We start from the raw sequence: 144,179 nt of genomic DNA, 5'->3' as shown, positions 1-144,179 counted from the left end.
AATGACTGATAATTTCCCAAAATTAAAGATGAACAACAAACTGCAGATCCAGGAATCTCAGAAAAAACTCAGCAGGATAAATACTAAAAAAAAAAAAAAAAAAAAAATCTACATCTAGGCATATCATATCCAAACAGCTAAAAACAAAGATTAGGAGAACATCTGGGAAGAAGCCAGAGAAAAAGAGCACCTTACCTATAAAAGAATAAGGATGAAAATTACAGTGGACTTCTTATCACAAACCATGCAAGCAATACGAGGGTGTAGTGAAATATTTAAAATGCTGAAAGGAAAATGCACCTAGAGTTGTTGGTTGCATAGTTATACACATTTGACAAACCCTTGGAACTATAACTTAAAATGGGTACATTTTATTTTATGTAAATTATAATACCTCCATAAAGTTTGTTTGTTTTAACCTGCCGAAGTCAGTTACCAAATGAGGGCCTGGGAATTTAAAAAATGGGTAAAGCATAATGTTTATCCCTTATGACTTATTAGCTGTAAGAGACAGTCATAGGGTGGGAAGGAATAATTATCACAGTAAGGTTAGTGGCCTAAGAAAAAGAGAATCAAGGCATTAGGGGAGCAGAAGGATTAGCTTCAGCAGTTCCTGGCGAGGTCAGGGAAGGTCTTTAGAGGAAGTGGCATTTGGTCTAAAGCTTGGAGAATAAGTGGAAGATAGCGAATGTCTTTCTATTGCCACTAATACTATTGTCTGCAGTTGCCGCTATGTAAGCCCGTGGAACATGGCGGCCGCTTGAGGCGTCACAGCTTCCTCAACCCACTCTCCCCCGGGGGGCCTTTGGCTGTGGGGAGAGTCCTTAAATCCCCCTGCTGGTTCAGACTGAGAGAAGAGCCAGGCTGAGTGCTGCTTTGTAACTTAACTACTTTGCATCCTCTGGGAGTTTGTCACTCTTTCACTTTAAATCTGAAACTATAATAAATGTCCTAAATGTAGCCAAATTTCAGTTTTACTATGATTTAGATTCCTTTTCCAAAAAAGAACAAATTATATGCAAAAAAAAAAAAAAAATTCAGGTATCAAAAAATCTCAGATTTTTCACTTTGTTCAAGTTTTGTGTCCAGGCATGACGTGTGTCATACAGTCGTTGCCACTGCTGTTGTCTAAATGTCTAACACATGCTATCCTAAAAATTGGAAAATTAAAAACAAAGCCAACTGTTTTTAAAAAGTGATCTTCCTATAATCGTTTCCTGTCTCTTCCTCTCATTCACCTCCCTCTGCTCCGTGGGGCCCAGTTCTCGCAGCCCAAGCAAGATTCACTTTCTGTGAAATGAGTGAAGCTTTAGCTTCAGGGCACTTTATTACAACAACTTCAGGTCCCACAAAATCTGGATCTGCCCTGGGCCTGTTTCATACAGCAACATTCCTTCATCTGTACAGCCACACTCCCCAGCAGCTCCCAGGCCTGTCCTGCAAGAGGCAGACAAAACCCTTTCTCTACCCTTGCCTTGTAAGCAAACATACTGATGAACACGGATCTCATCGGCGCTGACCAAACCTTAATAATTTTGAACCCATAATTTTAAATGTTAAGCCTAATTAAAGCAGTAGCGTCACTCCTTTTCATTTTGTGTGCTAATGGGGACACATACAGGAACTACTGCAAGTACTGACTCTCATTAGAAGAAGAACAAAATTAGCATTTATGGGTTCTAATTACATTTTTGCTTCCAGACATGATGTTTCTGCTTTTCACTAAAAATTGTGAACTTTTAAACTAGAGAAGGAAATGATAAAAGGCCCAAATCATTAAAAGTGGCATCATTTTAAGTTTCAGGATTTCTGATTCTTCATGGTCTATCCAGAGTGCCATGAACCATCAGAAAGCTAGATCCACCAGCAAGACAAAATAAAAAATACGTAAATAATAAATGGGACTGTGCTATGAAGAAAGTGAACATTTCTTTAAGATAAGACTTGTCTATTATTACCATTGTTGCTGTTGTCATAGTAATACTAGCTTTTGGGACTACAAAACATTAAATGCATAAAATTGAACATTCTGATAACCTTCGGTTCTACCAGGGTCAGGAATAACAGAAGTTGATTAAATCCTTTAAAAAAAATGCTTTCATGTAGAATGGATGATTAAAACAAAACAAGGCACTGGGAGCAGTAGCATTTTTTACCTGGACCTTGCATAGCACACTTGTACAAAAATAAGACTTTATTTTCCTCCAAAACACTCTGGAAAATGCCTACAACTGCTTAGTTACTACCGGGGGAAGATGTCTCCTTCTATTTTGGTGGACCTGCAGCTTTCTCTCCTTAATTAGAGCCTCCATATTGTCTGGCCATCTGCTTCTGGGTTCTGCCCAAGTTGTGGTGATGGAAGGGGTATTTTATGATCTCATCTATTTAGTGGGAGGATAAATTCCATAAAAGTCTGATCAGGACAAAACGCCTTTGGGGAAGACACATGGACACCACAGAGCTCCCCAGTAAAGAGCTAAAACTTGGTTTCAGAGGTTTTCTGGTTTCCTCCTTGACTGTCTCACAACCAGCCAGCATGAAGACGCCATGTGCAGAACGTGCTCTCCCTACCTTTCTCAGCTGCTGTCCTTTCGTTGGCTCCTCCTACCTGATTTGTTAGTTGATAGAAATCTTTCTATTTCCCCCATGTCTATCTGCCTTCTCTTACATTGGGTCACTTTGGCTATTAGCTACAACTCTGATTGTGTAGCCACCAGCTAGGCTAACCCTTTGACCCCAGCTTCTCATTTTTTTCACATGCAGTCAAATGCTCTTCTAGTACATTATCTGTAAAAATGGCCTTCAACAGTTGTGCATGCATATTCCTCCTCCTAGCAAGAGGTGAAGTCTACTTGTCCACCATTGAATATGGAATGACCTTATGGCTTGCTTTGACCAAACAGGCAGGGAGGAAGCAACACTGTGCTGTTCTGGGTCTGGGCCCTCAGAGGCCTGAGAATGTCTGCTTTTGCTGTTTTGGAGCCTGGCTGCCAGGGAAAGAAGTCCAGTCTATCCTACTCAAGAGAGAGGCCATGAAGGCAGACCCTAGAGGAGACACCATGAAAAAGAAGAGGCCACATGAAAAAAAATCAAAAACTCCAACATGCATGAGCCCAAGTGACACCACAAGAAAAGAGAGGCCCAGCCAACCCAGGTAGCCCCATAGTCTTTTGAACCACCCCTGCTACGGTGCCAGGCATGTGAATGAAGTCATCTTGGGTCTTCCAGCCACAGCTGGCTGCCCCAGCCAGCACATGTTGGATACAGAAAAGCTCTTCCCATCAAGACATGCCTGAGTTCCTCACCTACAGATTTTTGAGCAATAAAATTATTGTAAGCCCCTAAATTTGAGGGTGGTTCATTATACAACAGTAGAAAACTGTCAGAAATATTGTAATAGCCCATTGTATCAATGGCCCCCAAAGAATAATGCTACCTTGTGTCTATTCTCCCTTGCAATGTGATATTGCTGCACCTCCCATCAAGAGGTGGAGACCTCTGATTTCCTTTGACCAAAAGAATGTGGCAGAAGAAACTGTACAACTCTTAGGGCCCGGCCATAAGATGCCTTATAGCTTCAGATGTCACACTTTTGGAACCTGAAGACCACCATGCTGGAAGAAAAGAAGCAAGCCAGTCTAAATTAGTAGTGGATGAAAGGCCCCATAGAAGTGTCAAGGTACCCCAACTGACAGCCAACTCCATCTGCCACAATGTGAGTGAGGTCATCTTGAACCCTTTGTCAGAAGATTACTATGGACACATGAGTAAACCCAGGCAAGACCACCCAGATTGTCAACCCATGGAATCATGAGAAATAACCATTGTTGTTTTAAGGCACTAATTATTGGAGTGGCATTCTGCCTAGCAAATGATAATAGAAAAAGAAATAGCCCCCTGCCTGGTTCCTGGCTGGTTCCTATGGTCTGGCTGCTTCAGGCTTCCCATCCCCAAACACAAGTCCAAGCACATGATGTGGCCTGACAATGTAGACAACCTCTGGCTCCATATGACTATTAGAAGCACAGAGCAATGGTTAGACCCACAGGCCTGGAGTTAATTAGGGCTCCACCACTGGCAATGAACCAGCTAAGGCGAGTTGGTAAAATAAGGATAATAATAGTAAGTGCCTCACTGCGTTGTTGTTGTGAGCATTCAATGAGAGCTAATCTACATAGAACATACTTGGTAAATGTTAGACAGCCTCATTTTTCAAAGGCATGAGATAGGTTTTTATGGAAAGTCTTTGCAAGTATTTAAATGAAATCATATCCTTTAAAAATCTTTTTATAAAATGAAACTGAGAATGAAAGCCCACATTCCATAGCCCTCCAAACCTTCTTCAGGGAGTTGTCATGGTAGTACTGGAAAGACTATAGAGGAAATGGTATAGGGCATTTTTTACAGGATAGATCTGTAGGAGGGAATACTTCTAAATGATAATTTAAAATATTTTGGGGCAAAACTTTAAGTTCTGCTTTAAAAAAGAAAATTGTTACTTCTAATCACTTCTTAAATGAAAATGCTTAAAACTTCCTGTCAATATGAAGATAAGCACTAAAGTACTTGTTCTATATTGATGTTGCACACTAGAGACTTTAATAAAGTAGCGAAAGGACATGAAGATGGCACTGGCTAACACCAGTTTCAGAGAAGACAGTGAGAGGATCCCTTGAGCTCTATGGCCATAGAAACAGATAAAGGGGATCAAGTAGCTCTAAAAATTAGGAAATATTCCATATTTCGACTTTGAATTAGAAAAAAAAAATAGGAAATAATCATGGAAGATTGAAAATTTGATGAAAATATATGATGTCTATGCATCATGAATTTATACACTGGGAATAATGGGCAGAATAAAGGTAAAGGGTCCAATTTCTTGGATTGTAATGTAAACAATTTATTTTAATTGGCTCTCACCTCAAGTATTGCTTCATACACTTGAGCTGTCAAAAACATTGTCAAGATGGTGGATTCAGAGTGAAGCATTCTTTTTAACAATAATAAGTAAGATGAGAATTCTCTAGAGCCAGAGACCATGCCACAATTCTGGAATATTTTTAATAATCTTCACAAAAAATATTAAGAAAAGAAATGTATACTCTTTAGTAGTCTTATTCATTTCAGGCTGCTATAACAAGATACCATAGACTGGGTGATTTATAAACAATAGAAATTTGATCTGGCACAATGGCTCACAACCATTATACTAGCATAGTGAGACTGTGTCTCAACGAAAAATTTAAAAATCAGCTTGGTGTGGTAGTGCACACTTGTAGTCCCAGCTACCTGGGAGGCTCAGACAGGAGGATCACTTAAGCCCAGGAGTTTGAGATTGCCATGAGCTATGATGATGCCACTGCACTCTAGCCTGGGCAATGGAGTTAGACTCTTTAAAAAAAAAATAGAAACTTATTTCTCACAGTTGTGGAGGCTGGGGAGTCCAAGATCAATGTGCCAGTAGATCCAGTTCCTGGTGAAGGCCCTTTTCCTGGTTTGTATATCTTCTTGCTCTATCCTCACATGACAGAGACAGAGAGAGATAGGAGAGAGAGAGATCTCTTATCTCTTCTCATAAGGTCACGAAGCCCATCATGAGGGCTCTACCTGCAAGACCTAATTGCCTCCCAAAGACCTTAAATCTAAAGGCCATCACACTGGGGATTAGAGTTTCAACATACGAATTTGAGGGAGGAGGGACATAAACATTCAGTTCATAGCATTAGTTAAGTGGTTACTGTGGCAGATAGTATTTTCAAAAAATGACCACAACAATATATCTCGACCCACATGCTCTTCCAGAACCTTGCCATCCTTCTATAAATAGATGGAAGCTTTGTCTCTTCCCCTTGAATATGGGCAGGCCTTTCTGATTGCATCAAATAATAGGGCAGTGGTTTTCATCCAGGGATATTTTGCCCCCTGGAGAACATTTGGGAAGTTCTGGAGACATTTTTGATAAGCCTACTTTGATCAACCCTGTCATAGAGTTTGGCAGAAGTGACTTTCTCTGCTAGGTCATGAAGGGCAATACAACTTTCAACTAGTGTGTTCTCTCAGGAGTTGCTCCCCTTGGAACCCAGCCACCATGCAATGAAAAACCTGGGCCACGTGGAGAAGGACAAAAGCCCTGGCTCTTAGCCCTTGCTGATGTCCCAGACAACCAGCCACAACTTAGCCAGCCATGTGAGCGTGCCATCTTGTGATCAGATCCTCCTGCCCTCAGTCAAGCCACACAAGCCAATGAGGTGTGGAGCAGGGGTGAACCATCCCCCATGAGCCCTGTTCAAATTGCAGATGTATGAGAAAAACAAATGACTATTGCTTTTGAATTCACTAAATTTGGAAATGGTTTGTTACACAGCAATAGAAAACTGTCGTCCATCCATCTACACATCATCCATCCATCCATCCATCCCTCCATCCATCCATTCATCCATCCAGTCTCATGAGTTGCAGTGATTAGCACCTTTATAAATGGTATTATGCTGTTGATAAAACATTTCTGTAGCTTATTCCAAAATGCCTTATTACCTAGTAAAGAGGGCTGAGTAGCGATCTTTGGGCAGCAATGAGCCCTTCCAGAAGACCTGTTAGTCATAGTATATTAGTGGTTGCCTGGATAGATACCTGTGAATATGACATGAAGAACATCTACAGTTCTTAAGCCAGTAAAAATTACACAGTAAAAACAAATTGGAATTCTAAAAGTGTATAGCAAGAACATAAAAGAGCATAATTATTGATCCTTTCATAACACTACTGAAATAAATACAAGGTTCAGATGCATTCAGCAGGGTAAGAATATTATTTTTAAAGAATCAATACATATATTATACAGCTATAATGCTTATAGGAAAAATTTTTCATTAGAAAATTTCCCCAGGGACAAATTAATGGAGGAAATTTAGATAATGGCTTTATTTCTATTAAGAATTTCTACATTAAAATATTTCAAAAATTATATCAAGAAACTTTCGCCAGGCCATTGACACACTAAATAAAATAATGATGGCAATGAGAATATTTTTAACATTAGTTAATATCTTAGAATTTATCAGGCTATTTCTTGTCAACATCCTCACTCTTTATAGTGCCATGTTTTCAATTTTACATATCTTTGGAGATTAATATTTTTTTCATTAATAGAGTTTCACATGGTTAATATTTAAAAACCATGGTATCTAGCTAAAGAGTACCATCTCTCTTTTTTGCCTCATTCTTATAAAAGCATGAGCATCTTGTTTTTGCTGCAAATGCTTTGTGGCATGAGATTAGATGGATGGATGGATGCATGGATGATGGGTGAGTGGATGAATAGGTCAGTAGATGACAGATCAGTAGGTAGGTAGGTAAATAGATGATAGATAGATAGATAGATAGATAGATAGATAGATAGATAGACACATAAATAAATAGATAATCCTCTCTGGCAGCAGAATTAATACAGCTAAGATTTTAAATCATTCCAATTTTCTAAGTAAAATGTATCACTGATAATCTAATAATGCGACCCCAATTTCTGCCTGAGAAGAACTGACTACCTTTTCTTTCTTTCCTCACACTGCCTGCTCCAGTCCAATGTCTCCACTTATCTCCCCCTACTAGCCTCAGACACAGCGAGGCAGAGGACTGGCCCCTGACTTTATAGGGCCTTTTATAACCCACGGCCTTGTTATGGTTGTCTCTCTGAATCTTGTCCTGTACCCTACCCATAATTTTCCTAGGACCTCTTCCCCTTTGTGTGTGACCCTCTACTTTGTTCCTGCAAATCACATAGTCGGTACCTGCCATTTGGTGCTGTCCCTCCCACTGTTTATAATCTTATGGCTGTGTGTGTTCCCCTGCTTCTCTGACTGGTCCTGGGAAAGTCTTCCACAGCTGCCCGAACACACACTCTGACTCATTGCCCAGCCTGTCAACATCCTTGCCCTTCCCATACACGAATGACCCCATAACTACATTTCCCACCCACAAAGTCTTAAACTCTGTAGTGACCTTGTGCAACACCTGCAACATAGCTTTTTGCAACACCATAAGAATATATACTAATCTTTCAGAAATATTTCAGAAATAGTAACACTGATTAATTTTTTAATTGGCTTAATTGGTATGTTTAAATCATTTTGGAACAGTGCTCAAACAATCTGTGGGGAATGGTCAGTTTCTCTTTTATCTCCAGTCTCTGCTGAGCATGACTACTTTGTAGGTCTCGCCATATGCCCATATGAGATTCACCATGTTGAATTTGACACCTGAACATGTCTAGATCTTTGATCAACAAGACAAGTCCACTGATTAAATGTATGGATATTTCAGCAATAATTAATTGCTATAAAGATTTCTAAATACTTAATCTCAGCTTTGTACTTTTTAGACCAGTAATCAATAGTTCACAGACTGGCACCAGTTGCAGACCACACTCTAAGTAGCATTCAGCTAGAAAATTTACTTAGGCTGAATGCCTCCTTCCTGAGAGTATCATCTAATGAAGATATTAAGTATAGAAAATTTAGTATCTTTGCTGGAACATTTTATTTGTTTATGTTTTACATTCCAAGCAGTCATTTTAATAGTGAAAAGAATTTGAGTTTGACATCATTGCACACAGACTCCAATCCTAGTTCTACCACTTACTAGATACATGGCTTTGGACAGGTTATTTAACTTTCTGAGCCTCAGTTTTCCTCATTTGGAATATGTGGAGAACATATTACAGGGATTGTGTGAGAATTAGTCCAACGATGTTGTAAAGCATTTAGCACAGTGCTTGCAATGTAGCTATGAATAATAAATTGCTGTTCCTAATATTTTTTAATTTTCAAAGCTGCCTGGCTACTTACATTGTCTTCCAATTCATATCATTTCATTTTATTCAAGTAACACTTTCTTTTTTTTTTTTTTTTTGAAACTCGCTTTGTTGCCCAGGTTAGAGTGAGTGCCGTGGCGTCAGCCTAGCTCACAGCAACCTCAAACTCCTGGGCTCAAATAATCCTACTGCCTCAGCCTCCCGAGTAGCTGGGACTACAGGCATGCACCACCATGCCCGGCTAATTTTTTCTATATATATTAGTTGGCCAATTAATTCCTTTCTATTTATAGTAGAGATGGGGTCTCGCTCTTGCTCAAGCTGGTTTTGAACTCCTGACCTCGAGCAATCCGCCTGCCTCGGCCTCCCAGAGTGCTAGGATTACAGGCATGAGCCACCGGGCCGGGCCTCAAGTAACACTTTCTTAAAACTGTCTCCCTCTACTGTTAAAAACAAAACAGTGTTGTTTAACAACTCTGATCAATATCTTCAAACTGCAACAAAGTGATTATTTTAGTGATGATCATTAACCTATCTACTATAAACTGAAATTTCTTCCAATACATACTGGAATGCCTTTCTGGTATTAAGTGGCCTGAAAGAATCCATGAAATCCAAATATGTCTGATTTAAATCTAGAACATATAATTGTATCGAGAATATCAGGGCTGATCTGGGCCAGCCACAGCTTAATGAAAATGGTTGGGAAACCTCAGAGGCCTCTGCTACTCATTTAAGCCTCTTGCAAAGACTTGGTGACATGTAGCTGGAACTGACACCACTGATCAAATACACATTTTGCTGCTAAGTATCTTTCTGCTTTAGAACAAGAGCCTCTATCCCAAGTTCTTTCTGAATGTGTCTCCTTTTATTTGGCTGTAGGAACTCAGTTAGACTGAAAAACACTGATAGCCCAGGTTGAGATGGATGGTTAAGCCAAGCTACTGAAAACTGAAATCACATACTTTAAGTCAAAATTCCTAGAGTGTTTACCTGTATGTTTTGGCTAACTTTTGGCTGGCCCACAGTACATCGATGTAGCCTGTATACACACACATGTGGTTGTCGAGAGATGCAGTCACCATAGGCTCTGAGCATCCTTGCATGTTCTTGCTGGTTATGTCAAGAATGAAAGGCCCAATGGCTCTTTATCTGGACCATTCCTTAGGGTTGTTTGTCATGACAAAGGGAAGGCTTGCTTATCATCCACTGTAAGAGCAATGGATTCCTCAAGCTCAATGCTCTTCAGAGGGTATGAGCGGGGGGCCAAGACCCTTGGTCCCTGGAGGTTCACTGAAAATCACTGACATGAAGAAGATTAATTAATAGGAGAAAAGGCACACACATTTATTTAACATGTATACACAGGAGCCTTCAGAATGTAGACCCAAAGATACAGGGGAAAATCTGTTTTTATGCTTAGGTTCAACAAAGTATGGACAGCTGTGTAGAAATATGATTCGACAAAAAAGGTATGATCTAATGCTAACAGACTGAGTGGGGAAACCCAGCAAATCCTGTCTGTCTAGATTCTTCTTTGCCTCTCTGAGCATGCATTCCTTCCTTCAGAGTGCAGGGAAGGGCCCTCTCTGAAACGGGGGTCTTAGGACCTATCGTCAAACAAGGTGAGTCAGAAAATTTTTTTGTGACCAGTTTTTACACAGAATAATTTTACGTTTTATGGCTAACTTTGGGAAAAGGAGTTCTGGTTTCTATGATCTGCCTTGAGGAAGAGGGAGTCTAGTTTCTATGGCTAGTTTTAGGGGAGAATAGCACAGAGACAGGAGGACAGGAGAAGGTAAGAGAAAAACCTTTGCTTCTGAGGCCTTCATTTTGGGATCTGTTTTCTAAGCTCCAAAAATGACAACCCACTGCTTACATGGTATCCACCTGCACCCCTCTCTGTCTCCCCAGTGGGACTAGGGGAAAGGGAGGAGCAATGCAATATTGTGCTCATGTGCTGTAAGTAACAAAGTCTTTTGTCTCTGATCCAGGAATGTCGTGTCTTCTGCCAGCATCTATGAAACAAGGCTGACTTGTAAGATGTATAAAATGTCACACCCTTCACAGTTTTTTGGTCTTTTTATAGTAGTAAACTAACTTATTGGTTGGAAATAAAGCAAGGAATGGGGTAGGGGATGTAGAGAATGTTGAAACATAAAAACCAGTTCTACCTATTACTAACTCTCTTTAAAAAAACACATGCTTCTGATATGTCAAAGGGAATTTTCTGGATCCAAACCTCTGGATTATCAGGTAGTAGCAGATTTCACTCCACTACATTAGCTGCTCTAACTTCCTGCTGCTGTCAAGACATGTGGAAGGAAAGAACTGTGTGGCCAGTCTGTCCAAGCCTCCAAGACATAGCAAATGTCTTATAAAACAGTTTCACACACACGCAAAAGCCACATCTAAGTTTTCTTCCTTGTATCAGACACTGCGAGAGAGTTTTCCTTGGGCAAGATTTTGACATGTGTTCCATAACAATAATAAATTGGTAGAATATAGTCATCATTTGATATTTCACAAAGTAAATAAGGCAGCATTGACTTCATTTAAATTTCCATTTAATAAGATTAGAGACATTGTAAAAATAATATAACTCCTAAGCGACAAAGAATATTCAAGAATCTCTTAGTGTTTTTGACCAATGTCAGACAAATGTTCTACAAGAGGCCTATGAACTTCTTTCAAGATAAGAACCAGCACAAAAGTAGGATGGCAGCTATGGCCTCCTTTAAAAATCATATATAAAACCATACAGATTTACAAAACAAATTAAAGGATGATTATTTAAATCATAAAAGTTCTTTGATTTGGAAAAGCTTGTCACTTTAAGTCAGTTGTTCTCAACTAGAGGTAATTTCCTCCCTAGGGACCTCTGGCAATATCTGGAGAGTTTTGGTTATCATGGCCAAGGGGGAATACTACTGGCGTGTTGTAGATGGGGGCCAGGATGCTGCTCAACACCCTGCAACGCTCAGGACTACCCGCCCACCTCCCCCCAACAAAAAATTATCTGGCCCAAAACGTCACTAGGGCTGAGGTTGAGAAATTCTGCTTTACATAGAAACTTTTTAAAAAATGTATTTCAGTATTTGAAATTGGTATGTTGAACAAATATCAATCGTGGCTTAATCAAAACCCACCTCCTTTTAAAATTTCATCTTTTTTTAAAAATGTTACCTGGTTGTAAGTAATTTCATTTCAACCCTTGATGAAAGCTATTGACAGGATCCTGACTTTTCTGTTCCTTACTTTTAGGTCCTGTAGCCACTTTAATGGACAAACACAGGCCCAAAATAGAATATTCAGTCCAGAGGGTTAATCAGAACTCTGAATTTGATTTATGTCAAATCTTCTCTCTTGCCCTAGCTTGAGCCTGGTTTAGAATGGAAGCCTGGTGTGGCAGGGAGGGGGGAGGGCTTGGTTGGCATTTCTCCTTTTTTGTTCTGTTTCTCTGTTCTCTCTTTCTTTAGGACCTAAGTATTATCCCTTAAGGGATGGCACATTGGAAGAGAAGAAGGGAAAAAGTAGGAAAGGTCTTACATTATCATCTGGTTTCTCACTTTCTGGGACTGGTAAAAGTTTAAAAATGATTCCCTGTCTCCTGGTGCTCTCATTGGCTCTGTAGACGTTCCTACTGGACCCTTTATTTTATAATAATTTGTGTGGTTTTTTTTTCTTGGGCTCCCCAACAGAGCTTCTAAAAACTCTTGGAATTTACTGAGTAATGCGGTATCTCTGTTATGATAATGAGGTGACCCCAAATAGTTCTAGAATGAGGGCTGGTCACCAGAAAGACCAACCATGTGATTAGAGGATTGGGACTTTGGGCCAGCTCAACCTCTAGGGAGGGTAAAACCCCATTGGAAACTCTGGACACAGAAGCTCTGTTGAGCTCCCTGGTTGTTGAACACATTGATGTACCAGGAGCATAAACTGCCTTGACTCATTGGGAAAGGGCATACAAGCTCTGCATTCTCCCCTAGACCTTGCTTGCCCTATGTGTATCCTTTATAATGAAACTGTAACCATGCATCTAACACTTTACTTAGTTATGAGAGTCATTATAGCAAATTGTTGACTGAGGTGGTCATTGAAACCTCCAATTTTATAGCCAGTTGGTCAGAAGTGCCTAGACCTTCAAGATCCCCAAAACATGGCTGGTGTCTAAAGTAAGGTCACAATCTCAGCTCCTTTGTCTTGCAGAAAATCCACCATTTTTTGGGAAACAACTCAGATCTGGTAGTTAGTTAAGGGAAAGGATTTTATGGTGATCATTGAAATTTGTTCAATGAGGGGCCGGTTACAAAAGCAAAGCAAACAAGCCAATAACTAGAGAAGTCAGAGTGGAACACTGAAATAAATAATCAGGCTACAGATGCACTAAAATACACACCTTAAGAAAGATAAAAGAATACAGTAAAAATAGGGTAGACAAAAGGAAAGATAAAAGAATATATGACTTTCATGAAACAAGAACAGTAAACAACTTCTAAAAAGGAATATTCAGAGGAAAAGAAAGAGCTCTTGGATATTAAAGAAAAAATTGGTTAATAGAAATAAGAACTTGAAAAGAAATATTTAAATTGAGACTATTTCCCAGAAAGTAAAAACAAAAAGGTAAAGAGCATATTTTTATGGAGAGAAAGGATTTTTAAAACTTAAAAGATTAGTCACAGGGCCATTTTATGAATATTAGGAGTTCTAGAAAGAGAGAACAGAAAAAAAAATACAGGGAAAGAAATTACCAGAAATAATACAATTTATCAGACATATAAGATAGGACCAGAGAACATGACTTTCCAGATTAGAAATAATCACCAGGGGTCTGGTACAATAAATAAAAATAAAACTGTATCAGAGAACTATATCATGAAATTTCAGATGACTAGAGATAAAGAGAAAATTATAAAAGCTTCCAGACAGGAAAAAAAATAGCTTTCAAACAAAGGATTTTAAAAACTGTAATTGCATCAGACCTCTCTGTAGTATTTCCCAGAAGCTGAAAGACAATAGAGCAATATCTCCCAGCAATTTTCACTTGTGCATTCTGTACTCAGTCAGACTATCATTTCAATGGGAAGGGAGATTCACTGCATTTTCAAGCAAGAATAGTACATAGAGGAAGGGCAAGCTCTTTCGGACGTGAACCAGACCCTGGAGAAAAGGGCACAGTTGGTTGCCTTCTTCCTCTTCAATTCTATTGCAGGCACAACCTGATATCCCCCCACCCCAACATGTCCATAGCCAGATGCTTCGGGGGACTCTGAACTCCTCCTCAGCTCCAGAGGTAAATCTCTAAGTCAGTCTCGGTTGTCCCATTCCCTCAAGGCAGAGGTAGCTAAGGCATAAGCCTGCGATAAATTGTTATTATTTCTGGTTATTTCTTTCCCTGTATTTTTTTTTCTGTTCTCTCTTTCTAGAACTCCTAATAGTCATAAAATGGCCCTGTGACTAATCTTTTAAGTTTTAAAAATCCTTTCTCTCCATAAAAAATATGCTCTTTACCTTTTTGTTTTTACTTTCAGGGAAATAGTCTCAATTTAAATATTTCTTTTCAAGTTCTTATTTCTATTAACCAATGAGAGGTAGGGGAAGTTTGCTGGGGGGGGGGGTCTGCTGTGAGAGTTTTTCAAATAAAAGATATGTGTCTTAGGAAGAGTTTAGCACTGAGGTGAGAATTCGTGTGCCAGGTGATTCTTCTTGGATGTAGTCCCAGAAGGGACCAGAGAAGGCGTGGAGGAAGCAGGACTGGGAAGGAAAAGAGACCAAGCAAGGGTGACTTGGCCTGATCCCACAGAACTCCGGAGTGTAAGTTTCACCAGCGCTGCCCCAGGGAGGCGAAGGAGCCCAAGCACTTCTCCGCTCTTGCTGGCTAAGCACTCCCGTATCCCAAGGGCAGTTCTCCTAAGAAGAAGCTGAGTGCTAGAAGCAAAAGGAACAGCCACTCTTCTTCTTTTTCAGGAGACAGGGTCTCGCTCTGTTACGTAGGCTGGGGTGCAGTGGTGCCATCATAGCTCACTATAACCGCCAACTCCTGGGCTCAGTGATCCTCCTGCCTCAGCCTCTTGAGTAGCCAGAAATACAGGTGCATGCCACCATATCTGGCTAATTCTTTTATTTTTTGTAGAGATAAAGTCTTGCTTTGTTGCTCAGGCCGGTCTCAAACTACTGGCTTCAAGTGATCCTCCTGTATCCACTTCCCAAAGTGCTGGGATTACAGGCTGAGCCACAGTGCCCAGCTCGCAATCTTCTTGTGAGATGACATAATACATTCTCCTTGTGATTTAAGCTGTTTTAAATGGGATTTTCTGTTATTTGCAACCAAAGGCTGGCTAAATGATCCAAGGAGAGAGGTAAGTTATTTATGATAGAAAAGAGAATTGTTGTAGGCCAAGAAAACAAAACAAAACAAAAAATGTGTTCTGATGCAGAGAGTGAGCATTGGAAGGCGGGGTCACCATCTTGGTGGCCTCTTCCACCTTCCCGAGTCACCCTCTGATGAGGTGGCATTATGTTCCTAAGCTCCCTTGGACTTAGTTCCAATGAGTTCCAGCCTAGTGCTCTGTGGAGAGCAGATAAAGGAAACTTAAATTTTGAAATCAGAAGAAAATCCTAAAGCCAGAAGAGCAAACATAAGAAGCCACATTCAGAAATGATACTTGTATTTATGCAGTAGCTTTCACACCAGATTCTGGGATCCCTGGGCCCCACCCCATGTTGTGTTTAGCTTTGTTACATATTGGGCTTACAAGTGAGCTTGTAAGAAAGAATTTCATAGATTAAAGAAAACAAAATTGAAAAATCTTTGCATTATACCACCAGTCTGTTGTTTAACCAAATATATCATTGCATAGTGACCTCTACTGGTAGAATAAATGTATTGCTGGGGCTGATAAAATAAGCCAATTTAGCCTGTTTAGTCAAGGAATTGGTTACTATGGAAGGACAATGCTAGTCAAATATGTTATTTAGAATTGTTAAGGCCCAATTGTACTCTGAATATTTCTATTTTTACAAAGATTTTGTGAAATATTTCAAACTCATGAAGTATAGAAAATAATACAGTAAACACATACTTGCCACCTAACCTTATCAAATCTTAACTTTTTGTCATATTTACCTCTGATCTTTTTTAAAAAAAATAAGACAGTTATAGGCCAGGCACGGTGGCTAATGCCTGTAATCCTAGAACTCTGGGAGGCCGAGGCAGGAGGATTGCTTGAGCTCGGGAGTTCGAGACCAGCCTGAGCAAGAGCAAGACCCCATCTCTACTAAAAATAGAAAAATTAGCCGGGCATGGTGGCATGTACCTGTAGTTCCAGCTACTTGGGAGGCTGAGGCAGGAGAATCACTTGAGCGATTGGAGTTTGAGGCTGTTGTGAGCTAGGCTGACACCACGGTACTCTATTCAGGGCAATGGAGCAAGACTTTGTCTCAAAAAACAAATAAATAAGACAGTTACATACACATGAAGCCCCTTAGCTCCCTGCCTCCTGAGAACAGCCCCCTCAACCCCTCTCAAGAGGGCATTCCTTGGTGTTCATCTTTTCCATGAATGTTTTCATACTTCTTCCTACTTATGCATTCATACAAAATGTAGGGCACTGTGTTACAAGCTTTAACTTTTTATATAAATGGAATAATATACATATGTAACTATACAATTTACACTTTTCTGCAGTTGAATTGGGTGGTTATTAAAATAATATCCACCTCTCCTAGGGAAAGAAACAAAATCCTGAGGTTTAAACTGAGGGGAAAACGTGACCCTTCATAGTTATCAATGGAAAAGAAGCCAGACTAAAGTAAAGTCATAATCAATACATGGAAGGCATGCATTGGTTTCGAGGAAAATGTGGGCTGTCGGGGGGTGGGGAGGTGGCTTATAGGTTATAGACGAGTTTAAAGATTCTTTGACTTGTAATTGGTTAAAAACACAAAGCTTTGTCTAAAGGCTTAGAATGTTTTAAGATAAGGAGGAGTGTTAATAAGAGATAAGACATATACTTGTGTAAATTGAGAACCTGCAGGTTTTGAATGCCCTTACACCTGCTAATAAGTTATAAAGGGTGTCTCCAAGAAGGGAGGGGGACATAATGAGACATGTCTGACCTCCCTCCTCATGGCAGGCAGTTTAGTCTTAGGATATCCCCTTGGGCAGGAGGGGGTGCATTCATTCAGCCGGTTGTGGGGAGCCTTAAGATTTTATTTGAGTTCGCACAATAGAGGTAGGTAAGATAAAGTTGCCAAAGAGATTCTGTACAAAATGTTTGAAAACCAGCACAAAGGAGAAAACCAGTAGTAGCTGATATTACTGAGCACTTATAATATACCACATACTAGTCTAAGTGCTTTCTTTGTTTTAAGTCATTTAATCTTCACATCAACTCTAAACAATAGCTTCTATTGTTACCTCCATTTTACAAAGAAGGAAACCAAGGCAAAGGAGTCCTAGTTTGTTTTGGGTCACACCGCTAATGAGCAGCAGGGTATGCGGCAAACCCAGTCTAACCGCTGCTCTTGATGTGCTACATGAAGTCTGGATGAAGCCCTGTCAAGAGCTCTCAGCACCACAGGTAGCACCCCTTCAAGCCAATCACCTGCTGCTGCTGCTGCTGCACTTGAACTCTACCAAGCTCCCTCCTTGAAGCTTTCTGAGAACCCCAGCCAGGCTCAAGAAGGTGTTGACAGTGACCTTCTTCTTATCTCTTTTCAGAGATTTAACTGGTCAAAACTTGAGCATCCTCTTTCTATGCAAAACTTCACGGTCCTTTGGCATGAGGAAATAAGATTTGTTCGTAATTCCAACCTGATGTAAAAATAATAATTTCTCTGGATCAGTTAACCTACTCTTAAACAAGACAAACTACCATCCTTTTTGTTTTGTTTTGTTTTTTTTGAGACAGAGTCTCGCTTTGTTGCCCAGGCTAGAATGAGTGCCGTGGCATCAGCCTGGCTCACAACAACCTCAAACCCCTGGGCTCAAGCAATCCTCCTGCCTCAGCCTCCCAAGTAGCTGGGACTACAGGCATGCGCCACCATGCCCGGCTAATTTTTTCTATATATATTAGTTGGCCAATTAATTTCTTCCTATTGATAGTAGAGAGGGGGTCTTGCTCTTGTTCAGGCTGGTTTCGAACTCCTGACCTTGAGCAATCCGCCCGCCTCGGCCTCCCAGAGTGCTAGGATTACAGGCGTGAGCCACCGTGCCCTGCCAAGACAAAATATTATCCTTTCCATCTGAAATAATCTTCTTGTGAGGAAGAATAATTTATTGTGCTGTGATATCCTAAGTCATTAAATGGGAGGGTGTGGCAGCCCTGCTTCATGTACCCATGCACTCATGTACCCATGCAAAAGTTGATACACCTGGGAGCTTTTGATGTTAATTCTTTTTATTATTATTATTGTTTCTTTTTTCTGAGACAGAGTCTTGCTTTGTCGCTCCGGGCAGAGTGCAGTGGTATCATCATAGCTCACTGCAACCTCAAACTTCTGGGCTCAAGGGGAACCTTCTGCCTCAGCCTCCTGAGTAGCTGGGACAATAGGCATGCACCACCACACCCAGCTTATATTTCTATTCTTTGTAGAGATGGGGTCTTGTTCTTGCTCAGGTTGGCCTCAGGCAACCCTCCCACCTTGGTCTCTCAGAGTGTTAGGATTACAAGCATGAGCCACTGTGCTTGGCTGGGGTTACTTCTTTAGCAGAGAGGAAGGAGAGGTGGATCTCCAGGTCCAAGGAACAGAGATGAGGAAAATGAAGATATAGATATAGAAGCTGGTGTCTGCTCCCCTGGGGGAGGCTGTACAGGGAGAAGAGGGAATAGTGTGGAATCAGAGGATCTGGTTTTAGGTCCTGGGTCCCTACCTTTCTAACTCTTACTTACCAACCTCAGGTAAGTTAATAACCCTTTCTGTGCTGTAGGTTCATTCTCTATAAAACCATAGCATAATACTAGTATCTATCTAATAAACTTGCTGTGAAGATTAAATTAGTTAATATAATGCTGAAGGAAATAAAAATATTGTCAACGAAAAAAAGCCAAACTCTGCAAAATAATTTTAAAGAGATTTATTCTGAGCCAAATTTGAGGACCATGACCCAGAGCCACTGCCAAGAGGCCCTGGGCAAGTGGACTCGCTGTGGCTGGGTTACAGTTCGGTTTTATACATTTTCAGAGAGACAGGGGTTACAGGCAAAGTCACAAATCAATACATGAGAGGCATACATTGGTTTGGCCCAAAAAGGTGGGACATCTCCAAGCAGGGGGCTTACAGGTTATAGGTGGGTTTAAAGATTTCTTGGCTGGCAATTGGCTGAGAGAGTTAGACTTTATCTAGAAGACTAGAAAGGATATGCTTATTTTAAGATAAGGGTGTGAGCACTCTGGCAGCTCCAGACAGGAGGACATTTTAAATTTACAATAGGCACCTGCTAGGATGCTTTAAGGATGCCTTAAGATGCTTTAAATTTACGAATAGGCATCTGCTAGGATGCTTGAGTTACAATAGGGGCCTCTTATCTTTTAGGTGATGTTAATGCCATACCAGAATCAGGTTGGGAAGTAAACCACCGCTTTATTTGGTTAACAAAAGCCGCTTAGTGGAAATTTAGCGTTTGTCTGCCTGACCCAGCTTGCCTCCTTAGGAAGGAGTTTTTAGCAAAAGAAAAAGATCAGAGTTTAGTCCTCAATATTTTGCCCCAAAATACAATTCTTTGACATAGTTTGAGATGGCTGCCACAGGTCAAGCTGACAGAACTTAATGCTGCAAAGCTGTCTTTTGGGGGGAGTAATTTGCCTCTATAGATAATGTTCATTAATACAGCCAGGTCTTTCCATATCTGAACTAGGAAAGATTAACTGAGAGTCTGACACCTTTAAAGGTCTGAAAAGAAACATTGACCATCTATTCTCTCTGAGAGCTGCTAAGGTTTCATTTACACAACAAGACCACCTTTGCTAGCTAGGCAAGCCTCTTCCTTTCTCCCTCCCATAACCTAAAACCTGTTTTGCCAGAACCCAAGCCCCCATTCTTTATAAACTTCTGTACTTCAGAATGGAGGTCCAACCTTCCTTCCTAAGGCTCCTTTGTATACACATTAAAAAAATGTGTGTGCCTTTTCTCCTATCAATCAACCTGCCTCATGGCAGTGATTTTTCAGTGAACCTTTAGGAGGCCAAAAGTCTTAGTTCCTATAAGGCACTTAGGAAAGTTGCTTGGACCTATCATACACATAAAAAATGTTAGGTGTGTGCTGTGATCTGAATGTTGGTGTTCCCCTCAAATTCTTATGTTGGAACCTAGTACCCAATGTGACAGTATCACATACTTTGGGGTCCAATATGGCAGCACCCAGTGGCTATGTGAGCTGTAAGGAGTTTGCTGAGTTCCAGTTGAAATGGATGCAGTCAGAACTGAATGTTGAAGAAATGGTAAATGAATGCTGCTGAATTCACTTCAACTCTCCAACAAATGAATAAAGAAAGAGAGATACCTTATTGTAAAAGGACCAGGTCATCTCATAAGAGCTAAGTATGACAGATATTGACAGGGTGGGCTTCCTAGGATGATTTCTGAGCCAACAGTCTAAGACATTTTGTTGATTTCAGTCCCACTTAGCTAAGACCTCAAATATAAATAATTCTGATAATTATGGACAAAACAGCTGCTATTTTATACTGTTTCATTTTTTTTTAGAGACAGGATCTTGCTCTGTCACCTAGGCTGGAGTTGGCAGTGGTGTAATCACACCTCACTGCAGCCTTGAACTCCTGTGCTCGAGTGACCATACTGCCTCAGCCTCCCAAGTAGCTGGGACTACAGGCATATGTCACTTGGCTAATTTTTAAAAATTTCTTATAGAGATAGGGTCTTGCTATGTTGTCCAGGCTTATCTTGAACTCCTGGCTTCAAGCAATCCTCCTCCTGCCTTGGCCTCCCAAAGTGCTGGGATTACAGGCATGAGCCATTGCACCCAACCTATTTTATACCAATTATGTAAAAAAACAAACAAACAAGAAAACCAGTTTTATAACTATAAGAATAATTTTCTGACTCAGTATATTTTTTTAAAAAAGAGGTATGTAGGGCCTTTTGCGAAGTGATTAAGTCATGAGGGCTCCACCCTCAAGAATGCAATTAGTGTCCTTGCAAAAGAGGCTGAAGGGATCTGCCTTGCCCGTTCCACCATGTGAGGACGCGGCAAGAAAGCACCATCTTTGAAACACAGAGCAAGCCCTTACCACACACCACCTTGACCCTAGACTTACCAGTCTCCAGAACTGTAATAAATTTTTGTTATTTTATAAATGACCCAGTTAGTGGTATTTTGTTATAGCAGCTCTAACAGACTAAGACAGTGTTGTTGATATGATCACTATCATTATCAGCATTAGTATACAGCTCAAGGGACATTTCTTGTGGATAAACAGCAAATCTTAGAGTACTGTTGAGTTCTTAATAGCTGAAGTTTTCAAATTCTATAAGGAATTTCATGATAAGAATGTTTTCCATTCTTTCAGGTATCAACTTTCTTATAGCCATGTCTAAGGAAAACATAACATACAATATTGATTCAATATTGATTGAATGCCCACTACATGACAAACACTTTTCTAGGAATTGGGAATACAGTAGTGGATAACACAGACACAGTACCTTCCTTCATGGATCTTACTTTTTAATGAAAGAGACTAACAAAGAGAAAACTAAAATCTAAATACTATCGGCTGGTGAAACATGCTTTGTATAGTATTACAGATGGGAGATATTTAAACATAGTAGTCAAAGAAAACTTCTCTGAAGAAAAGTATCATTTGAATGAAACAGGTTGGGGAAGGATCTATCCCAGGCAAATATTTGAGAGAACAATCAAGTCAGAGGAAACGGCAAGTGCAAAGACCCTGGGGCAGGAATAAGCTTAGCCTATTTGAGAACTAGCAAGAAGGCCAGAATGGCTATAGGAGAAGGAACAATAGGCAGAATTTTTAACAGATATAGTTAGAAACTAATGAGGGAGAAGATTGTGTAAGTAAGGGCTTTTAGGACTTATTATGGAGTTTGGATTTTATTCTAAGAGTGATCACAAATCATGGTAGGTTTTGAGGAGGTGGATCACGAGTTTTCATTTACATTTTAGGAAGGTCATTCAGACAACTGTGTAAAAAATAAATCATGGTGGGCCAAGTATAAAAGCAAGGAGATCTATTGTGAGGCTATTGTGGAGTCCAGAGGAGACACAGAAGGTCACTTGGCTGAGGGTAGAGATGAAAATGATTGGAAGTATCAGATTCTGGATCTATTTTGAAGGTAGAGATGATCAAAAGTATTGAACGACTAGATGCGTTCAAGGAATCAAGGATGAAACTTGAGTATTTGGCCCAATTAATTGGGTAAGTGGAATGGTGGTGCCACTTACTGAGGTGGGGATGCTGAGACAAGGGTCTAGTTTGATGGGGCATGCACTACATTTGGACTTGTCCAATTTAGATGCACAATAAATCAAGCAATGATGTGGGGTTGATCAGTAGAAATTTTAGGGAGGGAGATTTATGTTTGGGTCTCAACAGGCTCTAGATGATTTTAAACAATGGAACTAGACAAGATCAACTAGGGAATGAGCATAGTGAGACTAGAAAAGAGGTTCAAAGGCAGAGGTCAAGAATACTCCAACATTTAGAGTTTTGAAGGAGGAGGAATAGCCAGCAAGGAATGCTGAGAAGTGACCAGTGAGGTGTGAAGAACACCAGGAAAGGCTCGTATCCTGAAAGTCAAATGAAGGAAATGTATCCAGGAGGATACATTTCATGATCAAATATGTTAAGTGATCTGAGTTTTCTACAATCTTTAGAGATCATGGAATACACTTAATAGCTGGTATCTGAATAGATTTGTATAGTAGTTCATAGCAGCATTTCTCAAAATGTGTTTGTTGGTACAATAATTACATAGGATGTCCTGTGAACAAAGAGTGCAATGATTAATCATGGGCCATGCTGTATGCTAATGCTTCACTCAGAAATTCGTGAGATTAACATTAGTATATTTAAGGCTCTGAGAAGTCCATAGAAAAGAAAGCTGCTACCTTTTTAAAACCAATATGAAATCCCTGCAATAACAAAAAAAAGTTTTGGCCTGGAAACTTGGGGTTTGCTAGGTGTCTTAGTCATTTAAGTTGCTATAACAAACATACCATAGACTGGGTAACTTAAACAACAGAAATGTATTCCCCAGAGTTCTGGAGGCTAAGAAGTCCAAGATCAAGGTGTTTGCAGGTCCAGTGTCTGATGAAAGCCCATTTCTGGGTTTGCAGATGGCCATGAGAGAGGAGGTAGTGGGGAGAAAGTACGAGTGCCAGTGTTCTTCCTCTTCATGTAAGAACATCAATTCTATAATGTAGGCCTTATTATACTTACCTCCCAAAGGCCTCACCTCCTAATACCATCCCACTGGAAGGGCATTAGGGGTTTCAGCATATGAATCTGGAAGGAACACAAACACGCAGTCCATAACACCAGGTTCATAATGTGCCTTAGCCGTTATTCCCTCAGCCTCTATTCCCATTCCTCTATATTATTTGCAAAACAGAACTTAATTGCCATGTGACCATGAGAGCCTGAATAAGAGATTTGTACTGATACATCATCCTCTTTCCTGGCAGAACAAATATCCTGCTCTTCCTGCTAATACTAATTGAGCACTTATTATGTACCTGGCTTTGTTTTAAATTTTTTACATTTACTGAGCCCTTTAATTTCCCCAACAAGCTTATAATGCAGGTGTTGTTGTTATGTTATCCCCAATATACAGAAAAGAAAACTGAGATGTAATTTACCCAAGGATGCACAGCTAGTGGGTAACTGGTAGGGGACATTCCAACCTAGGCACTCTTAATGCTGTAATATAGTTCCTTAATGACCCAACATTTAAACTGTACTATCTTAAAGACAATAATAAGAAATGTATAAAATTAAAATACATAAAGGCTTTGGTAATGGATGCATAATCAAAAAGGTTTTTAAAATTTTTGTTCAATTATGACATAATACTTAAAAGTGCATAAATTGGCCAGGCATGGTGGGTGGCTAACCCCTGTAATCCTAACATCTGGGAAGCTAAGGTGGGAGGATCGCTTGAGGTCAGGCATTGGAGACCAGCCTGAACAAGAGCGTGTGAATTAAAATAAAATTTTAAGGCTCACCCCACCCCCCTTGCTGGCTGACTTAATGGACCCCTTCGTGGCCAAAGGAATATCCCAAAACTAAATTGTCTGTCTGGAGGAGGGAGGTCAGACAAGCCTTATATGCCCCCCTCCCTCCTTGGAGACATCCTTTGTTACCCATTAACAGGCCTAAGGGTATGCAAGACAAACCAGCAGGTCCTCAATTTACACAACAAATCTATGTCTGGTGGCTTATCTCTGAGAACAGCTCCTTCTGTCAAAACATTCCAAGCCTTTAGACAAAGCTTCAAGTCTTTAACCAATTACAATCCAAAGAATCTTCAAACCCACCTATAACCTGTAGGCCTCCCCCCTTCGAGATGGCCCACCTTTTTGGGCCAAACCAATGTATGCCTCCCACATATTGATTTATGACTTCACCTGTAACCCCTGTCTCCCTGAAATGTATAAAAACAAACTGTAACCCAGCCACAGCGAGTCCACTAGCTCGAGGCCTCCTAGCAGTGGCTCTGGGTCATGGTCCTCAAGTTTGGCTCAGAATAAATCTCTTTAAAATTATTTAACAGAGTTTGCCTTTTTTCCATTGACAATTGAGACCCATGTCTACTAAAAGTAGAAAAATTATACGGGCATCGTGGTGTGCGCCTGTAGTCCCAGCTATTTGGAGGCTGAGGCAGGAGGATCGCTGGAGCCCAGGAATTTGAGGTTGCTGTGAGCTAGGCTGACACCAGGGCATTTTACTCAGGGCAATGGAGTGAGACTCTGCCTCAAAAAAAATAATAATAGTAATAAATAAAATGAAAAGTGCATAAATGATATTCAATTAATTTTCATAAAGTGAACACACTGGTGTAATCATTACCCACATCGAGAAACAGAAAAAAAACCAGACCACTCTTCCCCATCCAGAATCTCCTCTCGTGCTGTTAGTTTCAAAATTCAAAATAAGCATTCACTTATTATTGCGGTGTAAACAGCATTCTATAGTCTATCTCAAACTCTGAGTAAAATGCATTTCCATAGTAATATACTCTTTCTAGAACAGTGATTCTTTAAATGTGGTGTCCAGACAAGCAGCCCTGCATACCTGGGAACTTGTTAGGCTTGCAAATTCAAGGACCCCAAGCCAGATCTACAGAACCGAAACTCTGTGGGTAGAGCCCACCAGTTTGTGATTTAACAAGCTCTCAGGCTGTTTCTGATGCATCTTACGATTGGAGAAGTACCGAGGTGAGTGGGTTGGCACAGTTTTGGTTCTTGATCACGTAGGAACTGTGTTAGATGAATACTACGGTCTGAAAGTGTTAACCTGACTGACAGTGACAAGTTCTAATTACCTCTTTCTGAAGGATGCTACAGGAAAGATGCGTTTCCATTTTAACTAACCATGTTGTCGTTTCAGTCAAGGTTGCATTTTACGAGGAGGATAAAGCAGCCCCCTCCAGTCTCGACTTCTCTCCTTGCCTCGCAGGGGAACCCTCAGTTTACAAACAAAGCCCTCGCTACAGACTGGAGAATTCTAAGTCTTGGCCAATCAGAGGCCAGCTCGAGGCGCTCGCCTATGCTGGCAGTGTGATTGGTTACTTCCCGCCAGCGGAAGCGACTCTTCGCAGCCACGCCCCGCGCCCTCCAGCGGGAGCCAATCGTCGCTCGGCGCCCGAAGAAGCGGAATCCGCGCGAGCGATTGAACATGGCGGAGGGCGCTGCCTCAGGGGCTCTGAGTCTGCGGGGCTGTGCAGACGGGAAGGATGCGGACCCCCCGGAGGAGCGGATGGCTGAAACGGAGGGAGACGACCTGGAGAAGATTGAGTGCCAGGAACTGCTCGAGTTCCAGGTGCTGCTGGGGGCCCCCGAGGAGGGGGAGGAAGCGGGCCTGATGGCCGAGGCCGAGGCTGTGGCTGCGGGCTGGATGCTCGATTTCCTCTGCCTCTCTCTTTGCCGAGCCTTCCGTGACGGCCGCTCGGAGGACTTCCACCGGACCCGCGACAGCGCCGAGGGTGAGGGCGGGGTGCGCCGGGCCACGGGCTGCGCTGGGGGCGGAGGTGGGAACCGCGGCGGCCGGCCGGGGCCTAGTTGCCAGCGCTGTTACCTCAGTGGCCTCGGGGGAGAGGGGCTGCGGCGGCGAATTCGCCGGGGGCCCGAGGCTCTGGGCCGAAATCTGATCGAATCCGGGTTCTGCCTGTTAGCACTTCAGTTTTTCTCACATTCTGGTTTTTTTCTTCTTCTTTGGTTAAGTGAAAATAAGATCCCCGTTTAGGGTTGATAAAAGTAATAAGTGAGTTAAAACGGATAAAATTGCACCCAACCCAATACCCAATTCGTTCTGTCTCCTTTGGCATTTGTGTTTGGTTCTTTCTGCTCAGGTATTCCTGTGGTAATATTCACCAGTAAGTGTAGCCTCCACTGACCTCCAGGCATCAGTGTTTTATGTTAATTTGTGAATTGTTTAAACCTTTGGCCCCACTTGCCCAGTACAGCCTTCAGGATAAAAGTAACTGTCCATGAAATCTGGTTAGACAGTCTATAAGTGATGGACGAAGACATAGACCCATAGAAAAGACTTAGCCTAACCTTTTGAAAGATAACAAAGTGTGCTGTGGTATTTAAATTCAGAGGTTGGCAGCAAACTTACTGTACAAGTAAATATTAGAGTATTATATTACTTAATAGAAAGTTCCCAGCCATATTGACACATTTCATCTTCATGATAATTCTGTGAATTAAGCAAATAATCTTAGTTTATAGAAGAGTGAACTAGTTAACCTAAGGTACCTATAGGTTAAAAGGGGTATTCCAGACCCATGCTTTATCTTCCAATTCAGGGACCTTTCCTTTATATCACAGATCCTTGGATAGTACTGGATCCTTGGATAGTTAACATTAAAATAGAAAATTTAATCCTGGAATGAAGCCAGTTCACCATAATTTGGATTAAAAAGTCTGCTTTTGGAAGGAGGCTAGAATTATCTTTGTGATAATGAGTTAGGGTTGGAGACATCAACTCCTTTTTAGTTAATGTAGGAAGAGATAGTTACAGAAATATTTGTATGTTTGGACATGGATTACACACGGTTTCCTTGCTCTGTCAGCTAAAAGGTCACGGAAGCAACCTAACTCTAGTAGCAACCAGTACACCCAGGCTTCCAATATCATTTGCCAGCAGGGCTCTTTGGTGAAATGACTGATGTTGGGACTGGAACAGGAAATATGCAAGATAAACGTGAAGCATTCTGTGGTGCCAGAAAGTAAGAAAGTGCTCAAAAACAACAACAAAGAATACCCCTCAGTAGTGGAGGTAGAGGGTATAGGGACACAGGAATCATCTGCAAGACCTCCCAGTGGCCAAAGTGGAAAGAACTATAGCAAGAAAACACTGTGGTATTGATTTATAACCCAAAGTATAAAATAAATAGCCACAAGTTCATACTGATATAAATAATCAATGAGAGAAGAGGCAAATCTCACATACAGTTAATTCCAAGTAATTTAATGTAGCTACTCTGTCCTCGAGAAGGTAGAGTATAACTCCCCACTCGGGTGTGGGATACACATAGTGACTTTCTTCCAAAGAATACAGTATAGAAAGGGAAAAGAGTAACTGCACTGTGAAGAAAGCTGATACACACTACCTCACCTAGGTGATCAAGGTCAACATCAACAATGAGAGTTGGTAATAGGTACGCTTTATAATAATGTAATGAAAGTGAAACTTTACTGCTATAGTCTTCTTGCATAGAACGTGTAGTTCCAGTCTGATAATGAGAAAAACATCAGACAAATCCCAATAGAAGGACAGCCTAGGAAATACTTGAAATGTTAAGGTCATCAAAATAGAGGAAAGGTCATCAAAATAGAGGAAAATGTTAAGGTCATCAAAATAGAGGAAAGTCTGAGAAACTGTCCTAGCCAACAGGTGCCTAAAGACACAGGATGACTAAATGTAATGTAGTGTGCTTGATGGGATATACCACAGAAAAAGGACATTACATGAAAATTAAGGAAATCTGAATAAAGATGGACTTTAGTTAATAAGATACCAGTGTTGGTACATGAATGTGACATGAACCATACTCATCTAAAATGTTAATAGGAGAAACTATTTCAGGATATTTAGGACCTCTTTTCACAATAATTCCATCAATTGAAAACTGTTCTAGAAAATAGTTTATTTAAAAAAACAAAAAAACCCTTTTGATGTTCTAGCTGAAGACCTGAGGAATAATCTAGGTTACCCCCATTATTTTAAGGTTAAGAGCACAGAAACCCAGGGAGAATAAACTATTTTTCAAGTTGTACTGCTAATCAGTGGCTAATATGCCAATTGTAAATATAGTGTTGTCTTCCTATTCCCATTTTTAACTAAAAGGACTCTTTTTAGTTTTATTGCATTTTATATACTACATTTTTCAAAATTGTAAAAATATGCAACTCTTGATGATTTCTAGAAAATTCTTAGCTTTTTATTCAGACTCAGAATTGTTCTCACACCTTATGGATCTCAGATAATGCCTTTTCCAGACTGTTATTTCTAACATCCCTGCCATGGGAAGCATTGTAGGATAATGATTAAGAACATGGGCTCTGGAGTAACTTGTCCAAGTTTAATTTTGGGCCCTATTACTTTGTAGCTATAAAACCTGTCACAAGACAAAATTACAACAAATTTAGTTTAAAGATCTCACTTGGCTTTATTTCGATTCTAGAATGTGGCAAAACTATCCCATAAAATAGAATCAAGTGTTCAAGTGATTTGAGCGCAGGAGGTTGGTTTTATAGACAAAAAGGACTGAAGAAAGCAGAAGCAAAGAACAAAAAGCAGATTGGTTTCAAAGTTACTTTCCTTGTAAGGGGAGATGGGGAGGAGACAGGGAGACAGAACAATAGGAAGAACTGATTGGTTAATACTAGATTACTTCATTTTGTTGTAAGGATTAAAATGGAGTTTCATTAAATTGAAGATTGAAACTGGCCTGTTTGGGAAATTGGCTGTTAGTTCTCTCTCCTGATTTCTTGGGAGGTCAGGTAACAACTTAGTTTCAGTTCAGTAATGTGGAATTTTAGCATAGGTAACTACATTTTTAGTCTGGTCTCTTGAGGCCTAATGTAGGAACTTAGTCTAAAACAATAGCCCCCTACAGTGTTTGTTTAATGGTTCTGAAGCAGTATTTACTCACTTGGTGCCACATTTGTAAAATGGTGATGGTTATAGTATCTAGGGCTATTGGTAGAAGCTAATGAATTGATAGGTAAATCAAGGTTTTTCAATCTTAGTATTTGACATTTGGACATGTAATTCTTTGTTGTAGGGCCAGGGTTCTCTCTTGTGCATTGTATGATATTTAGCAGCGTTCCTGGCCTTGATGCATTAGATGCCAGTAACATTCAGCTTCTCATTTGTGACAATCAAAAATGTCTCCAGTCATTGCCAAATATGCCTTAGGGAACAAAATCATCCCTAGTTGAAAACAAGTGGTGTAAAGTGCTTAGAGTAGTACCTGGCCTATAGTAAGCACTCAAATATAGTTGTTACTGTTATTTCTAGCCATTAGATCCTCTTTTATGTGTGGGAGGGTCTTTTGGTCAGCAGTATGGGAAAAAGCAGATAGCTGAGATCAACCAGGGCAGGGTTTTCTGTTTTTGTTTTGTAAATAACCTCCCTAGCAAGTACAATTTAAAGAAATGACAGTGATATGTAAGGAATCTATAATTACTGCATAGTAGACTAAATTGAATATGAAGGGAAGTGAAAATAAAAAAGGTTTGACTTTCTTCCTTAGAATAGGTCTATCTTTTCTTTTGTTCCTATACTATATAGGCATACCTCTGAGATATTGCTGATTCTGTTCCAGGTTCCAGACCAATACAATAAAGCAAATATCAAAATAAAGGAAGTCACACAATTTTTTTGGTTTTTCCAGTGCATATAAAAGTTGTTTACACTATACTGTAGTCTATTAAGTGTGCAATAGTATTATGTCTAAATATATATATATATATGTTAGAGAGTTGGAACCAACTTCTTCCAAACTCCTATTAATGTTGATATTTTTATCTCCTCCCATGAGTCACGAAATGTTCTTAGTGGCATCTAGAATGGTGAATTCTTTCCAGAAGATTTTCAGTTGACTTTGCCCAGATCCATCAGGGGAATCCCTATATATGACGGGTATAGCCTTATGACATGTAGTTCTTAAATAAGAAGATTTGAAAATCCAAATTACTCATCAATCCATGAGCTGCAGAATGGATATCGTGTTAGAAGGCATGAAAACATTCATTTCCTTGTACATCTTCACCAGAACTTTTTGGGTGACTAGGTGCGTTGTCAATGAACAGTAATATTTTGAAAGGAATCTTCCTTTCTTTCTGAATAGTAGGTCTCAACAGTGGGCTTAAAGTATTTAGTGAACCATGCTGTAAACTGATGCTCTATCAGCCAGGTTTTTATGTTCCATTCTAGAGCATAGACAGATTTAGCATCATTCTTAAAGGCTCTAGGATTTTCTGGATGTTAAATGAGCATTAGCTTATCCTGAAAGTCACCAGCTGCATTAGCCCCTAATAAGGGAGTCAGCTTGTCCTTTGAAACTTTGAAGCCAAGCATTGACTTCTTTTTTTTTTTTTGAGGCAGAGTCTCGCTTTGTTGCCCAGGCTAGAGTGAGTGCCGTGGAGTCAGCCTAGCTCACAGTAACCTCAAACTCTTGGGCTCAAGCAATCCTGCTGCCTCAGCCTCCTGAGTAGCTGGGACTACAGGCATGTGCCACCATGCCCGGCTAATTTTTTGTATATATGTTAGTTGGCCAAATAATTTATTTTTTATAGTAGAGACGGGGTCTCGCTCTTGCTCAGGCTGATTTCAAACTCCAGACCTCGAGCAATCTGCTCACCTCGGCCTCCCAGAGTGCTAGGATTACAGGTGTGAGCCACTGCACCCGGCCTGACTTCTCTATGTATTAAAGTCAAAGATGTCATCTTCCAACAGAAGGCTGTTTCATCTACATTGAAACTGTTATTTAATGTAGCCACCTTCCTCAATGATGTTAGCTAGATCTTCTAGATAACTTTCTGCAGCTTCTACATTAGCACTTGCTGCTTCACCTTGCACTTTTATGTATGGAAGCAGCTTCTTAAACCTCATGAACCAATCTCTGCTAGCTTCCAGCTTTTCTTCAGCTTCCTTACCTCTCTCAGCCTTTATGTATTGAAGAGAGTTAGGGCCTTGCTCTGGATTAGGTTTTGGCTTAAGAGAATGTTGTAGCTGATTTGATCTTCTATCCAGATTCCTCAAACTTTCAATAAGGCAATAAGGCCATTTTATTTTCTTATTATTTGCCTGTTCACTGGAGCAACATTTTTTTCCATCAAGAACTTTTACTTTGCATTCCCAACTTGATAAGAGGCCTAGCTTTCTGTCTCACTGTCTCAGCTTTCAACATGTCTTCCTCACTAAGTATAATTATTTCTAACTTTTGTTCTTTTTGTGAGAACTTTTTTTTTTTTTGGAGATGGAGTCTAGCTGTGTTGCCTAGGCTGGTTGTGAACTCCTGGGCTCAAGTGATCCCTCCTGCCTCAGCTTCCTGAATAGCTGGGATTACAGGCACGTGCCACATTGCCCACCTTATTTCTAACTTTTGATTTAAAGTGAGACATGTGTGACTCTTCCTTTGACTTGAATACTTAGAGGCCATTGTAGGGTTATTAATTGGCCTAATTTCAGTATTGTTGTGTCTCAGGGAATAGCAAAGCCCAAGGAGAGGAAAAGGGATGAGAGAATGGCCTGTCAGTGGAGCACTCAGAACACACAACATAAGCTTTCTGTCTTATGTGGGTGCGGTGCAGTTCATGGCACCTCAAAACAATTAGAATAGTAATATCAAAGATCATAGATCATCATACGTAATAGTAGTGAAAAAGTTTGAAATAGAGAATTACCAGGATGTGACACAGAGACATGAAGTAAGAAAATGCTGTTTCAAAAATGGCACCAATAGACTTGCTTAATGCAGGGTTGCCAGAAACTTTCAATTTGTTAAAAAATACAATATCTATGAAGTGCAATAAAGCAAAGTATGCCTGTATTTATCCTTCATTGCACTCATTACAGTTAGCTATATAACTTTTTGTTTAATTTGTGTCTTCTCAGCATAAAACCTTTTTGAGAGGCAGGGACTGGTATCTTATTTCTTAATTCATCAGCTTCTAACACAGCAGTAGATATTTCAATAAATATTGAATGACTTGTGTTTAAATTTTATGTAAATTTTGTACTTTCTTTAAATCCTATTTAATTCTATTATGGCTGTATTCAGTCCAGATAATCTCTGGTATAGCATAAGATTATGGCATTTTAGAATTGAAGAAATGGGCTAAATGTATCTTATCTGCTTAGTGGCTGCAGGATTGCTCTTTGGTTTGCTAGTTATTTAAGCTTTTTATATATACAAATCAAGCTCTGGGTGAAGTATAATGCTAACAGTCGTACCTTAGTGGCTTAGATTAGTATTTCCTTGGAGAAGCCTTCCCTGAAACCTCCTCCTCACAAAAGATAAACACACTCTAAGATTTCTTTGTCATATGCTTCCATAGCATTAGCATAGCCTTCTGTACTTGTCTTTTGCCATTTTCATATTTTTACTTTAGTAGTTCAATCATTTGTCTCTCATTGCTACATGGTAATAAGGTCACTAAGGCCCAGGAACATGGTTTACTCACCATTGTATGTGGTCACTATCTGATACATCTGGGTGGTCATTCAAATATTTATAAGTATGTTTTAAAAATATAGCTTTGGCTGGGCATGGTGGCTCACATCTATAATCCCAGCACTCTGGGAGGCTGAGGTGAGAGGATCACTTGATGCCATGAGTTTGTGAGCAGCCTGGCCAACATAGTGAGACCCCATCTCTACAAAAAATAAATTATTTGGGCATAGTGGCACCTATAGTTCCAACTACTTGGGAGGCTGAGGCAGGAGGATTGCTTGAGACCAGAAGTTGGAGGCTACAGTGAGCTATGACAGTGCCACTCGTACTCCAGCCTGGGTGACCTTGTCTCTAAAAAAAATAAATATAAAAGTGTAGCTTTGTAAACTGAACAGATTCTTAACTGAAACCTTGACAGAAGTAATATAAAATACTGTCTATAATTAAAGAGTTTCAAGGTGTAAAATAAGCTTTCAACCAATAATTTGACACATTTTATAATTTGGATCTTAATCTCCTTTTTTGTTCATATAGAGTGCTACCTGTGAATGTAATTTTTAATATTATTTTGCATGTGAAACATTAGTTATATTTTGCAAGAAAAATGTTCTTTGCTATTTTTGTTCTGATTTTTTAAAAAATTGACTATAAATAAAACATGTAGATCTAAATTTATGATAATTTTTGTGAGATGTTTGTAACTTGTTACTTAACAAACCATACAGTGGCACTATTGAATTAAGTTTGATTTTATTTTAATAAAATTCACTTTTTTATTTTTCAGCTATTATTCATGGACTATCCAGTCTAACAGCTTACCAGTTGAGAACTGTATACATATGTCAGTTTTTGACAAGAATTGCAGCAGGAAAAACCCTTGGTAAATACCTGTTTTTATCTTATATTGGTAATATTTCAATCTATGTCTAAATGTAAGAGAATGAGAAAAACATATGGGAGCTTTTTTTTTTTTGAGAGTTTGCCCACATCTTTCTCAAACTTGATCCTGCTTAAAGGGAGTTCTAAGTTCCTCTGTCCCTTATGAATTTCAGATACAATAGAGTTGGTGTGGGGCCCTGAAATTTATATTTCTAAGTTCCTAGGTAATTCTGATTCTGCTGTTAGGGAACTACATTTTGTGAACTTTATCTTTAAATTTCATTCACTTTAATTTTTTTTTTAAATTTATTTAATAAATTTTTTTCTATATATATATTTTAGTTGGCCAATTAATTTCTTTCTATTTTTAGTAGAGATGGAGTCTCACTCTTGCTCAGGCTGGTTTTGAACTCCTGAGCTCCAACGATCCGCCCACCTCGGCCTCCCAGCATGCTAGGATTACAGGCGTGAGCCACCACGTCCAGCCTTTAAATTTTATTATATGGTAACTTTGTGGTGACTCCTATTATACTCTGTTTTTTACTGGCAACTATGATACTTGAAACTTTTTGTTTTTGTTTTTGAGACAGAGTCTCACTCTGTTGCCTGGTCTAGAGTGCCATGGCGTCAGCCTAGCTTACAGCAACCTCATGTGTCCCTCCATAGCTAGTATGCGAGTTCCACAAAGTCAGGAACTGTTTCTTCTTTGTATCCTAAGCACCTGGCACAGGGTCTGGAATATAAAGAGACTTAGTATATGAATCAATATATATTTTTATATCTAAAATTAGAAAAACAATCAGGATTGGACAATAGAAAATAAAGTAAAAATACTTGAAACTGGTTATATTTAAACTTCATGCTCACTTTAGTTTGTCATTTTTTTGTTTTCTGGGTTTTTTTGAGACAGTCTTACTCTGTTGCCCAGGCTAGAGTGCTGAGACATTAGCCTAGCTCATAGCAGCCTCAAACTCCTGGGCTCAAGTGATCCGCCTGCCTCAGCTTCCCAAGGAGTAGCTGGGACTACAGGCACACATCACCACGTCTGGCTAATTTTTTCTATTTTTAGTAGCGACAGGGTCTTACTCTTGCTCAGGCTGGTCTTAAACTCTTGACCTCAAGTGATCCTCCCACCTTGGCCTCCCAAAGTACTGGGATTACAGGTGCGAGCCACCGTGCCTGGCTCACTTTAGTTTTTCAAGTAAATAAAAGGATGTGCTATTTAAAATTCTTTTCAGTATACGTATTTGTTGCTTAGTTGCTATGAAACTACAACTGTGCTGGGAAATAGAGGGGTTTCAGGGAATATATTTAATACTAAGTGGCTCCTGTAGCCCAAAATTTGAAAAATAATTATTCATCGTAGAGTAAAAGAGTTTTGTAGTTTGTTTTTTTTTGCCTTCAAAACACTTAAAATGCTAATAAGGTTGTTAAGGTAAGTATAAGTCTAAAATGTTATAAAGCATAAAAAATAGGAATAGAGATACAAGAGATTTAGGGAAAGGTAATTTCCTAGTTACTTAGCTGGAGTAAGGAAGGCATTCAAGAAAGTGGTGGAATTTGCACTACGCCTGGAAGAATTGCTAGATTTTGTCAGAGAATATAAAAATGACATTCTGATAAAACATGAGCATTATTTGGAAAATAAACTGTAGGTTACCTGGATAGCAGAACTCTTGATTTCCATGCTCAACTTCCTAAACTTGCTCTTCCCCCAGGCTTCCCATGTTGGTAAGTATCAGCACCATTTATCCAGTTAAAACTTGAAAGGTCTCCATTTTGAGAGGTTTCCATTTTTCCTCACACTCTACATGCAATTCATTAGCAAGTCCTGTTCTACATTCAAAATAAGTTTCGAATCAGACATCTACTTAACCTCTTCTGTCTTTCAGATGGCACGTATCTATCTTGCCCACTGTTCTAGCAATGTGACCATCTTTCTGCCCTGTGAACACCAAAGTCTCCTCCTCAGGACCTTACTGCTTGCCGTTTCCTCTGGGATGTCTTTCTTCCAGACCTCTGTGTGATTGTTCCTCACATTATGCTGTTCGTAGCTCCACTGCCACGTCCTCAAAGAGGCATTTCCTTGGCAATCATATCTGAAGCAGCTTTTTCTCCCCACCACCATTCGCGATCCCCAGTACACTTTTTCTTCTTTCTAGCCCTTATTACTCCATTATTTGCTGATTTATTACTCGTCTCTCCCGTGAGCATGTAAGCATCGTTAAGAATGGGGACTTTGTCTCAGCCACTCAGATACTCTCAGTTTTTAGGTGAGTGGTTATACACAGTGAGGGATCAATAAATGCTTAAATGCTTATTGAATGAATTGTAGATTATAGGTGCAAGACATGTAAGACATACATAGTGATATTCTTTTTTGGGGGGGAGACAGTTTCATCATGTTGCCCAAGATAGGGTGCCATGGCGTCAGCTTATCTCACAGCAACATCAAACTCCTAGGCTCAAGCAATCCTTCTGCCTCAGCTTCTCAAGTAGCTGGGACTACAGGCATGCACTGCCATGCCTAGGTAATTTTTTTTCTATATATTCTTAGTTGTCCAACTAATTTCTTTCTATTTTTAGTAGAAATGGGGTCTCACTCTTGCTCAGGCTAGTCTCCAACTCCTGAGCTCAAACGATCTTCCCACCTCAGCCTCCCAGAGTGCTAGGATGACAGGCATGAGCCACCACTCCTCGCCCATAGTGAACATTCTTGAGTGCCAGATTGAATTGTTTGTAATTTACTCATTAGTTATGAACTGTTGTCTCTGTTCAGAATAATTTCATCAAAATTGTTTTAGGAAAGCTTAACAGTGTCTCATTAAATAGTCACAAAATCCTGTGAGATAGTATTTATTGTCACCATTTTACAACTGAGAAAACTGAGGTTCCATCTTGAGGTTTTTCACAGTGCAGTTAGACTTACAAACCATTTAAGAATTCTGTTGCTGTGACACCTGATGTAACATACAGTTTAATTTAGTCTTTAAAATCAATATTTTAGTGAAGAAAAGCTTCAAATGTTTTATAATCTTGTCAAGCTTGTTTCCAGTTGAAATTATTCTTAATGAGCAAATTAACTTAGAAAATCAAATCACTTCTCTAAACTGGTATATATGAGAACAGTGCTGGGCACATAGTTTATAGTTAGTAAATATTTAAAGGAATGCATTTTTAAAAAATGACAAAGTAAGGTACTATTTACTTTTCTAAGTTACTTATTTTTGTTCTGTTTTAAAAGATGCACAGTTTGAAAGTGACGAACGAATTACACCCTTGGAATCAGCCCTGATGATTTGGGATTTAATTGAAAAGGAGCATGACAAACTTCATGAAGAAATACAGAATTTAATTAAAATTCAGGTATGAATATTACTTTGTGCTTATAATTATTACTTTGCTAGAAAATAAAACCATTTAACATCCAAAATAAATTAAGAGGAACCTAATGGAAGTTGGACAGTAATAAAATTCAATATAATCTTTTTCTCTAGAAATTTGACCTTTGGTTTATAGTCTTGACAGGAGCACCAGGGGCTGAAACTTAATGTTTCATACTTAGATGTATATTGCCCCCTTGTTGCGAAAAATATATTGCATCTATTTAAAGATCAAGCAACCTTCAAAAACCCAGGGTTTGTGCTCTCCCAATTTCTATTTAAAGATTATAAATATGAAAAAAGACAATATTTTTAATTAGTAAAGTTTTATATTTTTATGATCAAGAATATGTAAAAATTTAACCAAGTAGAGAGAATTTTAGTAGACTATTTCAGAGTGAGAAGCTAAAAACATCATTCAAAGATGTAATAACAGGGAAAATGTTTTGCTGCTAGCAGTCAAAGCAAATATTAGTTTATGTAACTTTCTTAGTTAAATAAACTCATTTATTTAGAATTTTAAAACATTTTTTATGGGTTGGGTAGGAGAGAAAACCCAGGTGGTTCCCCATCTTCCCCAAAATTAATGTGAGTTTCAAGTAGAATTAGGACCTGAAGAGAAGAGAATGAGCAGACAAATGACTGCTGCTTTTAAGAATTCAACCCAGGGCAAAAAGATTTGTCATGTTGTCCTAATTTAGGGGGGGAGGTGGCTCTAGACGAAGCAGGCCATTGTTAGTATAAAGTTGAAAGGATAAAAATAAAGTTTATAGCAAACATTTAATATATCACTTACTATTTGCCAGGCACTGTTCTAAGCACTTTCACATATAACTCTTTAAATTCTTATAACAATCTTGTGAAATAGGTACTATGTTTACACCATTTTATACATAAGGAAACTGAGGGACCAAGTGGTTAAGTAGCTTGCCATGTTTATATAGCTACCCAGATGGTAATCGTGGTCCCAAATTGTACCACGTACAGTATCAGAAGCCAGTGTGTGAAATCATTGAAAAGCATCTAGGTTCTAGGTTTCTATTAGTGATTTTCCAGGGATCCTAACTAGCAGATTTTATATATCCTAATCATCATAAACACCATCTGTCTCCTCTCTCACTTCCCTTTTTATTCAAAATTAATATTTAGGTGGGTCCTAAATGTATATAGTATAGCTTCTAATTTATTTTTAAATGCCTGTTAAGGCCTAAATTAGAGATAGAATGCTGAACATTTATTAGTACATATGTGTAAATATGCATGGGACCAGTGAAAATTTTTCATGTCTTTTCAAGTCATAGTTACTTCATTTTTTTAAAAGTATGTTATATTATTTATCAAATCAAAATTATTAAATTATAAAAATGTTTTAAATGAGGTATTTTAGACTTATCCTAGTTATTTCAATAATTAAACAGTTATTAGATATTTTAAAAAACAGTCTAAGGTATATATGTGTCACCTTCTATTTTAGGCTATAGCTGTGTGTATGGAAAATGGCAATTTTAAGGAAGCAGAAGAAGTCTTTGAAAGAATATTTGGTGACCCAAATTCTTACACGGTAATTGTTTAAATTAAAACCAGGGAATTTTAGCACTATTTATATGGAATGAGGAAAACTGAAAGAAAATTGGAGGAGAAAAGGAATGCTTTCTCTTTTAAACAGTACAGAATAATACGGTGCAAAAGAAATAATAGTGTAAATCACATATGTGATTTAAAATTTTCTAGTAGCCATAGTAAAGTAGAAAGAACAGGTGAAACTAATTTTAATAACATTTTATTTAACCCAATACAGTTGTCTCTCACTATTGATGGGGGATTGGTTTTAGGACACCCAAGGATACCAAAACCTGTGGTTTCTCAAATGCCTTACCTAAAATGGCATAGTACTTGCATATAACATGCATATCCTCCTATATATTTTAAATCATCTATTGATTACTTATAATACCTAATGCAAGGTAAATGCTGTGTAATTAATTATACTGTACTGTTTAGGGAATAATGACAAGGGAAAAAGTCTTATATGTTCATTACAGATGCTTATTTTTATTTTGTTTTTTTAAGTATTTTTCATCTGCCATTGGTTAAATACACAGATGCAGAACCCACTGATATGAAGGGATGACTATATATTTAAAAAATTTATTTTAACATTAATGAATATAAAAAATTGAGATATTTTACATTCTCTTTTTGTACTAAGTTTTCAAAATCTAGTGTGTGTGTGTATTTTATACTTGTGGAACATCCAAATTCAGACTATCCACATTTCAAGGACTCAATAGCCACATGGAGCTACTAGCCACCATATTGGGCAGGTTTGACAGAAAATATTACAACTTGGCTTATTTTTCTGAATGATTTTTCATGTGATCATTGTTAGTTCTTTTGTGTGTGGAATGTTAAAATCAATGGATCTTACATTTTTAAATATTAAAAACAAAGTGTTACTGGAGTGAATTACGCTTATTCAAAGAAAGAAAATATGTTTTTTTAATGAATTTATTTTAAGAGATGGGGTCTTGCTATATTGCCCAGGCTGGCCTCAAACTCCTGGGCTTAAAGGATCTGTCCACCTCAGCATCCCAAGTAGACTTTTTTTTTTTTTGAGGTAGGGTCTCACTCTGTTGCCAGGTCTGCAGTGCAGTGGCATCATCATAGTTCACTGCAGCCTCAAACTCCTGGACTCCATCACTCTGTTCCAGGCTTTAAAAAAACAAACAAAAAACTCACAGGCTCGGCCGGGCGCGGTGGCTCACGCCTGTAATCCTAGCTCTCTGGGAGGCCGAGGCGGGCAGATTGCTCGAGGTCAGGAGTTCGAAACCAGCCTGAGCAAGAGCGAGACCCCGTCTCTACTATAAATAGAAAGAAACTAATTGGCCAACTAATATATATAGAAAAATATTAGCCGAGCATGGTGGCACATGCCTGTAGTCCCAGCTACTTGGGAGGCTGAGGCAGCAGGATTGCTTGAGCCCAGGAGTTTGAGGTTGCTGTGAGCTAGGCTGATGCCACGGCACTCACTCTAGCCTAGGCAACAAAGCGAGACTCTGTCTCAAAAAAAAAAAAAAAAAAAAAAAAAAAACTCACAGGCTCAAGCAATCTTCCTGCCTCAGTCTCCCACAGTGTACATCACTGTGCCCGGCTAATTTTTTCTGTTTTTTATAGAGACAGTCTTGCTATGTTGCTCAAGTTGGTCTTGAACTCCTGGCCTCAAGCGATCCTCCCACCTCAGTCTCTCAAAGTGCTAAGATTATAGGCATAAGCCATTGTACCCAGACAGGGTAGGATTTTTGAATGAACTTTTTATTGAACAATAGTATACCCCTGGAAGAGTACATGCCACAAGTATGTAAGTAAGTGCATTTTCAGTAAAGGAGCATACCTGTGTGACAGGCCTCTAGATCAAGAAACAGAACCTCACCAACATCCTCCAGTCACTTGAAAAAGTGGTTACCTTTTCAAGGGTAACCACTGTCCTGACTTGTACCTCCCAGACTGGTTTTACTTGGTTCTGAATTTATATAATGGAATTATAGCATGTTTATATTTGTAAGATTGATTCATGTTGTTGCTTATAATTTATCCATTCTGTTGTTGGTGGAAATTTCAGTTATTTCCAGTTTGGGACTGTAACATCCCTTTTCTTTAAAGATGCAGTTGTACTCAGAAGAAGTAACATCCTTTTCTATGTCTTTTGTAGAACAAATGTATGCATTTCTATTGGATATATTGGATATATACTTAGGAATAGAATTGATGAGGCATAGGATACGCACATATTCAGTTTTAGTAGATACTGCCAAACAGTTTTCCGAAGTAGTTATGCTGATACCTCTAGTAGTAGGAGAGTTCCAGTGGCTCCACGGACCTTTTGTCTGTGGTTTTCATTTTAGCCATTCTGGCAAATATGTAGTGCTGTCACATTGGGTTTTTCTGTTTTTTAATTTTTTAAATTTAATGTAATTTTTTTTTTTTTTTGAGACAGTCTCATTCTGTTGCCAGGGTTAGAGTGCCGTGGCGTGAGCCTAGCTCACAGCAACCTCAAACTCCTAGGCTCAAGCAATCCTTCTGCCTCAGCCTCCCAAGTAGCTGGGACTACAGGCATGCACCATCATGCCCAGCTAATTTTTTCTATTTTTGGTAGAGACGAGGTCTCACTATTGCTCAGGTTGGTCTCGAACTTCTGACTTTGATCAATCCGCCATCTTCGGCCTCCCAGAGTGCTAAGATTACAGGTGTGAGCTACCACGCCCAGCCCAATTTTTTCAATTATGACAATTTATGTAATATATGACAAAATTTCTTGTGTTTATAATTTTATTTGTATGATTTATGTTAATATATTTCTTAATATATATTATGTTTTCTTTAGCCTTTAAAAAGGAAATTGCTTATGATAATCTCTCAGAAAGACACATTCCATTCCTTTTTTCAACATTTGAGCTTCAACCACATGATGGAAAAAATTAAGACTTACGTGAATCAGGTGCTAAATGAAAAGTCATCAACCTTTCTAATGAAGGTATACATATTATTTCGGATTGACTTTAATAACAGACTTAAGAGAAATTGTTACAGTAAAGGAGAAAACTTGAAATAGAAATCCTTAAAAATTAACCAGAATTTTGTCTAGTGATTTTGTAGTAGAATATGATAAAATGTTACAATTAGGGAACCTAATTAAAGGGCTTATGGGTGATTTTTATAGTGTTTTTGCAACTTTTCAAAATTAGAGTTGGGGAAATTTTTCAAAATAAAAAATTGAGGGAAAACTTACCAGAATGAATTAAATAAGAAAAAGAAGTAAGAAAAAGCAAAATTTAGTTTTAAGTAAATTTTAAATTTTTAAACATATTTTTGGGGAAAAGTAAAATTGGATTAAAAAGGATCTCTTAAAATTTTTTTTCTTTTTAAATGAAAATAAAAAGAGACAAATAATTAGCAGCACCAATTGATTTAAAAACAAGACTCTATATTCCTGTTCAAAATGTATAACCTGAATCTAATTATAAGGAAATATCAGAGAAAAACAAATTGAAAGATATCCTACAACATGACTGGCCTGTATTTTTTTTTTTTTTTTTTCTTTTTTCCTCCAGGACCAGTTGTCCAGGAAAGAGAGGCCACCATAAGGCCAATCTGAGGTCCCAAGGAGATCATTTTTCTCTCTCCCCATTATGAAAGTCACACAGATAAAGCCAAGTATGACTATGCAGAATTAAGAGAGTTAAATGTTTTTAAATAACATTTTATTCCCTGTCCTGGCCTCAAAAAGATTTAAGTTAATATGTTGTTATGGTAGAGTGTCTGATTGATTCAAGATAGTTTTATTTCAAGATATCTAGAAGTTTTAATTGAATTTTTTTTTAAGTAGCATCTTATCTCAAAATTGCCTAGAGAGCATTGTATTTGTCAAGTATATTCACAAGCAAAGAACCTCTCCCTAATGCTTATAAACCAAGCAGGTGGCTAAAGTAGCTTCTGGTGGTATCATAATTATTTGTGAAAATAACAATACAGTGTCCTTTATTGGTCTGTGAGCAGATACTTTGGCTATGACTATCAAAGAATTAGAAGGCTTAATTTAATGCTATTTATTTAAAATGGCTTACTGCATTTCTTCCTATCTCCCTACCCCTTCCACACACACCCTTTTTTAAGGCAGCAGCAAAAGTAGTGGAAAGTAAAAGAACAAGGACAGTAACTTCTCAAGATAAACCTAATGGTAATGATACCGAAATAGAAACTGAAGCTAATTTGTATACAAGAAAAAGGTTTGTAAATTCATTTATTAATATATTCTTTGTCTTATCAATGTTCTGTCTTTATGTAAAAGAGCCTATAGCCAATGAGCCTATATTATTAAAAATAATTTGAGTACTGGGTATCTCACTGATGATTAACATTGGGATATTTGGAGTACTGTAGAGTAATTTTATGACCTATGCAAATTATATATGCTAAGCAAAAGTAAGAAAACATAGTTTAAATAATGTGGGTAATTTCATTTACTACTCTCACTGAGGGTGTGCTCAGGAATGAGGATGAGATTGTAAACCTGAATTGTCTGTGCCCCTTAATTGTTCTCAGATTCCACATACCCTCATTATATGCCTCATTCTGTTTCACTGTACTAAGAGTTAATTCTAGTTTTTTTAAGATAGTGATAATTCATGTATCTTTTCTATGGGTAAGCTGACGAGATTTGCTCCAGTGCAGGAAGGAAATTGGTTGTGTTGGTCCTACATACTGAGAGACATTAGTTCAGTCTCCAAAATTATTTTTTTCTTTTGGGCTTTTTCAAGAGTGATCTTTACCTTTTGCTTTAGAAACTAACCCTATTAAGGAAGATACAACTCTATTATTATAAAGGTCTTCTTTTCTATTGAACCTGTGGTCTGTTCCCTGTTATTCCACTCACCCAAGCTAGGTAGTCAAATCCCTGTGGTCTCCTGGATGGATGTATTTGGCAGTGGATATAATATTGTTACTTCTTTGACTTGAGTGCTGCAGGGACCCCATCTTAACTACTTACTTAGAGGTGGGGATTGGGGTCCAACTTGGATTGAAGTTCAGTAGTCCCTCGTATTTTTCCTGCCTTTAAGTGCGTGACCTCCTCCCTGGTATATCTCCCCCAAAGGCTGTACCCGGCGTCTTATTTTTTCTAAAACCCATTTTGAGAAGTAGAGATTCAATTTTTATTGGCTCAGTTGCTGCATTTTGTTTAGGAAATCAAAGTTTAATGATACTAAGGCTCCCACTACATTCTGGTGACCAAATAATACTGCTCAGTGTATACTGCTATAAGATAAAAACTTATACCATGGATCTTACAGATAATGAGCACATTTCCTATGTACTCTCCTATGTTATACCACCTGCTTATTTCAAATACTCTCCTAGACACAGACACAGTGCAATCAGTGTGTATAAAACAGAATTGTCATTCTCATCTGCTACTCTGCACTCTAAAACTTTCCTCACATAACCAGTTGTCTCTCCAGGTATTAAGAAGCCCATCTCAGAAATGCTTCTCCAATTCATTCTTATCATTTCTATCCTAGATTATTACATAGCTTTGTACCACACAAATCTGTCCTTGACATAACTTCCAGAGTTAGCTTCCACAAAAATAAATCTGTTTAGATCACTTTCCAGCTTAAAAACTTCTTGGCTACTATTTTCCTACTAGATGAATCAGAATATATTGGCATAGCTTACAAAGCCTTACATAGCCGTGTGCCATTTTTTTTCATATAAAATCTCATCGCTAAACATTAACCCCTCCCTGCCCATATACATGGTACTTTCTAGCAACACAGAATTACTCCCTGATCTTAAAAATATAAGTTTTCACACCTCTACTTTTGCTTAGTTCCTTCTGTTTTGAATTCTCATCTTTTTATTCTCTCCAAGGCAAGCTCTTATTTGCAATTCAAAGTCTATCTCATAAATCACCTATGTGAAGTCTTGCCTGGCTCTCTGATCAGAATTGTCACTTGTGTGCTCTCATAGTACCAAGTCATACCTCTCTAAAAGGACTTATTTTGGATAGTAACTTGTCTGTTCACCTGTCTATATCTCTTACTAAATTAGAATTCTTCGAAGATTCTTAATTAGCTTTGAAGCATCTTAATTAGCTTGATGGCCATGTGCCTTGTTCATTACCACACATACATTAGAATTTGTAGTGCAGTAGTTACAGGAAGCAAAACTGAAACAACAGCCAGGGTAAAGATCAAGAATCAAGAAAAGGCCGGGCGCGGTGGCTCACACCTGTAATCCTAGCACTCTGGGAGGCCGAGGCGGGCGGATTGCTCGAGGTCAGGAGTTCGAAACCAGCCTGAGTAAGAGCGAGACCCCGTCTCTACTATAAATAGAAAGAAATTACTTGGCCAACTAATATATATAGAAAAAAATTAGCTGGGCATGGTGGCGCATGCCTGTAGTCCCAGCTACTTGGGAGGCTGAGGCAGGAGGATCGCTTGAGCCCAGGAGTTTGAGGTTGCTGTGAGCTAGGCTGACGCCATGGCACTCACTGTAGCCTGGGCAACAAAGCGAGACTCTGTCTCAAAAAAAAAAAAAAAAGAATCAAAACCATCCTGGAAGCAGAAGTGGGGCTAATGAAACATGAAATCACCAGTATCGGGACAGCAACCAACAAGATGTAAGTGAAGTAAGCATAGAATCAGAAGTATGATTGTTTTGCCAGAATGGTATAAAATAAAGGGAGGAAATGTGATTGTGAGAGTCAGACAAATGCTAGAAAAATTGAAACCCTCAGGTTGTCAAGACTAGACAAAATAAATAGTGTGCTTTGATAGAGCTTGTACAGTTGTCCCTTAGTATCCTATGAGGATTGGTCCAGAAATGTGCTATTTGCATATAACATGTACCTCTTCCCATTTACTTTAAATCATCTCTAGATTAAGTAATCTAATAACACCTAATACAATGCTGAAAGAATTGAGATGGACAGCTTCAGGGAGATATTAGTGTTGAGCAGGACATTGAAGGATGGTTAAGCTTGTTATAGATGGATGGAAGAGCAAATATCATTTTAGGAGAAAGGACTGGTACCAGTGAAAGTGTGGAGGTGTAAGTGGTCATGCTGTGTTTGTGGAAGCTGTTGTAACTACAGCAAAGGGTATTTTATTCAATTCCCAGAAGTTCCATTGGAGACTGGGGAAGACAATAAATTAAAATTGAACTCACCAAATTGTATACATTAAACGTATAGTGTTTTTTGTATATCAGTTATACCTCAGTAAAGCCGTTTAAAAAAAAAAGACTTGAATTCATGGGAATAAAGAGCCATGGAAGAGTTTTTGAAAGAGTGATATTATGAATGCTTGACTACAGCATTAACTATGCTTAACTTATATTTGGAGAAGCTTGATTTAATATCTCTTGTAAGCACATCTGTGCAAAAATTAGCCATGTTGTAATGCACTATGTTTTAGAATTTCTTTCCAAATATATTTTTTATAAATTAAAATATGACTTGACTATGTGGAAAGTACTATCCTTAAGAAAAGTTTCTTTTGTTTATATTCTTACAAATTTTTTTTTCTTTTAAAGTGTTAGTGACAAACAGTCTGCGGTAACTGAATCCTCAGAGGGTACAGTATCCTTATTGAGGTGAAGTAAATTGATATTTTTCTTCTCTTTCAAATCTTTGATTGAAGCAATTCATGCAGACCTAAATATGTTATAATAACTACCACACAAATGATATTATTTAAAGAATATTGCAGGGTCCTACTTAATAATAGGTGTTCAAGACCCTGACATATCTTGAATTTTAAAGTGCAGAGATCTGCTTCTGGGAACCTGGGTTGTTTCACATTGTTTCTACAAGGCCATTATTAGAGTACACACATAGGGAATACATAAGCTTAAAGCAGATGTTTTGTAGCCTCCTACTTTATCATAGAAACAAAATTATATTGCTGGGGCAGGAAGGGGATGGGAATTACATTTCTGATGAATGTCCAATTTGTTAAATTATTTGAAAATCCCCATTTGATCTATTAGAAATGCTGTGACAGACAATATAATATGTCCAGAGAGCAGATACTCTGCATGAGTAATTTCAAAGATAAAGCAGTTGGGACCACGAGTGGAACATTGGGAGGGAGTAGCTGACTTGGGTGTGGAGGTCGTCACTGGATGTGAGGAATTGAGAGGCCAGGATGTTATATGAGTTGTCCACAATAACATTGAAATAATTTATTACAGCACTTAGGTGTAGAAACAGATCTGTGAATGATAGGAAGTGTTTGGAAAGATAGTGAATGGCTGTGAAGCATAATAGAAGGTGATATATCTCAGTGACATGAATCCTCAAGGGCCAGGGTTTCTATGGAAGCAGGATTCTGAAAGTGGCATTCATTGGGAAATGAAGACTACCACCTTTGGGTTTTGGTGCTTTGGTTTTTTGAGGGTGGAAGATTAAATCAGTCACTATTTGAAAAAACCTCAAAAGAGAAAAATGTTGTCTTTAGGGGAGAGCTAGATTTTACACAAGGCAAAGAGGTAGAGGAACTGAAGAATGGCATCCAGAAAGCACAATAGGAAGTTTTGGGAGGGAAGGAGGAAGGGAGTGAGAAAGAGAAGAGAATAAGGAAAGGACTAGCTGGTAGCATAGAATACTTGTAGGAATAAAAGAATAGCTAAAAGAGCCTGTATTTTAGGTAGAAATAATTGATATAGCTTCCTAAGCCTAGGCAAACTGCATTTTGAGTCCTAGTTTTCTACTTAATAAAATTAGAATAACACCAGCTTTGTGATATTGTCAAAATTATGCCACATCCTATAATTCCAAACAGCTTTACCTTTCAAAAAAGTTCTTTTTGGAAGCTGTAAAGGTAATCAAGTGATCTCTGCCATCAGCCATCATATAAAGGAATTTTCAAATTTCTCTTTGGGGAAATGAACTTAGAAGCCACAGGAGAGAATAAAGTTAACACTTTGTAATTTGAAGGTTTTTTTCTCTTGATCTGTCTAATTGGAAGGCCAAGAGAGTCTTGATTTCTGAGTAGATGCCATAGAGAAAATAAGAGATAGGAGAGAAGGAAGTCTGACAACAGAAAGTTTAAGAGGCTGAAGGTTAAAATGGGGCATTAGTAAGAAGAGCACCAAAAGAAGTAGGCCAAAGTGTTATAGAACACCCTAGAACAAATTTAAGACAAATCATCTAACTTGTTTTCATAGCTTTACTAATCTTTCTGGAACCGATCACAAACATTCATGTTTTATTTAGGTCTCACAAGAATCTCTTCTTATCTAAGTTGAAACATGGAAGCCAGCAACAAGACCTTAATAAGAAAGAAGAAAGAGTGGGAACTCTTCAAAGTGAGTAATCATATTACAATTTTAGAAGTGGAGAGGTGATGTGTCTTCAAACAATACAGCTGTTGACCTTACCAGTACAACACAAAAACACACACTTCAGAAAACTGAAGCACAGGCCTGTAATCCTAGCACTCTGGGAGGCTGAGGCGGGAGGATCGTTTGAGCTCAGGAGTTCGAGACCAGCCTGAGCAAGAGCGAGACTTTATCTCTGCTAAAAACAGAAAAAAAATTAGCTGGGCAACTAAAATAGAAACAAAAAATTAGCCATGTGTGGTGGCAAGCACTTGTAATCCCAGCTACTCAGGAAGCTGAGGCAGGAGGATTGCTTGAGCCCAGAAGTTTGAAGTTGCTATGAGCTAGGCTGATGCCAACAGCACTCTAGCCCAGGCAACAGAGCAAGACTGTCTCAAAAAAAAAGAAGACTAACACACAAAGAAGTTAAATGTCTTGACTCTTAGAGTTAATTAAGTTGTTGGTTGATTTAGAAAGTTAGGTATTCTAGCTGCCTAGCTTAGAGTTCTTTTACTATGGTAGTGCACTTCTACCTTAACTGTATTTGGTTACTTCAAATACAGTCATGTGCTGCATGACAGTGCTTTAGTAATTCATTAATAGTCAGTGATGCCACATGTATGACACCGGCTCCATAAGAATATAATGGAGCATATATGGAAATCTGATATATGACACTTGATATTGGCATTGCAGATTAAGTAGGGGAAATGATTGCTATTTAGTAATGGTGCTGAGACACCATTTCTGGTTTTCCATATTTATTCCAAAAAAATAAATATGCATATACCACCTAGGTTTGTGTAAATACACTCTATGATGTTCACAATGAAATCACCTAGCAATGCATTTCTCAGAACATATCCTTGTTAGTAAGCAAGGCAAGACTATGGTTACTTTTCTGAAACATAAATACAGTTATTTCTCATTATTCATAGTAGTTAGGTTCTGTAAAGTCTAGGAACATTGAATTAGCAAATACTAAATCATTACTCCTAGGAGAAATTCAGGGTTAGGTTCCTGTGAGTTTCTGGCCACAGCATTTTTGTGAACTGATCAATGCATAACCTTGTTTTATGTGTGTTTCTGTTTAAAGACACTTTATTTAATATACATGGTTGACTTTTTATTTTTTATTTTTATTTTTTTTTGCAATCACACAAGAGGAGGTTTATTTTCTGGCTAGCCAGGGTCCAAGCCCCAGAGCACCAACGCAGTGGCCACTCTCACAGGCAAGGACCCCGACTGGAACTACGGCATGCCTTTTATCCCTATGGGGCATAAGCTGCGCACAAGCTGACTACGCATGGATCATGCGTTGACCTTTAAAATGATTGGTTGCCCACTATTGCCTTTTGAAATAATTGGCGGGTTGGTTGCCCTCTATTGCCTGATGGGCCAGTCGCCCATGCTTCAATGACCTCATCCTATAATTCCCCCTACATCGGTGTAGCAAGCAAGCAATGACCAGAAGCAAAAGTTTGCAGTTACCTCATTGCCCCACCCATGTAAATTCCTGACAATTGGAAAAATTCCTCTGCCCTTCCTCTGCCCTACATTCCCCCCTTTCTCTAGGTAGCAGACAAGCACTCTTGCTCGTCCTAAGGTCTCTTAGGTGCTCTAGTTCTATAGCACTTGACCGTAGCTGCTGATATTGTTGTTGCAATACTAGTAGCTGGACAGTGTTTATCCATTCTTTTATAAATGTCACTAGTCTTTTTAACTACACAAGGCCCAAATGTGAGGACTAAGAGTAATAAATATAATGAGTGGGCCTAGTAGGGTAGATATCAGCGTAGTTAACCAAGGGGAACTGTTAAACCAGGACTCAAACCAGCCTGCTTGCTGTTCCTATTCGCATTTGTAGCGGGCAAGCCCTTCTCTGACCTTAGCCATAGATTTTCTAACAACTCCCGTATGGTCTGCATTGAAACAACATTCTTCTCTGAGGGCAGCACACAGTCCTCCTTGTTGGAGGGACACTAAATCTAACCCCCTCTGGTTCTGGAGTATTACCTAGGACAAGGAGGATAGAGACTTTTTTTAGGTGTGAGATTGACTCTTCTATCCTTGCAATATCTTCATCAATAGCTGCCCTTAGAGTATTAAACCCTTTTTGCTGCATTGCCAGAGAAGAGATACCAGTTCCTGCTCTTATTGCCCCTAAGCCAAAAAGAGTAGCCAGGGTTATGGCTGTGAAGGGCTCCCTTTTTCTTTCAAAAATTAGGTTTGTGACTCTTATTAGGTTACAGTCCTCAGCATACCTGTCTTTGGTACAAGGTTGGACATAGGACATTTCAACAAGTAGAGGTTGCACCTGCCATTTCCACTCCCCGTCATTTGCGGTTACACAGTCCCACTTAGCACAATAATGATTAACAATTTCTCTGCAACGGCGATTGTCTTTTGGGGATCAGAACCCCGGGCATGCAAAAAAACCATTTCTGCTCATGGACACTTGCCTCTGTTGTTTTCTCCCTTCCTCTGGTGTTTCCTCTAGATCGCTCACTTTGTCTAGATTGAAATATAAGTCTGGCCACAAGGTGTTGAGCGGTGCCGTCCCTGAGGTCATGTTCTAAACCTCATGGGTTTTTAGGTTGATAATTTCCCATGTCAGATTACGAAGCTCATGAGGATTTGGGGCAGCTATGGTTGGAAAACTCCCTCCCAAGAACAATAGGCCAATACACCACCCGTATAGCAAACATAAAAAGCTACCAAGACGCATTTTTGCAATTTAGTCCAGTTTTGCGGTGCCACTACTCTTAGTCCAAGTCCCAGGAGAACAATCAGCAGCCCGATGACAATTTATGCCAACAGTCCCATCTAGTTCCTCTTCTTGGAGGGGCTCTGGTCCGTGGCGGTCACGCGGGTCAGCCTGGTTCTTAATGGATTCTTCGGGTCTGCAATCGCTTTCCACTGGTCCTGGCACCGCTCCTGGTCCTTTTATTATTAGCAGGTCTCATGTGGGAGTGGTGTATCCAGGTCGCTATTCCATCAACCTTAAGAGCAGTGGGAGTAACAAGAATAATTTGATAGGGGCCCTCCCACATCGGCTCGAGGGTTCTGGTGTTATGCCGTTTCACCCACACCCAGTCCCCCGGCTGGTGTGGGTGAAATGGGTGTCCGGCACCCTCCTCCTCAGACCAGTAGATAGCACGGAGGGCCGGCCATACTTGACTGTGGACACGTTGCAGAGCCTGCATCGCTTGTAACACTTCTTTGGGATGTCCCAGAAGAGCCTCAGGGCTCATCCTAGGAACTACAGGAGGACGTGTGCCGTACATGATTTTAAAAGGGGTTAAACCCAAGTGATAAGGGGTGTTCCAGGCTCAGAACAGGGCAAAGGGAAGGAGGGTTACCCAGTCTCCACCAGTCTCTAGGGCCAATTTAGTCAGGGTCTCCTTTATTGTTCTATTCATTTGCTCTACCTGCCCAGAGCTCTGGGGGTTATATGCACAATGTAATTTCCAATCTATCCCCATAGCCTGGGCCAGCCCTTGACTAACCTGACTGACAAACATAGGTCCATTATCTGATCCTATCCCTTCTGGCAGTCCATACCTGGGGACTATTTCTTCTAATATTTTCTTAGCTACTGTCAAAGCTGTTTCTCCTTTCGTAGGGAAGGCTTCTACCCATCTGGAAAACGTATCTACCATGACCAGTAAATATCGGTACCGTATTTTCCAGGCTTGACCTCTGAAATCCACTTCCCAAAATAGTCCTGGCTGCCTCCCCCTTTCCCTTGTACCTGCGTGGGTCCCTCTGGTCCTCCCCGGCTGCATAACCTGACAGGCTCAGCAGCTTCTGACTATGTCATCTACAACCCCTTCTTGTGACTTGAACCTTAGTTGAGCAGTGTCCAGCAGTTGCAGCATCTTTCTCTTTCTCTTCCCTAGATGCATGGTCTGGTGTAGGTACTCCAACAGGTGGCATCCTAAGGTCTCTGGCACTAGCAGGCGGTGCCCTTCGTCCCGAAACCAGCCATCCTCGCTTTGTGTCGCATGCAACTGTTCTGTAACCCAGGCTTCGTACCATCCCAAAGGCATAGCGGCTGTCAGTGTACACTGTCAGCCTTTTCCCTTGGGCCCGACTAAGAGCCTCTGTTAGTGCTATTAGTTCCGCCTTCTGTGCTGATGTCCCTTGAGGAAGGCGTGCTGCCCAGATAAGTTTGCCCTGGTCATCTACTATGGCCGCCCCTGTGTACCTGCGTCCGTCCCAGACGAAACTGCTTCCGTCCATGATCCAGGTCAGGTCGCTGCTTGGAAGGGGGCCATCTGGGTTTCAGCCAGGATCTCAAGGCAGTCATGCTCAGGCGTGGCTGAATCGGGGCCGGGCAGAAGCGTGGCCAGATTCAAGGCGACAGGTGCTCGGAACTCAATGTGGGGGCCATCCAACAGAAGCCTCTGGTAGTGTGTCAGCCTCGCATTTGTGATCTACCGTCCCAGTGGCTGCTTCAGGACCCCCTCTATGGCGTGCGGGGTGGTGATCTACAGCCGCTGCCCTAGGGTGAGCTTATCAGCGTCCTTGACCAACAGGGCTGTGGCTCCGATGATTCTCAAGCACACTGGCCACCCCGCCACCACCGGGTCTAGTATTTTTTTTTTTTTTGACAAGTACGCCACTGGTTTCTTCCAGGGTCCCAGGGCCTGCGTGAGTACCCCCTTGGTTATGCCCCTCTTCTCGTCTATGAACAGGTGAAACTCTTTTGTAGGATCAAGGAGTGCTAGGGCTGGGCCTTCCAGCATGGCTGCCCTCAGGGCCTGAAAAGCGTCTTCCATTTGCATAGTCCACTCCCATGCTCACCACGCCTTACACCCTTCATACAGAGGTCAAGCCTTTTCCGCAAACCCTGGAATCCAGAGGCGGCGATAACCCACCGACCCCAGGAATTCCCTCAGTTCTCGGCTCGAGGCTGGAGTGGGTATCCCCAACACAGTCTGCTTCATTGCCTCGGTTAGCCACCTTCGGTCACCTTTTATTTTATATCCCAAATAGGTGACTTCATCCTTGCAAATTTGAGCCTTCTTTGTACTGGCTTGGTACCTCAACTCGCCTAATACTTTGAGTAAGTCTTTGGTGCCCTCTAGGCAGGCCCGGGGGTTAGGTGCAGCTAACAGCAAGTCATCCATGTACTGCAGCAAAGTCACCTGTAGGTGATTAGTTCAGTACTCACCCAGGTCATCATGGAGGGCCTCGTTGAACGGGGTAGGCGAGTTTTTAAACCCCTGGGGCAGTCTCGTCCACGTCAGCCGCCCATGAATTCCTCTGTCATCGTTCCACCACTCAAAGGCAAAAATCTCCTGGCTGCGTGTCGCCACCGCCAGGCTAAAGAAGGCATCCTTTAGGTCTAGGACGGTATACCAAGACAGCGTGGGAGAGAGAGAGAGCTCAACAGAGTATAGGGGTTAGGGACTGTAGGGTTGATATCCAGGGCCCTTGCATTGACTTCCCTGAGGTCTTGCACAGGCCTATAGTCCTTACCCCCCCCCCCTTTTCTTCACCGGCAACAGGCGGGTGTTCCAGGCCGACTGGCATTTCCGGAGAATCCCACTGTCCAGGAGTCTCCGAATGTGGGGCGTAATTCCCACTCTGGCTTCCTGGGACATGGGAAACTGTCTGACTCGGGCTGGGTCGGCTCCGGGTTTTAACTCAACATAAAGAGTCGGCCAGTGTTTTTCCCATCCTGTGCCCCCTGTCTCGGCCCACACCATGGGAAATTCACAGAGCCATTGCTCCATGCCTTCCTCTCTGCTTTTTATGGGCTGGTACAGTCTATATTCACTGCCTGTGTCAGGGTCAGGATCTGAGTGACCCGGGGGCTGTTGATGAGATTGCCTTTATTATCAGTTATTATTACTCCCTCTTCTTCAAAATGAATTTGAGCCTTAAGCTTGGTAAGGATGTCTCTTCCCAGTAGCGGTGTGGGGCACTCAGGGATGACCATAAAGGCGTGACTCACTTGTCCTGAACCCAAATCCAATCTCCGCTGTGTGGTCCACCAATATAGTTTGGCTCCTGTTGCCCCCTGCACCCAACTGGTCTTACTGGACAATTTTTCTGTGTCTTCCGTTAGTACCGAATGTTCTGCTCCTGTATCTATGAGGAAGCTGACTGGGTTCCCCTCCACTTGCAGAGTTACTCTAGGTTCGGGGAGGGGGACCGAACCCCGTCTTCCCTGTTCGTCTGTCACCTGTCCTGCAACCATGACTTTTTCAGGACCTCCAAGTCTTCGCCCCCCTTTCTTTTGGGGCACTCTCGGGCCCAATGCCCATGCTCCTTGCAATTGGCACATTGATCCTTGCCTAGCCTCTCCCGCCAGGGACTTTCCCTCTCCTCTGACCCTATCTGCCCCCCTCTTGTGGCGGCTAGCAGGATTTTAGCCATCTCTCTGTTTGCTTTCCATGCTTACCCAGCTTGGAATTTCCTATCTTCTATCCTGATCCTCTCTAACCGCTCTTCTGGCGTCTCTCTATTGTTATAGACCTTCTCCGCCACTTCTAACAGGTCCTGCAGAGTCTTCTCGCCTAATCTATCTATTCTCTGCACCTTGCGCCTGATGTCTGGGGCTGCCTGATTAACAAACGCCATCATAACAGCTGCCTTGCTCTCTTCCATAGTGGGATCTATGGGAGTGTACTGCCGGAAGGCCTCCATGATCCTCTCTAAGTATGCTGCCGGGCTCTCCTCCGGCCCCTGACGAACATCTCCTACCTTGACCAAATTGGTCGGCTTTCGCACCTCCATACGGAGACCGGCCATCAGAGTCTGGCGGTAGACACGGAGACGCTCCCTCCCTTCAGCCTCATTGTAGTCCCAAAGCGGCCGTTCAAGGGGAAAAGTTCGGTCGATGGTTCGCGGATTTGTAGTAGGTCTGCCGTCCTCCCCCGGAACCAGCTTTTGCACCTTCCCCTGAATCCTTTCTCTTTCCTCCATTGTGAAGAGCACCTTAAGCAACTGCTGGCAGTCATCCCAGGTGGGCTGATGAGTGAAAGAACAGAGTCTAGAGGATTAATTAGGTCTCTCGGATTCTCAGAGAAGTTTGAGTTCTGAGATTTCCAATTATAAAGATCACTGGTAGAGAAGGGCCAATATTGGAATGTCTGTGTTCTGTCCTCCCCCAGGGATCCCACTGCCCTCAGAGGTAGCGCCTTTACGGGCTCCAGATCTGGGGCCAGGCCAGTCCGCTGTCTGGTCCCATAGGCCGGCCCCGCTGCCAGTGGTCCCAAGTCCTCCTGGGCCAGGGGAGCTGCAGAGGCTGCCCCAGGGTTATAGGGCGGAGGCATGTTCCATTCGAGACCTGTCAGGTCTGGGTAGAGATTGGAGTCCGGCAACACTGGCGTCCCAACGCACCGCAGACTAGAACTTCCGCCTTTCCCCTCGGGGCAGGTAGGAGGGCCTTCAGCCAGGGTGGCGGGTCTCGAACCAAGTCTTGCCAGACCACAATATAGGGGATCTGATCAGGGTGGCCTTGGTGGCCAGATACCACCCTTTTTACCTTTCTATCAAGGAGGCATCAAACGAGCCCTCCCTGGGCCACCCCACTTCAAACGTGGGCCACTCGGCCTCACAAAGGGTAACAAACTTTCCCTTCTTGACCTCCAGGGACAGGTTGTGTGCCCTTGCCCTGACATCCTTAAAATGTCAGGGCTCACCAGGATGGACAACGGCGTTGTTAGAGCCTGTCCCACGGCAAGTCGATAATAGGCAGATGTGCAAACCGATATTCCACAGTTGGGGCACTGGGGACAAGGAAATGAATCCCTAGCCTTTCACACTCCCCACGGAGGTAACGGCCATGCCCCTCCCGCACTAGCCACTCCTGGCACGGGCAGCAGGAGATACTCTGTGTGCTGCCAGCCCATGCAGGGAAATACTGCCCTGGAGGTTCTAGTCGCCCCCTCGGATCTTTTCGTGGGTCTCCTGATTCCACGGCCCCAGCCCAAAAACCCATGCAACCCTGATGAGTTCTCGGGCTGAAACCATAGAACCCAGAGACTCCAACAAGTCAACAAGAGATGTCACACTCACTCACACACACACACACACACACACAGAAAGCCGGCGACAAACACAGCAGACAACAGACAAGTGGACAGTGAGGTAAACAGACAACCTAACCTGGTCCGGACCTACTCCCCGGTTTCCTCCTGACCGAGCCCTTGGCTACCAGGTCAGCTCCGGAGTCCCAACGGGGCCAGAGGACGTCTCCGCCTGGCTCCGACCGGCGACCCACCAGCGCGTCCGCCTAGGTCCTGTGCCTGCGTCCTGATCCGAGGTCCTGCAAGGGGATTCCGCTTCCCTTGCCCAACACCACACCTGGCTAGTCCGGGGGTGGATTTTCACACTCCTCCCTCAGCCCTGAATTCTATCCGGTAGTCTGTGGGGAAGGCAGATCCCGGACGAGCCCCCAAATGTTAGGGACCGACCTTCCACAGCCCCACCGGACAGAAAACAGAGACATCGAGGATGCAATCACACAAGAGGAGGTTTATTTTCTGGCTAGCCAGGGTCTACTCAGTGGCCACTCTCACAGGCAAGGACCCATGGTTGACTCTTTAATACTGAATCACTGCCAACAGCACTGTATAACTCAGGCCTAAATGAAGCTTATGTAACACATGTATTTTTTCTGTAAAAATACTATTTCTTGCACTTAGGAACATTAGACAGCACTGCATTGCTACATGTGGAGGCCATTTTGAACAGTAAAATTGCCAACAAAAATGCAAAAAATTTGTCACTAAATGAACCATGAAAAAGACACATGTGTTTAGTATGAGAGCTGAAAACAAGTCAGAGTGTTTCCTTGTTTCATCTCGGCTGTGGATGTGTGCATCTGGCAACTTAAAATTCTTCATTGCTTTTCATATGCCCATCAGTGACCCTTCAAACTGCTATATTGATTTTGGAGCTGGACAAATTTTAGTGAGTAGATGAATTTGCATGCAGAATTTATGATTTATTAGAATTGACTATATATAGAATCTGTATACTCTTTATTGTATTTAAACTTTGTTATTTTGTAAAAGACATTGTTGAATTTTAAAAAAACAAGACCCAAAAAAGAAAAAAAAGCTTTTTAAAGAGCAGTCCATAATTAGTTTCAATTATAATTTTATTACAAGTTCCATCTTAGGTATGTATTCATTTAACAAGTGTTAAATTGTTATTGGCCCCGCAGTAATATCCTAGGTACAGTACAAATGCAGGGATTTTTAAGCTTTTTAGATCCAAACCTAAATACTTTTAGATCAAAATAAAAATAATAGGTATAGTAAAATTAGTTTTATTTTATACTCATAAGGTACCAACTTGATGCCAGGCACATAGTAGGTCTGCAGTAAATATTACTGACTAAATTTATTCATAGCTGATGGCTGACGACATGCACACTATTAGTTAATGTTTGAAAATACAGTTCTAAAATGTTTACATTCATTGGTATTGTCATCACTCTCATTTTAAAGATGAGAAAACTGAAGCTCTTAAGTTATTTGCCTAATGTTGTAAGGAAATTTGATTAAATATAATATTCTTTGGAAATATTTTGTTGTCACGACTTTGCAAACATTGCTCCATTTTCTGATTTTGAATGCTGGTGTGGGGAAATCTGACATTAACCTGACCTTTCCCCTCTTTGTATTAGTTGCTTTTTCTTTGTACATACTCAGATTTTTCTAATATGTGCATATAATGCTATAAATCCCTCTTTAATTAAAACTGCTTTAGTTGTGTCCTATACTTTTTATGTTGGATTTCAGTTCAAAATATTTTTTCATTTAATTTTTTAAAATTTAAGATTATTTTGTAGCCCACAGGATGGTCTATCTTGGTGACTGTGGATATGCCTTTAGAAGAATTTGAATTCTGCTATTGTTGAAAATGTTTTAATTAGGTCAAGTTGCTAATAATGCTGGTCAGGTGTTCTATATCCTTTTTTTGTTTGTTTTTGTTTGTTTGTTTGTTTTGCTGGACAAGACTGGGTTCCCAAGGTGTTCTATATCCTTGTTTCCTGTCTACTTGTTCTGCCAATTACTGAGGGAGAAGTGATAAAATCTCCAACTGTGATTTTTTTTTTTTTTTTTTTTTTTTTTTTGAGAAAGAGTTCTCTCTATTCCTCAGGTTAGAGTGCCATGGTATTAGCCTAGCTCACAGCAATCTCAAACTCCTGGGCTCAAGTGATGCTCCTGCCTCAGCCTCCCAAATAGCTGGGACTATAGGCATATACCACCATGCCTGGCTAATTTTTTCTATTTTTAGTCGTTTGACTAATTTTTTCTATGTTTTTTTAGTACAGAAAAGGTCTCTCGCTCTTGCTCAGGCTGATCTCGAACTCCTGAGATCCAGCCATCCTCCCACATCAGCCTCCCAGAGTGGTAGGATTACAGGCAGGAGCTACCATGCCTGGCCTCCAATTATGATTTTGAATTTGTCTATTAATATATTAATACATTTATCTGTTAATTTATTAGTTCCCTTTTGTGTTTTTTTTTTTTTTGAGACAGAGTCTCACTGTGTTGCTGGGCTACAGTGCCATGGCGTCAGCCTAGCTCATAGCAACTTCAAACTCCTGGGCTCAAGCAATCCTTCTGTCTCAGCCTCCCGAGTAGTTGGGACTATAGGCATGTGCCACCATGTCCCACTAATTTTTTCTCTCTATATTTTTAGTTGGCCAATTAATTTCTTTCTATTTTTAGTAGAGACAGGGTCTTGCTCTTACTCAGGCTGGTTTCGAACTCCTGACCTTGAGCGATCTGCCTGCCTCAGCCTCCCAGAGTGCTAGGATTACAGGCCACCACCCCCGGCCCCTTTTGTTTGTTTAGTCCTTTAGCACCTGTTTAAACAATTCTCTCTGTATTGAAATCTTTGTTTGTGGCTAATTTGGTTTCCATTTTCCTAACGGGAGCCTACATAGTACGTATATCAAGTTTCCATATATGTTTAGGTCTCTTGGTCTACTCCTGCAACAATACCACATTGTCTTAATTCCTATAGTTTTGTAATAATAATATGTTGTAGGGCAGTCTTATTCTTCATCAAGAGTATCTTGACTGTTCTAGGAATATATTTAAGGAGGTAAAAGAGTTCTACAGGGAGATCTATAAAACTCTGAGGAAAGGAATAACAGAGGACGTAAAAAAAGTGGAAGACCATACCATGCTCATGGGTCAGCAGAATCAACACTGTTAAAATGTCTATACTACCCAAAGTGATTTACAGAGTCAATGCAATCCCTATTAAAATACTGTCATCATTTTTCACAGATATAGAAAAAATAATTTTACATTTCGTATGGAACCAGAGAAGACCCCGTATTCCAGAGCAATCCTAGGCAACAAAAACAAAGTGGGCAGTATCAACTTACCAGACTTCAAACTATGCTATAAGGCTATAGTAATAAAAACAGCTTTGCACTGGCACAAGAACAGGGTCATTGACCAGTGGAACAGAACAGAGAACCCAAATATAAAACCATCCTCATATAGCCATCTAATCTTTGACAAAGCAGACAAAAACATATACTGGCGGAAAGAATCCTTATTCAATAAATGGTGCTGGGAAACCTGGATAGCCACATGTAGAAGACTGAAACAGGATCCACACCTTAACCCCTCACAAATATCAACTCATGCTGGGTAACAGACTTAAACCTGAGGTGTGAAACTATTAGAATCCTAGAGGAAACCATTGGAAATACTCTTCTAGACCCTGGCCGAGGCAAAGAATTTATTATGAAGAAGACCCCAAGGGCAATCACAGCAACAACGAAAATAAATAAATGGGACCTGATCAAATTAAAAGCTTCTGCACAGCCAAAGAAACTTTCATAAGAGCAAACAGATAACCTACAGAATGGGAGAAAATTTTCACAAGCTACACATTCAATAAAGGGCTGATAACTAGAATCTATTTAGAACTCAGGAAAATCAGCAAGAAAAATCAACCCTATCAAAAAGTGGGCAAAGGACATGAGCAAGAACTTTCCAAAAGAAGACAGAATAATGGCCAACAAACATGAAAATAATGGTCAACATCTCTAATCAGGGAAATGCAAATCAAAACCACAATGAGATATCTCCAGTGAGAATGGCCTTTATTAACAAGTCTCAAAACAATAAATTTTGGAGTGGATGTGGAGAGATAGGAACACTCCTACATTGCTGGTGGGACTGCAAACTAGTTTAACCTCTGTGGTAAGCAATATGGAAATACATTAAAGCAATACAAGTAGATCTACCATTGATCCAACAATCCTATTATTGGGCATCTACCCAAAAGAACAAAGGCAATCTATAAAAAAGACACCTGCACTTGAATGTTTATAGCAGAACTATTCACAATTGCAAAGATGTGGAAACAACCAAAGTGTCCATTAATACATAAGTGGATTAGTAAAATGTGGTGTATATATACTATGGAGTACTATTCAGCTATAAGAAACAACTGTGATATAGCACCTCTTGTATTTTCCTGGATAGAGCTGGAACCCATTCTACTAAGTCTAGTATCCCAAGAATGGAAAAATAAGCACCACAGTACTCACCAGCAAATTGGCTTCACTGATCAACACCTAAGTGGACATATAGGAATAACATTTATCAGGTGGGGAGGTGAGGGGATGGGTATATACATACATAATGAATGGGATGCACACCATCTGGGAGATGGATACGCTTGAAACTGTGACTTGGGGGGTAGGGGAGTAAGGGCAATATATGTAACCTTAACATTTGTACTCCCATAATATGCTGAAATAAAAAAATGAATGTCATGTTTTTGTTGCTATTGTAAATAGTATCTTTTAATTGTTTTAATTAAATATTTTAACTGTTTGCTGCTAATGTATAAAAATCCTATTGCTTTTTTGTATATTGATCTTATATTCAACCATCTTGCTGAACCCTTTTAATTCTGAGAATCTTTTAGGTTTTCTAATCTAAACTATTATCTTTCAATAAGTATAGTTCTGTGTCTTTTCAGTTATATTAATATATACATTTATTTCTTGTCTTACCAAATTGACTATGAATAAGAAAGAATTGAAGAAAGGGTTATATTGTGTCAAGTACTCCTTAAATATTAAGAAAATTTAACAACAATTCTCTATGAAAAATATTTTTCCTTTCTGTAACAGATGATGAAAAGATAGGCTCAGGGAGGTGAGATGACTTGTTTAAAGACATAAGAGTCAAGACTCAAACCACTCCCCCTCTGATTTTCAAAGTCTGATCTTTGTACTATACTTTGTTGCTTCCAGATTTGAAGGAAAAATTTAAACATGTGGAGTTCTTTTTCTTAGAATAGTTAAAAAATAAATGGGAATTTCATCATAATCTTTCAAAATATTTTCTACTTTTCCTTTTATGTGAAACAATTTCTGATGATGATACTTCTTTCAGGAGAAAGAACGATAAAAGAGAGAAGAGCCAGTGAAAGAATGAGAAAACATGTTTCAAAAAGTCAAGCAGTAAGTCCTGAGAAACAACGATCTAGGAAAAAACAGGTATTTGTTCTTTATGGTATTTGAATAATACTCATAGACATTAAAGTTATAACTTGAATAATTGTGGTTATTTCACATTATTTTCATTCAACCCTAAAAAGTCTTGAATATAAAATATTTCCTCTTTGCCATCTTTGTTTTTGCTATCTTAGATTAATTGATTAATCAGCCTATTCAGTATTCCAAGAAAATACCCACATTTTAAAAATAGTCTTAAGGTAGGTATTGATACTGACAACTATTTAAAATTATTATGATACCATCATAAAGATAGTTCACCAGATATGGTGGGACTTAAATCCACATTATAAGCTTTTATATTTAAATCGTTCTAATAGGAATCCAATTTAGATAAAATTCTTCTGTACTTCAATCATAAAATTTTATCAAGAAAAATCAGTTTTCGGGCTTAATTCATTTATTTCCCCTCTCAGTAAGTATAGTCCTGTGTCAGCTGTCCAGAGTCTGAAACCATTATTTCATTTTGATCTGATTTTCTAGTTTACAGCAAGTAGATAAATCTGGTCCATATTATTCTATTGTGGCCAGAACATTTTTAAATTTAAGGTGGGTTTTTTATTACTTTTGGTTTGTTTTTTAAAGAAACAAGGTCTTACTCTTTCGCCCAGGCTAGAGTGTGGAGTACTGTGACTTGATCATAGCTTACTCTAACCTTGAACTCCTGGGCTCAAGTGATCGTCCTGGCTCAGCCTCCAAAGTAGCTAGGACTAATTTTTAAATTTTTTGTAGATATGGTATCTTGCTGTGTTGCCCAGTCTGGTTTTGAGTTATTGGCCTTAACGCATTCTCCTGCCTCAGCTTCCAAAATGCTGGGATTGCAGGTATGAGCCACTGTGCCCAGACTTTTTTTTTAATGATAAGCAAATTTGCAAATGGCTCATATTGAGGTGTGTTGCAGCTAGGATCAAGTTGTAGGTTACTAGGGATATCTCCTGTGACTCAAGTTTAAGGTTATTTTGGGTGTTATTTCTCCCCCAGTGAATGTAGCAAGCAACTACTACTTTTGATTTGCTTCCTGCAAATATTACTTGTCCTTGTTATACCTTTTTTAGTCTTTTATTTTGTTCTTCTTTTTCTTTAATTTTTTAATTTTAATTAATTATTTATTTATTTATTTTAGAGATGGGGTCTCACTGTTTCTCAGGCTGGTCTTGAACTCCTGAGCTCAAGATCTCCTGCCTTGCCTCCCAGATTGCTAGGGTTACAGGAATGAGCCACTATGCCTGGCCTCCTTTTTTAGTCTTAGTCCCACCATTTCTGCCCTTAGGAACTTTAGTAGGTTGGGAGGGAGCTCCTGCTATTGCAGACTAGGGATGTAGGGTGTACAACTCAGAGTGTGTTCTTTGGGAAAGTATACACCTCAGGCTTTCTGGGATCTCTAGGCAAAATGCCTGTGCCCCTGCTTCCTCACATATCCCTTTTCATTTGGCACTGATTATGTTCCCCTTCCACCTATGTAATGGTTCAGGTTAAAGATGTCTCCTACTTTTTTCAGAGTTGGGATTTTCTTCCTTTCCTTGTGGTTCTTTGGTGAAATCTCAAAGAAGAAGGGGGAAATGCCGACCTTATGCTACCATATGCAAATACAAGTCTTACATATTTTTTGTGCTTGATTTTTTTGCAGTTTGATATGATGTATGTAAATGTAGATTTTTTGATTTCTATCTTGCTTGGTGTTTTATGAACTTCCTGGATCTGTGGTTTGGTGTCTGTCATTAATTTTGGAAAATTGTTTTTTCAGTCTTTTTTTTTTTTGAGACAGAGTCTCACTCTGTTGCCCTGGGTAGAGTGCAGTTCAGTGGTATCATCATAGCTCACTGCACCCTCAAATTCCTGGGCTTAAGTGATCCTCCTTCCTGTAGTCCCAAGTGGCTGGGACTACAGGCAAGCTCCACTGTGCCTGTGCCTAGCTGATTTTTCTATTTTAGTAGAGATGGAATCTCATTCTTTTTTTTTTTTTGAGACAGAGTCTCGCTTTGTTGCCCAGGCTAGAGTGAGTGCCATGGCATCAGCCTAGCTCATAGCAACCTCAAACTCCTGGGCTCAAGCAATCCTGCTGCCTCAGCCTCAAACTCCTGGGCTCAAGCAATCCTGCTGCCTCAGCCCGGCTACAGGCACATGCCTGTAGCCGGGACCACAGGCATGTGCCACCATGCCCGGCTAATTTTTTCTATATATATATTAGTTGACCAATTAATTTCTTTCTGTTTATAGTAAAGACGGGGTCTAGCTCTTGCTTAGGCTGGTTTTGAACTCCTGATCTTGAGCAATCTGCCCGCCTCGGCCTCCCAGAGAGCTAGGATTACAGGCGTGAGCCACCGCGCCTGGCCTGGAATCTCATTCTTGCTCAGGCTTGTTTTGAACTCCTGAGCTCAAGCAGTCCTCCCACCTTTGCCTTCCAGAGTGCTAAGATTACAGGTTTTTCCTTTGCTTTGCAGTTTGAGAAGTTTCTATTAACATATATCTTCAAGCTCACTAATTTTTTCCTCAGCTATGTCTAGTCATCATAAGAGCCCATCAAAGGCATTGTTCATTTCTGTTACTATTTTGTAGATTTCTAGCATTTCCTTTTTATTTTTTCCTTAGAGTTTTTGTCTCTGCTTACATTTACTCATCTGCTCTTTCTTGTGGTCCACATTTTCCATTAGAGCCCTTGGCATATGAATTAGTCATTTTAAATTCCAAGTCTGACAATTCCAAAATCTCTGCCATATCTTAGTGTGGTTCTGATGCTTGCTTTGTCCCTTCTGACTGCTTTTTGCCTTTTAGCATGCTTGTAATTTTTTTGTTGATAGCTGGACAGGATGTATCAAGTAAAAGGAACTGAAGTAAATGGGCCTTTAGCGTTAGGTTTTATGTCTATTTGGCTGGAAGTTAGGCTGTGTTTATTATTTGCGATAGCTGTAGGTGGCACAAGCTAAAAGTTCCTCTGCTATCCTTGTTTTTGTCTCTCTTGTTGTCTTGAGTTTCCCTAAAGACTGCTTCTTAGTAAGAGTCCCAGGTACCTCCTTCAGGTTCAACCCCCAGGATCCTGATTGATGTGGTGGTAAGGTAGGAGGAAGGGCAGCATTCTGTAGTTCTTTGTATAGGTCTCATTCTTTAGTGAGCCTGTGTCCTGGGCTGTGACATTTGTAAGTGCTTCTCTGTCTGCTGCATCTACTACCACCACCCCTTTGGTGAGACAGGAAAGCTAGAGGGGGCTGGAATTGGGTATTTCCACAGGTCACTTAGACTCTTGTAAAACTCTGGTATTATCTTCTGGCAAAACTAGTTTCCCTTGAGGGCAGGCTTTTGTTAAGGAGAACAGAATGTTTCGGGGGTATTTTGAAATGGGGAGTATTTCAGACTTTCTCCTCCCCCTTTTGGAAACAGGAGGGAATTTTTGTCCGATCTTCTCCCTGAAACCTGGTGGGGCTCCTGGAGATAAAACTCAGAAAAGTGGCCAAGTGTGGTGGCTCACACCTGTAATCTCAGCACTTTGGAAGGCTAAGATGGGAGGATCACTTGAGGCCAAGAGTTTGAAAACAGCCTGGGCAACGAACGTAGTGAGACCCCATATCTACAAAAAATAAAAAAGCCAGATATGGTGGTGTGCATTTATAATTCTAGCTACTCTGAAGGCTGAAGCAAGAGAATCTCTTGAGCCCAAAAGGTTGAAGTCACAATGAGCTGTGGTCGTGCCACTGCACTCCAGCCTGGGTCACCGAGCGAGACCCTATCACTCACACACAAACACACACACACACACACACACACAAGACCTCAGAAATGTGTGGGGGCCTTGTTAAGACTGGGCCCCTAGAGTTTTTAACTCTCAAGTTCATCCATAATATTAGCCTCCATCAATCCCAGTTAATTGCTCCTACCAGTACTGTGGCTCTAGCTGCAAGCTGCTCCTGATAATTCTTGTGATTCCATGTCTGACTGCCCATCTCTCTAGTTTTCAGGGCAATAGTTTGCCCTGTGAATTAATTCACTAATGGATCTAAGAAGAGTTCATGATTTTCAGTTTGTTCAGCTATTTTCTTGTTGAGACTGGACTGATTTTCAAACTCTTCACATGCCACCCGGAAACTAGAAGTCCGCCTCATACATCCAATTGATCTTTCCCTGTAGTTCTTCTGGCAACAACTCCAAGTGAGATCATATGTGTTATTTGTAGATACATGGCAAGAAAACAGTTTTTCTCTCTTTTTTCTTTTCTATTAAAAACAAAATGTAGGATATTAACCACATAATCTGTAGTATAGGTGATATCATCTATCACTTTCTATGCCAAAAAAAAAAATTCTGTGGCTATCACAAGTATCTGGTTTTATATTTTAGTTTTCCATGGTTGGCTTTTTCGTTGAATGCTTGTTTAGAAGATGAGCAACAGACTTTATTTTATTTTGTATTAAGGCCTTTGTTTCTTTTTTTTTTTTTTTTTTTTTTTTTGAGACAGAGTCTCGCTTTGTTGTCCAGGCTAGAGTGAGTGCCGTGGCGTCAGCCTAGCTCACAGCAACCTCAAACTCCTGGGCTCAAGCGATCCTCCTGCCTCAGCCTCCTGAGTAGCTGGGACTACAGGCATGCGCCACCATGCCCGGCTAATTTTTTATATATATATCAGTTGGCCAATTAATTTCTTTCTATTTATAGTAGAGACGGGGTCTCGCTCTTGCTCAGGCTGGTTTTGAACTCCTGACCTTGAGCAATCCGCCCGCCTCGGCCTCCCAAGAGCTAGGATTACAGGCGTGAGCCACAGCACCCGGCCAAGGCCTTTGTTTCTTTAAAAAAAATGTTATTGCAGTAATCCATGTCTAAATAGATGGTTTGCACTTTGCCACATTTGTCTGTTAAGCAGACAAAAAGGTATTTCTGCCCACCTTATCACAATTTAAAGAACCTTCCTTTTATAAATGTATTTCATTCAAGAAGAAAAGAAAATGCCTTTCAATGAGGGCTTTTCCTCCATAAAGAGTATATAATGAGAATTACTATAACAGTATTTTCTTTGCTATAAATGGTATCATTTTAAAGGCATTATAGGGCATTTTTTTACTCAAAAAAGTCATTAGACTGGATATGCAGTTTTCAGATATAAATGATATAAACAAGCTCTCTGGCCTTAGGAAAGAAAAAGATTGGTACATTTTAACTTATTATGGAATTTTTGTATCTTTTTAGGCTACTGGCATGGCTAGAGTTTTATGATTTTTTTATTGATTTAATTTTTTGTTTTTTAAGAAAAGCAAAGGAGAAAAGATAATGGGACAAAGGACATGGGTTTTATGTCCAGAAATTTATCATCTTAAACTCTTTTTTAGTTGTGTGTCATTATGAATGGAATCTAGTACAATCAATTAAATGTATAAAATTGAGAAATTAAGAGTTCTAAGCAAAGCAGTATACTTTTGAAATTGTACTGCCCTTATGTTCTCTTTCTGGTCTGACACTGACAGGCCAATTGTGTTGCTCATTCAACTTCATTTTGAGAAAGTAAGAGTTGTATCAGATTACTATGCCCCTTTAAGCACTAGGCTTTTAAAGATTACGGTGTTAATTATTTGCCATATGATTGCTTATTCCCTAAAATGCCTTTTTTTGGGGGGAGGGGGCGAGGTTTGAGTTCTTTTTTCTTTGAAGCTGGGACTACAGACTCACACTACAACACCTGACTAATTTTCTAGTTTTAGTAGAAACAGGGTCTCGTAGTTGCTCAGGCTGGTGTTGAACTCATAAGCTAAAGCAATCCTCCTGCCTTGGCCTGCCAGCGTGTTTGGATTATAGGCATGAGCCACCTCACCCAGCCCCATATAATGTTTTTAAGACTCTTTTATAGATGAAATTAGGCAAAGACTCAAAAAATTTGATTGAGATCAAAATAATCAAGGCATAATCAATCATGAAGTAACAATAAGCTAAAGTTGCTCTTTTCAATAAAATAAGAAATGAAATACTTAACACTAAACCCTATTGTTGTTCAGTTAATCTTTCCTGAGAAAATTAGCAATGTTCTTCTAGATTAGGGGTCAACAAAATTTTTCCATAAAGGGCCAGATTGTGAATATTTTAGTCCTTGTGTGACATAAACGGTTTCTGTTACCTAGTCTTTTTTTTTTTTGAATGACTTTAAAATGTAAAAATGGGCCGGGTGCGGTGGCTCACGCCTGTAATCCTAGCACTCTGGGAGGCCAAGGCGGGCGGATTGCTTGAGCTCAGGAGTTCAAAACCAGCCTGAGCAAGAGGGAGATCCCCTCTCTACTATAAATAGAAAGAAATTAATTGGCCAACTAATATATATAGAAAAAAAATTAGCCGGGCAGTAGGATTGCTTGAGCCCAGGAGTTTGAGGTTGCTGTGAGCTAGGCTGACGCCATGGCACTCACTGTAGCCTGGGCAACAAAGTGAGACTCTGTCTAGATAGATAGATAGATAGATAGATAGATAGATAGATAGATAGATAGATAGATAGATAGATAGATAGATAGATAGATAGATAAACCTGGGCAACAAAGTGAGACTCTGTCTAGATAGATAGATAGATAGATAGATAGATAGATAGATAGATAGATAGATAGATAGATAGATAAACCTGGGCAACAAAGTGAGACTCTGTCTAGATAGATAGATAGATAGATAGATAGATAGATAGATAGATAGATAGATAGATAAAATAAAATAAAGATAAAATAAAATAAAATGTAAAAATGATCTTTAGCCCCTGGGCTATCGAAGAGCAGCCTTGGGCTAGATTTTGGCAGTAGCTTGCTGACCTCTGATGTAGGTAATCCACTGGAAAACATTGTTTAAACTTACTAAGGTTACTCAGGAACCTAAATAGGATTTGAACAGAGAATATTAATTTCTTGAGAGAAAGAGGTTTTTGTATATCATATATCTTAGTCTCTATTAAAAATAATGGAACTTAGATAAAAGCAAAAAAACAGTGCTATATATGTATGATATTTGCATAAACCAAAGACTACTTTTTAAAGCTGAATAAATGTGTGACAGCTTCTTAAAACAACAGAAATTCTTAACTTGGGAACCATGGAATTGATAGGCTTCTTAAGGGGAGTCTACCAGGTCTCCAAACAAAATTTTATGTAAAATTTTAAGATAACTACACTTTTCCATAGCTTTCGTCACATTCTCAAAGATTTATATGACCCCAAAGATTAATAATACTGTTAAAAGTACTTTTAATCAGTCATCCCATACATGCACAATTTACATCTCTTTTGGTTTCGTGTCAGTTAATGACAAACAATGTAGTGTGAAGCTTTGTAGGAGTGGAGGCCAGGTCAGTCAGTAAGGGGATGTCAGTTTTTGTCTAGAGATGAGTAGCCATGCTCTCATAGGCAGTACAGTTGCTGATAGGTGTACCACAGACAAGCAGTAGCAAATGCAGGCATAGAAGAGACCAGATATTTTGGGTACAAGCCATAAGAGCAGAGGAATCAGGTTTAAGGCAGCTGAAACAAACTTCTCCAAGGGATTTGGTTATGGTCACTGCCAGTTTTTATGAAATTAAGTCATACACAAGACAGTTCTCATCTCATGTTTGTCTTCTTCGGTCCACCTTGAATTTCTTCTAATATTTCATCAGACAACTGGATTTTTTTTTTATAGTAAAATACATATAGCAAAATTTACCACTTTAATCACTTGTAAATATACAGTTTGGTGGCAGTAAACACTTTCATATTGTGCTACCACCACCATCTATCCACAGAACTCTTCATTTTGTAAAACTACAACTTGAATTGTAGTTTTACAAGAGAGTCAGGGTTTTGCTTTGTCACCTAGGCTAAAGTGCACTGGTGCAGTCATAGCTTACTGTAGCCTTGAACTCCTGGGCTCAAAGCGATCCTCCTGCCTCAGCTAGTTTTTTAATTTTTTTTTAGAGATAGGATCTCAACATGTGCCCTGGCTGTCTCAAGCTCCTGGCTTCAAGTGATACTCCTGACTCTCCCAAAGTGCTGGGATTGATTATAGGCATGAGCCACTGTGTTCACATTCTAATTTCTATCTCTGTGAATTTGACTATTCTAGGCACCTCATGTCAATAAAATCAATATACATTATTTGCCCTTTTCTGTCTAACATATTTTACATAACATAATGTCCTCAAGATTCATCCCTGTTGCAGTATGTGTCAAAATTTTCTTCCTTTTTAAGGCTGAATAATATTCCATTGTGTGTATATACCACATTTTGTTTATCCATTCCTCCACTGATGGACACTTGGGTGGCTTCCACATTTTATCTGTTGGGAATGATTCTGTGATGAACGTGGGCATACAAGTATCTCTAAGGTTCTGTTTTCAATTGTTTTGGACATATATCCAGAAGTGGAATTGCTGAATCATATAGTAGTTCTATTTTTAATTTTTCAAGGAACTCTGCCATACTGTTTTCTATAGTGGCTACATCATTTTCATTCCTACCAATAGTGTACACAGGTTCCAATTTTTCTGTCTTTATCAACACTTTTTATCTTCTGTTCACAGTAAATAATTACTGAGATGGTCAAATCACTCCTTTAGTATGCCAACAGAAGGAATTAGTTGGTCATGTATAGCAAAATGCCAAGTTATCAGTAATTTTTCTGTATATAGTATTAAATTTGATTAAAAAGAATTTTTAGCCATTTTTTCCCAACATCAAATTGTTTGTTTTTTGGCTGGGTGAGGTGGCTCATGCCTGTGATCCTAACAAGCTGGGAGGCCAAGGCTGGAGGATCACTTGAGCTCAGGTGTTCAACACCAGCCTGAGCAAGAGGGAGACCCCGTCTCTACTAAAGATAGAAAAATTAGCCCGGCGTGGTGGTGTGCGTCTGTAGTTCCAGCTACTCGGGAGTCTGAGGTAGGAGGATCACTTGAGCCCAGGAGATTGAGGTTGCTGTGAGCTAGGCTGATGCTGTGGTACTCTACTCAGGGCAACAGAATAAGACCCTGTCTCAAAAAAATAAAAAATTTTGTGTTTTTAATTAATTTATATTTGTTGTGTTTTAAAAAATCTGTTTTAGAGAAGATTTGCGTTTCATATGTGTATTAGGATACTTCCCCAACATAGGTAGAACAGGATTCTCACTGAGTTCATTAATGGAGTACTAAACATTCATATATTCTATTTGATAGATATGGAAGAGTAATAAATACCAAACTATTAGCAGTTGAAGAAAAGCATCTAAAGAGACAGTGTGGGCTTAAACTGGTTGGGTGGGTGTGTACCTGTTACTTTCTAACTATCTGATTTTGGCAAGCTGAGCTTATATAAAATGGACAGTAATAGTAATGACCCTTAAAAATATTACAATGATAAATATAAGATCTTATAAAAATCTAAGAAATGTATAGAGAAGTCTTCCATCTTTAAGAAACTGTAAGTATTATTTTGATAACAAAAAGTTTCATTTATAGTAGGTATGTTCTTAAATAATTGTTTCTATAAATAACTGCTTTACTTTTTATTAAAAGGCATGGCTTTGGGAAGAAGACAAGAATTTGAGATCTGGAGTGAGGAAATATGGAGAGGGAAACTGGACTAAAATACTATTACATTATAAATTCAACAATCGCACAAGTGTCATGTTAAAAGACAGGTGGAGGACTATGAAGAAACTAAAACTGATTTGCTCAGACAGTGAAGACTGAATGTGTTTGTAAAGCTTGATAAAGGGACAGTTAAATATTTTGATCACTGCATTTCGTTTGAAACTTGCTGGTCATTAATGTGTCTTAACATTTTTTGTTTAAAGCATTACAGTATTTTTCTGTGATAGTCAATGTGAGGGTTTGTGCTATAAGAGTAAAATTATATGCCATCATTGTATTCTTTAAGAATCTTTTTATTTTGATAAAATGTGCATTTGTTGAACCTTGTCACATTCAATATCCCTATCCCCAAATCCTGTTCCAATAAAAAAATTAAAACCTGGTAAGAGAAAATAATAATATTTCTCTTAACCTATTCTGTATCTATGCTTTGACCATAACCCTGTAATACACATAAAAATGAATATTCTAAATCATTGTATAGTAGTCCTTTGATGTGAGATAATGACTTGATTTATGGCCTTACTGTATCACTTGAGAACTAAGATATTTACTAACAGAATGATAAATTTACAAAGTAATGTGTAAGTATAGCATACTTAAGTTTTCCTTTTAATAGTTTCATATAAAGGAAAAAACTAGAAAATAGTAATACCCATAGGACAAAATTTGTCCTATTAACAAGAAGAGCTTTGTGTCTCATTCAGGAATAAGGTTTGACTTTTGTTTCCAGTGTTAACTTTGACAAAGGTGGTGTTGAATAAAGTTTCTTTATAACCTGATGCCATAAATACCAGGTTCTCTGATATCTTCATTTAATATGAATATTGGGGCTAAATACTATTCTGTAAATGCTTAAATTGGTATTAACCATGATCATCTTGACATCCACAGTAAATAATAAGGTTTTATGTACCTTATATACTAGACAATTTTGAGTTTTCACCAACATTTTATATTTTAGATTAGATTAACAATTATTTAGCATTTTGAGTTATATGTGTTTTATTTAACAAGTGAAAATATTGAAATGTTTGCATAAAAACTGAAATGGTAGTATTTTGTAATATCCTGTTAAAGTTTTATCCGTTACTTTTCTCATTGTTCCTGAATTTATGTTGCCCTATATGTATAGTAAACAGAGACATGGATAATTATTATACTATATGTTTCCTGAGTCTGTCCTGTTACACTGCAAGATACTGTCACTGTGTTTATTGCAGACATTTTGATGATTAGTGTCAAAGCTGGCATCATTAGTCAATATAGACTTGTAAGTCAACTTCCTCATTTCAAGCACATAAATCACCAAATTTAAGTTGCCATTAATTATGAGATCTTATTTCATGTACCAGTAAAAAAGAAAAATCATTATCATTATGCTTCAGTATGGTACTTTCTCACTTAGAATTTTATTCTACTGATTAAAAAAGCTATTTTAGATTTATTTAAACAAGAGTTTTTAATGATTTTGGGGGGGAGTAGAGATGGGGTCTTGCTGTGTTGGCTACACTGGTCTCAAACTCCTGGTATCAAGTCATCCTCAAGCCTTGGCTTCCCAAAGTGCTGGGATTACAGCTGTGAGCCACTGTGCCCAGACTTAAACATAAGATTTTCTTTTTAATTAAAAAATTTTTTTTTCTGGTTCTAAATTTTCAGCATTCAAGGATTTTTATATATAACTTGTAGACACATAAAAAGGAAATTACAATCAAAATAAATTGAGTAATATATTCCTAAAACTTCTTCATCTCCAGCCTGAATCTTCAGAATTACTTTTTTTAAATTGGAATTTTTATTGAGATAATTACAGATTCATAGGCAGTTGTAAGAAATATAGAGATTCCTTGTACACTTGGCCCAGTTTCCCCCAATTTTAATATTTTGCAAAACTCAGTCACTACCAGGATATTGATACATTTCATCCATCCTATTTCCCCAGTTTTGTACTCTGTATTTAGTTCTAACAGTTTTGTCACTTGTGTTTTTATATCCACCACCACAGGCAAGATACTGAACAGGTCCAACACCACAAGGATCCCTCTCATTGCTCCTTTATAACCACACTCACCTCCCTCCTGCATCCTTCCCCTGACCCCTGGTAGCCACCAATCTATCCTCTATAAAATGTAATAATTTAAAAATGTTAAGAGAGTGACACCACCAAAAATAGCACAGTAGGGAGTTCCAAAGATCTTATCTTTCCAGTGAAGCAACTAATAATCTGGCAAAAACCTAGAATCAACTTTTTGGAACTCTGGTATCTAATAAAAACAACCAGGGGAATGTTTAGTGAAGGGAGAGGTTATTACATTTTGGTAAATGAGTTTTGATGTTTTTACTTACCCACCTACCATTTTTCACTAACCTCTTGGCAGCAGCTGTGGCCTGCATTCCTGGTGCAGCCTGGTGGTGCCAGAGGGGTCAATATATATCTTGTTCTCACAGAAATGTAGGTGTGCATTTTGACCTTGGCACTTCCTTGAGGTTCACCTCAGAGATTTGCTTTTGTTTTGCCTTCTCTAGACTGCACTAACCTCACAAGCAATGTTTGTCAAAAGCATTTAAAGGCACTATCTGCAGCTACCTGGGGCCAGGGATAGCAGATGGGGCATGCAGCAAATAGACCAAAAAGCCTGGGAGGGAAAGTCTGGGGAGGAAGATTGTTAAGGCTCTGAGGAGCTCTCATATATACTAGGAAGACTGGACGTGTACACACATGCCTAGGACTGGATACGTTTTCAGAAAAGACCTAGGCTTGACCTATGACTGGTCTTTAGGTTCCATGTAAGGAGAGGGTGAAGGGTAAGGCAGAGTTGTAGGTGACCTGGCTAAGAACAAATCTGCAAAGCCTGAAAGAGTATCTTTTGTTCTTTTGGACTTGTGACATTTAAGGAAATGAAGTGAAATGTTGTATATATTCTTTGCCATCTTTTCTTTCACTCTACATATATTTGTACAGTTCAAGTTGTATGTAGCTGTAGTTTATTTCCATGCCATAATCCATTATATGATTATATCATTTATGCTATTGGTGAGCATTTGAGTTGTAAAAATAAAGTTGTGTAAACAAATGAGAACAGAGACTATTTATTCTAAGCTTGCTATAGCAAGGGAATCAGCCACAATCTCTTGTTATTGGTAGAGACTCAAAGGCAGGCATGTTTATAGTGGGAAAACTTTATGGTGAATGGAAGACCTGGGGAAGGCTTCAGTCATGCTCTGGTTGGAGGGTGTTGGCATGAGAAAGAGGCTGACCCACTAGGGGCAAGCATCTTACGTGATTGAGGGAATATATTTGGCTTTCCCTGATTGGTGCTGACTTGGAAGTGGGGACAAAACGTTAAAAGGTAAGCAGTTGCTAAGTCCTGACCATTCTGAGCGGATCACTGCAGAGATCGTGGTTTGACTTCCAGGACTGGTTGCTGCAGAGGTTGTGGGTCAGGGTCCTATTGTCACATGGGGTCTGCCCATTGTCCCCTTATGTAGGAATAATATTAACCATACACGACAAGTTAGGTATGAATACTGTAATCCCTAGAGCGACCATTTTTTACAAAATACAGATAAATAAAAATAAAATATAGTCAATAGAGAAATTAAAATGGGATACTAAAATTACTCAAATAATCCAAAAACAGGAGGGAAGCAAAAAACCACAGAGACAAAAAGAAAAAAGAAGATGGTACATCTAAATCCAAACATCAATAATTGCATTAAATGTTAATGTTTTAAGCCAAGGGATAGGCAAACGTTTTCTGTAAAGAGCCACACAGTAAATATTTTAGGCCCTGTGGGCCATACAGTCTCTGTGTACTCTGCCTGGAATTAGCCACAGACAATATATATAAATGAGTGAGTATGGCTGTGTTCCAATCAAACTATATTTACAAAAACAGCATGCTGGGCTTAGCCTACAGGCTATAGTTTGCTGACCCCTGCTGTTGAGTTCTAGATTTTGTTTCCTTCTGTTAAAATGTGTTGGACTTCATTCTGGCAGGCAATTACTCCTGAATCTGAGAACTTCTTTTAATTCTCCTTTTTCCCCCCAGGTTTGGAAGTTTCCAAGTTTGCAACCACTTTTAAACTAAATTAACAGGTTGCTTTTCCACAACCAGCTTGGTAATGAGAATTCAGGCTGCAAATGCACAGGACAGCTGACTGGTGACAAACTCTTAGCCCCAATGTTTGGATTAATTTCTGGTTTAAACTTCACCTGTGAATATAGTGTTTCCGTGTCCTCATGTAATTATTCCCACCTCAGTCTGACCTTGAGCTTTGACTTCTGGCCCCCTTGATGAAGCAGAGAGGACGATGAAGTATGGAGTGTAAAAGGGCTCCCATTCCTCCACGGCTAAAATTCAGGCCTCTTCAAAGAGGACCTGCCTGATGCTGGAACACAGCCTGTTGGTGGGGAAGAAACGGACCCGAGGGTGCAGCCAGAGCTGATATGGAATAGCAACACGCCATGGTGTGGGTGGGTGGGAGGTGGCCAGGGGCGTAGCCAGAACTCATCCTGTGGCTCCCCGGTGGGATGGCAGTGAGAGAGAACCAGAACTGGAAGGAAATAGTCTTCCTGTCACCATCACTCCAGAGTCCTCTTTGTCAATAAAGCTGAACAGTTATCACAGTAAGTCATGTTTGCAGAGCCCAGTCCGTGTCTAGCTATCACAAAGCAGGGCAAAGAAGGGTAGATTTGGAGCTGAGAGCCATTAAATTGATAATCAGTTCATAAGGTGCTTTTAGTTTTTCCAACTTACCCCCTCCCACGCCCACACCCCCCTTCATATGTCAAAATACTTTTAATATTAAAGTAAATCTTCCTTTAAATCTACCCTGTGTTGAAAGGGCAAAGGTAGAAGACAATTTGAGTAAAGAAATGTGATGTTGTATAGGATTTACAACTCTCAAAGGAAGAGTACTAATTTTTCAGGGTTTTTATGTTATTTACAAGAGATAATTATTTAAAGAGAAAATTATTTTTTTCCTTTCTGCAAGAATCCTTAAGGAACTCACATCCATCTTACCCTTTAGAAATCTGTGTAGTGCTCTGCTTTGCTTTGCATGGGGTATCTCATTTAACTCCTGCAAAGCCCTAAGGCATAAGCAGAACTGTGTCGTGAATTGCATGCCACAGATGAGGAATCAAACTCCAGTTATTTTGACTTGCCCAAAATCGACTTGGCAAGTGACAGAACTTTTTATTTATTTGGTAATATTCCACAATTAAAACGTTTCATTCTTCAAGCAGAATTCTCTTCCCCTTTATGCTGTACATGTTGGTGTGCTCACTATAAGGAAATCCAGGTCAGGGATCTCAACACCAGTGGAGCTCTGCACAGGACAGTAGAATGTACGGGAATTCCTCAAAATGCACCTATGATCCAACTGCATTTTTCACTGAAGGGTGTTTTCTCATTATTTCAGAGGTGCTTGTTCCACTGTCTGGTCCGGGATCAGTTGGCAGTGGCATCAAATAGGTTTCTGTCTCACTAATCCCAAACCTTTCCACCACTACCAAGTGGATAAAACAGCAACAACTTTGATGAGCTGCTATTCAAAGGAATCATATGATGAGTAATTTTGAAAAGAAAATTATCTCCGTGTTATAAATTTGGAATTTGGAATAGGAAGAAGTTTGAACATGTGTTAACACTTATTCCATCTCGGGGGACTCTGAATTGTGGTTAAGTGCTACATGTGTACAAAGCACAGCAGGAGCACAGAGGCAAAATGTGCCTTCATCAGCTTCCGTTGACAGACATTTCTAAAAGCCCTATCTTTCCAGATCATTCTTTCTATCCTAACGTTTTTAAAAAAGAGAGAATACAGAAAGGCATTAAATGAAAGAAGGGCTTCTGCTCCTCTCCATCCTGCTTTTTAGAGGTATCACCCTTAAGAGTTTTCAGTTTTACGCGTTCTGGTGGCACTGCTCATCGTCATTCTCAGTGACATGCTTGTGCTGCCATTCACTGGTCACTGAACCTTGGCTGAAACCTATCACAGGAACTCCCTGGTGTGGAGATGCAGCCGTGCCCGCCTCTCCCCGCCTGCTCCCCGAGCTTTGTTCAGTTTCATCCTTTTGCTCACTTAACCTATTTTTCTCTTCTCTTCTTCTCTTCTCTTCTCTTCTCTTCTCTTCTCTTCTCTTCTCTTCTCTTCTCTTCTCTTCTCTTCTCTTCTCTTCTCTTCTCTTCTCTTCTCTTCTCTTCTCTTCTCCTCTCCTCTTCTCTTCTTCTCTCTTTCTTTTCTCCTTTCTTCTCTCCCCGCCTCCCCTCCCCCCACCTCTCCCCTTCCCTTCCCCTCCCCTCCCCTCCCCTCCCCTCCCCTCCCCTCCCCTCCCCTCCCCTTCCCTTCCCTTCCCTTCCCTTCCCTTCCCTTCCCTTCCCTTCCCTTCCCTTCCCTTCCCTTCTTCCTTTCCCTCATTTCCTTTCCTTTTTTTGCTTGAGACAGGGTCTTGCTCTGTCACCCCAAGTACAGCAGGTAGAGCACAATGGTCTCATCGTAGCTCGCTGCAACCTCAAATTCCTGAACTCAAGCAATCCTCCTGCCTCAGCCTCTCAAGTAGCTGGGACTACAGGTGTGTGTCACCACTTGGGCTAATTTTTCTATTTTTCTGTAGACATGGGGGGTCTCACTCTTGCTCAGGCTGGTCTTGAACTCCTGAGCTCAAGTGACCCTCCTGCCTGGGCCTCCCAGACTGCTAGGATTATAGGTGCCAGCCACTGCGCCTGCCCAAGCTTCTCTTTCCTATGCCACCGAATTTAGAGAGATTCCTGGGCTCTGCTACACAGCATGAGGAAGTCAGGGCCCTCCACTCCCTTGCACCTCCCCTCTCCCCAGCTTCCCACTCACTCCCTCCCTTAGCTATTACATTTACATTGTTAAGGATTGTTTTGTGTTGGTTGGTTTTGTTTTGGTTTCACCATTCACAGTTTGTCCATCAATTATAATTAAATATTTTGTGCTTTATGTATAGGTGGATTCTAAAAAAATCAATACAGTTGTGAAGAGCTGGGAAAGACAAAAAAAAAAAATAAAAAAAAATAAAAAAATCAGAAGCCAATACACTTACATTTTGATTATATAGTATATTATTCATATTAGATCCTAGAAGTGTGATTGACTTCTAGTAATCCTTGTAATCCTGTATCACAAAATTACTTCTTGTAATCCTGTATCACAAAATTCATACAACTCAAAGAATGTCAAGGTAAATTATATTCTCTTTCTCTTTCTCTCCATTCTTCCCTTCAGTAGCTCAAAATCATGCCACATTTTAGCTTGCTTCGTATTTTGATCACACTTTTATTGGCAATTTCTTCCTGAAACCTTTATGAAAGTAATGCATGTTCATATTTTAAAACTGAAATAGTTCTACATGGCTTAAAATGGAAAACACTCTTCTCTTCCACCCCCTTTCAATGGTCCCTAAAGGCCACTCTAAGCAACATTTTGAGCTCTTTTCTTGGGTATTGATTTTTATATTTATTAAAAACATGCTCTTGCTGCTGTTCGTTATATTTCCATTTGAGCTATTGTCCTGCTGACCTCCCATTGTGCAGGGTGAGGGGCTGGGTGTCCTGCCTGCTCCCCTTGGCCACACCCCACACACAAACACACTCATTCCACTCACACATCTGCTTGTCCTTCCCAATTCTTTCAGCTTATTCATGTCGGTTTTTGGTTAATTCAGTAGTCAGTGTTTATATTATTGTAAATCTGTAACTATTAAGTTTCTATGTACCTGTCACTTAGGTGTCTCCAAATTCTCTGACCATATTGAAAATCTCTGAACACATTGGAAGATGTCGGCCATTCTGTGATTGCACTGTTGCTGGAGCTGTCCCTCCTCCTGCTCCCAGGTAGTCTGGCTGCTCCGTGGGCCTGCTGCAAGCTGTCACACTGCCCTTCGTCTGAGCCTGGGGATCCCAGTCATGTCTCTCCTGGGCTGTGTTTCCTATTTCTCGATGCTCTTGTTTGGTTGGCACTCCTATTTAGGTAGAGCACCTCCTCCTGTACCTTCTCAGAAAAGGCACATAGAATCGGAAATTTTTATATCTTGCATGTCTAAAAATATTCTATCTTCCCATTTGATTAATAAATGTTATTGGATATAAAATTTTAGTTTGGAAAACATTTTCTTTCTGAATTTCAAAGGCATTGCTCCATTGTCTTCTAGCTTCAAATGTTGCTTTAAGTAAATCATCTGATACAATTCTAACTACTGATTCTTTGCATGTGATCTACTCTTTTTCTATCTGAAAGATTTTATATTCTCCCATCTGATGATCTTGAATTTCATGATAATGTACCTTGGTGTGAGCCTTTAAAAAAAAAAAAAAACTATTGATCCAGGCACCCAATGAGCTTTGGAGAACTCCCATTATCCAGATGTTGGATCTCTTTGATTCTCTAATTTCCTTCTATTCTGTCTCTTTTTTTTTTTTTTTTTTTTTTTTTTTTTTTTTTTTGGTATACCTTCTGGGGAAAATGTCAGTAAGCTTTATCTTATAAATTTTCATAACATTTATATATGCCTATCAAACTTTTTAGTATCCAAGAGCTTTTAATTCTCTCAATGTTCATTTTTGGGGGCATCCTGTCAGTCTTTCATGATTGATATCATTTCATCTCTTCTGATCCTGGCATTGTTTATTTCCTCTAAATTTTGTTATATATTGCTTCTTTGTTTCTCTTTCATTTTGGTTTCTCTCTTTCTTGTTAGTGGTTGTCCTATGCTGTCCATTTATATTTATGAGTGTCAATGAAAAAGCTAATTGCAGCTCTGGGAGCACTGATAGGGCATGTCAAATGCTATGGACTGCATGTTCATGTCCCCCCCCACAAATTCTTATGTTGAAACCCTTATCCCTAGTGTGATGGTATTCGCAGATGGGCCCTTCGGAGGTAATTAATTCATGAGGGTAGAGCCCTCATGATGAGATTAATGCCCTTATACCAAGAAACACATGCATTTTCTCTATCTCACTCTTGAGCTCTCCCCTCTCTCTCTCTCTCTGCTATGTGAGGATAGCAAGAAGACTTCCATCTGCAAACCAAGAAGAGAGCCCTCACCAGACATCAGATCTGCTAGTGCCTTGATCTTGGACATTCCAGCCTCCAGAACTAGGAGAAATAAATATTTGTTGTTTAACTCATCCAGTCTATGGTATTTTTGTTATAGTAGTGTGAACTCACTAAGGTATCAGGGTAAAGGTGTGTCCGTATGGTGATCAGACATAGACCTGGTTCTTTCATTGGGGGACCCTCAACTATCAACACCCCATAGTCATTTCTCTTAGGTAATCCATTTCCTCAGAGAAGAATCTAACAGACTTTTGTGTGGGGGTAAGAGAGGGAGTGAAGGAGGGTCACAGACATCCCTGGATACAGCATTCTCAAAGCACACAGAAAAGGGAACTGGGGTCACCAGTCAGAATGGAGACTTGGGCTCCATTTTCGGTCCTCACAACTGGCATTTCCAATTTAGAGACCCCCTCCATCAACCTTCTATCGGGCTGCTGACTTGCCGCAGCATGGGGCAGGGAATCTAAGGCACTAACTTCTTGTGCCAACAATCAGCCATCCCATTAAAGGAAATACCTGGAACCTTTAGTTCCTGAGTCTTTCTAGGGAGCTATAAATGACCTTGCTTACTCAAATTCACTCCTGCAGGAGTTTGGCTTTCTTCTCCCTTTTCAGACAGCTTCTGATTTTCTGGTCCTGAAATTGCATGGCCATCTCTTTTCTGCTTTTTCTCTCTTGACCTCCTTATCATTATATATGGGTTTTTTTTTGGGGGGGGTGCTTTTTAAATTCCCTTAACTGTAAGTTTATTGGGAATTGGGACATAAATGTATGGGTTTAACCTGCCTTCTTTAACTGAAAAAAAGGTCCTATTTAGGACCTTTTTTTTTTTTTTTTTTTTTCGAGACAGAGTCTCGCTTTGTTGCCCAGGCTAGAGTGAGTGCCATGGCATCAGCCTAGCTCACAGCAACCTCAAACTCCTGCCTCAAACTCCTGGGCTCAAGCAATCCTACTGCCTCAGCCTCCCGAGTAGCTGGGACTACAGGCATGTGCCACCATGCCCGGCTAAATTTTTTCTGTATATATTAGTTGGCCAATTAATTTCTTTCTATTTATAGTAGAGACGGGGTCTCACTCTTGCTCAGGTTGGTTTCGAACTCCTGAACTCAAATGATCCGCCCGGCTCGGCCTCCCAGAGAGCTAGGATTACAGGCGTGAGCCACCACGCCCGGCCCATATTTAGGACCTTTTAATAAATCTTCTGAATCCCCGTACCTCTAAAAGTCTGTATCTTGCCTTCACACTTTATTAGCAATGGCTGCGATAGAATGCTAGTTTCACACTCATTTTCCCTCCAAGCTTGGAGGCTTTATTCTACTAAACTTTAAGCATCTGCTGATGCTGATGAGAAGGCTGCTGTCTGCTCATGGGGACGCCTGTTCCTCTATAGGTAATCTGTTTTTTTCTCTTTGAAAGGGTTTATGGTCTTTTCTTTATCCTTGATTTTCAATTTCACAGATTCATCTCTAGGGGTGAGAATTTTTTTATTCATTTTGTTGGGTGCTCAGTGGGACCTCCCCTGCCCAGGAAGAATGGCTCTCTGATTCCACCTTCTTCTTGTTCACAGAATAAAGTCCCTTTGTTCTGGTTCATCCATCAGTAGATTCTCATTTGCTTTTTATCTTCAAAAAAAATTCTTCAAAACCTCTGGGCTGATTCTGTCCACCTCATTTCTCATGTATGTTGTGGATTTATTCTCGTTTGTGAATCCTGTAACCTCAGTGGGATTTGAGGGAGCAGCAGGGAAAACATGTGCCTCTGTCTCTCTGCCACCTTGACCTAGACGCTTCCCTTCTCCTTCACGAAGCTCATCATGGGATAGCTTGGACCTCAGGATGCCAAGTTCCCCAGGCCTTTGCTTTCTAAGCCAACCTGTGGTTGTTTGTATGAACCTTTACTAGCATATTCTTACAGCGCAGAAACCATACTAACATCATTTTTTGTGCATACCTAGAAAAGACCCCTAATTAAAATTTTTATGCCAGAATAGAACCAAACAAGTTAAATTATTGCCATTGCTATTTATGCCCAATTATAGCACTCTTGAATAAGAACCACCAAAGCAATACTCTGTGATTATAGTTCACCTTATTCCTCTTTCTGCTCTTTTTTTTCTTTCTCTTTTTTTTTCACTTTTCTCTTCTAAATGGTCATTATTCCTAATTTCTTTCCCCTTCTTTCTTGGTAGGTATATTTATTTTTGTTCAAATTACTTTCCATGTGCACTTTTGAAAGCCAGTCTGTTAAGTGATCCTAGAGTCTGTAAATCATTGTAAAGTGCCTGCAGAAAGGACCGTAAAACTAAGGTACTCATTAAAAAAGAATGCCAAGAGGTCTTAAATACTTTGATCTTTAACTTTGAAAATAAAAACTTTTGGTTCTTCATTAATCACTTGGACTATGTGATTCAGTTCTGAACTGTTTCCTTGGGCTTTGCTAAAATTAATAACAAGCTTTTCAAAATCATTATGGAATAGTTAAGGCTTCCAGCCTATGAAATTTTCTCAAGAACAAAAATAACAAAAATATAACTTCAATATGAAAGTAATTAGTGGCCATGCACCAAAAATTAAATGCATAAGGTGAAAAAGTGATTTTATACAACTCAGTTATGTTAAATGTTATAACACATATTGGAACCATAAATGCATCATAGCTTTATTGCTGTTAGTAGTCATTATAACTATATCGATCAATTCTGAAGGATTTTTTGTTTTTGGTGAACTTGTATTCATTCTGTGATCAGTCCAGAAAATTTGGGTTATTTTCTAGTCAAACAAGTAAAGAGCTTTTAAATGTGAACAGAAAGTTTATTTACTGGTATAAAAATTTTAAGTAACATTGGAAATTACCCAGACATACGTTAAAAATATCTTGCTTTCTGAATCTTAGAAATAGCATTAAAATGTTAACACTAAACTTATAAAGTTGCTAGCCTTGGTGAGACTCAAATTTTGTATTATTACTTTTCAAAGAATTTAATTTTTCACAAAACCAACTTTGACAGTTGAGTGAAAGCACAGTCAGAAATATTTCTACTCAGTATTAATTATTGGAACTTTTCCATGCCTTTTAAGTTTGCTGATGTCATTCTGTCATTACACGACAAGGACCAAGAAATATGTATTTTAGTCAATCACTTGTTAGTGAATACTGTGTTACGCAATTGAAACCAAAGGAATTTCATAGAGTTTAAATCTGAAGACTCAGTTCTCCAAAGAAAGTATCCTGAATTTAAAATTTACTTCAAAAATGAAATGGAAGAGTTTTTCCAGCACAGTCTTTGGCATAGTCTGGCTTCTCATGGAAGTGGACTCCTGGGATGAGGAGCTCAGATCTGGCTCTGTGGCTGACCCCAAAGAGATTTGTCACCCCAGATCTTTAAACATGCCACTTTCCCTCTAGTTCATTGATTTTCCAACCATAAAATAAGGACACTAACATTTCTCTCTCCGTGTGTGAGATCATAGCATTTATAATGGAATCCTCACTTTCTATAATCCATACCTCTGCTTTTCACCCCAAACATTAGAAAATGTTTGCTGTAGAAAAAAAGTAGCCAGCTTACATCAACTACATTGAAGTTGGATTCTGGAAGATTATTTTATGCAGCTTCAGGCTTTAAGCCTTGGAAATAATCTTAGATGCAAATGGTGGTAGAATTTTCATAATGAAAACAATTGTTTCATTCATTGGTGCCAAAATTTCTCTTCATGAAAATGACAACGTTTAAAGGAACTCCTATTGACCTGGAATGAGCATTTTGATCTTTTTTAATTAAAAAAAGAAAATGTCTCCCAAGTCACAGTGGTGTATGCAGAGAAAATAAAAAAAAAAGAAAGAAAATGTCTTCTGTAAAAACAATATTTTTAGCAAATGCTTACTGAAATTTTAAACAACTTGCCCTGTGTAAAATTATTTGTGACAATTTGCTTGAAATTATTATTTCAAAATTTATGGATTATATGGAAAATATATGTATGGAAGTGTACATATACCTGTATACTTTTTTTTTTTTAGCGATGAGGTCTTGCTCTGTCACCTAGGCTAGAGTACAGTGGTGTCATCATAGCTCACAGCAACCTCAAACTCCTGGGCTCAAGCAATCCTCCTGCTTCAGCCTCTCAAGTAGCTGGGACTACAGGCATGCATCACTATGCTCGGCTCATTTTTAAATTTTTTTTTTTTTGTAGAGATCAGGTCTTGCTATGTCGCTTAGGCTGGTCTTGAACTCCTGGCCTTCAACAATCCTCCCACCTTAGCCTCCCAAAGTGCTTAGGATTACAAGCATGAGCCACCATGCCCGGCCCATATATCTGTATACATTTTTTAAAGTGAGAACCTTTCAAAGGATTATAGAATAGAAAGAAAGACTGCAAGATTCAAAGCATGGATACCCTTAAATGACGACTTCCTCACCAATAAATGGACCACATTTGCTAAACATTTCAGTTTAGCAAACAGACATCTTCTGTGTCATGTGGGCCACCTGTTGAATGAGAGGACTCCAGATGGAAGATCAAAGACAAAAACCACAGCAGCTTTTAGGATGGGTCCTCAACTTAGTAAAAATAAAAATAAAGGTACAGTGCCCTTTGAGAACTGGCCCCTAAATTTCCTTCCTCTACTTCACAGTATGACAATGACATGTATTCAGGGACTTTGGCCAAGCAATTTTTGAAGGTTTAGGAAGCATTGAACACAACTTGATAATATTTATCATGTTTACAAATGCATTTTGAAACATGTACATCGCAATCTATATAAAAATAAAGCTGTGAACAGCTGGACAAGAACATTGGTCTACTTTCCGGACTTTTTTCCAAGTTCCTTGACATCGAGGATTGCCGATTGCTTGCCAGTGGAGAGTTTGATTTCTGAAACGATATTTTGAAAACGTTAGTTACACTAAAAGCAAACTGAAGAAAATTCTAATTTACAGATGTTTTAAAATATGTATATTGATCACACACAGAGGTTTAAAGCACAATTAATTTTTTAAAAAATTAATTGCACTTTAATTGCAAATTAATTTTTTTAAAAGGATCACAAACAGAATTTCCCTTCTTTAGGTTCTTGTCAAAGCAAGTTACCAATTAATCCCATCTGAGGACACCCTCATGTTGAGAGAGTAGTTTGGGGTCACTGTGTTTGCTGTTCCCCCTTGATCTGAATACAAGTACTACATAAATGAAAGCAGCTTATTCATGTATATTTAATTTAAATTAGGAGGATCTGAACCAAATAACCTCTTTTAATCCTTTCCAACTCTTTGATTCCATCATAAAAAAAAATGGGAGAAATGGAAAGAGCAAAGCCAGATTATTAAAATTATTTATTTTTAATATTATTTTAAACCCACTGGCACCTCAGCCAGGGTTTAAGTACTCTCTTTATGGGTACAAATTAAATTATGAATTCATTTAAAGTCAAAATATGGATGAGGTATTCAGAAAAATATTAAGTCTAAATATTAAGTTTCTATTTGATATGAATTCCTGACCCCCTTTACTGTTCATATGGTGTGCTCAGTAGAGGCCTTTAGGCACAAGTGACTAATAAACATAAATTCAAGTTATTAAATATTAAAACATACCACGGGAATAGCGATTAACTGGAAAGGCCCATATTTTACTTTTTAATCTGTATTTTTACCAGTTCCACCTGATAGACCTAAACCCATAATCCATGTGTGACCTAAATTGCTCAGCACAAAGTTGACTCTTCTCTTAGTTATGAATAGAGTTATCAAATTTAAATGGTTGATCAGTGTAGGGCTGGGCTAGATTTCCAGAGTGGTAATTGGGGGCTGATTCTTTCAGAAGATCTACAGATTTTTATAAGGTTATGACCCTGTAGAGCTGAACCCACCATCTCAGTCACGATTTTGTGAAAAAGCCCCATGGAGCAGTGGTTCTAGAACTCCACAGTTTGTATGAATGACCTGGGCAGGGGTCAGGAAACTATGGCCCCTATATGCCAAAGCCAGCCTATCCCCTCTTTTTGTCTAGGCTGCAAGTTAAGAATGATTTTTATGTTTGAAAAAAGAGTTAGAAAGCAAAAGAATAATAATATTTTGTGACACATGAAAATTATCTGAAATGCACATTTTAGTGTCTATAAATAAAGTTTTGTTAGAACAAAACCAAAGTTTACATCGTGTCTGTGGCTACTTTTGTGTTACAAAGTCAGAGCTGAGTGGCTGTCCCAATGGCCTACAAAGCCAAACCAGCTACTTTCTGGCCCTTTACGGAAAAAGCTGTCTGACCTCTGACCTAAAAGATGATGAAAAAAATCTCTCTCCATGGCCAGGTGCGGTGGCTCAGGCCTGTAATCCTAGCACTCTGGGAGTCCGAGGCGGGCGGATTGCTCAAGGTCAGGAGTTTGAGACCAGCCTGAGCAAGAGCGAGACCCTGTCTCTAGTATAAATAAAAGGAAATTAAATGGCCTAATATATAGAGAACTAATATATATATAGAATAATATATATAGAAAAAATATATATATAGAAATAATATATTATATATTAGATAATTAGATTATATATAGAAAAAATTAGCTGGGCATGGTGGCGCATGCCTGTAGTCCCAGCTACTCGGGAGGCTGAGGCAGGAGGATTGCTTGAGCCCAGGAGTTTGAGGTTGCTGTGAGCTAGGCTGACGCCACGGCACTCACTCTAGCCTGGGCAACAAAAGTGAGACTCTGTCTCAAAAAAATAAAAAAAAAAAATCTCTCTCCAAAGAGTCCAATTCAGTCGGCGTGAAGTGGGGCTTGGGAATCTGCACATTTTCAATCTCCATCCCAAGAGGTTCTCGTTCTAGTGGTCTTCAGAACACTGCTTTGGAGCCACCAAGTTTTTGGTGGGAGCTTGGGCTGAACCCCAAGATCAAAGCTGACCCATTGACTGCTGGTGTTTGTCCTCTGAGCTCCGCAGGGGGCGCTGGCGTCCCCCGACTCTGCGGCGATTGCCACGCGGATGGCTCCTCGCTTGCCGTTCCGACCCTCGGATACACGACATGCCGGCCAGCGGCTTGGGACGCGGATGGGACCGGTGTCTCAGAGCGAGGAACACGCGAGGTCCTCCCGCCGACTGCTCCCCCTTACCCGTCAGAGTCCAGGCCGTCCCCGGAGCAGCGGAGGCTCGCGGCGTCCATAGCTGGCGGCTGGCAGTGCACGCACACTGTGTACCCCTCCCGCAGATACCGCATCCACCGGGTCAAAGGTCGGTTCTCCAGCGCGCAGTGAGGAGTCAGGGACTCTGTCTTGAACTCCATGCAGTACCTAGAGCAAAAGAAGTGACAGTCGCACATGCTGTAGTTAGAGGTGGACTAAAGCTGCGGAAAGTCTCAGGACGCCCGCCGTCTCGCAGGGCAGGTGGCGGACGGGAGCAGGTGCATCTTCCCAAGTTACGTACCCATCACGGAACGCCTGAGCCACGATGACATATGACTACAGCCACAAAACCTTTTTCTTTTTTTTTTTTTTGAGACAGTGTCTCACTTTGTTGCCCAGGCTAGAGTGAGTGCCGTGGCGTCAGCCTAGCTCACAGCAACCTCAAACTCCTGGGCTCAAGGGATCCTCCTGCCTCAGCCTCCCGAGTGGCTGGGACTACAGGCATGCACCACCATGCCCGGCTAATTTTTTCTATATATATATTAGTTGGCCAATTAGTTTCTTTCTATTTATAGTAGAGACGGAGGTCTCGCTCTAGCTCAGGCTGGTTTCGAACTCCTGACCTCGAGAAATCCTCCCACCTCGACGGGGTCTTGCTCTTGCTCAGCCTGGTTTTGCTTTTTGTCCTTTTTCAATCCATGATTGGACTATCCGGTCAACACAAATTTGCAGAAGCTTGGACATCGTGTGTCCTGTCTAATCGAACCATTAAATTTTGTATGAAAGTCCATGTTTTAGTAGGAAACTAGCCTACTTGTTGGCTTTGCTGATATTTTAAAGGATTATATGAATACACACTTGCTTTAGCCTGACAACTCTTAAATGTGAGCCCAGAGGGGCAGTCCTTGACACGCAGGGTGGTACCTGTGCTGTTCTGCCCCACAGAAGTTCCCAGGGGACCTTCCCTAGACTCCCCACCCTGCTCACCTGCATGGTCGGGGTAATGAGGATGAGTTTTGGCATGAACTCAATCATCAAAGATATATTGGACATCTAAGATGAAAGCAGAAATGGGAAGCTGAGACATGTTTTTCTGTGGCAGAGATTAGTGTCACCTTACACGGAGCTGTAGAAATGCTAACATTATATGTGACTAGACTCTGAAGGCCTCAGGGGAGCATGCATGAATGTTTTAGAATCTTGTACTTCAAAGCAACACAATTTTCCAGTTTTTCAAGAAAACAAAACGTAGTAAAAACCCTGAGTGCTGTAGAAGAAACTTGCATTTTCAGTTTAATGGGCCAATTCCTTATCCATAGAATTATGAGTTGTAATAGGTTAAACGGAAAGTGTTTGGAGAGTGCTGCAAAGACCTTTAACAATGGTAGAAACTAAAGGTAACTGGTACTTTTAGTTATTGAAGTAGGAAATTCTGCAATGCAGCTTCAATCAACTTCAATCAGTCGGCGTAACACAGACATCTCTTCAACGCTATTTTCTCATTAAATGCTCACACCAATCCCATGTGGTAGGTATTAATGAATATTCTCATTATTTAAGATGAAAAAACTGAGGTGGAACAACTTATCCAAGGTCTCATGGCTGGTGAGAGGCCATGTGGGGATCTGAACACACAGCCACCTGGTGTCCCTTATCTCATCGGAAAAGTGGACTTCAGCGAACATGGAGAAGTCTCCTATCCTGTGTCATTAGGTTTCAATACGAAATTCTTTGAGGCCAAGTATGTGCCACCTTCAAATTCACCAAGCGGAGGTGGCGCTGGAGTCTACGGTTGCATAAAGACTGTAAGACGAGCATCCTTAGCATGATTGATAAAATAATGTCACCTCATTTTCATGCAGTTTGTTTCTTCTTGCAGCTCTGACCTCAGAGGCAAATACATCTTTGTAGCCCCACAGAAACAGCGAGGGGACAAGTACTTTCCCAGCCCTGTGCTGAAGGATCAAGCTTTATCCAAAGTCAAAGAAGAAGTAACAGAAGAAAATATAATCAAACCAAGTTTGATCCTACTGGACAGACTTGACTAAACAACTGAACAAAACATAAAAAAAAAAAGGAATTACCCGGCATCCTCTGTGTGTGTGGCCCACTGTGGAGACGCAGCTGGTCTTGTTCTCTCCTTGTTGAATGCAGAGGTAGTTATAAAGGCAGGGACTAGAGAAGGGAGAATTACATTGAATGCACTGGATGTTGCCAAAGTACTCAGAGCGACGTTTCCCAGCCTCAGTTTCCCATCTGCCTGAAGGTCCCATTTTTAAATCCACAGTGTACAGCAGTGAAACAACGCCAAGTTACAGTGTCCCCAGAACCAAACCCCATAAAGATTTGTGTGTCTGTAGGTGGCTAGAGAGGGGAACTGCAGGCATTTCACAAACACATTTGTCTGCAGTAAAAACAAAAAAAAATGTTTGAGAGGAAGGAGAAGGAAAACCAGGGGGCATTTGGGATGGGAGTAAAAAGGGGGCATTGGGGATGGGAGGCCAAGTAAAAAAAAAGTGAAGTAATGGAGAATATGCAGAGAAGAGGATGTTTTTTATAATGAAAGGAAGAGAAATAAAGAAGAAAAGAGAAAGACAAAAATAAAGTAAAAGAATAGAAAGGAAAGAGAAGGAAGAAAGGAGAGAAAGAAGACAAAAGACAGAAAGGGGGATGGAAGGAGAGAAAACAGACGACTGGAGAGAGAGAGGAATGAGGAAGAAGAGCAGCAGCACGGGAGGAAGGAAGTGTCAGGCCTCCCCAAGCTTCTGCCCCCTGGATAACACCTGGCCTGAGTGCCCAGTGCTAGGTGGCACAGCTGTCCCCATGCAAGCTCATGGAAAGTCTACAGTGGTCACCTTCTTCTCCCTCTCATCCTCCCAATCCTACCCTAGCTCTGATACTCTGGGTCAGAGAAGGAATCCTTCCTCCAGCCTCTGCTGTCTTTTATTTTGTTGCTGTAACCTTCCTCCTATCTCATCACTAAGTCTAGGGGGCATTTGTTGCTATATAGCACCTAGAGGTAACTTGTTGACTCCCGCCTGCTGTCAACTCGAGGGAGATAGGGCTATGCCTTATTAATCGCTATACCCTTCTCACATTTGCACACCCAATAAAAATCTGTGCAGTGAATGAACGGGCCAAGGACTGAATGAATGAGGTCACGGCCAGCCACCAAAATGCACAGGTCCTACTTCCCCATGGTCTTCTGTTCCTATATTGAGCCTGGTGGCTGAGAGGGCTCAACAGTCCTTCCTACCTTTTGTTTTAGCAACTGGATGATCCCAGGAAGGGTAGATACAAGACGACATTGACTTGTGAGATGCCAAAGTCATCATCAACAGGAGCTCAGTGGCACGAGGGTAGAAGTTCCAAAATAGATACGAAATAGATGCTTCAAGCCTTCGTGTTGGTTTTACCTGGCTCCATCCTGTCCCAAGATGACAGGCCTTAATTCTTTTTGAGATTTTCTTAATGAGGAGTCATTTTTATATTACTAGGGAATTTAAGACAAGAGGAGGCTAATACCAGGTAGCCACTTGCTCCCAAGAGTTGCAGGTACGGTTCTTGTCTCATGTGGTTTGGTGCCTAATCTCTCCAGTATGAAAATTATACACATCCAGGCTAAAGCCTAGAGCCTGAGCTTGTGTGGATCATTCTTGTTGCACTGACATGTTTAATTGTTTTCCAAAGAGAGCACATCACACTTTCTAAACGTGACCGTAGCTTTTGCATTTCTAAAATCCACATACAGAAAAAAAAAAAGAACAAGTGAGTGCATGTATGTTAGGACCCTTCTCTGATTCTCTCAGACCTAATTATCAAAAACACAAACATCTAAAGGGTTTTTAGTTTTCCCACATATTGTTTTCATGTCTGTTCTTCAGACACATGTGTTTATTCACTAAATGAAGAATAAATTTACTGCTAAATCCATGTGGCATTATACAAGCCAGACTATCACATTTTCAGGATATGTTTCTTTAGCCCAAAACATTTACATAATCTCCTAATTTGTATTGCAACTGCACATATCATTACAAAAGGTCAAAGGTAAGATACTGAATGGACAGCTCAGGAAAAAAATGAGGCTAAGTAGCGGAAGAAAAAAATAAGTATATAACTCTAGTTTCTGATATAAAGTTCTTATAAAATATTCTATAATAATAAAAACAACAGCTAACAATTATGCACTTCTAAATTTCCAGATGCAACTTTAAGTCACTTTTTACATATTAATTCATTTGATTCTCACAGCCCTCTGAGATAGAGTCCCCATTTCACAGATGAGAAAATCGTGGCATGGAGAGGTTCTGTGTTTAAGGCTCATGTCTAAATATGGCAGAACCAGGCAATATCTCCCAAACCATACTCCTCAGCACACCACTCAGCTGCCTCTGGGATGCAGATTACAAAGTTCCAGTATTTTATGTGGCATACTTCCCATGAATTATTCAAATTCTGCTTTCCGTCTCTAATCACTATCCTCTATGTGTAGTCAGATATAAGAAAGGAAAGGAGACATTTTTAGCCCACTGTACTCACAGTCCCCTCAAGCCCGGCATGGGGGGCAGGCTGGGGAGGGCGGGCACAGAGTGGGCGGAGTTACCCGTCACCCCCTTCCTGTGACGGCCCTTGTATTTTACAGCCTGCTCATTTGCAAAGTAATTTCACATCATATGTTACCAATCCTCCCCAAAACTTTATAAAGCGGTGTTACACCAATTTTATTAATCAGAAAACTGAGGCTTGTGGAGGTTGGATGAAGGGAAAATAAATCAAATAACTAAGCAAGGGCCCCAACACAGAGGAGATCTTCCTTTTTTTAAGACTCAACTATCATGTTCAGTTTCACGCTCCTGGGAAGCCAGTTGCCCAGGGCCTGTCTCCTCCACGTCGTAGGCTTGGTTTGGTGGCACCTTCTATTTCTGGGGCTCCTCCCCCCACACAGGAGACCAGGAGCCTTCAATACACATACCAGAAGCCAGATTCCCTGGAGGTCCCCAATCCAGCACCACTTTTTACCGCTCCTCACAAATTCGAGTTTCATTACTTCAGAGAGTGGTAAATAATTTAGAAATCATTTTTGCCTTCAGCTGCACTTATGCTTTTGTGTGGAAGCACGTAGCCAGGTGCCCTGGGACAAAGGCTCCCAGTAAACGTTAGCTCCCCTCCCTTCCCCTTTCCTGGCAACAGTATTCAAACGTAACATAGTCTCTGTTCTCGGGTGCTTTGCCAACTTCCCTGGCCTTCTATCGGCCTGCCATTGTCCGGTTTTACAACAACTTCCCCTTCTAAGAGAGTGGCACTGCGCAAACTTACTTTGAACATGAAAGCGACTTAAATTTGCTTTGAGAATTTCATAACGCCCTCCGACACAATGGGGTGTCACAAAATCAGGCTTAGGGTCACTGGTCTACAGACAGTGCAGAAGAGAATAAAATGAAAAATCGACAATTAGCACTTACCTGGAAGCACAGAGTTTATAATAATGTAAATCGATCTCCTTTTAGGAAGAAAGCACACATGAAGAACTGTCAGTAATGTGCAACAAATTCTATAATGTGGCTTTTTTTATTTGATTTTTATGATTAAAATGTAATCACCATATACAAGGGGTGTCGGGAAAGTATCCAGCCATGTAATATGTTCCTGTTATATTAACAATGGCTGGATACTTTGCGGACAGTCCTTGTACATTAAATGCAACAGGAAAAAAAATGCATTGGCCACTTGATCATTAATTAGAGAGCTTTAGGAATCATGTTTCATTCACGGGCTTCATAGGGCCCTTATATTTCTGCTTTGTTATGAGAATCTATAATCATGATTTTAGCTCTAATGCTGACATTTAATAGCAAAACAATATGGGGGGGGGAGATCCCCACAGGACTTAGAGCCATCAGATCCAGGTTTAAGTTCCGGTAGGCATTTACACATGCTGTCACCTCTCAGAACCCCAAAGTCCTCATGTGTAAACCAAGGATAAGGGCCTGGTCCCACCTCCCTGTGGTAGACAGAGTAATGGCCCCTCAAAGATGTCCATGTCCTAATCTCCAGAGCCTAATGTGCCCTTTCTAGCTGCCAAAAATGGCAAAGAAGCAGACTGGCAGCTTTTCCTGATAGGTTGGCTCTAGCTTTTAAGAGCCACCAAAAAAAAAAAAAAAAAAAAAAAATCAATAATGCCATACAGCATCTTCCTCCCTGAGCTGTTGCTGTTACGTTTCTGCAGAGAGCATGAGCTGAACTATGACTGTTTCTGTGAGCAGCCACGTTCGGAGCACGAGAGGATTTCCCTGTGAGCAGAAGGTGGCAGCCATGTCAATGAGCGAGCTCTATCCCACCCTACTGTTCGCCTCTCTACTACCAGAACAATCTTTTCAAACCATACATCTATTCATTCCATCAGCTCCTGCAGAACACACCCTAGAGAATTTTCAGGGCTCTTAAGATAAAGACCAGAATCCTAAATAGGGTGTTCTCTGAGCACCCCTCACGCAGGCCTTCCTTCTGCTTCTCGCCTGGGCCTGGCCCTCCCCTGTGTTATATAAATAAGCCAAACAGCCTCTCACAGAAATGCTGATACCCCGTTGAGGGTTAGGGACGAGACATGAGACCCCCAGGAGTGGGACAGGACTTTGCTAAAGAGCAACCTGTGGACATGTCAGTTAACTAAGCAAAAGCTGCTCGACCTTGAGGGTGACATTCCACCAATCAGGGATGTTGGTAAACAGACCCTGCCTTGAAGCCTGAGGGCTACAGCCTGGATGTCTGCAAACAACTAGGCTTGTAAGTGGAAGAGCAGTTTGTTACTCTAAGCCAGAGGCAATGTTCCTATATCTCTCCTGAGTTCAAATCTCAGTAAATAAGGAACTAGATAAAGTAGAGAGAAGTACCCGGTCTCTTCTGTTCCTGTTTAAATTATATGCTTTATTGCTAACCCATAAGCTTTTCACATGAAATCATTGTAATCCTTAACATGAAAAAGAGAATAAAAACGAGTGCTAAACTTCAGTCAGTACCACCGGGCCTGGCCCTCCCCTGCGTTAGGGGAATGCTGGTGGTCCCCTGACCTCCCCACACCTTTTCACCTTACTTTTTGTGTCCGTGTCTTTTTATTTATTTTTTTCTTTTTTTCTTTCCTACTAGACCAAACAAATCATTTGCATGTGTCCGTGTCTTTGTCTCTCCCATCTCTTACAACACACACTGCTCGGGGACCCGGTTATACCGGGGGCGTCGTGAACCCCCATAAGACCCTTTAGCTCAAAAGCGTGCCGACACAAAACTCAAATTGTTATACTTCCAACTGTTTTAAAATAGCGGAACAAGCAGATTTTTAGCCGTTTAGGGCCTCCTTGTTTTGCACACCCGTGAAACTATACCCAGCATCTGCTGGCCGTTGACAGGCTAGAGCCTTGTGTGATAAGACCCCACGCTGCTACTGCCCATCTGAGTGGACCCAGAGACTGCCGCTGTGCTGCTGGATGACATCACCTTGACACTTAAGACCCCTCCCCTGTCCCTCTCTCCCTCAGGAGTTCTGGAGCCCCCTCCCCTTCTGGATGGTTCCCCCAATCCCTGGCCCACCATAAGCCCCTGGACAGCCTCGTGCTGTGAGGACCTTCCCTCTCATGCAGTCCTGTCCAAGCCCAGTAAAGTTGCTGTGTTACTACTGCTTCTCGTGGTCATATCTCTTCCCTTGATCAGCCCTCAAATCCCTCAAAGCCCCTACACCTGACCATCGGGTCTGGCCACCCTGGTTTGTCAGGCAGCTCCACATATCTCAGCCCCATCTCCAGAGAGACCCCCCACCCCTTACTCCCCCAAGACCACCTCTCACTACCAGTTGCACCAATTATGGCAGCCGTAAATTCATGAGATTAATTTCCTGGTTTGATCTGATTATCGCACTTCCTCCCACTGTGCTGTGACCTGCATGACCTCAGGCATCGACTGTTATCACCATTGCTACCCTGGCACCCAGCCCAGCACCGGGCATCAAGCAGACACTCAATAAATATTTGTGTGCGGAATAAAAGAAGGAACGAAATGACTTGATGAGGACTGTGGTGACATGAAATTGTCCATGTTCCTATGAAAAACATACGATCTTTGCTATCCTGAGAAGTCAGTGTTTTGCCCCGTTGGATTCAATTCAGATCAACACATCAGCCCTTTTGTTTGTTTCTTTGGAAGCTTCATCTGGCTCCCAGATAGATCACTGGCCACCCCACAACCAGAGTGGTCTTTTCAAATCGCAAATCTGATCACATCAGGCCAAATCTAGTCAGCTTGAGAGGAGAGGCAGGTGTTTTAGCAGAATCACTTTATCATTGTTTAGAAATTTACCATTTTCCCCTATTTTCACACATGTGGGCGTGCATGATTAAACAGAAATTACAGCGGAAGGTGAATAGAGTTATCTCTACTGAACACTTATTGTCCTGTGTGAAATATCAGATATCATCCTATCCGAAGCCCTTATCACCAGCTGGACTGAGTTCATCAAAACCCACACCCATGTGGTTTGTTTCCATACTGAGTCCATGCACCATCAGGCTGTAAAAAACACCAAGGGAAGGGGGGAGAGGCAGGCGTTTGTGCAGCTGGTCATAATCCCTTTATTAAGCATTTCCTGAGCTTCCTATCTACTGTGGGCAGACTGGCCCATCCCACTCCCTGCAGCGCATGGAACTTTCCCCCCACAGCACAAGGATGCCGTGGCCAAAAAGCCATCAAAGAAGACAAAGGCAGCAACGGGGAGGCGTCAGTACCGAAGGCATGCCCGCAGTCCTGGCCCTGCGGCGTGGAGTACTCCAGGCAGCCGGCTCGCTCCTCCAGGGGCGGGCAGGGCGCCCCGCCGTTCTGCGGCTCCTGCTGCACCGAGCGCCTCCGCACGCGGGTCGTGGGCTTGCACTGCTCTGCGCAGCCGCTCCAGGGGCTCCACTCCCCCACGAAGCACGGGCGAGCTGCAAAACAGCACAACAGGACGCTCACCTGAGTAGCCACCTTCACCTTGACCCGGCCTGTGTCAGGAGAACACAAAGCCTCAGCAGGTCCTCCTTGGCATTGACTTCGCATGCCTGCCTGACTGGTAACCCCTTAAAGGCAACTGGGTATATCCCAGGAGCCCCAAGGTGGGTCTGAGCCAGGGACACACACCCAAGTACCTGAGGCGGATGCCTTCGGGGGACTTCCTCACACTCCCACGGCTGACATCAGATCTTTGTTTTTGTCTGTCATTGATATTAACTTTACTTGTCTCTGCTCACAACATTTTTATTGTAACAGTAATACACTCTCATTGTAGAGAACATAAGGAAAACACGAAGCTTAAAAAAGGAAATGTACTTCGCCCACCAGTAATCCCATCACCCAGCAGGCCAATTCTTATCAGCAAAGGCAGCTCTGTAAGAAACATGGCTTGGGGCTACACACGGGGACCCTTACACTTTAGCCTTCTCCAGTTTGCTCTATTCTCATTATCCGTGAATCACAGGCTCTGAATCACAGGCTCATAAACTATGATCTTGGGAGTTTAGCGATCACCAGCCAGAGCCCAGACAGGTAGAGAGTGCTCATGGCCACTCGGGAAGGGCAGCACGGGACAAGCATGTGGCGTGGAGTCTTGTTCTTTCTATCAGACTATGCGTCTCCACGTCTTTGGTCAGCTCAGAGCTGAGCGTGCTGCGCTGTTCCCTGCAGTCCAGCAATTCGTCTGAGGATTCACTCGATGGGCAAGCCAAGCCAGTCCTTGATTCCAAAAATCCAATTACCAAATCTGGAGATGGAATTAAAAAATGCAATTTCCTCACCATGACTGTAAAATCAACATGGTTTCACATTTTACTTTCCCATTGAAAGCTCTGATGAGTCTTTTATAATAAAGGGACCGTAATGAGTTTTCAAACTGAATGATTTCCGGACTTGAAATTAAATATGAGAAAAGGAAAGAACAAGAAGACAAAAGGTGTGTCTCTGAACTAAACACCAAGCTTTTTTCTTCACAAAGTGTGACCCGCTTTCCTTATCACCCTCACACTTTGAAGTTCATAGTGTTTCTGATAAGAAAGCACTGTGGCTTCTTTGAGTGCTTGATTTGGACTTCTGACAGTTTGTACTTGAAAACTCATTTTGCCTCCCAGCACACTCTAGTTCAGGGCTCGTGGTTTTTTTTTTTTTTTTTTGAGACAGAGTCTCGCTTTGTTGTCCAGGCTAGAGTGAGGAGTGCCGTGGCGTCAGCCTAGCTCACAGCAACCTCAAACTCCTGGGCTCGAGTGATCCTCCTGCCTCAGCCTCCCGAGTAGCTGGGACTACAGGCATGCGCCACCATGCCCGGCTAATTTTTTTTTTTTTTATATATATATCAGTTGGCCAATTAATTTCTTTCTATTTATAGTAGAGACGGGGTCTCGCTCTTGCTCAGGCTGGTTTTGAACTCCTGACCTTGAGCAATCCGCCCGCCTCGGCCTCCCAAGAGCTAGGATTACAGGCGTGAGCCACAGCGCCCGGCCAGGGCTCGTGGTTTTCAGAAGACATGTTGTTTGGTGACACACGGCCACCTGTGACATGAAAAGGGCCACATAGAACATAATTCAAAAATTGTAATACTACTTTAAACATGCTTTCATTCATCATCTAAAAACTCACAGATATCACATGTCAACTACCTAGAGAAGCAAGAAGGAGCCATGTCAGAGTTCATTCCCGATATCCACCGTGCATACATCTTTTGGAAAATCAATAACAGGTCACTTCCTGCTCTTGTCATCTCTTGTTGACCTTTCCCTTTTTATTTTCATGATTTCATGATTTCACGGGCCCATCGAACCAGAAGGCAGTTAAAGAGCTCCCCTAGGCTGTGAGCTGGTTGAGAAGGACTACTTCCATCCTTAATTCTTTCAATACCTCTCTTCCTCCCCCAAACCTCTTCATCCCTGAGTCTAGCTAGTCCTGCCAGGATGTGTTGAACTTGAACAACACTCAATGCAGAGAACACTCTACATGCAAAAGAATGCACTTGTTTCAAAGATTAACACTTTAGACATCACCATAACATAAAATTTTGTCAGGGCATTAACACAGAATATGGCCTTGGGTCAGACTCTGTCCATATGGTAAAAGATGGCTCTGGGGAGAGTTTTCTGTCTGAATTTAGCCCCCCAGGGTTTCTTCATCATTTGTGTCGCTCGCCCATTATTTGTTTATTTTGTTTGGTTTGGTCCCACAGTTGAAGTTCTCAAAAATCAAAGAGTTATTGCATCAATTGTTGCTCCTATTGGTTAAGATTTGTCCTGGGCAAATGCCATTTCCTGTTTTTCCAATCCATGACTTTAAAAGCCCCAGATAGAGAACTGGAAAGTTCTAGGATCCAGGACAACATCTGATGGGCTCATGGTAAGACGAAATAAAAACTCTCACATAGAATTATGTGAATAGAAAGGCATTCCACAAAATATTGTGTATTGGCAGGTTCATCTGGGGTATTTGTTCCTATTCTGCACCAAAGATTCTATTCCTGACTAGCTCGTGAACTTTTGATTATTTGGATCGCAAGCCATCGTAAATCACGAGATCTTTGGTCTCGGAAGTTAAGGGAAGTAAGGAACTTCTGGTAGATTTATTACCACAAGCCATATATTACAGCCACATGACACAAATTTCCTTCTGAACTATTCCACAGTATTCTCGTCCTCTTTCCCACTGAAGCTGGTCTAGTTCACATCTACATACAACATATATAAACATTCTTTCTTAAAATCTGACCTTTCTAATCTTCACAGCTAGTTTCACCAGCTGTTAGGAGAGCCGACAGACTGTGGTACTCAGTGAGTGGCATGATTACCTGTGAGTCCAAGTTTGTCACAGCTTCCTGAGTGCCTAATAGTTAGAATTTGATGACACCATCCACTTCTTTTAGGAGAAGGAAGCCTAGCTTTAATGGGTGCCAGGGACCTCAGCAAGCTCACTCTTTTCTTTTTTCTTCTTTGTTTAAACACAGCCTAATATTTAGATGGAGTTTTCCCCAGGAGCAGCCCAAGAGACATGGATTGCATGTAAGTAATTTATTTGGGAGGCAATCCCATGAGGGAGCAGAGAAGAGACAAAGAAGCAGACATAGCTGGGCACAGTGGCGCACGCCTGCAATCCCAGCCACTCTGGAGCCTGAGGTGAGAGGATTGCTTGAGGTCAAGAGTTCAAGGCCAGGCTGAGTGATATAGCAAGACCCCCTGTATCTAAAAAAATTAAAATAAATACATTAAAAAAATTTGTTTAAGAGAAGCAGACATAGAAGAGAACAGAGACATAAAATAGACATCTGAGTTTCTGCTGTAGGCCTGGTGGGCACCTCCGGCTCTCAGCTCACTGGAGAGTGAGATAATGGATATAGACCCAGAGTATAAGGAATTATCAAGTCCCTCCTGATTTACTAATGGTCCCCCTTTCTCAAGAGCTTTCTGCTTATCAGATATCTCTGTCACAGCCAGAGGAGAATGGCCAAGAACAAAACATTTATATATTTTCATAACGAACCTGTATACAGGAGTAGGATACATTGTCACATGTCCTAACAGGGACAGCCAGTCACATCCAAATACAATTACCTTAACAGATGCACCACTAATATTTTATTTTTAATAGATGACTTAAACTCCCTCATTTCATTTGACATCCAAACTGCCTGCTGTGAGCTACAAGGTCCCATGTGACTTGGCCTCTGCCTGACCCTGGGCTCTAAGCTGGAGTGCCCCCCCCTCCAAATTCCAGCCATATGGACCTCTTCACCCCTTAACACACCAAGCTCTTTCCCTCGGTGGGACCTATGTATGTGTTTTCAGTCTTCCGGAGATGATGTTCTTCCCAAGCTGGGTATGGCTGGGTCCCACTCACCCTTCGGGTCCCAGGTGAACTATTTCCTCTTCAGGGAGTCCTTTTCTGGCCATTTTCTAAGTAGTTTCCCAGCCCCCCTATACACACACACACACACACACACACACAATGATTTCCCCTCGGACCCTAGCGTTCCTTGCCTTGTAGCATCTCCATCATTTATAAGTGCATATTTGTTTTGTTCATTGTTGTTGTGTCCAAGGATCATGATAGTTTTTCATTTGCCTAGTACTTGGCACATGGTAAGTGCTCAGCAAATATTTGCTGAATAAATGAATGAATGAATGAGTGAGTGAAATGGCACTGGGCAACTTCCTCCTCCTCCCTAAATAATGTTCTGACTCTGATCTGCTTGTGTCAATAGTTAGAAGCCAATGCACTGATGGAGACATCAGGGAGGGAGGTTACAGGAGCAAATCAGAAACGCCCACAGCCCAAACCATGGGAATTCTGAGCCTGGCCGAGAGTTGTCTGGGCTCTCCTGGCAACGGGGGTCCCAAAGGGTGTCCATTGGCGGGAGCCTCACTTTCTGTGCCTTAATGTTAGGTAGATCCCTGCTTCTCCCGGCAGCCACACGTCCTCCAAATCCTTCCTAATCCATTCGTATCTCCTGCCAGTACCACATATTGAATGTATGAATAACAAGTCTCTTTAATTTTATTATCTGTAGCGTGAAGTGGCATTTCCTTTATTTGGTCCAAATTTCTCTCACTCAAGAATTTCAGAATATGGTGAAAAGAAAAATCTGTGCTTATCTTTTCTGTGTCACTTATGTTCTTACTGTTTTGGAAGGTCCCCTTCCCTCCTAGCCAGACTTTCCAGATTCATGTCTCCAGCTTTGGGACCCATCTGTCTAGACACTTGGTGTCTCACAGTTGCCACTGGGCTTTCTCTAGACCCATTCACAGCTTGGTGAATGTGCCAGCCAGAACAAGACACCCTATTCTCAAGCTTTAGGTACCAAAGGATCACTTAAAAAAATATTTTTCAAATGATCTTCTTGGTGATGTCAAATACACACACACACACACACACACACACACACAAAGCACCAAATTGAGCACATAGGACCATTCATTTTATATAGTTCGGATTATTTCTTCTTCAATGTAAGGCCTCACTCTTGTTTTCACGTAGCAGTGTCTCCTCAGTTAATTGCAGAGATTCAAGCACTCTCCTTTGTAACCTAGCCCTGCCTGCTTGGCTCTTTGCCACCTAAAAGATTAAGGCCACCCACGAGCAAGTGCTTTCTCCCTCACGTTGCTAAGTTCAAATGGTCTTCATCATTTCTCAGGAAATATTTTTCTCACACCTGACCCACGGCAGTACCCATGTAGACACAGCTGTTGCTTCATGATATTCTACGGATGAAAAATAAAACACCCAACACACATGCATATCCCTCATGGTGACACAATTTTAAGTGTGTGTCATCTGCCTCTCTCTCTTTCCACATGTATATTCTTTCCTGTGGAACCATGTCAAAGCTTCTCTGAAAGTCAAAGGACACTATATTTCTCAAGTGCCCATTGCCCCCGCAAGAAAGCTCAAATAAAATGATCAAATATTTCTTTTTCTTGCAGGAACCATGTTATCTGAGCCCCAGTAGTTTTTTCCTCCAAGACATTAACTGGGCCAGGTGCGGTGGCTGACATCTGTAATCTTAACATTCTGGGAGGATGAGGTGGGAGGATTGCTTGAGCTCAAGAGTTCAAGACCAGCCTAAGCAAGACACCCTGTCTCTACTAAAAATAGAAAAATTAGCTGGGCATCGTGGTATGTGCCTGTAGTCCCAGCTACACAGGAGTCTGAGGCAGGAGGATCGCCTGAGCCCAAGAGTTTGAGGTTGCTGTGAGCTAGGTTGACCCCATGGCACTCTAGCCTAGGTGACAGAGTGAGAATCTGTCTCAAAAAAAAAAAAGACATTAACCAGACTAGTTCCTGAAATGCTAGCAAGACAAAGAAGTGGACTGCCTCATTAAATAGATAGAATTTTACACATCATGTTAGCCCAGGGGAAAATAAAAAGAAGATATGAATGAAAAAGATAATGATGCTTTTTTTCTGAGTTGCAGGTTTCCAGGTGAGTTGTTTTCTACACATTTCTGTATTTTCCAAATTTTCAGCAACAAATGCATATTTTGTAGTCAAGGAAGGAAAACCTTTTAAAACAGAAATGTGGTCACAGCCCAGATGGCAGTGGCCTCTGAAGCCAGGGATGACATCCTCTAGGTGGAACGAATGCTGAGATTCTTTTAACAAACATTATGAAAAGGCATCGTGCTAGCCTTGAGGGGGTTGAAGAGGAGCAGGACACACTCTGCCCTGGAGGAGCACAGCGTGGATGGAGAGAGGTTTGCTCACTTGGCCGGTGTGTATTTGGGGCCTACTCTGCAAAGTGCACAGCTTCTCATAAAGCCTCATTTTCCAGATGCAAAAAAACCCATCTTGCCTACAAGTGTAGGCTCTGGATCCAGATGAGCTGGGTTCAAATCTCACCCCATCACTTATCATTGGTGTGACTCTGGACAAGTTACCTAGCCTCTCTCCCTCTGTGCCGCTCTTACCTTGTCTGTAAAATGAGACCGAAATGAGGGATAACTTCAGCGGGTTGTGAAATCCGACTAAGTGAAAAGCTGTGAAGCGCCTGGGAGAGTGGCTGGCAGGGAGGACGTGCTGGGTAAGCGTTAACAACTTCACCCTCCTTCACCGCACACCCGAGGGCGGCAGCCAAATCCTGCTAAGTCAAGTCGTTTTGAATGCTGGCTCCAGGCCCTGCTCACTTTTTCCGCAAAGTCAAAGGCAGGGGAAGCCACAGGGTGTCTCTGTTCTGGCTCCTGTAAAGCCACAGCTTTCTAAATCCTCATAGACTGTGACATCCTTCCTTTGGGTAAGTTTTGGAGCCCATATGTTCAAGCACGGTGCCCCTTTCCTCACCAGATATGATGTCATCAGATTCGGGCCAGCTTGTTTCTTAGACTCCCCGGAAATCTAGAAGACACTGGCCACTCAGTATTTGTCCTGCTCCTCTTGGGTTAATGTTTACCCTTTCTTTAAGTTGTTCATCAGTGATCTAATGTAACCTACTGTTTGCATAGAATGCAAACTCTAGGGACCCAGCTAGTAAGCTAGAGACTGGGATGTTATGCACCTGATAATCAAGTCTCCCAAGAAGTTCTTCCAGGCCAGAGTGGCTTTGATCTGTTCCCCTACTCTACTTGTCCCCATCCATGGTCAGGCATAGCCAATGGAGAATTTTCCATCCTTTTCTACATGGAGATGGAGATGTGATACATCTTTGGTGTTGAAACCCAAGCCATGATCATAATGAGATTTTCTGAGATAATTCGTTTCAGGATAAATTTCTTTAGCAGTTTAGTAATTCTATAGATGCAATAACAATCATATTTTTACAGGAGTTTAAAAAAAAAACCCAAGACGAAACTTTCTACTTAGAAAAAGAAATGCCATTTCATTTCTTAGCCACACCAAAAAAAAAAAAAAATGCATTTGTCAAGATGAAAAATCAGAAGGAACGGAAGTAAAGCATGTTTAGCTATACTTACTCAGTTACATTTTTCATTCACTTGAATACAGCAGCCAAAAGAGGCTTTGGGCAGCAACAATAGGCAATATAGCATTGGGTAAGAAGAAGAGATTCTAAAAGGCAAAGTGATTCTCTATGCAGAGAGTAACAAGGGGCTCTGAGATGCTGAACCACTTGATTTATCTAGAAACAAATTATAGCCATGAACTGGTACAAATGGATGCTGATGGCATCTTGAAACCAGATCTCAGCTCTGCTCGTTCATGTTAACTTGAGTAATGGGAACCCTCAGAAAGTCTCAGCTGCTGCATCTGTAAAATGCTAATACAGGTCAACAACATCTTTGCCCAAACCCTGGAGGCAGATGAGTTTTATAGTTCAGGATGAGACAGAACCCATCCTTCGAAGTGAAGTATCACAAGAATGGAAAAGCAAGCACCACATGTACTCGCCATCAAATTGGTACTAAGTGATCAACACTTAGGTGCTCTCATGGAAGTAATATTCATTGGGTCCCGTGTGGGTGGGAGGGGAGCAGAGGGGATGGTAAATTCATAACTCATGGGTGCAGAGCGCACTGTCTGCGGGATGGGCACACTTGTAGCTCTGGCTTGGGCGATGCAAAACAATATGTGTAACCAAAATGTCCCCCCATAATATTCTGAAATTTAAGAAAAAGAAAAGGAATTAAAAATTTTTTTCATTACAAAAAAGAAAAAGAAAGGGAATTAGTGCACTTACCTTTTGTTGGTCTGCAGCAGGGTCAGGGGAAGCTTCTCACAAAATATGTTAATAGTTTAGAGGCAAAATATACTCACACTAAATGGAGCAAACAAAGATTATCAATAACCTTTCATCAGGTCAGGTGAGGTGAGATTTTTGCCAACAAGGGGGTTATGAAAAAACTTTCAAACTTTAGCACTGTTTGGATTTGGGGATTGTCAGCAAGGGATCGTGGACCTGACCTGTCTTTCTTACAGAATTGCTGGGAGAATTAAAGGAGACAAAGTACGTAAGTACCTGGTGAATGGCAGGAGTTCAATAAAATATATTTTTGATTTAGTATTAACAAATACAAATTATAGCAACACGCTGTCATAACATTATGTAAATATTTAATCAAATAAACTGTTCGCCAGTGTCCACTGGTGCTATGAGCTGACCCACAGTACATTTGCCAACTAAGTGCCTGCTCCACGCCAGGCAACGCTCTGCGCTTCTCAGGCATTCTCTCCTTCCCCCGGCTCCACAGTCCCCGGCTGCAGTGGCTTTAGCATCCCCCTTTTATAAATAAGCTAGCTACTTTAGGCCCCGAGAGGTTCTCTGAACCCACAAAGCCAGTGGGTGGCAGGGTGAAGGGTGAACACAGGATTCTGGCTTTAGGGGCAAAATTGAGGCATTCAGGTTACTTCTGGGGGGAAAAAAATCCCAAATAGATATTTGGAGGGTAGACTCTGCGAAAAGGGGAGGCTGTGTTCTAGGAGTCGCCCCCAACCAGTTCCCAGCTGCCTGGTCAGCTCTGAGCCTGGCAGGCGGCGGCGTGTCAGTGGCGCTTGTCCAGGCTCAGCAGGCCGGGCCCCTCGGCTCTGCGCCCTTCGCTGTCACCCTCAGCCCTGACGGATGAGCAGGCTCCGTCTCACCCGTGGCCAGCTTCCAACTGTCCCTATTTTCTTCCTCCCTTCTCGAGGAACTCCAGGCACAGAGAATTTACCAAGGAGGAACCTTTTTCAGTCCCAGGCCTGCTTCTGTCTAGGCCTGCAAGGTCCTCCGCTGGCTCTGTGGAAAGGCTTTTAGGAGTCCTGAATATGCTGCTTTTAAAATTCTACCCAACACCATCTCCTTTGCTGCCACTCGCGGCTCTTCTCCCGGGCACTCTCCTCCCATCACTTGCAGTGATGCCTAGTTCTTCATGACTCGGTCAGACCACATCTTCTCTTCTATGTTCACCCTCTAAATCTCCACTATTTCCACCTCCTAGACCGAAAATAAAGGATTTCGTTTTCTCTCTCTCTCTTTTTTTTTTTTTTTTTGAGATAGAGTCTCACTCTGTTGCCCGGGCTACAGTGCCGTGGCATCAGCCTAGCTCACAACAACCTCAAACTCCTGGGCTCAAGCGATGATTCTGCCTCAGCCTCCCGAGTAGCTGGGACTATAGGCGTGGGCCACCCAAGCTTGGCTAATTTTTTTTCTATTTTTAGCAGGGACAGGGTCTCGCTCTTGCTTACGCTGGTCTTGAACTCCTGAGCTCAAGTAATCCTCCCCCTCAGCCTCCCAGAGTGCTAGGATTACAGGAGTCACCCCCAGCCAAGGGATTTCTTTTTGACCAAATAAAGACTTTGAGGGTTTTGCAACTCCTTGTTAGCACTGCTAGGCCTCACCAGAAAGCAGGTTCTTCTCACAACACGCCCTGCCTTTCCCCATCCCTCGGATGTGTCGGAGTCTCCAGATCTAACTGCCTGCACCATCTGTCCTGGTCACCCTCTTAGCTCAGGGCCCAGCACAGGCCTGGCCCAAGCAGGCTGCCATCCACAGTGGACCTCCACGTTAGGCCTCCCGGCTAGAGCCCACCTCTCTCTCCTCCTAGAAAGCCTCTTCCTCACTCCCCAGGCCCAGGCGAGCCCAACACTTCCTCTGGGAAGTCTTCCTTGAATTCCTTAGGTCTCTGAAGTGTTCCCTGTTCCCTCCCAGACCACCTATTTTGGTGCTAAGCACGTTGCACGTAGTTTTTGCACGTGTTGCCCAGCTAGACTGGGAACTCCTAGAAAGCAGAGGCAGCACCTGTGTCATCTTTCTGTCCCTGTGCTTACCACAGATCTGGGTCATCTGAATCCTGGAATTCCCTTTCAGATGTGGGCAGGCCCCTCATGGGAGAGTGATTCTGCCACAGGGAGAGCTTTGCCTGGGTTCTCCAGGTAAACGAGGCTGACGGTTTCGGATGCTGTGAGGAGACACCTGCCTCAAGGGTGTCTAATCATTAGCTTTCAACCGGGGTCAAAAAATCTTTAAGCTTGTCAGCTGGGTTCCGTCAGCATCAGGTTTGAGCTGCTGGGGCGTCTCCCCGCTGGGCAGCGGGTGCCCCAGGGACCGACACAGCCCAGGGACACTGAGGATCCTGCACACCTGTATCCTTGAGTGCCAACCCCAACGTCTGTGCAGCTCTGGGGATGACGTGATTAACGGGGAGCAGGAGCTACTTTTATTTCCAGAGCTGGCTTCTCTCAGGCACACCTTCTCCTCAGGACTATACTCACCATTTCTTCCTTTACCTTTTAATTCAATTAAAACAACATTTATTGAGCCCTTCACAGGGGCAAGGAACCTTAAGGTACTGTGGGAAATTTAAAGAGGAACAAAACTGACGACAAAGGAAAATGAGCAAGATGAAAAAACATAATTTTTTTTGAGACAAAAATCCTTATCGTGCTGTGTAGATAAAACTGAATTCCAAGAACATAGTGCACACCTCACGTGAAGAAGGGCTGTGCTACTTGTCGGGGTCCAGAGGTGAGGACACCCTTGGTCCTTTAAGAACTTGCACTCCAGAAGACAGTACCCTCCCAGAGCAAGCCCTTGGCACCCAGCGGGATGACTACACATTCCTGCCCTCATCACCCCTCACCGGGCCCAAAGACCCCTGAGGGTTAGCAGAAGGAAAGTGGAGGAGCCAGGCCTGGGCCGTGTCCCTGTAACCTCAGTGCCATCTCTCCATCCCAGAGCTGGTCCCCTCAGCTGGAGTTCCTCAGTGGCAGAATTCATCCAAGAGGTGGCCCCACACCCTTCCAGGAGAGCAGAGGCCCCTTCCCTCCAGGCTCTGGTGAGAGGGTGCTTTGGAGCACGGGGAGACCTCCGGATGGTAGAGGTTGGAGAACCCCCAATGCAGAGTGTAGGGTTCGTCTGGGTGGAGGGGACAGGGGGACCCTGGGATGAATGGAGCTGGGTGTACCTGTTCAGCGGTGGCTGGGATGGGCGGGGATAGAAGGCTGGACACGCCAGGGTGGAAGGCGCTGGGGCATGCCTGGCTCTGGGGCTGCGGTCCTTGTCAGAGCGCCCACCCTGTGCCCGTCCGTCGGCTGCGGGCGAACGGCGGGCCCCCACCCTCGGCCTGGCCACGCACCTGGGCATGCCCTGTCGTAGTCGAAGCAGCAGTCCCCGGTGAGGCGACAGGCTTGGTCGCAGAAGCACGTCCCGTAGACCCTGTCCAGCCTCCAGCCGCGGGCGAAGCAGGCGGGGTCCCGGCCGGGGCAGCAGCGCCCGGCCTCGGCGCAGCCGGCCAGGGCCCCGGGCCACAGCCGGGCCAGCGCGCACAGCGCCATCCACAGGGCCCTCATGGCCAGCGCTCGGGCGGCGCCTGCGACGCCACAGGCCCTCGGGGCAAGTGCTCCGCGCCTCCACGCGCCGCGGCCCGAGCTGCCGAGCGGCCGGCGCGGCTCAGCCCGGCCCTGCCCGGCGCCCGCCCCCGCCCGCGCGCGGCCCCTCCCCGGCCTGGCGGCGCGCCCGGCGGCCCGTGCCCAGGTGGGGCGGGCACCGCAGCCTCCCGGGACGCGCCCGCCCGCCCGCGCCCCGGCCCCGGGGACCTGGGGGACGGGGGCGGCGAGCGGAAAAGCAGGTGTTCGGAGCGGGGGAGGGGACAGCCAGGAGCCAGGCCGGGGCGGCCACTGTGCCTGGCCCCAAGCGCTGCTTCCTGACCTCTGAGGGGACACGTTAGCGAGCGGGCATTTTCACTCTAAAGACAAGCGACGAAGAGCATGTGCCCCACGTGCACAGACAGACGGGAGTCACCAGCACCCTGCGCGGCCACCCTGCCTCCGCCCTGGAAAAGTCCGCTCGGCACTTTTCCCCGCTCGCCAACCCTAAGAGCCCCGCGGGCCACAGAGAAGCCGGGAGGATGAGACCAAAGGAGCATCCTTTCCTTCTGCCACATCTTTGTAATGGGATTTTTCTGCCCAAGGAAAATGCCACTTTGCTCCACTTAAGAGGCAATTAATGAATATGAAGGAAAGAATAAATAAGATATAAATGGTGTTCTGCTTTCTGTTAAAGCCTACTTCCGAAAAGAAGCCCTCTTTATTGAGTGCTTTCTTTTAGAAATAAATTCCACTTCAATTAAGAGCGTGCCTAAGTTTTTATATACGCCCCCCTCCTCCCTGCAATGTATTACATTTTGTGCACTTCACTCTTTTTGTTCACCAGTATTTATCCTGGAAGTTTTATTTATTTTATGTTCCTAAATCATTTACACTAATACGTTTTTTGTGAGAAACCAGGAATATAACGTTTTCTGCATGTGTGAACCTAAGAAATCAAATGAATTTCAGAGACTAACTTCTTTTCTCAACGAGGATTTCTCATAGATGAATTTTCTTTATTCCTCAGAGAGACAGTAACAAAAGTAAAAGTGAAAAATCTTTGCTACAAAAATAGTAAAACAATACAGTAATCAAGCATAAAAAACACATTGGGAAATGAAAAAGATTTAATACATTGTAAGAATTGTACCTTATAAACTCCAATCACAGATAAATAGTTTGAGCAATGCGGAGCGTAATATTATTTTATCATCCAAGGAAAAAAAAACACTCTAAAGTCAAAAAGAAATTCTTTCTTTGTACACTTACGCAAGTAAATTCTTAGCTTTGGAAATTTATTTTGTTTTCCTCTTTAGGTCTCTTTAGCTTTTACAGTTTAAATAAATAATATATACTTCTTTTTTTATATCTTTAGTTCTTGGTAGTTGGAACTAAATAACTTTGCCAGCAAATTATACCCTCTGCCTTTTCCCTTGTTATAGGTTTTATTAGCAGTTTTGTATTCATTCATGTAATTTATCTCCCACGCCTTCTTTAAGGCTATCTGCTTTATAGAATGCCTTTAGGGAGCTATTTATTCTGTAATGCCATAAGAATCTGGAATAGTTCCAAAAAGATGTAAAGGAAAATGATCCACTGAGAAGCTCATTTTCAGGACTAAAACATGAAATGCAGTGATAACAGAGAGGAGATGATGAGGTCTGGTTTAAGAGAAGTAAAAGTATAATGTCAAATGCCTGCTCAAATACCATTTTTTAACCCACCTTTTTCTTATACCCAGATAAAATCAGAACCCCAAATCGAAAACATAAAGGTGGGGGTGTGTGCTCAGGAATTTTGGGCTTTGGAATTAGAACTTGAGTCCAGTCCTGACTCTATGAGCTCTGACAAATGCTTCAGCACCCTCATCTAAAATAGACCACTAAACCTTTTCAGACTGATACCTACAGAAGTGAGTGTAAATTGAGCACAAAGTGGGAGCTAAGTATCTACTCATGTCCTAATGTCCACCACACTCCCACTCCATAATTTAAGCCTAAAACAAAGGAAAAGACAAGGGCAGTTTTCCCAGTGTGCAAAATAGGGGAAACCACAAAGTTAAGAAAAAAAAAAGAGAGAGAAAGAAAACCACAAATAAATGATTACTACTTTAATGGCAAACATAAAAAGGAGCTTGTCTCTGGTAAGTAACATTAAAAGAAACTCACAATCTCAAGTTAAAGCTTGTACTGTCTTGAAGACATCATGATAAACCCCCTCCAGCACGCCCTAGCAAAGGAAGCAGTTCCTGCAGGAATGGGCACAGTCAGGGACCCTGACATTTGAAAAAAAAAAAAAAAACGAGTTCACATCCTTACTGGAAACTGGATGCAGCCAAATGTAACAATTAGTCGCTTTGTTTTCCATGCCTTGTAGATGTTTGGCGAACAGAAATCATCCTAGCGACCATGTAGATGAATATAGGAATGTACCTTAAAGACACTCTTTCTTCTGAAGTGTTGTCTTTGGAAGCTGTCCAAGGTTGGTAAAATTACAGAGTGAAACGGGGGCCTACCTGTTCATCAGATTCCAGAGCATGGTAATTTTAAAGGACATCCACATACATGATCTCATTCAATCCTGTATAACTGTAAGGAAAATATTAGCGCCCCCATCTTGCAGATGACAAAAGAGATTAGACAAGCAGCTAATTAGTGACAGAAAGGCATTAAAACTGAAATTTTTCTTTCCAAAACACTACAGGGTTCTTCCCATTACTTAAAGCTTGTGACAGGGGTGGGGGAAGATGGTAATAATGGAAAGTAAAATTAAGAACTGCACTAAATTCTATAGTGTATGTGGGACTCAAAATACAAATAATTTCCAGAAAGGTTGGATACACTTAAAATGTAAGCTTTACATTTTTATCCACGTAAGATAGATAGGGAGTTACTATAGCCATCTAGGATGCTATGAGGGCTGGAGAAAGAATCTTTAGAGATTGACAAACAGAGCAGTCAATACTTACATGGTTTGGGCGCATTTGTCAGAGGCAGAATACTGCATGAATATCTATAATATAATTTGTTGGATATCAGACAACCTTGATTGTAAGATGTGCCACTACTTTATGCACTACTAAGACAGAAAAAAAACAACAAAACACTGCCAATTAAACTAAGGAGCATACCTATACACAGATTGTAGGATGGATTTCAGTTTCAGAGATGTTTAAATTTGGAATTGTGTATTCTAGAATCAATGAAAAATGGAAAGAGATAACACTTCCATCATTTTACATTTTATAACATGCTTTTCGGATAACCCTATGAGGTCGATGTTGTTAACTTGCCTGCTTTGCTGGAAGGGAGCTTCAGAGGACCTACATGACCTGAGTGAGCAGTGTCCCCGAGTCCTCTCTGCAGAGCTAGTGCTGCTCCCTTGGTTGCAGTTGTTCTCTTCCTGAAGGTGAGATGATGCTACTCTAGGCTGAGGGTCACGGGCCTTCCCTAAGGAGACTAAGATCTAAGGAGGAGCTAGCCACATGAACGGTCACTGCAGTGTATGGTGACGATTGTTATTATTCAAGGGAAGGGGGAGGGATGTCTGAGACACTGTCACTGGAGCTGGGCAGACAAGGAGGATTTCAAATTTGGGGTATAAAGATCAAGACTGGGTTATAATTAACCCCTTTACTTTCTCCCTGGGAAGTGCAGATTCAACCACCAGGAAAAGCTCCAATAACTCTTGGGAAGGTCCTGCCTTGAAAGTCTGGTACCTACTCATTTAATAATGCAAAAATGTGCAGGCACGCATCCAAAAACGCTTATTCAAGGTGGTGTGCTTAGTGCACTTTGAGCAATTCTTCTCCTATGACCTTATAGCAAGCAGGCAAGAACATCACTACCAAGGTTTATGCTGCCATTTCTATGTCTTTGATCTTATCAATTCAATAAATGTAAAGTGGATATGAAGATGGTAAAGTAAATTCATTGGTTGCCTATTCAACATCCATTCTTCCTTCTTTTTCTAACAGACTCAGATTTTCCTTTCCAGAGGAAGCACCCCTTCCCTCCATTATTAGACAGCACCCCTAGCTCTAGAGATGGGCTTTGAAGGTCAATTTCATCCTCAGTCTGTGGATGGCTCAGGGATTGTGCCAATCAGAGACCCTGGGATCAGGGTGTTTGTTCAATAGATGACTTGGTTTTCCTTTTACCCTTACTGGAGGAGAATGAGGATGCATGTGACCCTTGTGAAGCCAGTCTGAGACCTTAGCCAACCAGCCAGGGAAGACAGAACCAGGGGATCACAGGGCTTTGACTGAATGAGACTTGAAGCCGAACTTCGCCCTTCTCAATCTTCTGCCCCATTAAATCCTTTTTACAACTTATGCCAGTTTCAGTTGCAATTTCTGTGACTTAAAACAAAAGCACCCAACAAAGGAGATAAGGAAAGTGAAAAGAGCTCAGTTTTTAAAGAGAAAAGTAGATATGAACTGTGGCTCTATCACTTACCAAGTATGTCACATGAAATAAATTATTGTAAACTCTTCAAGCCTCAGCTTCTTGAGCTGTAAAATGGAGACAAAAAAGAAAAGGATTTAATTATATAATTCGTGCATGTCTAGCACAGTTCCTGCTACATAAGAATGAGTTGGTAATTAATGGTAATTATTATATTTGTGCCCTGGACTTTAATACAAAAGGCATGCTTTAATTATGAGTAATAAATTTTTTTCCATAAACTATTGTGTCAGGCTGTATGGTGCAATTGAAAGAGTTCTGTACTGGGAGTCCAAAGATTTGGCTTCGATCCTGCCAGTGAGTGACCTTGGGCAGTTCATTTAGGCTCTCTGGACCTCAATTTCCCCATATAATTTGATGATGTGAGCCAAGGAAATCTCCAAGCATCCTGTTAGCTGAAAAATTGTAATATTCAATTTAAGTAGCAGTATAATCTAAGAGAGAGAGTCTTACATGATTTCTTTGACCCTATTCTTTGACCCTAATGGTAGGCTGCAAGTAACACAACTGAGGACGTGAATTTGCAAAGTCCAAGTCTCTCCAAGTTGAGATCAGACAGCTAATTTGAAGACAGACATTTATGTTCACGGATTAATCACAAGTTCATCATTGATGCTTGCATGGACATGTAAAACATGGTAATTATTGAAGCAATGACAAATGATTTTAAAATCAGGAGATGGGCGTAATAGTTTTGTCTCCATAGCTCACTAGCTGTATGACTGTAGGGAAAGTATTGGATTTCTCTGTGCTCAGAATCTCAGCTCTAAAAAGAACTTTGAAAAGCTCTACAAAGACTCTGGCAAGTCTAACACTGATTTTATGAATATAATCCTCCAGTTCAGATGTAGGGAAATTATTCCTATTTTCTTATGGCCTATGAGCTAAGCATGGTTTTTGTTTTGGGTTTTTTTTTTCACATTTTTTAAATGGTAAAGGAAAATCAGAAGAATATTATATTGTGTCATGTGAAAATTAAATGAAATTCAAATTTTGGTATCCATAAATAAAGTTTTATTGAAACACAACTGTGTCCATTTACTCTGTTTGTCAATGGCTGTTTTCATGCTACAAGGGCAGAGCTGAGTAACTGTAGGAGACAGAAACCTGCAAAGGCCAGGCTCAGTGGCTCACCCCTATAATCCTAGCACTTTGGGAGGCTGAGGCAGGAGGATCAGGAGTTTAAGTATCAGGATCCAGAGGATCCTGGATTGAGGCCAAGAGTTTAAGACCAGCCTGGGCAATAGTGAAACTTTTCTTTACAAAAAAATACAAAAATTAGCCAGGCATGTTTGCACATGCCTATAGTCCCAGCTACTCCTGAGGCTGAGGCAGGAGGATTCTTGAGTCCAGGAGTTTGAAGTTGCAGTGAAGTATGATGACACCACTGCACTCTAGCCAGGACCACAAAAGAGACCCACCCTCAAAAAAAAAAAAAAAAGAAAAGAAAGAAAGAAAGAAACCCACAAAACCTAAACTACTTGGGCTTATACAGAAAAAGTCTGCTGACACTTATTGAATGTATCCGGCTCTAAAATTCTGTGAACTAATGCAGACATTAACCACTTTGTAAACTACCTAGCATTCATCCAATATGTAAGGAGTTCACATGAAATGGAATTTTGAAATTAAAAAGCCACCGCCAGAACCCTCATGCCCAGCAAACTTTGTTTACGGTGGCAAAGTTCTGGATGGTGCCAAGATTAATCCTGTGCTGCTAGAAAATGCTGTGGAATTTTAAGCAAAGCTTAAAAAATGAAAAGGAGAAAATCATCTGGATGACATTAAAGAAGTCATGTAATTTTGCTCCTTTTACAGTAAAATAGCCTTGTCTGATCCATGGCAGGGATCTTTATAGCAAATTATTCTTTCTTCCTACATGCGAAACTCTCACTGTGTCAGCGAAGGGCACAAAGCCCTAAGAAGTGCCTGCCACACGACAAGCCAGAGAGAAATATGCCCCTTCCAGGGAGAGGAATGTTCCCACTCCATTTAGTACTGACAAGTTAAGTGGGAAGGGAGGGAGCTCACTGACCAGCGGCAACCCTGTGTGGGTGTGATGCAGTCCATGGCTGCATATTATGACTTTGACCTTGATCCTGGACATTTGCTTGAGAGAAAACATATTCTTTGCACGCTAAGCCTCCAAATACCCTCTCAGTCCCAATACATTTATTGGCCTATTTGGTACCAGGAACTATATTAAATACTTATTGTATCTAATCCTATTGAAACTTATAAGCTTATAGCTTGCCCAATTGAGAGATATTCAAACCAGTTCTGCAATTTCCAGAGTCCACGTTTTTTCTACTCAGAAAACTAATTATGTAATTACAACTAGATTTCTATTAAGATTTCATAGACTTTTTATGATAAATGTCTTGACAAATAGAATATAGTTAAATCATTAAAAGACTTAAGATAGTAAACCATGTATTATGATTTTCTATTAACAGTTTCTTAAATTATTAAATATTTCATTAATGGTAAAGAACACTGAATTGGAGCTTGAAAGAACCAGGTTCTAGTTCGTTTTTCATAATGCTACTCCCCACCTGTATGAATTAGGGCATTTACTTAAATTATATAAACCTCAGTTTTCCTCGTCTGTAAAATAGGAACATAAGATCTATCTTGGTAAAACCACCGGGCTCTTGTAAGGATCAAGTAAAATAGTATATGTGAAAGTGCTTTGTAAACACTTATTATTTCTTGGTCACTGTGGGTTTTTTTTAATATTTAAATGTTAATACTTCAAGAAGTAAATATAAGCATGCCTCAAAGATTTCAGTGCATGTAAATGCAGGCTTTCTACACACTATTGGCTTAAAAATATTTTTAAAAGTAAGTCTCCTTTTAGCAAGCTTAAAAGGATAAAATTATTATCACAAAGGAAAACTATTTTCTAACTTTGTGTAAGATGCTATGCAAAGACAGTAGCACAGCCACAGTTACAAACCTTCTAGGAATCTGCATTTTAGTCAAATGCGGCAAAAGTTTAAATTCCATGCCCATGTACCACACTGTGCACATGTGCAACTGCCTAGATTATAACCACCGATAATGTTTACCCCCAATCCCTGCTTTCTCAGCCTTCTAAAACTCGCAGAGGGTGCTGGACCACAGCTTAGTAGTAGCCTGCATGTCCAACAATTACCACCATCCTGGCTACGTGAAATATCTGACAAATTGGAAAGATCCACTCTGTACTGTTTCTTCTTCTCCCCCTACAGAGAGCTGTTCCCATCAACAGCCCATCTGCTGGCTGGCGCCGGGAACTGAGTCGACGTCCTCTTTTCCTTCTTCCTCCTCTGAACTGTCTTGCACAGCTATCCTCCTCAGACCTCTCTATTTCAAACTCCACAATGCAATTAATTCTGTCTCAGGAAACCTTTATTTTATGTATACACACACATTCTCCTTCATTCCCGCCTTAGATTGCTAGGGCTGCCCTAACAAAGCACCACACACTGGGCGGCTTGAACAGAAATTTACTGCCTCACAGTTTGGGGGGTTGGGAGCCTGAGATCAAGATGTCAGTGGGCTGGTGCATTCTGAGGCCTTCAAAGGAAGAATCTGTTCCATGTGTCTCTTCTTGGCTCGTAGATGGCCATCTTCATGTTCACATGGCATTTTTCCTGGGTCTCTGTGTCCCAATTTTCCCTTTTTAGGAGGACAACGGTCATATCGGATTAGAGCCCTCCTTAATTTTAACCTAACTAATTACATCTGCAACAACCTTATTTCCAAATAAGGTCACATTCTGAAATGCCGAGGGTTAAGAATTCAGCATAGGAATTTAGGGGATACAATTCAAACCATAGCAACTCCCCTTCTTTCTCCTTCTTCCAACTTGCGTGGATACCTCAAGGCAACCTTTTATTTGCTTTCTGTCTTCTATTCCTCCTCTACCTACGTTGTCAGCCTGTAAAGGATTCCATGCATGATGGGAACACATAAGAATAGACATGTCTAGGAAAAAGAAGGCCATGTGCTTTGGAATTTAACTGGACTCGCCTAGAGGCATGAACAACCCCTAAAACTACTTAGGAGGTGTGATTCTCTTCAGAACCACGGGTCCTTCCTCACCCTTCTTTATTTAAACCAGCTTGTCTTCTTGTCCATAAGCACCGTCATTGAAGATAGATATTTCCTATGCACCATTTTCCTGTTGCAATCACTAATATTCAAACAGTGTTGCGCTCTGTTATGCTTTCATTGTCAATGGAATCGTATTTTAAATGTTATAAAATAAATTGGGATACAAGTCCTTATGAGAGGGTAAGTACCCCTTCACCCCTCCCCACACCTCCTCACCCCCACAGTCATTGCTACAATTCTTTCTGAGTATTCATTGGGTACCAATTACATGCTGGGTGCTGTGGGTGATGCAAACATACGTGAGTCATGATGTCTGCTATAAAGAGACATAGAGTCCAGAGGGGCAGACAGACATAATTAATGCTCTAAGTCTCATACTAGTGGTATTTATTAATATAAGATGATACAGCAGTACAGAAGACGGAGGGGTTAATTAAGAATCAGGAATCAGAAGTCATTGGCCCCAAGCCACCCAATAAAGGACAGCATTCTTGGAGAATGTAAAACTTCTTAATAGGTTGAGTGATAAGAGAGAAAGGCTAGCCTGCAGAAGAGAAGGGCACTGTGGCACATGGGGATGAGCCAGGAGGTGGATGGGAAGTGCAGGCGGGATATCAGCTGAGAGGGTCTGTGAGCAGTCTTCCATCCAACCACGCCTAGGTCCACTGCTGTGGGTTAGTTTGAATTTGTTAAAGGTCCAGGTATGCTAAAGCGATAGATGCCATCTTTGACCTCAGGGACACACATTTTGCCTAGTGGAAATGAATGAAGTATTTCTGAACCTGCTGGAAAAAAAAATTGCAATTCAAGCCTCTTCATCAGCTTACAAGACTCATTATAATCATCCAACCAGTGAATTCTTGACACACTATTTCATCCACCCTACAGATGACTGTTCTGAGCTGCAATGTAGCCAGCCATCCACAGAAAGTTTTCATTTTCTCTTAGTAGTTAGTTTTGCATCATTTGCGCTTCCACCAATTCTCACAGTTTGCTTAGGACTGCATTATTTCAGCATTTGCCACATACTCACCCAGCTAACACCTGGACACACGCACAAGTAGCTTTAGAATTATTGTTTTGAGGCCGGGTGCAGTGGCTCACGCCTGTAATCCTAGCACTCTGGGAGGCCAAGGTGGGAGTGATAGCTTGAGCTCAGGAGTTTGAGACCAGCCTCACCATGAGTGAGACCCCATCTCTACTAAAAATAGAAAGAAATTAGCTGGACATGGTGGTGTATACCTGTCGGCTGAGGCAGGATTGCTTGAGCCCACTAGTTTGAGGTTGTAGTGAGCTGGGCTGACACCATGGCACTCTACTGGGGGCAACAGAATTGAGACTCTGACTCAAAAAAAAAAAAAAAAAAGCAGCATTGTTTTGAAAGAATAGTCTCAGAATCCCAATTTTCACTTGAACAACTTGATTGAGTCATCAAAAGCCAGAAGGAGCATGCCCATATGTTTGTTGTCTATAACGCCAGGATTTGATCAGCATCTTGTGCAGAGTCCTCCATTTCCACTGATTTCTCACCTTTACTTCTCATCAGCTAATACGAGGTGCATGTATTCGTGGGCTACGTTGCTCTGCCCAAATCCCATCCCCTACTCAGGAATGGATTTCTGTCCCTAATATTGTGGAACAGAACCAAGCAATGTCAGAATGTTAGAGCTCAGAGAGTTAGAGACCATCTTGTCCATCTACATACTTTCATAGCAAAGAAACTGAGGCCAGAGAAGTTATAGGACTGACAAGTTTACGCAGAATCCAAACCAGAATCCAGGTCCCTAGACATTCAGTTTTGCACTTAGTATTTTCCATTTTGTTTTTATTTTATTTTTTAATAGAAAAATAATAACTGCACCTATTCATGAGGTACACAGTGATGTTTTGATACATGTATTACATAGTGAGCAGATCAGGGTAATTAGCACATCCATCATCTCAAACATTTATCATTACTTTGTGTTAGAAGCATTCAATACCCTCCTTCTAGCTATTTGAAACTATATATAATTGTCAACTATAGTCATCTTATAGGGGTATCGAACACTAGAACTCATTCCTTCTATTTTTTTCTCTGTTCCTGCTCTCACCTCTCTCCATAACAGCCAGGCTAAAGATTTTGGTCCTTATCTAAAAAGACAGGGGATCGACTGAAGGATTTGAAGCTGGGTGAGCATGATATCTGATTTATACGTATTTTTAAAAAACCCCTAGTGACAAGTAGAGAAAGAGTTGAAGGGAGCACTGTAACAAATACATCTTAGGGTGTTTGCCCTGATCCCAGCCCCGAAGGGCCCCATTTGCCTCTTGAAGCCCACCCACCCTGACCGCAGCCCAAGGTCCTTGGATGGACTCTTGACCTCAGGGCAACCAACCAGCAGTTATGGCAGAGTCTGCCCCAGTAGAGACAAGCTGGTCACTACTCTCTTTCTCTCCAGAGATACTGGTTGAGTCATCAAGGCTCACAGCCCAAGAATCTGGATTTTCTAAAATGTCCCAACTGATTTCAATGCCAGTATTGGGAATTTGAATTAAGAGATACAGAAACAATTCTCAGCTCTGGTGGGTAGTGGAACAGGGTTGATGCAATAGTAGGGCTTGAGACCATTTTGAGCCAAGGACCAAGTGAGTGATTAGATGTTGCTTGGGCAATAGAGAAACTGAAGAGGAAGGGACAGAGAACGGAGAGAGGTACAGTCTCTGAGTTCCCAGCTGTGCAAGACCTGCCGTGCTTTATGTCACGTCCCCATAACTTCTAAGAATGCTGGATCTTTACAACAATCCTTCCCCCTCCCTCCCTCTGTATGCGTGTGTACTCTAAGTTGGGAGGCTTTCTGGTCCTTGCTATCGGCCCACCCATCAAGCTGCAGGAAATGTGTAGGCTCAGAATCTTTCCTTATCTTTCCCTCCCCTTAACTCTCTCTTCTCTTTCATTCCCCGAAACCCCAACCCACACGTTGCTAAGGTCTTCCTCTCTTCCTGGGAACTGATGATCTAATCAAGTTATCCAAGTTAGGGTGTTACTAAATGCCTGATGAGGCTTTGGTGTGGTATCTATAAAGAGGCACATTTTTATCTGAGAATTTCCCCGGAATTCCTGTACCACAAAGAATAATGGGTTCTTGAAAGTGTAGGGGCCAGAGTGAGCTGCGGAGGGCAGTGTAAGAGGGGCACACTGGAGCTGCCTTCCTTCACACTTTTCAATCACACCTTGTTGGTAGTGATCAGACAAGCCTACTCAGAAAAAAAAAAAAGAAAAAAGGCTCTGTTTTCAGCATCTGTTCAGATCCCTGAAAGTTTAATCCCAAATCACCCTCATGAATGGAAACTTTAGCCCTGCCCTTCTCAAATAACTATGACCTGAAAACCACATTGCATTGTGTGGTCTCAGAGTTAGCTCCTTATAGATAAAGCTAAAATATCACCATCAAGAAAAATAAGTAGAAGATTCTACACAGAATGGGGTCAAATTAAGGAAATTGAGAATCATTACCCTCAAGAAACTTTATTTCTAGTTGAGTAATTCACACATACACACACATGCAAACACACACAAAGTGAGAGAGAGAGAGACAGACGGATAGACAAATAGATGGAAATTCTGGAAGAATTTCCACCAGAGTGTGAACTGAGGTTAACTTCAGATGAAGTGATTCATGCATCTATTTTTATTTTTATTTGTTTTGGTTTTGTTTATTTGTATTTTTTAAATGTTTTATAATGAACGTTATATTTTCAATACTATTTAAATTACTATTATAACATTTTTAAGAAAGAAAGAAAAAGAAGCCAAAGAAGGAAAGAGAAAGAAAAGGAGGGAGGGAGGGAGGAAGGGAGGAAGAAAGACAAATTTTAGAAATGGTACTACCATTGTGTAGACTCCACAGTCAGAACCGGTTTTTGTTTTGCTGTTTTGCTCTACAAAGTGTGTGTGTGAAGTGTGGAGGCGAAACGCACTACCACGGGGACAGAGGGCAACCATCTGCACACGGAGAGCCTCTACTAACAGAGGATTGACTCAATAGCAAAAACACTTTGTTCCTGTTTCAAGTTTAAATTATAGCCACAGCAATATTGAAAACTCGATGAAGGGATGGATCAGGTCAACTTCAAAGAAGAGCCGGGGTGTCGGATCTGTCAGGGGAGAGCCTGCCACACCTCCACGTCCACACGGGGACCCACCCAGGCTGGGACTACAAACACACCGAGCTCACTTTGCTCTCCAGGGGATTTAACTGATGGAATCAAGATGAAGAGACTTCAAACATGCTGCATTTGTCCTGTTTTTCTTTCCCCCTCTTCCCTTCCTTGCTTATTTCCTTATATCATTTTACTCTTTAAAGACATTCATCCTTCCCGCCCCCATATGTCTCTCTCTCTCCCCTAAGGATCTAAATGAAAAGCTCCTAAGACCAGAAGCTGCCTGGTTGTGTATACACAGGGGTGTGATTTGTGATTCACAAACTTATTCCTGCTGGACTAGTTGGTGGTTTGCCTTCCCTGGGTCCCAGCCCCGAGCCAACTAACCGAGAGCTAACTTTTCACTAGAGTGATCATTGAGTCATTTAGGTTTATTAAGAATCCTTTTAATTTCATTTTGAAGACTACTTCAAGAATCCCTAAGGACTCTTGTGTTTTTCTTTAGAAAAATTAATTTATTTTAATAGCTTGGATATAGATAAGCCTAAAACAATACGAAACAGGTCAGATTAAGCTACCATTACAATTATCAAACAGCAATTTAAATTCCAGGCCTCAGATGCCAAATTTCAGAGAGGACATTTTCTTCCTTTACTAATAACAGTAAATAACAACTGTATTTCCCTTTTGATGCACACAAAGCACTTTTACATTATAGCAGGTGAAGCCTCCCACAACTCCGTGAAGGAAACAGAGCACGTATTGTATTAATTCCAGTTTGCAAAGATGGGAGCCAGAGACTAAAAGTTAAGTGACCTGTGGCCCAAGGTAGCCAGCTGGGAAGGAGCTGAGTCACAGCTGTCTGGCCCACATCTGCAGTGCTTTTCCACAGAAGCACCACTCAGCTCCATTAGGAGACAGACGTTCCTTTTCTGGAATTTTCACTGCTGTTACCCCAGCACCATGGTTGGTGTGGCGCTGGAGGAAGTTGGAGGCACCCTAAAATAAATTGTCAACAAAATTTTAGTATTCATGCTTAATCATTATTTATTAAAAATGTTAATGTATATTTTGTTTTGATCAACTGCTTCCTAAACATATTTGATAACTCACTCCAGAATGAAATTTTTGACATTTACAATCTTAGAGACACAGGAAATCAAAACACTTATGTTTACACGACTATTTTTATTGTAGAAAATTATGGTAGGGCGGTTACTAAAAACTTTCCAGGATAACAAGATAAGAGGATAAAATTGTATGGGAGAAATGGAATGGAAATACAAGTTCGAGAAAGCAAAGGAATATTGCAAAGTTTCCTGCCATTAAAGAAGAGCTTTTCCATGGATTACCAATGAATCACAAATGCATGTAGTATCAGTGGATGACAGTGGTTATAAAATAACTACAGTATTGGTAGTTCAGTGAGTATATTAAAAGAGTGAAATAATGGCATTATTTTAACTGCCAATATTTACAGTACAACAGAAATTGTTTCTTTTGCAATAAAACTTTAAAAATGTAGATGTCAAATATTTTTTTTATTTCAGCATAATAAGGGGGTACCAATGTTAAGATTATGTACATTGCTCTTGCCTTACCTCCCGCCTTGAGTCAGAGATGTCAAATATTTTTAAGTGTGAGGAGAACATACATACTATGTGGGGGAACATAAACAAATATTTTGATGACTGTTGCATTAGATATCTCATGGCCTCATGTGGGGGTGGAAGGAGCAGTGAAAGGTGTTTTCTTGATAAACTATTTAGTAGGAGGAAGAAACTTCCAATGAAATAATACAGGTCAATAGACAAAGTGGGTATGAGACTTCATTTTATTATTTTATTTTTTGAGACAGAGTCTCACTCTGTTGCCCGGGCTAGAGTGCTGTGGCATCACCCTAGCTCACAGCAACCTCAAACTCCTGGGCTCAAGCGATCCCCCTGCCTCAGCCTCCCAATTAGCTGGGACTACAGGCATGCGCCACCATGACTGGCTAATTTTTTTCTATATACTTTTAGTTGTCCAGCTAATTTCTTTCTATTTTTTTTTTTAGTAGAGATGGGGTCTCACTCTTGCTCAGGCTGGTCTCAACCTAAATCCACCTTGGCCTCCCAGACAGAGTGCTAGGATTATAGGAGACTTCATTTTAGATTAGACTGGATCTGAGTTTTTGAAAGTTACAAGTGACAGAAAAGCTGTGGAATAGGGGATTTGACAGAGTACTTTTAAAAGCAACAATTGAATAAAAATTTGGATTATTTTGTGTTTGTAATTAACTAAAGTTCTGACTGTTCAATTAATTGCTTATATGACATCTTTCTGCTGAAAACACAGGCCTTTCCTTTATTTCAGCTGAGCAATGTGAATGTGCTCAGGAGAATCATGATGGCTGTCTGTAAATTAGGGCAGCCCCAGTCAGTCTGCATAGCCCAGGAATGGGAGCTGGCAGTAGTGGTTTTTCCTAAGTTTATAGAACCGTCAAGAAGGGATCCCATTGAATCTGTAAATCACTTTGCGAAGTATAGACATTTTAAGTGTTGATTCTGCCCATCCATGAGCATTATATGTTTTCCCATTTGTTTATGTCCTCTGTGATTTCCTTCTTCAGTGTTTTGTAGATCTCCCTGTAGAGGTCTTTCACCTCCTCATTTAAATATATTCCTGGATATCTTATTTTCTTTGTTGCTATTGTGAAAGATATTGAGTCTTTTCTTTGATTCTCAGCTTGTCTGTTGTTGACATATAAGAATGTGCAGATCTAGAAAAAAAAAAAAAACAAAACCCTATACTTTGTATGCAACCAGAAAAGACCCCATATAGCCAAAGCAACCTAAAGCAAAAAGGACAAATCAGGAGGCATCAATTTATCGGACCTCAAGCTATCCTTCAAGGCTATAGCAACCAAAACAGCATGGTATTGGCATAAGAACAGAGACATAAACCAGTGGATCATAAGAACAGAGACATAGAACCCAGATATAAAACCATCCTCATATTGTCATCTGATCTTTGACAAAGCAGACAAAAGCATACACTGGGGAAAAGAATCCTTATTCAATAAATGGTGCTAGGAAAACTGAATAGCCACATGTAGAAGACTGAAACAGGATCTCCACACCTCTTACCACTCACAAAATTAACTCAGGATGGGTAACGAACTTAAACCTAAGGCATGAAATTATAAGAATTCTAGAAGAAAATGTTGGAAAAACTCATAGATATCAGCATAAGCAAATAATTTATGAAGAAGACTCTAAAAGCAATTACAGCAACAAAAATAAATAAATGGGACCTGATCAAATTAAAAAGCTTCTGCACAGCCAAGGAAACAATTAGTCAAGCAAACAGACAAGCTACAGAATGGGAGAAAATATTTGCATTCTATACATTAGATAAAGGGCTGATAACCAAAATCTACAAAGAGCTCAAAGAAATCAGCAAGAAAAAAAAAAATCAAACAACCCAATTAAAACGTGGACAAAAGGACATGAACAGAAATTTTTCAAATGAAGATAGACTAATGGCCAATAAACATATGAAAAAATGTTCAACATCTCTAATCATCAGAGAAATCAAAACCACAATGAGATATCACTTTTCTCCAGTGAAAATGGCTTTTATCAAAAAGTCCCAAAACAACAGATGCAGAGAAAAAGGAATACTTATACACTGTTGGTGGTACTGCAAACTGGTACAACCACTGTGGAAAGAAGTATGGAGAACTAAAAGTAGACCTATCATTTGATCCAGCAATCCCACTACTGGGTATTTACCCAAAGGAAAAAAAGACATTTTATAAAAAAAGACACTTGCACTCAAATGGTTATAGCAGCACAATTCACAATTGTAAAGATGTAGAAACAACCCAAGTGCCCATCAATGCATGAGTGGATTAATAAAATATGGTATATGTATACCATGAAGTTCTACTCAGCCACAAAAAAATAGTGATCTAGTATCTTACAAAAGATACAAAACAACCTGGATGGAGTCCATTCTTCTAAGTGAAGTATCACAAGAATGGAAAAACAAACACCACATATACTCAATACTAAATTAGAACTAATCTATCAACACTTATGTGCACACATGGAAGTAAAATTCAATGGAAATCAAGCACCCGGCAGGGGGGGAGGAGGGGATGGGTAAATTCATACCTAATGGATACAATGTGCACTATCTGTGTGATGGGCACACATTATTACTTTGACTCAAACTGTACAAAAGCAGATTATGTAACCAAAACATTTTTACCCCTGTAATATTCTGAAATTAAAAAAAAAAAAAGGCATCCCAGTAGTAATTGGCCCTGGTGGGGAGAGGGGAGGTCCTAAAATATGTCTCTTTATGAGTTAGCTGGAATTTTAAAAGATTTATTCGCCTCTCCATGCATAAATATATTCATTGCTATAATGAGTTAGGGTTAGTATAAATTTTATCCCTTTTTTAATATAAGCACTGAGAAAATTTGTTCATATAAATAATTATATGAAGATGGAAGCTATTTTGTCATAGCAAAGTCCCTCAGCCCCTTGAACTTCATTAGAGTATTCAATCATCAAAATTATTTTCAGTCATCAGCTTACAACTCGAAAAGATCTTCCTTCAATTGTGTTGAGAGCAGATATCTGGCAACCACCTGAGCTGCAAAAAATATGCGTCTCCTGATCATTAGAATCACTCACTTTCTCAACACCAACACCAAAACCATCTGGCAAATTGTCCTCTTGTTAGATACCCCAGAAGTTTGTCAGATGCAGGGCAGGTAATATAATCCTTTTGTAAAATGGAAGAGGGAAGATTCTGAAAGGAGAGGTGGGAAGTGAGTCTCATAACAATTAATTCTGTAGGATATTTTATCCTTATTTTATAGTTGAGGAAATTAGGGACATAGAAGGTCAGACAGCTGGTCTGAAGACAGCGCATGTCACTGGCAGAGCTTGACTTAAAACCCACGCTGCTCTGATTCCCATATTCAGGGTCTTAGTCATTATGCCTTCCAGGAGCATGTACATGAAAAGTGACCATTCGCGGCCCCTGGTTCCAGGTGGTGGTTCTCAGAGTCACTGTGTCCTCCACACTCATCTCCTCTCCTTGATTCTCCTCTTTTGCTCTTCCCAGAGTTCTCTGGATGTACCAAAGTCTAAATCCTTCAAAAGGCACCCCCAAGCTTTGCATCCTTCCTCCCAGGGTTGCGAAGCTCTGTGCACCCTGTCTCGTGGGAAGGATATTCGGGATTTGGACCTGTTTTCTAATGTCACATTCTATTCCTGGACCATTTTTTTTCCCCACTGAAGCCTGCTCAGAGTGATTAATATCAAATAGTAAGACAAATTCTTCAATAACTAACACCCAGAAAGAAGCCAGCCAACTGGCATCAAAGCCAGACTCAGTATAATTTGGTGTCACGAGCTGGACAAATAATGCAAAAAAGAGCATATAGTCACCACTGGAGTATTTGGGTTGTAGTGGCATAATGAAAGCTGGACAACAAGCAAACGAGGAAAGATAGGACATAGGAAATTGGAAGCAGCACGGACTAACGATGTAGACTTGGGCAGCTAAACTGAAGTGACACATGAGTTGGAGATGGGCACAGTGGAAAATATGATGTGGTGGTGGCAGCTTTAGATGGCTAAAACCCCAGATCTCACCGAGCTGTCATAGGTTCTAAGCTGGCAGTTGAAAAGGGGCATTCGAAATAGCTAAATAATTGTTCCGCAGTCAGTTCTATTCCAGTAGGGCTGGCTGGACCAGGGATGTGATAAGTGACAGCATACTTGGCATGCAATGAGCAGGAAGCTCTACGCTCTCCAATGTCATCCTCTCTATCGACTGCCCAGTCCTGGTGCTTCAAATTTCCCCCACTAATCACCTTTCTGTATTGAAGCACTAGAGGTGTCTACTGTAATGTGTACTTTGAGAGCATGATGGAAAACTTTAACAAGAAGGACACTCATTTTCCTCTTACTGATGGGAGCGATCTTCCCCTCTCTGGTTGAGCTTTCCCTCTCCCTACAAACAAGCTGTTTTGTGACACATGCATTTCTGTGCAGCCACAGCAGCCGGGGCCATCTATGCTGTGACAGCTCCAACAGTGACAGGGACCCCATGCCACATTGCTCGTCCTCAGCGTAGAGAATGCAGGTTCACTCTGAAAAGCAATTTAAAATCCAAGGTTTGCTACCAGTTTTTTGTTTTGGGGTTTTGCTTTGCAAAGAAAATATTTTCTTGAAGTTTTCTTCTGTTTACCAAAATAACTAAGAGAATACCTTGCATTTTGATGAAGTATTAAAGGCCCTGAAAAATCACCCTCATTGGCTAGCAAATGATTCACTTCAGCTTTTTTTTAAAAATTGAGGTAAGAGTCACATAACATAAAATTAACTATTTTAATATGCATGATTCAGCCAACTGGCATCAAAGCCAGACTCGATGCAATTTGGTTTCATGGAGCTGGACAGATAATGAAGAAAATGAGCAACAGTCACCCCCAGGACATTCTGGGCTGTAGTAAAGTAATGAAAGCCGGACAACAGTGGTATTTAGTACATTCCTAATATTGTGCAACCGCCTCTATCTAGTTCCAAAACATTTTTCACCCCAAAAGGAAATCCTGTACCTATTAAGCAAGTATTCCTGATTCTTCCCCTCCCCCAGCCCTCATTCTTTGTAAATGTGGATTTACACATCTTGGTTATTTCATACAAATAGGATTATATATAGTGTGTGACTTTTTGTATCTGGATTCTTTCACTTAGCATAATTTTTTCAAGGTTCATGCACATTGTAGTACCTATCAGTAGTTCATTCCTTTTTTTGGCCAAATAGTATTCCATTAATGGACATACCACATTTTGTTTATCCATCTGGTGATGGACATTTGGGTTGTTTTCATCTTTTGGCTGTTGTGAGTAGTGCTGCTATGAACATGTGTGTATATATATTTGCTTGAATACCTGTTTTCAGTTCTTTGGAGTACACAGCTAGGGGTGAGATTTTGTAGTCATTTATTAATTCTATGTTTAACTTTTGGAGGAACTGCCAAGCTGTTTTCCACAGCGGTTGCACCATTTTATTTCCCCCCTAGCAATGTGCATGTTTTAAAAAAAATTATAACCATCCTAGTGGGTATGGAGTGGTATCTTATCATGGTCTTGATTTGCATTTCCCTAATGACTAGTGATATTGATTCATGGCCTTTTTGGCCGTTTGTGTGTGTGTGTATATATATATATATATTTTTTTTTTTTTTTTTTTTTGAGACAGAGTCATGCTTTGTTGCCCAAGCTAGAGTGAGTGCCATGGCGTTAGCCTAGCTCACAGCAACCTCAAACTCCTGGGCTCAAGCAATCCTGCTGCCTCAGCCTCCCAAGTAGCTGGGACTACAGGCATGTGCCACCAGGCCCGGCTAATTTTTTCTACATATTTTTAGTTGGCCAATTAATTTCTTTCTATTTATAGTAGAGACAGGGTCTTGCTCTTGCTCAGGCTGGTTTCAAACTCCTGACCTCGAGCGATCCACCCACCTCAGCCTCCCAGAGTGCTAGGATTACAGGCATGAGCCACTGCGCCCAGCCTGTATATCTTCTTTAAAGAAATGTCAAAAAAAAAAAAAAAGTCTATCCAAGTCTTTTGCCTATTTTAAAATTGAGTTGTTCTTGAGTAATTCACTTTAAAAAGTGATCTTGTTAGGGATAGAGAAACAAGAGGTAATTGAATGTTAGGGACAGAAAAACAAGGAGGAAACAGTTAAAGGAAAACAATAAGAAGGAAATAGTTACAGAAAAATAGCCAAGGGAAACGGTTATTTCAGTGTTAAAGAATGGGGTAATTAGACCATGGAACAGGTACCACTAATCAGAAAATAGGAAAACACCATAAACAGTGACTTTCCCCATCACATGTACAGGAGAAAGGAATATCTGGAACATAACCTTTAAGTTATGTCCATACCTGGAAAAATCCAGACCCCAAAACCTGTGACATATAGTCATAAGTAATTAAGCCTGGCCTTTACATCAGCATATACTACTAGCATATAAAAAGAAAACATAGGCTGGGCGAGGTGGCTCACACCTGTAATCCTAGCACTCTGGGAGGCTGAGGCGGGTGGATCACTCAAGGTCAGGCGTTCAAAACCAGCCTGAGCAAGACTGAGACCCGTCTCTACTATAAATAGAAAGAAATTAATTGGCCAACTAAAATATATAGAAAAAAATTAGCCAGGCATGGTGGCGCATGCCTGTAGTCCCAGCTACTCAGGAGACTGTGGCAGGAGGATTGCTTGAGCCCAGGAGTTTGACGTTGCTGTGAGTTAGGCTGATGCCATGACACTCTAGCCTAGGCAACAGAGTGAGACTCTGTCTCAAAAAAAAAAAAAAAAAAAGAAAGAAAAAGAAAATTATCTATGCAAATAGACAGGGAGTGAACAAAAATAAGCATCCCATAGGGATGAAATGGAGAAGCTTCAGTGAAAAACTATAGAAATGTCTACTAATAAATGGGATCAATAACGGAGAAGTAAGGGATAGAAGTGCTAAGACAAAGGTCTCCATCAAGAGAACCCAGGGCTGCTCCTGCCCTTCATCATGGAAGGGCGAACATGTGCATGGCTTGTAGATGCATCACCAGATGTAAACTTAATGGAAACCAGAACACCAAAATTTGCTCAGCAGGCAATTTTTTTAAAAAATGAAAGCTCAGTAGTCCATTCTAAATGTTAACACAGAAGAAAAAGCCATTCTTATTACACTAAGTTTTTTTAAATAACTGGGTTCATTATGCACAGGACCTATGAAAACTTCTTCCTGAAAATGTGCTAAATAGCCTTTGATAATGTTTTTGGCTCAATGAAGTACAGTAATAAACCTAAAGATATTGATATGTTTTAACATAAGTGGGTTCTGAAGGTGAGATGCCCCATATTCCCCTAAAGCCTTCATTTTCCTACCCACTTTCATCCCTTTATTTACTCAACTCTTTCCCTTAAGTCCTTTTCATTCTCTAAAATTTACTTCTAACTTTTTAGCCAGAATTGACATATATAAGAAGTTGTTATAAACTGGAGAGCCAAATGCCAAGAAAAAAATGGAGGAGTTTGGCAAACAAAATTAATTTGGAGCAGAGAGAGAAATGGGCAAAAACAGGGAGAGAGGAAACTACCCAAGGGTACAGGCTTGATTCTGGGGTTCACGTTTAATACTCAGTGGACTTTGTAAACAGCCAATCATCTACTGTATAGGCATGAATTTTTAAACTATCAGCAAGCAGATCACATGGATGTTTGGCCAAGATAAATATGAGAGAAAGCTTTGAAATTCTCTACAACTGCTGTGCAAATGCAGCTCAGAGACGGCGGCCAAGAGCAGTGAAGTGTTTCCACGAATTTAATGAAGTTGCTCGTCGCTGGGCACGTTATCAAATGATTTCTCAGAATCTGCCCATCGAGGGGTGAATAGATACCATCATGGGAAAGTTGTTGGAGGGAAGAGCGATTACCAGACAGAGAGTGAGGAAAGATGTCCCTGTGGAGTGGGGTTTGGAAAAGGTTCTCTGAGAACGAGAAGTGGGTGATGGGCAGGAAGTAGGCGGGTGGCTCTTTCAGCTGGGGTGGGGGTTAGGGAACAGAGGCGTCCAGAGGAACAAGAAAGGGGCCCACAGTGTGTCAGCTTGGACAAAATGAGAAAGGGGAGCCCAACAAGGTGCATGGGGTGAGAACGCCACAGTGTCCCCGTGCACAAGTGCAGAGAAGGGAGAGGACTTGGGAGGAGGAAAGGAAGCTGTGGCTGGGACAGAAAGCCTGGAGGGGGAGATTGTTCTGGAAGCAGCATTTTGACCTCAAAAAACAAGAGGGCTGTGCAATCAGGGAAAGAAAGGCTGCAGGTAATGTTGACAAGGTCTGTCTTTAAGAAGCAGGTTTTTCTCTTGACTTTTTGGTTCAACAGGTGGAGAACGAGACAAGGGTGCCTCTGTACGAATGCAGGAAACTTTTCATGCAACGCTGATCCACCTGGGCTCAGTACATGGTCACCCCCATCCCCATGATTTATTTGGCTGGCAGCAAGAGGAGTAAAATGCCGATGTGTAGAGCAGAGGTTCTCTCGACTGGGGGCGATTTTGCCCAAGGGACATTTGGCAATATCTGGAGACATTTTTCATTTGTCACAAGTTGGTGGGGGCAGGAGGAAGAGGATGCTACTGGCATCTAGTGGGTAGAGGACTGGAGTGACGCTAAACACCTTGGAGTTGCAGGACAGAGCCCACAACAGAGTTACCGTATCCAGTTCGAAATGCTAATGGTGGCGAGGTTGAGAAACCCCGGTGTAGACTGCTCCATCCTTTCCCTTCCTGTGTGCCGCCCACCCAGGACACACAGAGAGAATTCAGGAATGTGGGGGTGAGTCCCAGGTGCCAAGGTGTTGGGCTGTCACCTGGAGGCTAGAGCATTTGAATAACAATAAGAACTAGGGGGTTTGAGTATCATATGCCCAGTGCTGTATTTTCTTCACGTGTCGTTTAATCGCTTTGCAGCAACCTGGCGAATGAGGAATTCTCAGTTCCTTCTCACTGAGGAAGACCTTGAGGCTCAGCTAGATAACTTGTCCAGGGTCCCACAGGCAGCCCCTGGAGGGCTTAGCCACCACCCAGACCCAGGTCCGTAGGCTCTGAAGCCGGGTCTTGATGGGATGGTTTTAACACCCACTGTGTTGCCAGAGCCAGGGACATTTTGCTGTGGGGGCAAAAAGGGCATTAAGCTCTCAGCTGTTCTGTTTGCCCAGTGACATGTTGGTCTGTTCCTGATCCTCGCTTCTTTTATTGCCTGAGTGAAGGTGAAACTGAGAGAGGCCCAGGCGTGGGCGGAGGGACAGAGTGGGGCTCAGAAACACCTGTCATTTCAGGTTTTATGAGGCGATGAAAATGAAGTGACATTAAATCAGCCTGCCTTTGGCCCTTTTTCCTGTACTATGCTGCCATATTTCTTCCTTCGTATGCCATGGAGTGTGTGTGTGTGTGTGTGTGTGTGTGTGTGTGTGTGTGTGTAGATGGTGGGCAGCCTCCCTGTGCTGTACAACAGAGTCTGTATCTTCCTGACTATTCCTGTCCCTGCCCCACACTGCCTCAGCACCATGGACGTTGTCAGGCCGATGCCACGTCCTCGGCAATTACTGCGTAAATGTTAGCTGTTATTACCATCCCTCCATGTTAGTGCGTGGTACAGTGGGAGGCTGTACGGTCCATTGTCTACCTCCTTTCCAGAACTGGAACCTCCTTCTGTGAGGCTGGGACTGTGTCTTTTTCATCTTTGAAATCCAGCTCTTGGTGCAGGACCAACAATAAATGTTTGTTGAATGACTACTGGAAAGCAGACCCCAACACACATGACTTTGATGGTTCACGAGGCCTGGACCTGTACCCAGCACTTCTGTTTCTCAAAGGTTCAAAGCTCTAACTCTACAGAAACATTGGATTTTGGATACTTCAAGCATGACACGTGGCTATTGGGCTCCAGTAGAGAGGAAGACAGTTGTGGTATTTGTTAGAAGAGAACTTGATGGAGATACAAACTTTTCTCTGAATATTGATCTGATTTAATTTTTTTGTTCTTAAAATTTAAAATAGCCTAAATAGTAAACACATAATCATAACTATTTTATTATGCATGTTTATATGTTATAATTTTTAAATAAAATTAATTAAAAATACAATGAAGAAGAGGAGAAGAAAAAGAAAGGAGATATAGTTCTAATTGTACTATTACCTTATTGTCTCTAAAAAAAAATGGATGGTTAGAAAGTTGGTCCTGGAATTGAAAAACAAACAAAGCATGTTCTTGAGTCAATAAGTAGAGCTTTTCTCTTTTTTTTTGCATTAATTCGTATAGTGCAAATTAAAAGTGTTTTTGTAGTTCTTGGCTTGATAATTACCCTGGAAAATGATTTTGGAATGTTAGAGATTGCAAGAGATTGTTTATTCCATTACTTTCACTCTGACCAAGCCCACATCTTTCTCCAAAGTATGTCTTATTTTTAGAGTTTGTAAATCAACTGTATTGTGGAGCTGGAATGTAGCATGAAATGCACTCACAAACAAAAATCCGGCCTTATTCAGCAGTCTTCACACAGTATCAACAAAAGTGTAGCCAGCAGGACTTTTTGCTCCATGAAGGCCTTTTGTGAGATATTTAACATGTGTTATTATAAAAAAAAAAGTTAGAAATCTACCTTTAAAGAAAATTCATCTACTTGAACAAATATGTAGTAGGAGAGACCAAAAAAAGAAAAAAAGCACTTAAATTCCTATTCGTTCGAACATTTGAGAGCACAAGTTTTAAATATTTAAAGCCCACTGGAGATACATGAAAATTTAAGATGAGCATAAAGATGAGACTAATCAGAAGAAGGCAATACATTAAGGTGATCGCCCCCATATCTGAAAGAGAGGGGGTGCCCTCGGCGAGTGGCCCGTCCTCTCTGGGCCCCAAGTCCCTCACATCAGAGAGGAACAGGTTGAACCACGCGTGTTCAGGTTCCTTCCTGGCCTCACATGCCATGCTTTCCTCTTTCTCACTCCCACGTCTAATAACCACGTCCCAAGTCATCCATACTTTTGATAATGTTGCCCCCCAGCCATTTGAAGGGATGCTATTTTAGACACGGGTCTTGGTTGGGGAGGGGATCTTTAATTCTGCTTGATAATGGAACAAGCTCCCTGGGATGCAAAGAGGAAGGCCAGGTCTGCTGAGATTTACTGTTGACAAGAGATCCACAATGGAAAAAACTTCTGCGTGCCTTTGCCGGTGGCTGGTGACTACTCTGCTCCTTATTCCCCCATGAGGGCCCCCATGGCCATCCCCAGTTTCTCACCTTGAGTCTGAGGCTCACCACTGCAGACCTGTTTTCTTGTCCTGGTTACAGCTCAGTATTATACATCCCTTAAAACACATCATGGGGCCCAAAAATATGAAAATGAAAATATAGGCCCATGTGAACGTTTTTATGCCTAGTAGCTCACAGGTTATTTGGAAATGGCAATGGCCAACAAGAACCTCAGAGCACCTGGCTTCCAAACATAGCCCTACTATTTAAGAAAAAAAAAAATCTATGTGTTTCACTATACCTTAATTTATTCATCTGGAAAAAAGAAAAACAGTCACAGCCTTTGCTGCCTCACTCAGATACTATAAGGAAAAATGAGATATATATATATATATATATAGCCTGAAAAGTTTTTGGTAGATATGATACCAATATAAAGTAATATTCCACAATAAAACTAATGTCAAAACACTCTCCAAGAAGTACTTTTAAAGGCGTGCGATGCCTCTTTATCCCAGGTGCCTGATAGATTACGGTTTCAGACGCAAGTTCACAGAGCGGTGGGAAAGAATCCTTCCTCACCCCGTGCCTCCCACCCTGTCTGTTCTCCTTGCCCGAAACATCTGGTGGCCCTTTGTAGTTCTGGATGATTTGATTTGGAATTCATTAGTAATAATTGATGTGCTTTCTGGAATTTGTTTAAACAGTGACTCGCGTGGTGAGTGGCTAAGCCGAGGAGCCTGCCAACCTGGGAGAGCTGAGACGGGCAGTACCGAGCGAGCGCTTGTGCCGGAGGCGTTAGAGAGCGCCCTGTGCCCCGGCCCTCACCCGGTTTTGGTGGGAGGGGGCTCATCTGTCACAGTGGAAGCTTAGGTTGCCCATAGCGTGTGGCTTAAGAGCTCCCTGTTGGCAGGATGATAAAGACAGCGGCCAACCAAAGACATTTGCAACTTACCGACTGTAGGTGAGGCAGCTGCACACATGGATAGAGCTAGGAATCAGCAATGGAGAAGTTTAAAAACTGGAAAAAATAAGTGTCCACATGGGCCACTCTACACAGAGCGGGGAGGATTGCTCTAAGGCAACTGCAGGGCGAGAGTTCTTCATCTTTCGGGGGTTTGTGAACCTCTGTAAGAATCTGATAACAGCCGTTGACAAATGTGTGTGAGGTCATGCATGCGTGTGTGTGTGTGTGTGTGTGTGTGTTTGTCTGTGTGCAGTTCAATTTGACATACAGTTTCAAGGGGTTCACAGGCCCCCTGAAACGCATCCAAGACGCCAGTTTAAGAAGCCCCAGAAACAGTGATGATACAATAATAAATATCATTTTTAAATTATTGGATTCAAAGGGCATAAAATTTTCTCTGTCAAATGGCTATGAAAGTTTCTAAATGTGTACTCTCCACTTTCATGCTTACTCTTTGAGGTCCAGTGACAAGCGTTCTGCAGTATGGCCTGGGCCCTGGGCCACCCTGAGGGGCCAGATCACACAGCCCTTCCTCCCTGCTCGGGGCACCACTCCAGAATTCTCCCCCTCTCTCGGAATCGTCAGTTTTCCCCTCTCTACTAGATGACTGCCATCAGCATTTAAACATCCTGTTAAAAAAGCTCAACTCAAACTGACTTAATCATGAAGGGATTAAGGGACTATAGATACCTGTATCCACATAAAAACCTGTTGCTATATTTTAAAGGCTGTTTTATCCCTAAGTAGTTCAGCATAACTTTTTAGAGATTCGGAGCAGTGTCTCATATAACCACTATGCTAACATCATGCCTAAAGAAAAGTAAAGTGATTTCTTAATATCTAATATTCTACTTTCCCCGACTATTGCCTAATGTTTGCTCTGTATCCTCAGTCTCAGAGCCTTCAACAGTCTCTCCCCCTCAACACAGGCCATGTTCCCCACACCACTGACTCGCTGAAAAGGTGTCAGGTGGATTACAAAAGGTCTCACATTCTGGATGTTTCTACTGGCTTCCTCATGGTATTGTTTAACCAGATCGTCTATCCATTGCATTTCCTATAAGCTGGAAGTTAGTTCTAAAGACCTGATTACATTTGGTTTCAAATTTTTTGGTAAGAACTCTCGATAGTGATGTAATGTTTCATAATGCAGGACATTGGAGGCATAATGTCTTCTCCTCTCAATTTTAGTGAAACGAAAACTGCTCAGTGGGTTCAGGAGATGACAACTTTATCCCTCCTTTGTGAAGACTCATTTCCCCATTTATAACTGGCAAATCATCCACAGGCTGATATAAAGTGCTATCCAATACCAAAGAAGGCTATTTCTGCAATGGCTGGCTAAAGTTTGAGTCTGTATAACTTCTTCTTCTTCTTCTTCTTCTTCTTCTTCTTCTTCTTCTTCTTCTTCTTCTTCTTTCTTCTTTCTTCTTTCTTCTTTCTTCTTTCTTCTTCTTCTTTATTCTTTCTTCTTCTTTTTTTTGAGACAGAGTCTTCCTCTGTTGCCTGGGCTAGAGTGCCATGGCATCAGCCTAGCTCGCAGCAACCTCAAATTCCTGGGCTCAAGCAACTTTCCTGTCTCAGCTTCCTGAGTAGCTGAAACTACAGGTGCATGCCATCACACCTGGCTAAGTTTTTCTGTTTTTAGTTGTCCAGCTAATTTTTTCTATTTTTAGTAGAGACAAGGGTCTTGTTCTTGCTCAGGTTGGTCTCAAACTCCTGACCTCAAGTGACCCTCCCACCTCAGCCTCCCAGAGTGCTAGGATTACAGGTGTGAGCAACCATGCTTGGCCTAAATAACTTCTTATGTGGAATGTTATTGCTCTTCTTTGGGAATTTTGTTTCCCAAACACTCACGTAATATTTCTGCATAGGTTCAAGCCTCCAGCCCTCTAGCAACTACAACAGAAACAGAAATTCCTGGACAATTCTGGGCGTTTTTCTTTCGTATGAATTGAGTTTTAGCAGTGTGCTAGGAACTCTTCTTAATCAAGTCCCTAAGTGTTCCTGAAGAACATCAAACCTGACAAATCTTCCAGGGATTGGTGACATTGCATGTTTAGTTTTCTTTGTTTTCCACAAAGCAATGATAGTTGTTAGAAGTCAAATATTTTTAACTTTTTATAAATTCCATGATTATATTTGTTCCTTTTCCTTTCTTTCTCTTTTCCTCACCTGTAGAACTTGAGATGATTTTTTTCCTGAATGTTTACAACCAAACATTATCATCATGGGAAACCATTTATTAAGCCTCTCGTGCTTTCCTGGAGCTTTCAGACTGACGGGTAGTATTATGGAAAGACATGAAAGGCCCGAGTTTTAATCCTTTTTACTACTTACCTTGGGCAGAGGCAATTTCGGTTTGGCTGGTATCCACTCCATTTGAAGTAGCTAACTTTCTTTTGGATTTCTACAAACATACCCTTTCAATTTTGTGATATAACATATGACCATAGTACCTCAGGCTCTGGCTTCCCAATTATGTTACTGAAATAAGGACACTAAGTAAATGAGAATCTAAAAAATTTGGAACTTATGCTAAAGACAAATTATGGTGCTATTTATAAACCTCACACACACAGAATAATATACCATAAATCTTTAATAGACTTCCTCGAAGATACAGATACTGGCATTTCTGGAGTTTTCTAAATACATAAGAACTATAGCATCTCAGGATTTTGAGGAATTGGAAGTCATGGGATCTAACCATCCGTCTTATCCTTGACTCCCACGCTCCTGCCAAATGAGGGTCAAGTAATCTCTGCCTGCTCCTTTCCCACAAGCAGCCTCTCTGTCTCGAGCAAACCCCACTCACTTATGGAGCACCTGCCATGTGCCAGGTGCCATGCCAGGGCCCCAGCTGCCTCATGGGACAACTCTGTAGGCAGAGAGAATAGGATGAGAGAATACAGTTGAGGGGCCGGGCGCGGTGGCTCACGCCTGCAATCCTAGCAGTCTGGGAGGCCAAGGTGGGAGGATCACTTCAGCTCAGGAGTTTGAGACCAGTCTTAGCAAGAGTGAGACCTTGTCTGTCTTACCAAAAGGAAAGAGAAAAAGAAAAACATCTGGCTGGGCTTGTGTCTGTAGTCCCAGCTACCTGGGAGGCTGAGGCAGAGGGATCACCTTGAGCCCAGGAGTTGGAGGTTGCAGTGAGGTGCAAGGACCCCACTGCACTCTACCCTGGGTGACAGAGGGAGACTCTGTCTCAACAGAAACAAATAAGGCAACTGAACATCCCTCCTCACCACCCCCGACCCCTTTAAAAAAATAGAAAAAAACCAAAACAAAACAAGAGAATACAGATGAGAAATAAGAAAGAGCTCCTTGAACAACATGAGAGGGTTCTGGATGCTGAGTCAAAGCCAAACCCAGTTCTACGCGTAACACTGAGCAAGCATTTCCTCTTGGCCATTCCCCGGTCCCCGCGCCCGGCCATGCTTGCTGACAGTGGCTACGGCATGCTTACATAATCCATCTTGTGTTTCCATTCTATGCTCTCAAAATATCATTTTACCATTTTGAGCAGCGGTGCATTCATCCACATTCCCTGTCAAAAGGTTTCCTGATCCAAATCCTGTCACAGTCAAGATGACATTTCAAAAGAACTGGGAAGGGCTGTTTCCGCAGTTTCTGTTCTCTCATATCTCCCCTGATCTTATCAGGAAGAACAGGGGTGCTTTGTGGTGCCAACAGCGGGGGACTCCCGAGACCAAGCAATGGGTGGGGTGTCTGTGCCCTTTTTTAGTCCACGCTTTGCCCCACTATGACCTTGAGCGCAGCCTGTGGAAAGCGCAAGGTCACCTGCAGATGGGTCACCTCTCTACACACAGGAGAAAGGAGAGGAGGGGAGAGAAGTGGCACCACACTGCTGCCACTTGCAGGGAGGGGAAGGAGCTGAGGAGAGGAGGTGACAACTGCCAGCTGTAATGCTCACCACCCTATGATGCCTGCCGCTTCTCTCAGGCTCAGGATGGTGCTTTTGTCCCAGAGGAACTAGACTATTATATTATTCTTATTCACTGATCTGGAAGGTCATGGCTCCTAACTGTCCTTTAGGGGATTCAGTGTCTATCTTCTTTCTTCTTTTTTCTTCCTTTCCTTGTCCTTCCCTGTTTTTGTTTCCTTCCCCATCCTTCACTCCTGTTGTTCTCTCTCTCTTCCTCTCTGTCTCTGTTTCTCCCTCCTCTTTCCTTCTCTGTTTCTTTCTGTCTATTTCTCTCCTCACTGTCACCCCAGGTATCCACCGCTGTAGATGGAAGAACATTCTGGGCGTTGATCTAGAGACTGAGATAAAAGTGTAGCAGGAGCGTGAGGCAGACAGAACATGGGGCTAGGATTCAGGGAACCTGGACTTTCTTCCTGACGTTGTCATTAATATTTCTGACAGACAGGATGAGATGAAAGACATGAATGTGCTTTGAAAAATAATACAGAGTACAATTGTCTATTCTTCCAGAGCTGCTACTGTCAAAGCAAGGCTGAGGATGCCCGGTGACAATAAAAAATCTATTCAGCCACCCTGCTGTTGTGCCTGGCACTGGGTCAGAGACTCCATTCAGCAGGTAGAACTCTTCTGGAGTTTAAAAAAGGCCCATTTAGAGCAAGAAAACCTGAAGAATTTGTGCAATACCAGGCATGCAGTGAAACCTGAGAACACAGTAATTCCTGAGCTCAGTTTAAAATCAAGATCAATGTTGTCATTCTGAAGTCACTGTTCCGTTTAGCTCCATGCCAAGGATTACTGCCCTGCTGAGTGATGAGAGCCATTGGATCCAGTTCCACACCAGGAGAAGCATGACATGTTCAGATGTTGTTATCTCTAATTACATTCTTGAAATGGGCCACTACTGATCCCTCTGGTATGGGCCCATCCCTACACCATGCTGCAGGGAGTAAAAGTGATATGCAAACTACCCCTGTGCCTGCTTACAGTGATAATTGCTTGCTAACACCCACACATTCAAGTTCTCTTTCTTACTTCTGGACTCCTCAAGCTGAAGCTTACAAAGAATGGTCAAATAAATAAAATGGGACGCTTTAGACATGAATGACCTGCCACAGTTTAGACCTTAAATAAATTAGAGATTCTCAAACTACTACAGTCCCCAATCCAGCAGCACCAGCATCTCCTGGGAACCTGTTGAATTGCAGATTCAATAAGGGTGTCACTGGGCTGAAATCAGGTGTTGCTGGGGCTGAGGCTGTAAGGGGAGAATCTGCTTCCTTGCCTTTTCCAGTGTCTAGGTGCTGCCTCCGCTCCTCAGCTGGCGGCCCTTCCCCCACAGCAGGGCATGCAGTCCTTTCCACATGGCCATCTAGGCTCCCCGACCATCCTTCTTCCACTGTTAAAGACTCATGTGAAAGACTGGGCCCACCGACATCATCTGGACCAATCTCCTCTTCACAGAGCCGGCTAATTATCTAACTTGGTTGCATCTGCAACCTTACTTCTCTTTCACCATGCCACGTAACAGACTCCCAGGTTCCAGGTATCAGGATGCGGACATCTTCAGTGGTTGCACAATATTGTGCCTTACACAGCCCACCCTCCCGCCCTCAAAGGTCCATGTCTGTCCCACATGCAAATTATATCAACCCTATCCTGGGCCCCTGAAAGTCTCAACACATTATGGCATCAACTCTAAGTCCCAAATCTCAGCAGCTCAAGAGTCCCAAATCTCATTGTCTAAATAATCTAAATAAGGTAAAGGTGAGCCTCTGGGCATAATCCATCTTGGGGCACAATTTCTCTCCATCTGGACTTGTGAACTGCAGAAATAAGTTCTCTGCTCTGAAAATACAATGGCAGGATAGACATAAGATAACAGTTTTAGACATCCTTATTCAAAAAAGAAGAAAATAGGAGGAAAAAAGGAATCACCAATCAAGCCATTTTAAAATCTAGCTAGGCAAACTCCATTTGGTTTTAGGACCAGGGAATAATTCTCTGTAGCCCACTGCTCTGTAGTCTGGGCCGTCCTTCCTTCTTTTTTGTTGTTTTTTTGTTTTTGAGACAGTGTCTCACTTTGTTGCCCAGGCTAGAGTGAGTGCCATGGCATCACCCTACCTCACAGCAACCTCAATCTCCTGGGGGCTCAAGCGATCCTTTTTTGCCTCAGCCTCCCCAGTAGCTGGGACCACAGGCATGCACCACCATGCCCGGCTAATTTTTTTTATATATTTTTAGTTGGCCAATTAATTTCTTTCTATTTTTAGTAAAGACGGAGTCTCGCTCTTGCTCAGGCTGGTTTCAAACTCCTGACCTCGAGCGATCCGCCCACCTTGGCCTCCCAGAGTGCTAGGATTATAGGTGTGAGCCACCGTGCTTGGCCCATCCTTCCTTTTTTATGTAACCACTATGAATACAAGGAAAAATACCAAGACATTACAGCAATTAGAATATGGTAACTATAGAAGACAGTATTCCAATAAAAGAATAATTGGCATCCCTGAACTAAACAATCCAATAAATGGATCACAAAAATTACTCTAAGATATTATATGGGGAAATTTTCCTGAATTAGAGGATAAACTGAGCCTGCAGTTGAGAAGTTCATACCACATGCCAGAAAAAACACATACCACATAATCAAAATGAGATACATTCTGGATAAGTTACTGACTCTCAAGATAAAAAATATACATATATAGGCATCCAGGCATAAAAATAGAACTACTTACAAGAAAGAAAAATTAGATAATTCTCAAATTTTTCTAAAGCAACATCCAATAATAATAGATAATGGAAGAATATCTGTGAAATTCTGAGGCAAAATGTGATCTAAGAATATTATATTTAGTTAGATTATCCTTAGAAATAAATGTAACAAATAAATTTATATTCCTCCAATACATTGGTAAATTATGTAGCCTTAAAAGAATGAAGTAGCACTTCATGTGCTGATATTAAACAATCTCCATTATGTATAGTTAACCAAAAAAAGAAAAGGTACTAAGCAGTGAGCATAATATAACAGTTTTCACCGAATGCATTTTGTAACTTTGAATTTTTGCCATGGCCAAGTATTATTATTTTTCATTATATAAATAAAAATAGTTTTAAAAGAAAAAGAGAATAAATGTAAAAGAGAATTTCAACACATAATAACTCAGGTGATATTGGTTTTTATGATCTTTTCTTTAAAAATCTATTTGATGAACTCTAGGTATCCAAAAGATAAGGCCACACAAAGAAGACAGAAATAGAGAAGCCATCACAAAAAGACTGTTGTTGAACTTTGTTCCATTTTAGCATAGAATTAAGACTAACAGTTTGGGGTGCTTTGTATTGCAAAATGGAATACAAACGTTAGGAAGTCTGTCTAACAAAGTAGAAATAATGTAAATCATGAAATCTGGAGATGGGACAGTGAGAAGATACAAGAAATTTTCATGGTAAAGCAGTCATTGACACTGCCTAAAATTATTAAATGTAATTACAGGCACACCTCATTTTAGTAGGCTTTGCTTTATAGTACTTTGCAGATATTGAAGTTTTTGCAAATTGAAGGTTTGTGGCAACCCTGAGTCAAGCAAGTCCATCAGCATAATTTTTCCTAACAGCATGTGCTTACTTTGTGTCTCTGTGTAACATTAGAGTAATTCTCACAATATTTCAAACTTTAGTGTCCTTCTTATTATTATTACTATATGTCTTAGGATGGTCTGTGATTAGTGACCATATTACTATGGTAATTGTTTGGAGGCTCCATGAACCACGCCCATGGAAGATGGGGACCTTAATAGGTAAATGTTGTGTGTACGCTGGCTGCTCCACTGCTGTTGTCCCATCTCTCTCCCTCTCCTTGGGCCTCCCTGAGACACAACAATGCCGAAATTAGGCCAAGCGATAATTCTACAGTGGCCTTTCAGTGCTCAAGTGAAAGGAAGAGTCACACATCTCTCGCTTTAAATTAAAAACCAGAAAGGATTAAGCTTGGTGAGGAAAGCATGTCAAAAGCCAAGGTAGACCAAAAAGCTAGGGCTCTTGTGCCAAACAGTTAGCTAAGTTGTGAATGCAAGGGAAACTTCTTGAAGGAAATGAAAAGTGCTACTCCAGGGAACACACGAATGATTAGAAAGTAAAACAGCTTTGCTGTGGCTCCTATAGAGAGCATTTTAGATAGAAGGTCTAGATAGAAGATTAAGCCAGCCTCAACATTCCCTTAAACCAAAACCTAATCCAGAGCAAGGCACTAACTCGCTTCAATTCTATGAAAGCTGAGAAGGTGAGGAAGCTGCAGAAGAAAAGTTTGAAGCTTAACAGAGGTTGATTCATGAGGTTTAAAGAAAGAAGCCAACTCCATAACATGAAAGTGCAAGGGGAGACAAGTGCTGCTGTAAAAGCTGCAGCAAGTTATCCAGAAGATCTAGCTTAGATCACTGATGAAGGTGGCTACATTAAACAACAGATTTTCCATGTATTATTGATGAAACAGCCTTCTCTTAGAAGAAGGTGCCATCTAGTTGTATGATAGCTAGAGGGAAGAAATCAATGCATGGCTTCTAAGCTTCAAAGGACAGGCTGATTCTCTTGTTAAGGGCTAATGCTGCTGGTAACTTTAAGTTGAAACTAGTGCTCATTTACCATTCAGAAAATCATAGGGCCCTTAATCTATTCTTGCTCAATAAATGGAGCAACAAGGCCTGGATGATAGATAGTAACATATGTTTACGGCATGGTTTACTGAATATTTTAAGCCCACTGTTGAAACTTACTGCTCAGAATAAAACATCCCTTTCAAAATATTACTGCTCATTGACAATGCACCTAGTCACCCAAGAGCTCTGCTGAAGATGTACAAGGAGATGAATGTTTTCATCCCTGCTAACACAACATCCATTCTGCAGCCCATGGATCAAGGAGAAATTGTGACTTTCAAGTCTTCTTATTTAAGAAATACATTTTGTAAGGCAATGGCTGCCATAGATACTGATTCCTCTGATGGATCTGGGCAAAGTAAATTGAAAACCTTCTGGAAAGGATTCACCAGTCTAGATGCCGCTAATAACACAGGTGATTCATAGGAGGAGGTCAAAGTATCGACATTAACAGGAATGTGGAAGAAATTGTTTTCAATCCTCAAAGATGACTTTGAAGGGTTTAATAGATAGAGGAGAAAGTAACTGCAGTTGTAGTGAAAATAGCATGGGACCTAGAATTAGAAGTGGAGCCCAAAGAGAGGACCGAATTGCTGCAATCTCAGGATCTACCTTGAATGGACAAGGAGTTGCTTCTTGTGGATGAGCAAGAATGGTTTCCTGAGATGGAATCTACTGCTGGTGAAGATGCTGTGAACTTTGTTGAAATGACAGCAAAGGATTTTGAATACTCCATACACCTAGATGATAAAACAGCAGCAGGATTTAAGAGAACTGACTCCAATTTTGGAGAAGTTCTGATATGGGTGAAATGCTGTCAAACAGTGTCATATGCTACAGAGAATTCTTTCTTGAAAGGAAGAGTCAATTGATGCAACAAATTCATGGTTGTCTTTTTTTTTTTTTTTTTTTTTTCGAGACGGTCTTACTTTGTTGCCCAGGCTAGAGTGAGTGCCATGGCGTCAGCCTAGCTCACAGCAACCTCAGTCTCCTGGGCTCAAGCGATCCTCCTGCCTCAGCCTCCGAGTAGCTGGGACTACAGGCATGCGCCACCATGCCCGGCTAATTTTTTGTATATATATATATATATTTTTTAGTTGGCCAATTAATTTCTTTCTATTTTTAGTAGAGACGGGGTTTCACTCAGGCTGGTTTCGAACTCCTGACCTCGAG

At 41.1% G+C, this 144,179-nt stretch overlaps 2 protein-coding genes and 1 non-coding gene across 6 annotated transcripts; 1 reads left to right on the top strand and 2 right to left on the bottom strand.

Moving 5' to 3' along the window:
• The first annotated feature begins 25,660 nt into the window (after positions 1-25,660).
• TERF1 (telomeric repeat binding factor 1) lies at positions 25,661-73,979 on the top strand. 4 transcript variants are annotated; one of them, XM_020288859.2, is made up of 10 exons: positions 25,661-25,999; positions 33,489-33,584; positions 36,828-36,949; positions 38,441-38,527; positions 41,348-41,497; positions 42,637-42,749; positions 46,057-46,116; positions 47,741-47,832; positions 61,251-61,354; positions 70,840-73,978. In XM_020288859.2, the coding sequence occupies exons 1-10, from the start codon at positions 25,693-25,695 to the stop codon at positions 71,014-71,016; spliced, it is 1,308 nt and encodes a 435-aa protein (XP_020144448.2). In that variant the 5' UTR covers positions 25,661-25,692; the 3' UTR covers positions 71,017-73,978. The 4 variants fall into 4 exon arrangements, with proteins under 4 accessions (XP_020144448.2, XP_075861333.1, XP_020144450.2 ...); XM_076005218.1 differs by lacking the exon at positions 38,441-38,527 and having other exon boundaries at positions 70,840-73,979; XM_020288861.2 differs by lacking the exon at positions 41,348-41,497 and having other exon boundaries at positions 70,840-73,979.
• On the bottom strand, positions 42,076-42,203 carry LOC142872209 (small nucleolar RNA SNORA64/SNORA10 family). The gene has a single exon (XR_012920425.1). It is a non-coding gene; the product is annotated as a small nucleolar RNA SNORA64/SNORA10 family (small nucleolar RNA).
• A 7,277-nt stretch (positions 73,980-81,256) lies between the features above and the next one.
• On the bottom strand, positions 81,257-107,982 carry SBSPON (somatomedin B and thrombospondin type 1 domain containing). The gene is made up of 5 exons (XM_012786365.3): positions 107,673-107,982; positions 95,895-96,089; positions 89,205-89,295; positions 87,112-87,288; positions 81,257-84,884 (listed from the first exon to the last, which is right to left on the bottom strand). The coding sequence occupies exons 1-5, from the start codon at positions 107,884-107,886 to the stop codon at positions 84,767-84,769; spliced, it is 795 nt and encodes a 264-aa protein (XP_012641819.3). The 5' UTR covers positions 107,887-107,982; the 3' UTR covers positions 81,257-84,766.
• Positions 107,983-144,179: the final 36,197 nt, after the last annotated feature.

This window comes from Microcebus murinus, chromosome 7, assembly GCF_040939455.1.
Source record: "Microcebus murinus isolate Inina chromosome 7, M.murinus_Inina_mat1.0, whole genome shotgun sequence".
Lineage (NCBI taxonomy): Eukaryota > Metazoa > Chordata > Mammalia > Primates > Cheirogaleidae > Microcebus > Microcebus murinus.
Note: the sequence above shows the minus strand (reverse complement) of the source record. Positions and strands in the feature narration are given on the sequence as shown.

Bases quoted from the DNA above. Each gene is read 5' to 3' on its own strand.
- TERF1 (XM_020288859.2), top strand. From the start codon at position 25,693: ATGGCGGAGGGCGCTGCCTCAGGGGCTCTGAGTCTGCGGGGCTGTGCA. The intron at 26,000-33,488 runs GTGAGGGCGGGG...TTTATTTTTCAG, and splicing joins GACCCGCGACAGCGCCGAGG to CTATTATTCATGGACTATCC. The intron at 47,833-61,250 runs GTGAGTAATCAT...TACTTCTTTCAG, and splicing joins AAGAGTGGGAACTCTTCAAA to GAGAAAGAACGATAAAAGAG.
- SBSPON (XM_012786365.3), bottom strand. From the start codon at position 107,886: ATGAGGGCCCTGTGGATGGCGCTGTGCGCGCTGGCCCGGCTGTGGCCC. The intron at 96,090-107,672 runs GTGCGTGGCCAG...GCTGTTTTGCAG, and splicing joins CTACGACAGGGCATGCCCAG to CTCGCCCGTGCTTCGTGGGG. The intron at 87,289-89,204 runs GTAATTCCTTTT...CTTTTGCTCTAG, and splicing joins ACACACACAGAGGATGCCGG to GTACTGCATGGAGTTCAAGA.